This window comes from Enoplosus armatus, chromosome 5 (assembly GCF_043641665.1).
Source record: "Enoplosus armatus isolate fEnoArm2 chromosome 5, fEnoArm2.hap1, whole genome shotgun sequence".
Classification (NCBI taxonomy): Eukaryota; Metazoa; Chordata; class Actinopteri; order Centrarchiformes; family Enoplosidae; genus Enoplosus; species Enoplosus armatus.
This window is the reverse complement of record NC_092184.1, coordinates 8,369,966-8,489,159: the sequence shown is the minus strand read 5'-3', so window position 1 is coordinate 8,489,159 and position 119,194 is coordinate 8,369,966. Positions and strand designations below refer to the sequence as shown.

At 40.9% G+C, this 119,194-nt stretch overlaps 2 protein-coding genes across 2 annotated transcripts; one reads left to right on the top strand and one right to left on the bottom strand.

Annotated features, from left to right (window-relative positions):
* Positions 1–4,291: 4,291 nt before the first annotated feature.
* On the bottom strand, positions 4,292–77,856 carry LOC139285399 (protocadherin-16-like). The gene is made up of 20 exons (XM_070905964.1): positions 76,057–77,856; positions 22,155–22,343; positions 21,237–21,468; positions 20,813–21,049; positions 19,372–20,400; positions 18,272–18,459; positions 18,085–18,181; positions 17,388–17,545; positions 15,111–15,957; positions 12,341–12,580; positions 11,305–11,430; positions 10,962–11,171; positions 9,980–10,846; positions 9,777–9,890; positions 9,482–9,693; positions 9,008–9,159; positions 8,250–8,380; positions 7,669–7,955; positions 7,408–7,549; positions 4,292–6,882 (listed from the first exon to the last, which is right to left on the bottom strand). Exons 1-20 carry the CDS (start codon positions 77,854–77,856, stop codon positions 4,292–4,294), a joined length of 9,849 nt encoding a protein of 3,282 aa, XP_070762065.1.
* A 22,154-nt stretch (positions 77,857–100,010) lies between these two features.
* urb1 (URB1 ribosome biogenesis homolog) lies at positions 100,011–113,785 on the top strand. Its single transcript, XM_070905801.1, has 39 exons — positions 100,011–100,137; positions 100,335–100,474; positions 100,572–100,723; positions 100,828–100,957; positions 101,054–101,150; positions 101,225–101,310; positions 101,401–101,526; positions 101,631–101,761; positions 101,843–102,038; positions 102,141–102,278; positions 102,391–102,564; positions 102,657–102,789; positions 102,909–103,031; positions 103,117–103,229; positions 103,335–103,454; positions 104,081–104,197; positions 104,344–104,482; positions 104,580–104,738; positions 105,058–105,257; positions 105,333–105,551; positions 105,632–105,817; positions 105,957–106,794; positions 106,949–107,153; positions 107,232–107,418; positions 107,498–107,556; positions 107,660–107,847; positions 107,956–108,066; positions 108,145–108,208; positions 108,294–108,462; positions 108,747–108,849; positions 108,945–109,105; positions 109,198–109,309; positions 109,538–109,644; positions 109,856–109,999; positions 110,221–110,330; positions 110,460–110,666; positions 110,828–111,069; positions 112,099–112,677; positions 113,527–113,785. Exons 1-39 carry the CDS (start codon positions 100,011–100,013, stop codon positions 113,715–113,717), a joined length of 6,783 nt encoding a protein of 2,260 aa, XP_070761902.1. The 3' UTR covers positions 113,718–113,785.
* The last annotated feature ends 5,409 nt before the right edge of the window (positions 113,786–119,194 follow it).

The window sequence follows — 119,194 nt, the reverse complement described above, 5'->3', positions numbered from 1 at the left end:
CAAAAACATAAAATACAGAAAAACTATAAATAGTAAAAATAATTATAAATAATTTAAGCAAAAACGGCAAGATCAAGGATTTTCAGTATCATATAAGCATGACAGCATTGACAACTCTATAAGAGACTCAGAGGTTGAAGCAGTACGTCAGTGAAGGGAAAAGCCTGGCACTGAAGATTGCATGTTAACAGAGCAGCCTCCTGTGTATCCACTTTGTGTTGACGGGAAAATGATAGATTTCATTTGGTTTACACAGAGCCTTTAATTTAAGCTTTGAGTAATGACTTGGCTTATGCCCTCTCACTCATATCATCTGAGTTCTGTTGTGTATATACTGGCCTCTGATCCTAGGTGCTCGGTTTGGGTCACAGCATTCATCTCATAACCTGAGTCTGCTATGACACTCAAGCTGAGTGTATCATCAGAGTGCTGTCCAATTCAGCCAGCTCCACCCATATTTCCAGTCCAGGGACAAAAAGTACACACATGAATTCACCTCTTTGTGCATATGTGTGTGTGTGTAATTGCTCAGAATACCACAGGGTTTAGGTTTCAGCTCCATAACCAGTCGGAGGCAGGCCTTGGAGCGGACAAACAGCACTGGTCGAATTTCAGCTCTGTTTCATCAGGCAGCAGGAGTGTTGTCTAGCCTCGGGCAATATGAGAGTGATGCAATGAGTTCCATTGACAGGTGGGGTTGGATACTAAAAAATAACACCATTTAGTAACATTGTTGGCATGCATTAATCCTAAAATGTGAAAAAGTTCAAAAGAGCTAAGACAAATGCATTTCTAGAGAGAAATGTTTGGATTGTTACACGACTTGAACTTGAAAAGTTCATAGGGGTAAAACAAGTGATTATAATTTTTAGTCTTTTTGATGTTTTTGTTACATCATCATAGCATTTGAGAGCCAGTATTAAGTTTTAAACATAGAAGTGTTATGTACAGCATGAAAACATAAACCCTGACTGTAGACATACAAATTTCTCAACTTTGCTGTTCTTATGTGTTACATACAGAAACCCGAGAGGCAAGTGAGAAAAAATACTTCCGGTGATCAATTTTCTAGGTCTGATCTAAATTGTTTTCTCTCTTGTGTTTATGACAAGAGTGGCCGCTGGTGATGTCATTTGGAGCCAGAGTCAGCTTGAAAAGAACTACCTAAAATGACGCGTACTTTGATTTTTTACTTTGGCCCATGTCCCATCCATGGAGGGGGCGGGGTTTATGGCCTCTACTGCCGCCAGCCACAAGGGGGCAATCGAGACATTGTTCATTCGTCCATCTTTATATATATTCTATGGTGAATACAGGTGGGGAAAAAAAGTTTCAGCATGTGAAAAAATGTTTGTTGTTGTATTACTCATTACATGAAGAAAAATAATTCTGGCAAAACTTCTTTTTCCAAATGTTTCACAGATGAAAAAAAAACAATTCAGGAACTTAGAAAGATTATCCTGGCAAAAACTTTTTTTCACCTGTTCTTAAGTCATAAACACAGGAGAGAAAACAATTTTGACACGACTTTGAAAATGGATCACCAGAATTTTTTTTTTTTTAACTTGCCTCTCAGGGCTTCTGTAATTACATAATTCTGGGGAACAGAAATTAAGGGCAATTACTTGAAACAAGGATAAGTGCAGGGACAATAACAGTGAAGTAATAATAATTTATGAAATGTTGTGAGAACGTCAGTTGGATATGCCTAAATATAAAAAAATGAGATTTGACCTGGGGTTTGGTATGGTCAGTGTTACATGATGAATGACTTCTAAACTGCAAAACATAATGTGAATGAGACCTTTTGGCAAAATAGATGAATGGGCATTAGAACACAAAAGCAGGATGGAAATAAGTCTGGCTCCATGTTAATATGGCGCTAATTAGAACAGAGAAATATACGAATGGAATACGGCTCATCTTTCACTCATTCATGAGAAGCAATAACTTGTTATGGTATTGTGGTTGTGTTACATCATATATGGCCATCCAGTTCTAATGATAAAAAAAATGACACTTAATGGCTATCATTAACTCAAATATTGTTTATTTGAGATATGTTTTCTTAAGATTGGGACTGAACACGGCTATGTGAGGCCCACATTTGTCCATTTATGTTATTTCCCCTGGGCCAACAGCGAATTTTGTTGTATAGTTTACACAAGGTATAAGCCTGAGGTAGTGCTTGTGACTAGCTCCTTTTACATTTTGCAGCTCTTCCAGGGAAAATACTGTTGAGCCTTCTGAAGGTGTCTAAATCAACAAAACATCAGTGTTAAGAGGAGTCCAATTTATAAACCCTCAGGGTAGAACACTGGTCAAGTCTTGAGCTTTTCACATCATTGCCTACATGTTAAAACATTGGAATATATCTATGGATTAATTACACATAATAACTGCTATCATATGATTCATTTTCATACATTATCATTATTCAGAGCTGAGAAAGATGTGACAGAGGCGACAATGTGTTCACATAAGTACTTTAATCAGGCACTTTGCTCAAAACATTTCTCTGGAGCCTAGAATATGAGTGAACATTTGGAGAAATTTTTCTTCTATGGCACCATTATACGCACAGTTTGCACAAACATGAAACGTAAGTGGCAGGTAACACTGTTCAATACAAAACAATACAAACAACAAGGTACCTTCATTCTATCAAATAGGTAGTGTTCATGTATATTTGGCCATGGTCAAAATAGCATCCTTGTAAATAATTTACCAAGCCTCTCAGCTTCTGAAGTCTACCTATATAATAAATAAAAATACTGTAAAATGTTAGTGTTGCCTAAGATAATGTTATCAATGGTCTAAAACTGGGGATTAAGCAAACAGAATACTTATAATAATTGGAAAGAGAGAGGAATCCCGGCAGGGACCTAAGTAATTATTAATGCAAATTTACACATTATTTTATTTTGTAAAAACTGCCAAAAACACAATTCTGGTCAATGTATTTATGATGTAGGCATCTGCGTAAAAACATTATGTGAATTATGGCTGAACATGTACATGACATGGATTTCTTCTCATTAACTAGGAAACATTCTCTGGTGGTGTTTGAACATTCATAAATATACAATTTTTCATACTTCCATCACACTGTGTGTAACATTTATTAGTATTACTTTTATCCTATATAGTGTTCTTTATAGTGCTATTGAAAAGAGGGGACAGATGTGGTCAAAAATAACATTCATTACAGTTTGCCAGTAAATCTATACAATAAATCTGGACAAGAAAGAGAAACACCTGCTGCACATTACACTATCAGGATAGCACTGATTTTACTGAGGAACATCACATGAGTAGAAAAATGACCAAGATTTGCTTACATTCTCTGGAATGATTAGGCTGCTGATAGAGCAAACAATTTTACATTTACCACATAGCTGCTCAATGTTCTCCTTTACATTAATTATTTTCATAATGCAAAATGAAAGCAGTAAGGCTTGTTGTGAGAAATTAAAGCCAGGGCACCTGAAGGACAGGATCATTGGATGTCAAGTTCCATTTTCCTTTGCAGAAAATGACGGGATGTATGTTGAGGACTAAGACAACTTTTCAGCATTTCACATTCATGATTACCTTTTGATGTGAGATCAAACACTGTAGAAAATTTGATCACACAATACTCTATTCTGCCTGATGTTTCATTTGTTCAACCAAGAATGTCTCTTCCTTTATAAATATTTACAATAATCTGTTACAAAAATCCCAATTCATAAAGCATTAATGAAGACCTTCATTTAAAACCATAAGGTTAAGAATTACAAGAGATAAAACCAACTTACAGTACAAATAAGTATACAGTACAAGCAACAAATATACAAATATAGAAATATATTCTGAGGTTTTAGCAACCTTTTGACACTTTAATGCCATTTCTTGACAGAAACCACATGTAAGTATAAAAATATAGACGATGCTTTTGTACAAAATATTGACATCATGTATGAATCTCCATTTGAAATGTGCAAATTAACACTGATCAACAGAATAATAAGGAGTTTATTTCACACACACACACACACACACACAAAAAAGGCATAGTCCATTACGGCCTCTTAGTCATGTAGTTCAGTTTTTCTTCAGTAAGCACCACAACTTCAGCTATTTGGACTTCTTAAGTGTAACCTTGTGTACTTGTTGTCTTGAGAAAGAGAATAGAAAAGAGAATAGCATTGACTCATTTCAGGTTGCAGCCCCTGTGGTCATACAGTAGAGCAAGTCTGGGACAGCAATGACTCACTTTTAGTTCACCCTTAAGATTTGTCTTTTTAATTCAAATCCTCAGCTCTGCCTCCTCGCTGTGTTCCAAATTGTGTTCAGTTGTGCTGATCATTGATGCCGAGGGGCCCTGTGAGACGCTGAAGGGCGTGATTGCAGGAGAACGTGCTGCCAATGGTGAGAGAGAGGGGGAGAAACTTGGAGACATGGCGACTGAGGAGATGGATCCCTCTGCGCTAATGGGAGATCTTCGTAAAGAAGCCAAGTGGGGGAACGTCCTCCCCACGGCAGGCTTCGGAGGTACAGTTTTGGCCCCAGGGTGGGCCACTGAGGTTATAAGAGGTGGGGGGTCAATTCTTGACTCAGCCTTTGCTTTGTGATGAAATGACCTGCGAGGATGAGGAGGAGCTGTTTCATCTTTTAAACGTGCTATTTCAGTAAAAACGTTAGCTAAAGGTTGGAACTGGGGACACCAGTTTAGCAGGTAGTCCCAGTTGTAGCTGCCCCTCAGCTCCTCATCACTGGCCACGATGGCTGTAAGGGAGCCATCAACAGCAGGCTTTCCATCCTCTGGGAAAGTATAATCTTTAGGGTGGGAAATGTTGAGTCCCCGTCCCACACCCACATACCCACCCCCCTCATCCCGGTAGACTGGCCCCTGGCCAGCTAATAAAGTACCACTCAGACTGCCCAGTTTCTTCCCTTTGAACCAATCTATGGAAGGCTCACAGGACACATCTGATAGCTGATCTGCATCCTGCTGGATTCCAGAGTCCGGACCTCGGGCAGAGATGCGCTCCTGCATGGAGGAGGAGATACTTGACACTCGAGGGTATTCATTAATCATTCTGATTTCATCATCTTCTGCTGCCTCTGCCTCCGCAGAGCCACGCCCACTGGAGTGAGAGGGATCCAGGGATCCTCCACGAGTGTATGGACCTCCACTGCTGCCACTCTGATCAGCCGTGTATCCAGGAAGGGCTTGATGGTAAATCATTTCATTTGCTGCTATTTTTGTTTCCTCGAACTTATGCAACATGGTGCCCGATGCTGGTGTTCGTCCATGTGCTTTTTGCTCCTTCTTCCGACGTCTTAATTTAACCAAAAAAAGTGCCACAGCAATTATTATTAGTATGATTATGGTCCCAAGTGAAACTGCAATGACACTGACAAGCAGCATGTTCATGTCTGTGGTGAGACCAAAAGATGTATGAGTCACATCTACAGTAACTTTGGCCACTGCTATGCGGGACGCTTCCAGAGGGCTGTGAGCAGTCACGTCCAATGTCATTAGACGCACCTCTCTTTTAGAGCGACTCACATGTCTACTGTAGCTGTCCATCTTTAAGAAAATTGCTCCCGTTGATTTATTGACTTCAAAATAAGGCGAACTGTCTGCTAGAGAGTAAAGGACAATGCCATCCACACCTCCATCCTCATCTCTGGCTTGTACTTTGCCGATGATCTGACCTTTCTTTGCTCCCTCAGGCACTTTGAATGAGAAATCTGACAAGGTGAAAACAGGATCATATTCATCCTCCCCTGTAACATAAACCTGCACTGTTACAGTGGCAGAATAGTTGCCAGCATCCATGGCAACAGCCACAAAATTGAAGGAGTTTACCTTCTCAAAGTCAAAAGTAGAGCGAGTCCGTACTTCTCCTGAAGTTTGGTTGATGAGGAAGGCCTCTCTTCCCTCTTTAGAGTTGTCTAACATATAGTACCTCAAATGTCCAAAAACACCTCTGTCATGGTCGATTGCATGTAGCATGGTAACTAAGGCATTCTGGGGTTGGTTTTCTCTGATGGTGGCCGTTACTAGTTTGAGGGGAAAGAAGGGTCGGTTATCATTGATGTCCTTCACTTCGATACGGACTGGGGCCAAAGCGTAGTGCCCTTGACCATCAGTGGCCTGGACAACAATCATATGGGACAAGTGTCTCTCGCTGTCCAAAGGTCTCTGCAGCCTCAAGGCTCCAGTCCACAGGTCCACCTGGAAAAGGTCTGTCTCATCCCCTGAGCTTATGGAGTACTGCACCTCTCCATTGGGAGCAGAGTCTGGATCTGTGGCAGATAGATGCAAGACCTCTGTCCCTGCTGCTGCACCCTCACTCAGTACCACACTGTACTCTGCTCGGCTGAAAGCTGGAGGGTTGTCATTGGCATCTGTAACACTGATGAGGATAGGCACACTGGAGCTACGCTGAGGGATTCCACGATCTGATACCACGACAGTCAGGTTATAACTTGGCACTGCTTCAAAGTCCAGCTCCTCCACCAGGATCAGGCTGCCGACTGTCTGGAAGCCATGCCCCTCCAAGAAGCGCACGCTGCTCTCAATCTGGAAGGTATTACCTGAGTTGCCACTGGCAATGGCAAAATCAAAGCCACAGTTGTCCCGGGACAGGTCTCCATCCACAGCTTCTAAGGTCAGAACAGTTGATCCAGGAAGTCCATCTTCAGACACAGTGGCTCTGTATTCTGACTGGTGGAAGATGGGGGCATTGTCATTGACATCCGACACTTGTACCTGGACAGTGGCAATGGATGAAAGGGATGGAGTGCCCTGGTCCCGCGCTTCAATTACCACCAGGATGGAGGGATTCTCAAAATCAAACTCTGTTTTTTGGTTGATGAATAGAGTACCTGTGAGGTTATAAAGAACATGGTCATAAAAAGAGCAACCTCATTTTAATCCAGAGCACATCAAATGAATTATCAAAGTCATTAATTACACAGTGTGGTTTGCTATTAAAGACATAACAATGACTGATTCAAATAAATAATTACATTGCAATTACTTTTTGTAAACACTGTAGCAGGTTTGGGCACATGCTGTTGAAGGGAACATTATTTGAGGCAAAGGAATTACATTTGAGAATAGCGGACAGAATAACCTGAGGCAAAAGGAGTCCTCTTTTATAACACACTTATTTTTAGATGCTATCTCAAGCAAAACATCTGAGGCAAATAACATTAAATCTGGCTTTCAATGACTTTTAATGAACAAAATGATTAAATATTTTGCAATGCCTGTGCAAATATGTCCAAACCCCAAATGTGCATCCAACGAGAGCCTTAGGGGATAACATTTTTTATGAAGGGTAATTAAGGGGAGCTCTGGTTAGAAAACGTTATAAATCCCCATAAATGTGCACACAGTAACCTTACCATTACTTGGGTCAATGTAGAAGATGCCCCTAGTTGATGACATAACTCTGTAGGTAATCTTCCCATTCTCCCCAAAGTCACAGTCAGTGGCTGTTACTGTGATGACTGCACTGCCTGCTGGGAGGTGCTCTGATACAGTCACCTGAAGAGAAACACATAATAACGATATATGTATATCCATTACAGATACTTCAACAATTAAACAGACATGCTAATACACTAAAAGGTGATGGTATATGCAGTATGTGATGGTAGATGTACCTGATAGAAGTCTTGAGTAAAGGTGGGGGCATTATCGTTCACATCATCCACCAGCACAGTGAGGTTGGCCTCGCTTTGATGTTTAGAGTCGGATGAGCGGACGGTCAGAGTGTACCACGTCCTTTCCTCATAGTCCAGTGGGCCAATCAGAGACACCCCTCCTCCATAACGATGAATCCCAAACATGCCTTGGCTGTTTGTATCAAGGTGTAGTGTGTAGGAGAGGGCTGGCCATGAGTCGACGTCATTCCCTGTTACCTGGGTGATAACTGTTCCAACCAGAGTATCTGTATGTGTGTGATAATAAGGTGAGGAGGCGGGGGAAGAAGAGCAGACCTTTAGGTTGAAGATGAAATGAAGCACAGAGAGAAGTTTTTTTTTTCTTTATTAAGAAATATCCTGTTCTGGAAAGCCTTGATCTAAGCCTTGACAGGAAATGAACAAAGGAACTTGGCAATAGTTTGTTTCATAATAGGGTCAGACTTTTCTCATTGAACCACGCTGAGTGAGCTGCCAGGGAGTGTGATATGAGGCTTTATGATAAGATCACTGGACTAACTTCCACTGTGAAGCCGACTTACCCTCAGGCACTCGGATCTCCCGAGGCAGAGGAATCATGGGACTGTTGTCGTTGAGGTCGATGATGATCACAGTGAGGGTGGCAGAGCCAGCCAGCCGCGGGGTTCCACGGTCTGTTGCCGTAACAACAAGCCTAGTGCCACAAAATGAATGTCAGTGTCTTTTAACTTTAATGAACCTGGTTGCATAACGTTTTAGCTACCACCAAGATCAGCCTCTTTTTGTTTCAGACTGAGCATTAGAAGATACAAGTTTGTTTTTGTTTTTTTTGATTTTTTTACAACAAATGAAATAAAAATCATTCTTTACATTACAAAACTGTACAATTCTGATTTTAAAATACCATATGCAGGGCAAACATCATTTTTTAAAACAACTTTGTTAGGCTCTGGCGCATAATCATCACCTCAGTTGCATTTTCTCCCAATTTTTCTCTTCTCTTTCTGTAACTGAAACCATTTTCTGAGCAGTCCTTGTTAAAAGAGGACCTAATTTAAAGTGCAGTTAATATTGTCTTCTTGCAGTAGGAAAATGTGGAAACAACTAAATCCAACTAAAAGTTTAAACTGACCAACTCCTTTTTTTTTTTTTTAAATCTGGGTAATGAAAATATGCACAAAAATACCTTTACCATTAAAACAAGTAGTTATTTGTGAGAGGGAACAGACAAACATTAAACCTGCATGTGTCAAGGGCAGAGATGAGCCGAGGGGAACCACATGGTAGGATGTCATTACAGATAAAAGGGAAAAAAGCTCACTTTGTTTGTGTCCAGATCTCTCTGTCCATTATAGCTGCAGTGGTGATGCTGCCGGTCAGTGGGTCTATCTTAAACAAGCCACTCATGGATGATGACCTGATAGAGTAGGTCACCTGACCATTTTGACCCTGGTCCAGGTCATCTGCAGCAACCTGAGGAAATGACCACCCCATTTTGGAAATGAAAATATAGAAATATTTGCAGCAGCTGTTTCAGTATAACATTAAGTAAGTGAGCAACATTAGACCTGGAAGTCAAAAGTTCATAAAAATGGGCTGTATGGACCTGACTTCATGGCACAAATTCTGTAGTATATTCAGTTGGGACACTGAGAACACATGCAGTCATTTCTGAGTCTTTTATCTACAGCGCTGAAACTATCGAGATTGCTGAAGCTTGAGTTTTTTTATTCTACAATTTCACACTTAAACAACAGCCAACAATAATAAATGTTTGGGGGACAGGCTACTGCACCTGGATAATGGGAAAATCATAGCCCTGTGCCTCTCTTATGTAGGCTACATAGTTCTGGAGTTGGAAGCGTGGCAAGTTGTCATTGACGTCCTGCAGGATTAAGTTGACAGCCATGTAGGAGCTGGAGGATGCCGTCTCAGCTTTCACCACAAGGCGGAGTTTCGGGGTTTCCTCAAAGTCTAGTCCTTCAGATTTCTGGACCCATATTTCACCTAATTCACAAAAATAACAATGAGTCACACTCTAGATTTTGAAAACATCGTTTTGTAACGTATGCTTCCATCTCTGCACTTACCAGTGATGGAGTTTATTCCAAAAGATTGCATTCTGTTTCCACTGAAAATACTGTAGCTGATACCAGTTTGAGAGCCGTCAGGGTACTGGGCCTGAGTCTGTGTTACTACTGTGCCTATAAGGTGGAAAAACACACTCAGTTGAAACATTTTACTTCTACTAATTTTTTTCATTATACATTCACACATTTGATATCACTCAAACCTTTAGCAGCGTTCTCCTGCAGACTGACATCTCGAGCCATGCGAGAGAAGCAAATCCCCCTGTAGCTCTGTTCCCTGATATAAATGATAACCACCCCCAGGGAAGATTGAGCCGGGTTGCCCTGGTCCATGGCCTGAACTATCAAAGTCCTCTGGCTTTGGGTCAGAATCTGCAGCTTCTCTGTGGCCTGGATGTCTCCTGTCAGCGAGTTGATGGTGAAGCCCCTCACAGGGTTGGCAAAACGATAAAACACAGAGCCATTAGCCCCAAAGTCCTTGTCCTCCGCCCTCATGGTGGCCAGCACTCGGCGGCTAGACACACTGCTGGCGGAGATGTTTACAATAAGTGGGTCCTGAATGAAGAAGGGTGCATTGTCGTTCACATCCTGAATGTAGACTGTCACCTGAGCAGTGGAGTTACGTGGGTTTACAGGGGAGGAGTCAATGGCACACACCTCAAATGTGTAAGAGGCAGTTCTCTCTCTGTCTAGGGGTGCTGCTGTGATAATGCGGCCTGTATTCTGGTCTATGATGAACATGCTCTGGGAGCCACTGCTCAGAAAGTACAGGACCTGGCTATTGGGACCCTGGTCCAGATCAATGGCTTTCACCACCAGGACCAGTGAGCCAATGGGAACATCCTCCGAGACATCTGCAGTGTAGCTGCTGCTCTGAAACTGGGGGCTGTGATCGTTGATGTCCATGACAGTCACCTCCACTGTAGCGGTGCTGCTGAGGGCAGGGTAGCCCTGGTCCTGAGCTGTGACTGTTAGCGTGTACCCAGCTTTTTTCTCCCGATCCAGAGGCCTTGAAGTGGACAACACACCTGACTGTCTGTCCAAGCGGAAGTCTCCAGATGGATCTCCAGCTGCAAGGAGAGCATGGGCAAATGGTTATAAAAAAGTTATAAAAGTTATAAAAATGGAAAATCATGGGAGCAGTTGAGCTGATCATTTAGAAACTACAATAAAACTAATTCTCACCTGTAATTTTGTAGTTAATCTCCCCACTATCTCCTGCATCCTGGTCAGTGGCTCTCAGGGTAAACAGAGGCAATGACTCCAGGTTTTCAGGCACCCTTATGCTGTAGTAGAGGCGCCCAAAGAAAGGGGCGTTGTCATTCTCATCAAGCACTCTGATCCTGACTGTGGCTTTGGCATAGTTGGGGGGAAGGCCTCCATCTTTTGCATAAACTGTCAAAACATAAGCAAGAAAACATGCAACAGCATCAGTGCTGATTTTGATGAATGCCACATGACAAATTTCAAATTCAGAAAGTAATATCATGTATCTCTGTGATGATGTAGGACAGTCAGAGGCTAGTACCTGTCACAGTGTAGTACTCCTGGACCTCTCTGTCCAGCGACTTAGTGGTTGTTATTACACCTGTAACTGGGCTGATGCTGAAACCCTCCTCTGAGATAACGCCATATGTCACCTGCCCATTGGTTCCTACAGAGAAACACACAGTGACTATGCTTAATGCTTAAGTCAAAAATGGATTGTAAAAAAAATTAAACCAATAACAAACGTCACCAAAGCTCAGAAAGTTAATTCCTTTGACCTATAAACTTGACACAAAACATAATTTAGAAGGTATTCGGATTTATCTTCTTAATAGCTTGTATACTTATTTGTTTGGTTGTCATTATTTTTGCTGTCTAAGCATTTGGCAGTGATAGCCCTCCCTCAGGTGTCTGGATGCCAGATTGCGTGCTAACAGAAAGCAGTCTGGCAACCTCACCTGTTTACTTCACTGATTGCTTTTGGAGAGAAAGTTTATAATCCTTCTGTTTTATGTGCTTCTGACTAAGTCCAGGGGAATGCACCCTTTCTGAAACCCACACCCCCACCCTACTGCGTAGTCCTCAATTAAAAACAACTGTTAATATGTGTAATTTGAACACATACTCAGCACAAGAAGGATGAGAAGAATCACAGGCATTCTTGTTCCTCTTAATTGCTGAAGCAGCACAATTTGATATCCATTAACAAAAACAAATCACACACACACATACACACAGCATGTCTTGGTTAAAACCAGGCTAAATTTGGTTGAAACGTTTTTTTAGACATCTAGGTTACATATAACTACATATAATCAGCATTTCTCTGATTATATTTCAACATGTACTTAGGCCCTGTTTCACATCAAAATATATTACGCTGAAACAATGGTTATATGTAACATAGATGTCTAAAACATAAACTTTCCAACCAAATTTCACCCAGTTTTAACCTAGCTGTATTTTGACCTGCGAATGACCAAATCAGTGCTCACTAGGAATACATTGTTGATTAAAAATAGAATTACATGTACCAAAGCTGCAATAACTAAGTAAGTGCACATTGTATGTCTCACCTTGGTCCAGATCAGAGGCGGACACTGTCAGCACACTAGTTCCTGGAGCCTGGTTCTCAGAGATCTGGGCTTCGTACTGGCTCTCCTCAAACCAGGGCACCTCATCATTAACATCAATCACATGGACACACAGCAGCTGGCTGGAGGAGTGCTGGGGTATCCCATGATCCTCAGCGATTATTGTGAGGTTAAAGATGTCCTGCTCCTCACGGTCCAGAGGTTTGAAAATAGACAGAGAGCCTGTAGAGAGATGAATCAGGGTTGAAACGTGAGGAGAGATTTCCTGTACGTGTGTGTGTGTGTGTGTGTGTGTGTGTGTGTGTGTGTGTGTGGGTGGGTGTACTTTATTACAGCCCGTTTCACACAGGCAGTTACACACAACAACTACAGTATGAAAGCATGCTATCAAAGGCAATAAAATATACCACTTTCCACGGTTGTGTGTAGTCAAGTGATTTAAAAAGCAAGTGTGAAAAGTTGCCGTGTGAGGGCCAAATCAGAGCTAATCTCCTCCACACACAGCTTTGCCTACCTGAGTGCTACCACCACCACCGCTGTAACAGCCCAACGGTCTGGCCACAGTTTACGAGATTTTCCATTGGAGAATGCCGCAGCCATCGAGAAAGAAGCAGTAAACACACACTCTAGACACGCAACAGCCAGGCCTGCCGTGCTCCGTAGAAATTAGGGGCACCCTTGCCTTTTCATTATCCTGCCCTAAAAGGGTAGAGCTTGCATTGATTCAATTTCAATTTCATGCTTTAAAATGAGCTGCAACTGTTAAAGAAAGAGATGGGCTGTTTTGGTTTTAACTTTTTCGTGCATGTTTTCGCTTTGTATCTTGCTAGGACTGAGATAACTTGCCCCTAAGCTTTTAATCTGGTAGGAATTACAGGCTCGAATATTTTCACCAAATTTGACTCCCCTGTGATCCTGCCATATCCCTGGTCACTGATAACACATGGGCAGAAAAAAAGACAGTGGGAAACAGGGGAAAGTTTTTATTTTGGATGTTTTCAATTCCAACTTCTTAAGCCTATGTGAGGTTTGTGGCGCCAACACTTTGGACTGCAGTGTGAGGGTTAGCTGAGGTTGCTCAGACAACAAGCACATCTGTCTTGTCTCATATGCAAAAGTCATTTATCAACATTTGATGTGTTAATCCCTGAATGGTGTTGTCATTTGCAAAGAAGCAATTCACCATATCACCAGTGCACTCACCCTTTGCTCCAAAAGTGAAATTAATGATCTCCTTTCTGACACTGACTGATGATAATGTGTCTCACTCTGTGACTTTATATATTCCAAATAATAGCTTGATAGTTCTCTCTATCGTGGTTAACTGTGATGCCAAAGTAATGAAAACAGAGTGTGTAGAGACGGTCCCAGGTCTATGGTCACTGACCCCAAAACAGGAGCAAACCAGGTGCTCAGAGGATTATTCATTCATTATTCTAACAAATAACCAATGTGCATGGAAACACTTCAAGGTTAGCACACATACTGGGCTGACGCAGAAGTGGCATGCATGACAGAGCCTGAATGTTTCCATCCCCGAGCTGCTCCAGGGGGCATCCTGGTTGGAGTCTCGAAGGGGGAAGGCGGAGCCTACGTCGACACGTGTCTCAAACACCACAACAAAGCCCACAGGACCAAATAGCCCAAGGTCAGCGTTGACTAAGTGACAGAGTCTCATGCAAGCACACAAACACATATGTGCATGCATGCCTACACACACACACACACACACACACACACACACACACACGTGCTTACACATAAACACGCGTAACTGATCCCTTCTCTAATGGTTCCCAGAAGCCAGAGCAGGAGGTTCTTTGGTCTTTCATGGGAATAGATCCACAATAACAGATGATGGGTTGTGTGTGTGTGTGTGTGTGTGTGTGCTTGCACATGCTTGTGTGTGAGTGTCTGTGTGTTATATATCTGGCAGGCTGCTCTGTCTGTCTGGCCTCCAACTGAGAGAAATAAGTCATGAAAGGTGAAGCAACTATTGTGCTGTACTTAGACGTAAGCAGAGTATTACAAGAGTTTGTGTGTGTTTATGGAGGGGGAGGTTTGGTGATTGTGGAAGCCCTCAAAGGTGAGTACACATGCAATTCAAAGTTAAACTTTCCAAACAAGGATTAAGTGCTGAAACAGGTGCTGGAAATATAAAGATGGAAGACTAAATGAAAGTTTCAGTATTATCAATATAAAGATACTGGAGCAAAAAGGATTTGGCCTGGTGGAATATAAGTAGACAACTGAAAGTCCAAGATTTGAAACACTTTTGATATTTGACCTTAGCGTGTGCTTTAAGTATATTGTATATGTATGCCTCCCTCCTTCCCAGCCACATACGCATTGGCTGTTTGTGACTAAAAGACAGGACAAGAAAAAACAAGCTGAAATTAATACACACTGAAATTGGAAACTTATCCAGAATATAATTATTCTCTTCCAACGAGTTCTCTCAGATGGAGGACTTGCGCAATGCTATCACCAGACAGAACATAGAAGATTCTGCAAAACCCCAAATTATGTTTGATGACATAATTTTTTTAATGATCTATATCCGCAAATGGCAACTACAATATGGTTTTGCTTAGCAAAAAACTGTAGTTATGGTTAAAACACAAATTGCTGGGCATTATGAGACACAAACTGGTCTCCAGCAAGTAAGACAGCTGTACAACAAACACATCCACCATGCCTTACTTTGTGCCTTACAACACAAAGCACACACTACCTCCTGGGGTGGACTTACCAGTGTTAGGGTTGAGGCTGAATGTTCCTCCAGTGTTGCCTGACTGGATGCTGTAGGTCACTCTGCCATTCTCCCCTAGGTCTGCATCTCTGGCCATGACATATAGTGCCACAAAGCCCACTGGCTGGTCCTCCATCACACTGACAGCAGTTGGCGAGCTGAACACTGGTGGATTGTCGTTCTCATCGGTTACGTACACCCTTGCTGTGACAGAACCCCAGCGCCTCTGGCTGGCATCCTGGGCAGAGTCTGTTGCCTTTACAACCAGTATCAGGTTGGAGGTGACCTCGTGGTCCAACTCCTGGCCTAAGGAGAGAACCCCAGTGGAGGGGTCAAGGGTTAGTAGGCCAGGGGTGTTTGGCCACTGGTGCAGAATGGAGTACCTCAGCTCGCTGTTGGGCCCGCTGCCATCCTTATCTGTGGCCTGGAAAGTGTAGACAGAGGAGCCGGGCTCCATGTTCTCTGACATGACGATGGTGATGGGGTCCTCTGGGAACTGAGGGGCGTGGTCATTGCTGTCCTCTATGTCAATGTCCAGTTGGACCAGGGTGCTGCTAGGAGGGGCCTGAGAGAAGTCATCCACCTCAATCTGCAGGGTGTAGCGTGAGTCGCGTTCATAGTCAAGAGGACGAGCCAGGTACACGTCTCCAGTCAGACGGTCTACAACGAAGGTCCCATCTCGGTCTGTACCCCCTACCACCATGTAGGTCACCTCTCCTTCCTCTGAAGTTTCTCTGTCATGGAGACGGACTGAGCCAATAACAGAGCCAGGCTTGGCCTCCTCCACTGAGTTGAAGGATATGGAGAAGGAATTGGTCTTAGAAGTAGGTCTGTTCGTGCTGAGAACCTACAATGAAGAAAAGCACTGAATAAGTATTTGAGGACAGAGCAACATGACAGTGGATCTAATGGTTCATTTAGATGCCCGGTGGCAACGTAAGTTTGCAATTTTCAATACAAAGACTGAAAATATTTCATGCATTTAGGCAAAGAAAAAACAGATTTTGTCCACTCCACTCACTTGTACTGTATGTGTTCACTGGGAATACATGAAACCAGTTTCAAGAGGTTTTTATAGACTTGAATAACACGCCTGCTAACCTTAATCACATTTAATCTGATAGTCATGACGCTGCCAAGAAAAATAATAGATGATAAAGGTAACACAATCAGAGGAGGAAATGGTGAGAGGGTTTGAATTTAGCACTATTCCTGTACTGTGTATAGCTTTACACTTCCTTTGATGAGCAGTTCAAGTGTCTTATGAAAAGAGCACCATAAGTGACACATGACACATTGTTTTAATAAAACATATTTCTGTGGTATTTCATATTTCTTTGAGACAAGCATGAACTGACAAAATCTAAGCAGCTGTAAAGGGGGAAGGGAGAGGGAGAGGTTGTGTTGATCAAATTTTCAGCAGCATTACTGACAGTATTTTGTAAGCTGAATGGGTGATCTAGATACTCAGCATTGCACCCTACTGCACAGTTCCCACAGTAAGTAGGCACTCAAAGAAATATGCTGTGTTTGTTGTGAAATCTTACATGACAAGCTGTAAATTGGTTCCACATTAGATGGAAAAGGAGTGTTCCAGAAATAAATTGGTATAGTCCTATCCTATCATTGATGGATTTAGAAAATCAGTCTGAAAAGATGATTAAAGGAAATTACAGAAATGCGTCAGCGGGCAAGAACAACACTGCACTGTTTAATCCAATTAACTAATAATTATGACTTTCATTTTTTGTTGTTGGAAAGGAGGAAAAACTGAACTGGCACTTACTGGAGCTGTTTATATGGCAACTCTATTTTCCTGGAACCTATAAATCTACGTTCCTTCCAGGGTTCTTCCATTGTGTCCATTTTCTGTTCTATATTAAATATTAACTGAATTACCTTCAATGCTGTGTTTTACGTGAGTGTACAGCCCCGCTGCTCATTGCAAAAAGGGCTACTGTATTAAAAAAGTGTTGAAGTCATTGTGTATGACCTTGATCAGAGCAGTCTACAGCTGGCCCTCATCACAAGCCAGCTGGGAGTATTTGATTCAGACCCACTTTTCCATTTCAGATAGAAATTTCCCTTTTGAAAAGTCACAGGGGAAGAAAAGGGAGGGGATGGGAGGGAAGCTTGTCAGAAGTGAGGCTGATATGTCTGCAGCTAGTCTGAGGGGCCCAGAGACATGGATCCTCTCAGCCCCGACTCTATTCTTTGATATTAAATAGGTGAGTAGTGAAGGTGTTTATGCTGGCCGGGCTCCAATGAAAGTCTGACCTGAATGGTGAGGGAGCAGGAGGTACTGCGAGGGGGCAGTCCTCTGTCAGTGGCTGTCACCGTCAGAGCGTACTCAGTCCGCTCTGAGTGGCTGAGAGGGGATGATGAACGCAGCTCCCCAGTGTTTGGGTTCAAAGAGAATCGCTCAGCCCTGGGACCTGGGAGAGACAGAGAGTCCAGACTTTGAGACGATGTACATGGGAGAGCAAAATACACAAACCCAACAAGTTAATTGCAAGCATTAAATCAAAGCCGACTCAACCATGGTGTCATATGTTTACAGTATTTACACGCATGGATACCAATAATGATCCATTTTATTTATATAGTACTTTTCTAAACACAGTTACAAAGTGCTTTACACTAAAACAAGAAAGGAAAAAAAAACTAAAATAGCGAGACTGGAAAATAAATACATAAACAAAAACAACTCAAAATAGAATAAATAAAACAATTAGCAATAAAACAACAAAAAATAATCCTACATGCTGCTTATATCATGGCCATGGAAAATACTTTCGACTGGGTGGCAATTGGGCCTCAAAGGTGTCCTGATAAGCATTATTCCCTTCATGCATAATCAGGACACCTGACTGAGTACCATCACTTTCTTATACCACTACATGTAGCACGTTTACATACATCTAATAAATGAGTGACAGATGAGTACTCTCTTTACTTCCTGCAGGTGCTGTACCTGACAAAGAGAAGAATACGGTGCCATTCTCTCCTTCATCAGGGTCTTTGGCTTGAAGCATGCCCAGTAAAACCCCAGAGGACTGACCTTCTGTCACCTATGGGTTAAAAAACCAAACAGATGTCACCAAAGACATGAAAGACATTTCATTTTCTGCTTGTCTGTGTTTCTGGTCTTGTGGCCTCACCTGTATGATGAGGTTTTTGCCCGACTGGCTGTGAGTGAAAGCGGGGTCATTGTCGTTGTCATCCAGAACAGTGATGAAGGCTGTGCCTGTGGCGCTACGAGGGGGTGAACCTCCATCTTGAACCACCACCACCAGCTGGTAACTAGACTGCTGCTCTCTGTCCAGAGTAGTCCTTGTACTGATCTCACCTGGGGAGAGAAGTGGGTGGATGAGAGGGATTTAATGCCGAGGCACAAGTCCAGAGCACTGGAATAATGATGAGAGACTTAGGATCCAGCAGGCTTTGATCAATGTCACACAAGTAATAGACATGCACAGCTTGCAGATGTATGTGTACATGTGCACACACACTCTCTCTCACACACACAAATAGAGGAATTTTGGAAGGTTGGCAGATGCTGTAGAGACTCATAACTCAGCCAGAAACTGATCACAAATCAGAGTCTGAGTCTCCACCCACAGACTAACAGGCTCAGCAGGCCAATTAGAGCCCAGCAAGATGCCACCACCATCTGACTAATTTATGACAGTGGGGAAGAGGCAACTGTAGTCTCTCATCTTTTACAGATGACTAAACATTTAGTTTTTTTAACAAATAATTTAAATTTTTCGATGACACATAAAAAAATGTTTCTCGTGGAATCATGATCAGGATGTTTGAGCACATGTAGAGAGGAATGACTTCTCCGTTTATTTCAGTTTAGATTTAGTTTTAGCTCAATCTACAGAAAAAATATAATAGATTTAATAAAAAGGAGCATTTTGAATTTTTGGGTCAAGAATGCTCCAGTATCTTCTGAAGGCAGATATTCAACATAGTCTAGAAGAAATCCAAAATTCAGCAAATAACATCAGCAGTGCAGCCTTTCTTTTCTTGCTTTATTAAAGCATGACACTACAGTCAGCTAACTGCTTTTTTCATTCATGCCTGCTCTATTCTTTAAGCATCTCTCTCCTCAACATCTTTACATATGCAGTTCTTTGCATAAATACACAGATTTTGTTTGGCTGCCTAATGAAGTAAACCTAAGCATTTTAACAGTCCAATCCAATGGAGCAGCTATGACTGCTATTGTGACCAATCTTATATTTCAATTAACCTGTGAGGGAGTTTATCTGGAAGTGGCGGTCAGGATGCAGGAAGCGGTAGCTGAGGCGTCCGTTGGGGCCACTGTCTCGGTCTGTGGCCGACACGTGACCAAAGCCTGTTCCCGCAGGTAGGTTTTCTCTCACAGCCATGAAGACCCTCTCCTGTGGGAGCCGGGGAGAGTTATCATTCTCATCAGTCACAGATATCCGCACTGTAGCACTGCCCGTCTTCTTCAAATGTCCATAACCTTGGCTGGCCAGCACTGTGAGAAGATACATGTCCTTGACTTCTCTGTCTAGGGCACTCTTCACAAACAGCCAGCCACTGTCTGCAGCAATGCCAAACCCTGCAGCATCTCCGTCTGGACGCAGGTGATACGCCAGGGGAATGAAGTGCCCTGAGCCAGGGGTTTCTCTGTTCAGAGCCCTGACCTGCAGGAAGCGTGTGTTTATCGGAGTCCCTTCTTTTAGCTCCACACGGTAGGTGAGTGTATCGAACACAGGTCCCTGGTCATTCTCTGCCTGGACATGGACCACAAGCACGAAGGTGGCGCTAAGCTGGGGTACTCCACTATCCTTGGCAATCACCTGGAGGTCATAACGGGGGGCACTCTCATAGTTGAGGCTCCCTACCAATCGGACCTCTCCACTGCTGCGCTCTATGGTGAAGGTCCTCTGGATTCCACTTGCAGAAGACAGATCAAAGGTGAGTTGTCCATTTACTCCAGAGTCCCTGTCCTCAGCTTGGACCCGATACACCACTGTGCCCATTTCTGTATGCTCTGGCAGCAGCAGGGACTCCGAGGATGAGGGCAGAAAAACAGGCGGGTTATCGTTGATGTCTGCGATGGTAATGTGGACACGGGTCTGGCCAAAGGCAGGGGGATTGCCACTGCGGGCCTGCACCTCCAAATCCAGAGCTGACTGGGCTTCGTGATCCAGGGGCATACTGGTCCTTAGGGCCCCAGTGTCAGGATCCACTGTAAAATAGCCTGCAGGGTCCCCAGAGCTGATGGTGTAGGAGATATCTCTAGAGGTGCCTGGAAAGAGAGACAGATGACAAAAACCAGAGACACGTCACCACGGCCCAGAAGGCTGTGCTAAAAGCACTGAAGTAACAGTATACTCCAAAGATGTAATTTTTCAATTTTCATGACTGTAATAGAGCTCTAAAATCTCAGAAAATGAATATATAAACAAAGTTGTGAAATGGAATTTTTGATTGATGTTTTTTCAGAGTTAGGTGTGTATAGTGGCCCAACGCCTATTTGTACAAGTGGTGCAGGGAGCAAAAAAGAAAGTCTTTTCAACATGATCCAGTGTTACTGATGAATGTACATTGACCTATACAATCTGGGCTGTGGGACTCAAATGTGGGTGTCTGTGAGTGAGCGAGTGAGTGAGTAAGTGAGTGACAAAAAAGAAGACAGAGCATACGTATGTGGTCCCCACCTATCTTACTGCTGGCCTGGACAATGCCTACGACTGTCCCCCGCAAGACATCCTCTGATACAGTAAAGTGGTACTGAGTCTGTTCAAACACTGGTGGCGCCACCAGCCCTGCCACCACGCTAATGTTGACTCTGGCATTGACTAGGGCAACCAGACCACCACCATCCTGAGCAGAGATGACCATGGGAATGACAGAGTTGGCCTTCCCATAGACAGACCGAGACAGGGAGATCACACCTGCAAAAACAAAGCCACAGACAAGGTTCAAACAGGCTATTTTTACATCACACAACATTATTGATCATGCAAGACAACATGATGGAATTGCTGGATGAAATTGCAGGACAAATCAGCTCCTTGAATAATTGAAATCTTGAAAACACAGTAAAGAGTATGCATGAAATGGAAAAGTACTTGTGCCAACCTGTGTCTTTGTTGAGGGTGAAGTAAGGGGAGGCCCCTCCAAGTACTGTTTTGTATGTAATTCTGCCATTCTCGCCTGAGTCTGGGTCATAGGCCGTCACTCTGACAACAGATGTCCCAGGGGCGCTCTGCGTGCTCAAACTGACAGCATAGCTGACAGGGTAGAAGGCGGGTCTGTTATCATTAATGTCGACCAGATCTACCTTCACATAGGCCACTGAGCTCAGTCCTCCCTGCAGAGGAAACAAAAAGCTCTTTTGTTATAACTTCACATACATTAAATCATGAACAGAAAAAACACACCTGAAAGCAGGATTTAGGCCACTTTAATGGTGAAAGTAAAAACCAGCAGTTAACCCTGTTAAAATTTCGATGTATAGCGTAGCCTCTAAAATATAGTCCCAGCAGGTTTGTGCAGGGATACAGATTGATAGTTTCCCTCGGGAAAGAGCAATATGTCATGACCCAAGGACGGTGAGAGGGCTCGCCACAACCAAACAATCTGTTTCATAGGCTTTTCATTTGGACAAAATACAGTGTAGGCTTTTCATTTGGACCAGGTGGTAAAAGCAAGGGAGGGGGCAGTCCAACTTGTTAAAATATTACTGCCTGACAGTTGAGGCATTTCTAGATCTGATTGCTTTAACATGGCTGCTGTAATTTTCTTTCATTTTAAACCTTTTATTTTTTAAGTATTATTTGGCATAAAGTGAACAGGATGTACTTTTGAGTAAGCCTGCCATGGAGAGCCATTCAAGCTTTTATTTTTTACTTGGCTGCTCTAATCAAAGTTTTTCTGCACAGTTGGCCATGTCTTTGCTCTCCTGTCTGTATGAAAAGCATGGCTGCTGTGTTTATAGGATTACTCTGTGGCTCAATGGATTCATATTAAGCATGATTTCAAAACTCAGTGGCTCACCCCATCCACTGCAGTAACAGTAAAGTCGAAGCCGGCTGGCCCTTGATCTCTGTCTAGTGCAATACTAGTGCAGATCTGGCCAGTCTCCTTGCCAATGGTGAACTGAGAGGGAACAGCGCTGTTAATGCCAGAACCAAGGGAGTAAGTAATGGAGCCAAAGGATCCGCCGTCTGCATCTGTCGCAGTCACCTACAGAGAAGAAAACATGCTATTGGTTAAACATTCCAACATTGTGCATTAAAATTAAAATTTATTAAGTTGGAAGGGAAATATCTTACTGGATAAATTCAGTGGTTTCCATACTCATTAATAATATTACTCTAAAGCCACAGCAGATCAAATCTAAATTCTATTAGAGGGATGTAAGAGTGATGGCAACCCACAAACTGAAACAAGAGCACCATACCAGGTGTCTTTTGAGAGCATCTTTGGACCCGGTCTTTGTTGTTTATCTGAGCCAGAGCATGAGCCAAACAGGCCCTTTGGCAGAAAGGGTTCTGAGGGAATGAGGGAGGGTTGTGGGAAGGAGGATGACTTCTACAGGCTTTGGGAGGGCTGCCAGCAGGGAAAACTGCCTGCTACAGGAGTGGCGTCTGTCTGCAAAGGACAGTGACAGGGACGGCCGCGGAACAGTGGGATACCACACAGTATGCTTCAGTGCAGCGCATTATACCCAAATGTAATGTCCCACTTGTGGTCTGGTTTTAATAACGCCGCACATCTACAGAGGGCTGGAACCGCTGGAGCTATAAAAGCAGCTCACAAGCCATCAGCAAGGGAGCCGACTCAATTACTACAGGATCTCCCAAGACAGCGCAAGGCAAATAGACCAATCAGATCGGGCCCCTAGGTACCAGCAGTGTAATTGTTTGCAAGTGTTGGCTCTGGATCGCAGTTTGCCAGAGATTACAGTAGGGTTAAACCTCACAAGTTGATTAGAATTCTCCTTCCTTCCATCTTTTATAAATGGATCTTTTTAGGAAAACACTAATTGGAAGAAAATAGGAGCTTGATTCATGCTCTGGTGCTCCAACACTCAGCAGCAGGGAGCCTACTCTGCGTAAGACGGAGTAGTCATCAGGAACGTTGCCAAGAAAAATAAGGCAAGCCATGCTTATCATCAAAAGACTTTTTTTTTTTTTAAAGATGGCATTGGTATGAGTGCGAGTAGATGGAAATCATTCATTCGAGGTGATGAAGGTTTGGCTGCGGTAATTCAGGCTCCATCTCTTTCCTGAGCAGATGGCAGACGGGGGACTCAGCAGAGAGCACGCCCCACACTCTTGACTGTAACTCCTGACAGAGGGTGAGTGTAGGAGTGAGGGAGTTGTAAAGCTGGCAGGGACGCAAGCCAAAGAGAAGAATAATAAACCACATGAGGAAAGGGGAAATCGAGAGCAACACAAGAAAACTACTCCATCTTTTAACGCGTGGAGGCTGCAGCTTACTGTAATATTTTATCATTTTGCAGGGGGACACGTTATTTATAACAACCCCACAGGTTTATATGCTTGTTTTCTTCACAGTTGTGTGATGAGTGTCAGCTGGAGGGAAAGTTGAAGGAGCATTTTACCAATACCTGGGTCTTGTAAAAAAAAAAAAAAAAGAAAACTATATATTTATGATACAAAAACTTGAAAGATTAAAGAAAAAAAAATGAAAGATGAAAGAAAAGAGAAAAAAGAAAATGAAAGCTGCTTTGGTGGGGTGGGAGTTAGAGCTCTTTTCACTCTATGACTCTATAATGACACACAGCAAAATGTACTGGTGTGTTCACACTGATCACACAATTCACATTGAACTGAGGGTTCCCTGTGAGTTCAAAAAGTTTGAATTTGAGCGAAGTACAGTGGTACAGTGTGTGTTACAGAGATACAGAGCTTTTTCTGTTAAGAACAAATTCAGAAGAGACAGGGGATTGAGTGATGTGTACACCATGAAATTAATTTACATGAGGAGGATCCGGTGCTTTAATAATTACACTTCTCCCAGTGCTCCAAGTACTGCAAGTGGTGAGGATATTTGGAGTCATATGTGGTTTGAAAACCTGAGAACAATATGTTCCATGAGTTAAGTGTATGACTTTTTTGGGGAATGTACTGTAAGATAATAAACCACACAATCACATTTGCATAAATCCTAACCACTGTAAGTAGAATGCCTGAAGCAATCAGTCTTTTTTGGAATCTGCAGAGACTGCGATTTCAATTCCACTCTCATTTCTAAGTTAATAGCAGCATATCAGTGTCATCTTGCTGGAACGCAGAGAATTGTCTGTCCAGGGGATTATAATTTGCCAGCCACCCACATGAAATGACATATGAGGCCATATGCAAATGAAAAATGAGAGGACAATTAGCCAAACCTCAACAAAATGTGGCCTCTGGCATCAGAGATTAGAATAAATCGATAACACAGTAAGTGTAAATCTCAACAGATGAAATAAGATTTGCACAAAGTCTTAAATAAAAATCGAAGCTTGTTTGGGATGTTGCGTAATGCTGCAGTTCAGCAACAATGTCACAACAAGAAGTCATCCATCATTCATTTGTACACTTGTTTTTTCCCTTTTAAATGTTCTGTTTTACCTTCAATCTTTATATTAACAAAGTCTACATACGCACACACATGCAGTGAGTACATGGCAGTTACCACCTCCTCTACATGGACACACTGTAAAATATGAGAAAAAGGAAATATTTATAACCAAGAAAGTCATTTATGGCGTGCCAGTCATAAGTTGGAATTCTCTGCCCTGCAGGGGAGAGAAAAATACCACTCACCACTTTGTAGTATCCATCTTGACATGGATACAAGGGGCCTCTCTCTCTGTTTCCCACTGACTTTTTACTCTTTCCACTGCAATATATAGGTATTACGCAAACTCTCTATTGCTATTGGATTAAAACTTCAAAAGCAGGAGTAATCTTAGATCATCATCAGCAGCCAGCAGTTTTCTCCGTACACTCTGTGTGTGTGAGTGAGGCATGATGGGAGCTGTCTTATCAGCAGGGGAAAGGCAACGTTTGGCCGACTCCTTAGTAAAACAAGCTGGGGGAATCCAAAGATAACTGGGGCACTTTGTGGTTCTCCCATAAGATTCCTGGAGCTTTCCAGAGGAGACTTTCTGACTGACTGTCCAATCAAGAGAACAGGATTCACAGGAGAGAACATGCCATTGTATGTTTATGTATAATATGTTCAAATGGAATAATGATCCTGAGGCTTTTGGATGCTCCAAAGTGTTCTGGCTCATCTGATGTCCTCACTCTGTGGTCTGACAGAGAGCCAGGCCTGGAAAAGAACGAGCCCAGGATTTGGGTGGTTTCTATTTTTAGAGTTGAACTTCCCAAAAGGCCAATTAGAATTCTCATACAAGTAAATGATTGACCACTGCGGCTTTCTAGTTCTTGTTCTTACATTTTTTTGTGGATAATGCAAACATATATATGTCAGCATGACCTTATTTGCCCAAGCTACTGCTTCTCTACCTATCTTCATTGTGCAGCCATGCAAAAAAGCTCCACTGTGGAAAGAACTAGCGCATAACCTGTTAGTAAATGAATGATGTAGAGCCGAAACCATTGAGGCCAACAAGGGGTGAAATTAAGGCGATGTAGTTTTTAATCATGATCCCCGTATTTTCGAGTGCCCAGTCAAACAAATCTGTCTCACGTAGTCCTCAGTGAAACCAGCCAATCAGGACCGCACCTCTGCCAATCCAAATAGGCCACAAATGACGGAGCGTGCATGTAAATGTTTGCCAACTGGGAAATTATCACACACATCAATCAAACTCTGCATGCACACGCCCTTTCAGTGTACCTTAGATGCATAAGCAAAGACACAAACGCACAAACACTGGGGTTAAAGTCATCGCTCATCACAGTCTCGTGATGCCTGTGGAGCAAAAGAGCGAGGCCAAGTTCATTCTGCACTCTGATTATATCAAAATCTTCTTTGTATTCACCAAGAACTCTTTGCAAACAAACCAAGCACAGATTAGTATGCAGCAGTGGCTACTGTGACAATGGCCCAAATTAAACTCTGCAACTTTGTGGCGTAAAGGAATGTTCAGAAAATACAGGATGACATTTGTAAATCTCTTAAGCTCAAATGTATGACTGAGCCTGCTTTTATCTTGTGAGTGCTGTCACTTAGCATATGTGACACATTGGCCAGTTGGCCATGCAACTGAGATGGGTTTAAAGGTACCATCTGTAACAATATGCAACAATTTACTTGTATTTACAATGCTTTTTATTGCCAATGTGTGAACGGAGTGTAACGTCACATAAAAAATGAGACCCTCCCCGACTTTCTCAGTTGCCTATAATATATACTTACATATTCTATGTAAAGGACTCGGGATGGTTTTTCCCCAAGGAGGTGACGTTATGCGCGCTCCCGAGTGCTTAGCCTCTCTTCAGCTCCATGTTCAGCTCAGTCCACTACCGTCACCAAAAGACCGGCACCCACCCCACCCCTTCTACTAGCAAAGAGCAATGCAAGGCAGGAGTGGACAACTCGCTAACTGTAACCTGAGCTAAAGTAACGTTAGGTTTAGCCAGCTAGCTGTAACTTAGCTATATGGCATGGATCTGACATTGGTTGCTTCGTAACGTTAGCTGAAGAAGTGACTTGCAAACGGTAAGCTAGTTTGTATCACAGAGCCAATGGTCCAAATAAAATATAGGAATATTACAGATAGTAACGTTATTCTAAATAAGACTGTAAATCAGTCTGGTGTATGTCACTTCACTGTTTTGACTCGCTCGTCCATACAGACTGCAGGCACGAGCAACAGGATGCTGACTGCCGTTCACTTAGCGGCCACCTGTGTCATTAAAAACAACGCCTTTCTGAAAACTCCATATGGCACCTTTAAAGAAGTGCTAAAGTTACAGACATCAGTGTGGATGGTGAACAGGAACAAGTTTCCATCCCTAGGGATCTAGAATAAAGAGGTCCTTACTGTAGAGACTTACAAAAGGTAAGGGAGCTGAGATTTTAGCTGCCATCTTTATGATGGGAGCTTAATCTCCAACAATGCCACAATTTATGTCAATCTGATCAGAGATTTACAATGTCAAACCCAGTCACGTGCCTTTTCTCCAAAAATGGAAACTCCAGAAATGAATCCAATAATGTCAAATAATCCAAATCATAATTTTAATGACATAACCAATTGAGCCTGTAATAGCAGGACTCCCACACGAGCAATTAGATGTAGCATGTGATCTAATGATGGAGTGACATGGAGATCATTAAAAGACAGTAAAGGCAAAGAGGAAAGCGTAGGCTCAAAGAAATCAAACAAGTGGGCGTGTTGCAGAAATCTGGACTGAGAGTTGCTTTGAGCTTTCACAGCTGGTGTGAAGCCGCGCACACTCCTCTCCCTCTATTGTCCTGGCATGACTTCTGAGGAGAACAGAGATGAGGAGAGCGAGGCGGAGACCTACTAAAGGCCTCTTTCACTACTTGCTAAAGTAGCAGATAGGCAGGTCAGAGACTTTGTGACATGTCCACCACCACACTAAAGAGCCAGACAGAGACCACACCGGCCCGGTGGAAGGAAGAAGCCCACACACTGTTGACAAATATATCAAAACTCCAAACATTTGCCGCACAAAGTATTGTCTGACAGTATTGTCTGGATTCCAACCAACCATATGTAAAAGATTTTGGTGGTTATTCAGGAGACAAAAAGCTGAAATCTTCACTGCATAGTTTAAGACATGTGTAAGGTCTACGAAATGGTGACATTAAGTACAGCCAAACTGTGGCCTGTGATGTCTGGCTGCTTTGTCTAAGTGTGATAAAAGTAATGAAATTTCAAAAACCGTCCCAGCTGAAACAGAATGGATGTTCAAGAATCATTCCAGCTGCCTTGCTGTGTTCCTCAGCTCGTCTACACATGTATACAGAGCAGGTCTACACAGTATGGGAAAGCCAGAGCAGATACAGAGGACCCCCTAAGGCACTATTACCTGGCTGGAAGACTATGTTATGCTACGCTACACTGTGCTGTCAATGGAACATCACTAGCTGTGAGGTGAACATGACATAAATAAGTACAATAAGTACAATTTCCCCCCGGGGATCAATAAAGTATTTCTGATTCTGATTCTGATGTCTGAAAAAAGGTCTTGAGATTTTGTTTTTGGAAGGTGGTGTGCTATCCTGTGTATTCCTCCAACTTCTAGTAATATTAGTACATTAAAGTGTAAAGTTAAAAACAACCACTTATTAAAAATGAATAGGCATAGTGTTGCCTGTGTTAAGGAGAAGGGGCTGCTTGCATTGCAAAGTGAGTTTGACTTTGGAAATGAAATTTTGCCATGAAGTTGAGGCTCTGAGAGAATGTTTGGGGTTAAATGAAATATTTGTGGCACTAGAGTTGATTAAAAAGTCTATTGTTTGGCAATCAGTGTGACAGATTTTGATATTTCTTGCCTACAAATGGAAATATTGGCTTGATGGTGATGCTGCAGGAAAGGTCAGGGGGTCATCAAAAGCCAACAGTTTCCGAAACAACTTATCATGTGACCCACAAGGGTCATGTGAACTCCAGGTGTTGGGGGGATGGATGGACTAATACAACAACACCACCATGCTACAACCACACAGCTTTTGGGAAATAAATCTTTTTGATTGGGAGCAAATCTTTCTGTGTGGCCCGCCAAATAAATTCTATTCACAGGAAACACTCAAATACAGCAAGTCAAGCGCGACTCATTTGAATGAAAATTTGACATCAGCTTTCAATTATTCTTTGCATAATTTCTGTTGTAAAAGCCTCAGCAACATTACACTGGCATTGGCACAGCAATATAGTGTTTATAATTATAGAACAAACAGCTATGAAGAGTTATATTCATTATTAGCAATTCAAATTCACAAAACCTCCTTCAGTATCCCTGCATGACTTCACAAGAACAATCTATTCCAGATTTGTCAAGTACTTTCTCTGTCCAGATGTCCATTAAAATACATCTGCTGTATTAGGGTATCCCTGTGAAACACCATATAACTGTCAAGGTCAGTAACCATCTTAATCACACTGATTTCTCCAAAAATATACAGTTATGTGCCAGTTGCCAAATCATATCATCCAGAACTGTCCTTTCACTATGGAAATGAGTTCCAACTGTCCTTGCAGGGCTAATGATTCACCCAGACTAGAACTGTAGATGAATACTAATAAAATCCATTACACATGTGCTGAAGGATAAACATGACAACAGATAATATTTTGCAGTAAATTTTCCAGAATTATATGTTCTTGACATGATTAAGTTGTACAGTCTAAGTAACTTTTGGCAGCCTTTGGAAAGACTGAGCAACTTTTTTTTTTACTAATCTGTGGCAGGAAGGCAACATTTTGCCAAGCGTATGGCCCCAGCAGGTCCTACTGTCCCAGTTTCTTAGAATGGGATTGTCTCAGCTTTTTTTGGGCATAAAATAAACTACTTTCTGACCCGAGGAGACAAAGAAGTATTGATTTCTAAATCAACAATGGTTCCATGAACTGCAGCTTTTCATCTTTCTCTATGTAGTGCACTGCACCGGACCTGGGTTAAGGGCAGCAGGTTAGTATGGTGTAAGGCCCACATATCTGGCAGAGGAACAGAGGGGAGGTAATATAGCAGACAGGGATATAATGACACTCAGTCCTAGAGAGCAGACACGGGACAGGATAAGGTTTCTGTCTCTTTCCTTTCCTCTCACACATCACTCACCATAACTACTACACTGCTGGGAAAAACGTGAGTCAAAACATTGTGACAGAGTTTATGTGTGTGAAGCGGGTAGAAGGTCAGTGTGTTGATGAATTAAATGTGATATAACATGCAATTCAAGAACATCAACCATCTGGCTTCAGCATTTCTTTATGTTACCAAAGACGATTTTGTCCACTTCCAAAAAAACAAGGCTTGTTCAATAAATCGGTTCAATACATTTTTTGTTCTCACTCACCAAACTTGATTAATTTGTTCACTTTGGAGAATTGCTGTTCTCTTCTTTTAAGATTACACATGCCATGAAATTATAGCAGGATTCACAGTATAGTGCTTGGAGACCTGTGTGCTGTTTCTCCATGATTGCTGGTACAGCCCTATTGTTATTACCTGAAATCCAATGCCTGTAAAAATAATTTATTGTCGGACAAAAAAGAGAAACACTTACAGCTAATGCTACTTCTCTGGAACAAATGCACATCTGTTGACTAATAATCAAGAATTCCACTCATTAAGTGGCACTACGGTTAAAGTTTCCAACACAAGACTGAGCAGTGTTTCAAAACTCAATCCCTAATCAAGTCGTAGCTTGGCATTTATTATCATATATTTGCCCTAATGAACCTCCTGTAAACAAGCATCCTGTCAGTGGTTCTGACAGAATCAAGAAATGTAGAGTCTTCAGAACAAAACAAAAAACAACTCTTCATTTTAAGTAGAGTTCAGACTTGCCTCAAGGTGTTTCTATACCTGTCAGGGTTCCAAAACACCACACACTTATTTATGTCTCTGAATGCCTTCATAATATATGCAGGACTCTTTGTAGTTTGGAATTTAAGGGTTGTGACAAACTTCAGTTGTTGGAAGTTAGGTGGCCTGAACTTTAGACTTAGACTTTCTTCTAAAACTGAAGCGTCTGTCTTTCATCTAGACCGTGCATCTGGAAGTGATTAAGCATCAAACCATTTAAGGAAAAAAGGGTTCCAGAAAAGGCAAAGTAAGCAGAGGGGAGAGATATTGTGCAGCTAAAGAAAAGAGGTAGAGGTAATAGAGCCGAATGGAGTGGGAGCTGCATTCAAGACCAAACATACAATACTTTTTTCAGCTTTCGAAGGATCTGTGCAGGTTAATTAAGCACTAATTACTGCAATAATGATGTTAAAGGCCTATGAGGGCAAGGAAGTAGATTAGATACATGTATGTAGCTTCTCTATAAAGGATTCTGTGTATAGTACTACTGTGTCTACAAGCAGGTCCTAGATCATCAAGAAGGAATGTCACTTCAACACCCTGAAAACAACTTAAAAAGCCCTCTGGTGTGCACTAACTCAGGCAATGTTTGATATGAGCCATGATCCAAAAGAGGTAAAATGGGAGAATTTGATTTGTAGCTCTTATAGAAGGACGAAATAAAATAAAATTATAAAATAAAAAAATTAATTTAATTTTGAAAAGCACATGGGTGGAAAGGTTAGCGGGGGGTCCTGGATAAGGCCTGCATGCCAGACATGTTGCTGACCTTGTGGTCGGCTCACAGCTGGGGAGGACTTCACCATAATGTGCAGCATTTGCCACCGCTGACAAACTCTTCATGCACAATATCAGGGATCATTCTCAATGAATGTTTCACTTTGGCTACAAAAATAAATATGACAAAAACTCCACTGGAAGCATAAGCGTACTGGTGTGTGTGGCGTTAACCCTTGGCCACCTGGAATGACAGGGGCAGTTCAGACTCCTGCTTAAAAGATTTTAGCCTGTTTATTTTCCAAAGGTCAAATTGGAGAAACAAACCTGCCACTATTTTCTTATGCATGCGGACCACTACGGACAGAAAACAAAGAGAAAATTGCTAGTTTGAGTTATTTGCATTGAAGAATAATCATTTTGAATGACAATCTCATAACAAGATATGGAGGTTAGAGGGTTTAAAATAAACAAGTGGGTAGAAGGAACCTGCCTTTTACCTCAGTAATATTTTTAATGGATATAAATTGTTTTCCATTAGCTGCCTTGTAGATATTTTATCACCCACATTGCAAAGAGTAAAAGCCTAGGTGAATTGGAACATAAACACACTTGACTTTTAATTTCAAGGGGCATAATGCTAGTAAAATGTAAATTTATGTCACAATAATGTATGCAAATGCTCTAAACTGCAGTATAAATGGAGCATTTTCAAATCTGACATGTCATGACAGGATGATTGACTCTCACATGATTCTACATCAGCGCACACAGCTGAGAGTCACAGCACACCCCTGAAGTAACCTCCAATAAACCCAAATCACCACAAAAGTAAAGCCAGTTAAAAGCCTCTGAGACCTGCTCAAGGTCCAGTGTGGGCGGTGAACTGATGCTAGGAGCTTGCTGAGTCGATCCACTCTTACAAGACATCTTCCTGGGGAGGTGACCTCACATCAGATACCCATGGAGCCGGGCCTGTCAGGCTCTAGCTTGGCTACGTTTCAGCCAGTCATCCCTTTCACAGCCATCCAATGGGTGTGCTGAGCTCTGGTCTGCTGAGGCAGGCCAGGAGGTGGATCCCGGGGTCTGGATAGGTGGGAGGGGAGCTAATATGAACCATGCACAGCGTGTGTGGGTGCAGGAGCACTGATGTGGGCTAGGCTAGTGCTACAGCTGCCTGCAGTGGGTGGGAGAATGCCCACTGAGCATGGCATGCACAAACACAGCGCAGATGCGGTTGCAGAGCCAGATTGTACCCTGGTTCCCAGAGATCCACAAGCCTGTTTGATGAGACTATTCAACGCTGGAGCCTGTGTGAGCCAAGTCTACAGTACAGGCTGCTACATGGCTGTGATCAAGCTGTCTTTCAGTAAATTTGTGATCACAACTGGCACCAAGGAACACTGCATTCATCAATAGAGAACCAGTGGAGTCTCATTTGCCTAAACCCTCCGGGAGACAGTGAACTCTTCATCTTTGACATGAATTCATATTCTCCTGTAGAGACATTCAAAGCAAGTACCATGAAACCACATGCTAATTCTATCATTCGGTGGTCAACTGAAAGCAGCGTATAAAATTGCAAATAATTAATAACACACTGGAGACATCAGACTTAAATTGTCTTGTCTGTGTGTTCGTTTGGCTGATCATAAAGCAAATCTTTCTCTTCTGCTTTAATGTTCTTTCAAGGAGGATTTAAATTTGCACGAAGAACTCTCCTCTACACACAGAATCACATACAGATGCTGCCTATGCGACACATATGGACATTGATACAGACATGTCGACACAAATATACAAGCAGTATTCACTTTGTGTGCATTTACAGTATTGTTCCTGAGGCACCGCTGAGGTCAGCAGTTAGAGTAAGACTGGGATGCATTGATCGAGTTTCCCAGTGCAGCAGGGGGAGCCAGATCTGTGGTGTGGCAGGGACTCAAGTCTTCCAAAGCTCTGCAGCTCTTACTACACAGCACCAGTAGGGCCCAAAAAGTTTTGAAATACCAAAACTTCATCTCTCAACTGCCTTCATCTTTCTGAGGGTATAGCAAATGGGAAAAGCTTTACACAAGAGGCAGCTTCCAGGAAACACTGACATTTCTAGGTGGATGATATTATAGTAGAGATTTAAAAGTCACCCAGTATGAAGGACATGTTTATTGACAGTCGTACTGCCATCATAATTTCATTTCAGCTTGCTGGAAAACAGTAATTAAAACAGGCAGTTTGGAAAGCAGAGACATTTTTTTCAGTATTGTGTCACTGTGTGAAGTTGCTTATGTTGAGTGTCTAGACCTGTCCAGTCTCACAGGAGAATCACACAAATAAACTCTTAACGGGAACATATTCTATATTTGCCACAAACCAAGCATGAGGGTTTTTACACAATAAAGGTTTCTAAATTGCTTTTTTTGTTTTTGCATTTTAGATTCAGCACACTATGTCTTCCATGGTTTCAGTGATAGTATTACACAGAAGAGCTGGTGTATTTAAGGTTGGTACTCGAAATAGCTTGACAGAGCCACTTACTTCAGTGATGTAAAATGTAAATAAATCAATAGATCACCAGCCCAGTGCTTACATGTTACCTAAATGCATTAGACCATGGCTCCACTATGTGACAGTTCACATCATTACTCAGTTTTCTCACCCCGGGCAGTGGCTGCTCTCCATAATGATGAAGTTGACAGACTTTCCTGCCATGGTGTGGCTTGGAGACAATTTAACTTGACCATAATTTTGCTGCTATGTGGCCAGCATTTCATTCAATGTTCATTTGGTGAAGAAATCAGTCAACCTATCAGCCATTCTCCTAGGAGACTTAAAGCTCCAATGTAACCCTGTTGAAGGCTTGATCTTGTTTTTCAGTTCAATAAAGGCTTTATTTACACAGTTAAAGGGTTACCAGCGTGTTTAAAGAAGTTACTGTTCAGTTGCTTTATTGACATCCCAACTCAGGTTGTTTATCATTTCAGTTGACTGTCCTAAAGTCCAAAGCCAATAAAAAAAGTTGTATGTCCTTGACATACAAATAGGTCACTAAATTTCAAATGAGAAAAAGTTAACCAAAACAGTGTATGTCTTCAGCAGACAGTTCTTACACAGTCTACAGAACACATTTCATCAGCATTTTTCAGTCTTCTGTCTCACATCTGTCTGACGGATCAGATACGATGTGAATTTAATCAACGCAGCTGTCTACATCAACCAAGTAACAGTCTTCATTTGCACTTAACATGTCTGATGTGAGCATATTTTTAAATTTCAAGATAGATCTTGCCTTTCCTAAAGAGTTTTCTTTTCTTTTCATCATCCATGTAAACATTCAAGCATATTACTATAAGCCTACTGATTAGAAGGAGGTGGTTACAACCCACCCCCAACAGCCACAGCTTTACTGCACTACTCTTGTAGTACTGTCATCACTTCTGAGGAAAGACAACTGAATCACTCTCTAATGATGCTCTCTGCAAGGCGAGGAAGAGGAGAGGGAGGTGGGGGGTGAGTCAGGGCATCGGGGTCATGAAGGCCTACTGGAACCATAAACATAAACACTCCCTGTCACTGACTGATAAACACTGCAAACAAATGAAGACTGCCCAGGCAGGGTTCTGGCATGCACACGGTTTCTCCAGTAAAGTCTGTTTAACTGTAAGCCCAGTCCTGAAGGAAGTCATCCCTGGTTCAGACGTGGGTTGGACACATAAAGACAACACGCTCTGGTATTGGAAACGGTCCTGAGAGCTGAGTGTCTGTTTGGATCTCTTTCTTTTGTTTCACCGAGTCGCATAATTGTGAGTCAACAGAGATTCATCCTGAGAGGACAGAGAATCATGTACAGACAGACAGATGAGTGCACACAGACACACACGCAACATGTACTGTAACTTTCCAAACAGTTCCCTTCCAACAACAAACAACAGCTGTTCTTCACATAAAACTCTGGCTCTGTCACATGGAGATGATAGAGATACTGGCACTCTGTCATCGTTACACCTTTTATCTTGTTTTCAAACTGGAAAATGTGATAATGAGATTTTCCACATTTCCACATGTAAAACTACGTCACCTCCTAAACTAGAACACTTTCTGTTATGTAAGTGCCAGTTTCCTATTTGACATTATCAATATGGTCACTATGTGATGTTTATGTTTACCATCCGAGATGTTCGCTCTGCTTGATGAGCAGTTATTTTTTTCACCCAAATTCTTTTGAGTGTCCAAAGCAATAGGTGGGTTTCATTTCCTCGCTAGGATATTTATTTAGTTCTCAGCAAAATATTTAGGTGATAGGGTAATTATATTTTATCTTGTATACATGTCCAGTCCCCTCCTTCATGTGATTCATTTCAAACAATCCCTTCTGAGTATACATAAGGTAGTCAGTGAGCGCTATGGTTGTTTCTCAGAGGAAAAGGGACTTCCACGGTAAACATGTCCTCCGCAAGATTACATTCATGCAAGCTCCTAAGAGGAACACACAAGTCTGAATCAAACATATTTCAACTAAAGATAAAAACCTCTTTGGGTTGCACAAAAGCTTAGCTCTGGCCAGGACTTCCCCAATGATCCCCATGGTATACTCATACACACCTCAAATCTACCTCACACATTACCCAAGAGCACTTATCCACAAGCCTGACTCTGTTCAGTGATTACATTTCCTGCTTTTTGCTGAGCAATAAGACTTAGGATGGGGCTGTTATCAAGTGTCTGGATATATGCTTCAGTATTAATTGCTTGGCCAGCTGTGCAAGAGAATGCCTTCTGTGTGCATCTGGAGAGAGGCTCAGTGACGAAGTTCTACTAGCTTTCCACTCTGATAGTATTAACAAATCAGAGGTTTAAATGTATATTTGTATGTGTTGTTAGTTTTAAGAAATGCTAGAGCACAATATTAAAGGGTCAGTTTACCCAAATCACAGAAACACATAGTATTTTACCATCTACCATTAGTGGTATCAACAATTTTTGGTGAAAACTTCTATCTACCCAATGTCAAAACTGAAATATCCTGAGTAACCAGGATATTGTTTCTTGAAAGACATGCAGCTATTCACTTTCTCTGTAATATGATCACTACTTTTCATTAAACTGGGACCTCTGCTTGATCTTGATGGAAAAGCCCTGTCAGTGTCATTAGATTGTGCTTTTTTGTTATGGCTTGAATATATAAAACACAAAAAACATTTACATAAAGGATATTGCATCCCTTTCACCATATTTGGCTCTGGCCAGATCCCTCCATCAATTGCTGTTTTGTTGCGGCCAATAGCTCCTGGTAGGGCCTCCCAAAGGAAATTGGTCCAGGGTTAGGGGCCAAATTGGGAAAAACTTAAAGATCACATGGTTGAATTGGCTTGAAGGTGAGAGTCCCCTCACCTAAAAAGAGAAAGCTGGGCCCATTCTTCAAGTAAGGCCTACAATAGCAGCCTGGTCTGTACCCATGGGGAGCAGTAAGGCTCGCCAGGGCAGGTAAAGTTGGGTGGCAGATCAAGAGCCAGGGGCCTTGGTAGAATGACCCCTGACTACAAAAACTGACTGTGTCCCATTGGAATTCCCCAAATGAATGGGGATATTTTCAATAAACTGCAGGGAAGACAGATAGGAGGATTTGTTTTGCCTTCTATTACTGTACTATGCCAATATAAACTCTGATAAGGGATTTATCTGGTTTTCTCCAAAATGAGATATCCACCACTCGACCAGATCAAACAACTAAAAATGAAAATATATGCCACTATAACAGAATTCCTTTGTTGACAAAAGAAAGAACACAAGACTGGATCTCTTCGCTTTAAGGCACTGAATAAAAAGAAAAAATATATATTTCTCTGCTTGTCAGAGCCAAGACCTTAATCAGCTCAGTGTGACATGCCTTGAGATAAATAGGAAAGTTGTCCTGGGTGTTTTCTTGCCCTCTGCCCAATGCATGCTGGGATAGGCTACAGGCTCGGTGACCCTGAAGTGGACAGTATAGACAATGAATGGATGAAAATGATAAAATCACACTGTATAAACCACCAATAGTGAAAATGTCCTAAAAACGTGAATTGAATGACAGTTCATCGACTAATTTCTTCTATTTTCTGTGTCTTCAGAACCATACTAAAGTAGCTGGCTAGGTGGTCTATGTTGTTTCTTTGTCATGTCCAACAGAAATATGTTTTGTACCTACAGAAAAGGCTTGAGACTAGAACTGACTGATTTTCCAGTCTTGAAAGGTCTTGAGGTCTCAAGTGTTTATCCCAACCCACCTATACACATACTAATACATGATCATGTTTTTGAGAGTTCATGCATCTGTGTGTGTGTGTGTGTGATTTACACAGAGAGGGGTAAGAAGCATAGCTAATCTAATCCAATCAAGCAGAAAGTTCTGGCTAACATGTGAGGTACTAGGTCACAGGTCAGTCAAACGTCCAGCTGCCCTCCGTGACCTTTGGCCCAGCAACCATCTCGTCTGTCTTTCATCTGGTAGCTAGCTACCCGCCACTTGTGTCAGGGAGGCATATGAGGTTCTTCTGCCTTCATCAATAACCGAGGCAGACAAGTGAATTATGGCACAGGAAAAAGGAAGGGTAATATAAATCACAGATAAATTGGCACCTAACTTTTCCCTGGAGTCTTTTGTGTTTTTCCATGATCCAAGTAAATGTTGTTCTGACTTTGTAATTAAAGACTGCTCTAATGTTCTGAGGTATGATATTATAGGGCAACTCTGATCTTCAAATAAGCCACAAGCAGTAACCCACTTATTAACAAGAGAGTGAAGCCAAAAGACAACATTTCGTCTAATGCTTTAATACGTTACACTACAATTCTGCAGCATTCACACTCTGTCATTTAGATGTTGGAGTCGATGCTTCATTGGCTAAGCAGAAACCTCATTTCCAGACATCCTCTGTGTTTCATTTCGACTCAATTTGTGACTACTTGTTCTATGAGTGATGAAAATGCTAGAACAAACAGAACAAACTGCACTGAGCTAAACTGACCTCAGGAGCACAGCAGAGAAACATCATCATTATAATTGAATGCATACATCATATATATAGAAGAGGTGAACAGGTCTTCATCCATCATCTCTTTATCTGCAGACACATTCAACAAGTTCAATGTGAACTTTTGCTGTTAGTTTGGTTATGGTAGGACAGTGTTCCAGCAAAACATATGTCATGGTGCTATGGTTAGTCTCAAATCCTTTCTTGTGTGAGAACAGATAATTGGTTGCCAGCACAGCTTCATCATCATCAGTTTCGTGTGAATATCACACTCTGGAGAATCCCTCATCATCAGACATACTGTACCTTCAGCTGGAAGCCAAAAGATTTCTGTCTGCTGATGTCAGTATCTCTCTTACTCCTCTCTCATTTGATCCATAGGAGCATACCGGATGCTTTTTCAACCCCAGTAATGCTGATCCACTCAAATTCTTGAGTCAGAGATCTTTTTTTAAACAAGCAAGTAACAACTTCTACTTTTATACGACTGAATGCATGACATTTTACATGCAAATGAAATGATAAAAGTGTGGTGTGACAATTGCTGCAAACCAGTTACTGCAGAGCTATCAAACTAAATTGAAGCTTTAAATGACAAACATTCATTTTTACAAAAATGTAAGCAAATTAACACAATATATTGATTGATTGATAAGATTTACTTTTCGTTAGTACATGTTTTTATTTCCAGACTAATTCAGTGGCGTTTTGCATATTCTCTGCCATGCGACTCACAAATGCAGCATATTAAATTTACTTCTGATTTTTCACTTCAAGTATCTGCTGTGGAGATCATTAGTAATGCATAGAAATGTGCAGTTACCAGAGGCAAAGTATAAAAAGTGTCTTTTCACTCAAAAAAGAGCTAACACACAACATGGACAATATGCCCTCTTTGCCCATATGTAGAGTATATACAGTATGTCTTTATTTTGAATAAATAAATCACAAATTTGAACTGAAAAAGTATATTTTACACTTCATTGACATGCACCTTGTCATTTGTACAATAACCAATTACATAAGGCCCACACTGATATAACCAACAACCAAGTGGTACTATGTGTGGTTGAGAAACTCATTACCCTAAATTAGTTCTTGTGTCTTGTAAATGCTATTCTTCAGTTGAACTAGTTATTTATAGTCATGCATATTAGTCTTTCAAACAAGCCCATAATAGTTAAACAAATTAGCCCATTAAAGCAGTGTTAGAGGATCTTATACAGGAATTGAATGGGTTAATGTATCATATCCTGCTGGGAGAACCTGGCACTAACCTCTGTGACTCTCTGTTGAGCGCTTTGACTCTAGACCCCCGTGACAATGGCAAAAATAAATCACAGTTTGATTCCTGCAGAAAGATTTATCGGAAGGAGTGGAATGTGTCACAGGGTGTAAGGATTGCCTGACCTAACAGACACAACAACAGTCAAAGGTCACCGTTTCTCTTCCTTTTCTATCTGACTGAGGCAAGAGGAAGATGGCAAGGGTGTTATGGTGCAGTCAGTGTCCCTCAATTGAAGCACAGAAAAGTAGGAAGAAAGACTAAAGATCAGTTGCGAACTGCAGGAAGCCATTTTAAACAGCAGCAAAAGTTAACTGCAAACCGCAAGCTGTTTACTTTAATACTCAGAAATTATATAATGCTATCCTTTTTAATGTTGTTTACCAACCTAGCTGCACTGTGATTACTTTATGTGAAAGGATACCAAAGGCAAAAAAGTCCAGCTTTCTTTGGACTGAGCACTAGTTTGCTGCTATTTAATGAGGCAGTTTGGTGTTTTGTTCAAATTGAATGTCACTCCTCATAGGCGACAGACTGTCCATTCACAAAGCAGACTTGGATTTGGGCAAATGTGGGTTTGTGAGGAAAGGGAATTTGACATTTCTCTAGCAGCTTCTTTGATAAGTTGTATTTTTACAGCTTGAAAACTTTTTCTGTAACAGTCATTCTTGCCCTTTTCGTTCTTTATGTACTGTACACACAGTGTAACACACCAAGGAGCTAACTATGATAAATGTGTTTCTCCTTACAGGTATGTGTTCTTGATTCTAAACTGACTGCAAATTAATCCTCATATGGTCTTTATATAAAAAGGCAAAAATTTGAACAGATTATCTCTGCACCTGTTACATGAAAAATGGCCTAAGCATGTAAGAGGCTGCTTTGAACTTCTGAGGCGCTTATTCCTGATATAAAACTGTGTAGAAGCTGAAGCGTATCCTCATTTAGAGATAACAGCAGTCACAGTGATATTTCAGTATAGGCATACAGGAGGTCATGAAAGCAGCAGAGCACATAGAGAGGAAGGACACGGACCATGACCAGATCAAAGAGAGGTGTAGGCTGCTTAATGACAGGGGCTACTAGGCAATTCAAGTCCTGTAGTAGGTAGGATAAGCTGCCCAAAAGACGCATGCACCCATGCCTTAAGTTTCTGGTGCCTTTCTGAAATGGGAGAAGAGCCAAGATGAACACAGTGAGGCTGCCCTGGGGTCACTGGTTTTGTGGGTAGTGGATGAGCTGGTGCGAGTGGCAGAGCAGCTCTAAGGCAGCCAGACAAAGGAAGACGTGCTGAAAGATTAACTAAACAAACAACCCAATGAAAATAAACAGCAGACAGAGATTTTGCTTGAGAGAAAAGAAAAGAAAATGAGAGATGTTTTTCCATTTGTGACAAGAAAGACGAGGGTCATTAAACTCTTTCGCCAGCCATTAAGAAAGGGAGCATTATTTCTCATTCAGTCTGTTTCCAGCACTAAGTGATGCATTGAAACTGCGCAGGGCCAACTGCTCTAGAAGAGCAGAGTTGGTTTTGAGGGGAAGATAAACGTGAGCCAGTTGAACATAACAGTAGGAAGAAAACTGTGAAGGAGAAACAGACGGAGCACTTGGCACCCCTATGGTGCTGATTAACCCTGCCTTGTGACACAACTGTCTTCATGAAAACATAACAGCCAGCTTTTCACATGCTGTAGAGAATTGTCATAGATATTAAAGTTTCAGTGTTGGTCCCATCCATTATTGTACTTCCTGGTTTTCAGTAGGAAGTCATCAAATTTGGGATGTGGCGTGGAAAACCTCTACGATTCTTTCAAACTGTGGAACTCAAGACTCATATAAGCATCTTGCTCACATGGCAGGGTAGCAAAATGACGGTTTGAACCCTATTATGGTTTAAAAACTGCTGATGTCTACTCTTTATTGGAAGCACTGGGATTGGAAAATAAAGCCACATTAAAGGACACCAACAACGCTCAAGATAATACATAACCATTATGTGACCGCACGCTCAGGGTTTCAGTCTGAGGTTATTTTCTGAAAATTGAAGTGAATCTTTGTGTTGATGTCCTCTGTTCTGTTGTTTTGATTTAGGTCAAAAAACACAGACTGCAAACTGATCTGAGATCTTCCATTGTAAAGTATTTCCACGTAATCTTTTAAGAAAACAGTCACTTACATCTGCCAGTCATACTTGTCTGTCAGTGTAAAAGGGTGCATTGTACGATGAGGCCAGGAGCAAATTTAGTACCCTTTTACAAAGAAAGGAAACGGGGAAAAAAGTTGTGAGGAAAAAGTGGGGAAAAGTAAAGCCAAAGTCTGAGAAAAAAAACTAATCCTCCAACCCCCTGTTCCCAGTTTCCTCTGAGGCTGGGGCCTTCCAGGGCTCATTCAGCAACAACTATACAATGTTTTCCTTCCCTTTAACAGATTACATCAGCACACAAGAGTCTATTCCCTGCAACTACAAACAGTTGCAGTATCTAACAAAAGTGTCTTTAACTGCAGCTGCTGTGAGGGGCCCTGGCTTTCATAGATCAGCATGATGGCAGAGACATATGGGAAAACGCAAAAAAAACCTGAGATAACACAGGTCATTGCAAAGACCTAATAAAAGACGCAGTATATACATGCATGTATTGCAGATGCATTTGGAAATTCTCAACTGTGAAACACTAACTAATCCAGTAGGACCACATACAAGGCATGCAAACATTTCAATAAACGCCTGAATGTGGGGTAATGAGGGATTAGTTGAGGCTTTCATAAAGAAACCTAGGGTTATGTGGACTGTTTTAGTGTTAATAGCAGAAAAGAAAAATGGAACAAAGAAAACATATTGTAATCCAAAAAGCCAATGGGAAATGGGGACTATGGATTATTGCCAAGTCATGGGATCTCTCAAACTTTGCTTCACCAGTATAACTTAAGCTCATTTGATGGGTTAAAGATTCAGTTGTCACATGATTCTTAGATTCTTTAGGGGAGAAACTGGCTCTGTGTGTAGCGAAACGATAAGCAGATCAACCACTCCTCAAACAGATTACATCTAATTTCAGAGGGTAAAGGCTCAGAGAGGGGAACTAGTACAGCTGAGAATACCAGGTGCACGACCAAAGTTGGACTGGATGATATTATGTTGCACATTATTGAATATGAAAAAGGACTGTTGCTACTCTCCTGAGACATATCAGTGTCATAATATACAAAAGCAGAAGACATCACCATTTTGACACAAAATACTGAATAAAAGTCTGACATGGTCACCACCTGTGGCGCAGCACCAAGTTTCTGCCCAGCATGATACAATCGTTCACTGTAAAATAAAATGCGCAGTAATGAAATATTCTTAAAAATTCAAATTAAGCCTCAATCTCTGATCCGTCTATTCACAGATAAAAACCTTCATACCAGCATACCTAATGTGGCTGCTGAAGTGAGAAAGTGCAAATGATGACCTAAAAATATCAACTCTGAGCAAAAGCTTCAATCAGTGATCAATAATTAATGAGGAATCATATCAGCATCTGTTTGCACCATGTGCATATTATAATTCACCATGCCAACAAGCTGTTTAAGTGCTTGTGGATGATTCCTGCCTTTTCTTTTAGCCCCATTAAGCAGTTTTGTGAGGAAACATTTATTTCTTTGCCAAACACTTGGTTTGGAGATCAAAGGCTGAGTTTTAGAAATACTTCACTTTTTGTTCTGCACACTGTGTGGCCTTTGGTTAAAGGTTTAAAAGGACAACACTGTTGGAAAACACACTTCACACATTTGAAGTCTTCGGCCTTATTATTATGAATTGACTTAAGACCTTTTGGCTGACCAGAGACTTACTTTTTTTGTAAGCTTTTCTTTGTTGGATATTTCACTCATCATTTGAGGTGGATTTATTTTTTTCAATGTTTTTTTTTTTTTTAAATGAAGGCAGGATTATTCGTAGACATTCCAGGAAATCTTTAATGGCAGAATGAATCTAATGTCTTGACATAGTACAGCCTGGTACCCAGAGTACCCAGTGAAAACACCTAGGAACTGATTAGTAATTAATGCTGAAGTTAACAAAGAACAGATACTGCAGAGATATTTAAACTTCTAAAAACTTTATACTTTTTTGGGCTGCTTTCATCATTCATGGTCACTTAGATCACTGTCACTCCAGAGACAATGACTATGCGGGTGAAGGGGTGGCTATAAGCTTTACCAGACCCGACCTCAGCCGAGGACTATGTGTTTATGAGGTGCTTTTGAAATGTGATGATGTCACACACCGGCTGTGAAAACATGTTAGGCGGCCGTTCCATAGGCCCTAATGAGAATATTAGCAATGAACACTGAGCAGTGAGGAAATGTGCTGAAGGAGCAGGCAGCGTGGATCTGAGTGTGTGGCCTGTTATCACTCCCCTCTCTATAGATGTAGTATCAGAGATGGGTGGTGCCAGACGCCTTCAAGACAGGGGCGTTTCTAGGAGTTGACAAATGGTCTAAGACCATCTAGGGCTGGGTCAGGGTGTGTACGCGCATGCAGAGGGCTCGCCGAATTTTTTTTTGGGTGGTCCCTGCTGTTCTGTCTGGAACACTAATGCCTAAATTTCATTTAATTTTACTGAGTTTTATGACGACTGCAAACATAATATTTCATTTGAATTTGAATTTTCAATAGTAATATAAAGACAATTGCCCAGGACAAAATGGACATCTGTGGGGCAGCTGAGAATTATCAAACCTATGGCACCCGTGTTTAATTACATTTTTATTTGACTGCTGTAATGTTTGGAACTTTGTAGTATACAAATAAAAGGAACCAGCAGCCTGAGGACAGTAGATTGAATTGAACAACCATTAAGGGAATATCAGGTGTTCTGAACATCTCGCTTTTCTCCAAATTGTGACATGTACCAGTAATGTTAGCTTAACCACCTTCTACGGCAGAAAAAGAAATGTAGCTTAGCTACAAGAGAGCTTGATTCAGGGCTAGTCAATTCCCGGCTAAAGCCCGATGTTCATGCTGCCAATGCTTCAAGACAAACTGAACAAACTGATCTAGTAAAGCAACAGATAGATAATGGACACACTCTCAAAACTCAATCATTTGTCACAAGAGGATGCAAAGCAGAATTCAAAATATCACCTTAAAAGAAAATACTGTACTTGCTTTTGTGCAAAGCTAAAGCACCAACCAAGCACTTACCTTTACTTCGAATACATAATACTGCAATCTATTATCATATCTGTTATATCTGTTAATGTATTACTGAGCTCATTGTTGTGGTAATGAACCCAGCAAAAAAATAATATGAAAGCCACCCTCCCTTGTACGCATGATGTAATAATTCATTAGGTGAGAGCTGACATCCAGTAAAAGCACCAAACTGCAGTGAACTTGTATTTCATGAATTTTTGGGTAAAGTCCATGACAGAAAGATCCAAAATGATATTTACTTTGGATACAGCAAGGCAAATAGAGTAAGAAATATTTACCCGGGTCAAAACTCAGATGTGGGTTGACAGTACCATTTAATACTGATTTGAAGTCAGGTTTGCAAAAAGATGTAACACGATGAACATTTTATCATCCCAAAATGATGAAACTGGTATTATATATTTTATATTTTTTTCACTGAGGTTCAAACAGCATGTGGGGAAGCTGACCCTAAGTCAGCCTTGAAAAGTGACTTCAGCATGGAGCATAGAGTATCTTTCACATCTTATAAACAGTACAGTACAGTCTGTGTTGGTTACAACTCAGACACACAGTAGGTACATGAATTTATTTAAGGGTCTTGTAAATCAAACAGCCTCAAGAGGATTATATCAGTAATCACAGATAGATAAAGTTTACATTTAACAGCAATATTTAGGTTTACTCTATTTAGAATTCAGTGAGTGAGGCACATTAGCTGTGACAATTGTTTATCTTCCAGTGACTTTGACACATCAATGAGACGACACTGTTTCATATTCACTTTGATCTTTTAAATTCACAACATGTAGTCTTAAGCCCTGTTCAGATGTGATTATTTTTATAAAGGGAAGCAGGAGGATCACATAATCATTGCAGAGTCTGTGATTTAATCCTGTCTAAATCTTCAGTCACTTTTTATGTGGCTCCAGCAAGAAGAAATCTGCCCAGCGGAAAATTTTGCTGCTCACAGTCTTTTCTTCGTCTCATCAGGGAAAAATCGTCTACTTCTTATTTGGAGATTACTGAATTCTGACCTCTTTCTCCTAACCCTGCCCCGGCCTTTAGGAGAAAAAAGGAGCAAAAGAATAACTCCATCTAATAAACAAATAATAACAAATTATCCTGTCAAATAATGTTGTTGTTTAGAAGGCATTTGAAATATTTTTGTGACAAATCAATGAGAAACTGGAGTTTATATGTCAATCTTCTGATATTGTGCTGGCTCATTTATAAAGCAATCAAGTTTTCTTCTAGATCTTACAGTTATCTCAAGAGCTGGTTATTTCAGACAAATAAAGATTAAGATCTCAAATTAGGATCGGGCTGAGACAAGAGGAAGCCTTTTTCTCAGGAGCTGAATTTAAATATGTGTAATATATGTATGAGGAAATGGTCAAAATCTCATATTGATGTTATATTAAGGTCAGTTATGTGTAGGAGAAATAGGCTGGACAAAGAAGAAGAAGATCTTATTTTGAATTTTTCTTTCCTCTGGATGGACTTATTATACAAGTTACCTCGTCTAAATTCAAAACGTCATCCACGCCTATTCAGGTGGAGATCTCTCCTGGTTTTTGTCATATTAGCTTTTTTTCATCTCCAGGCCAATGTATATATCATCTCTTTACTCTGCATTCACATTTAGGCCCATATGGTTGGCAATATATATTTTTCATGTCTAACAAAATAATCTTAAAAAAAAAAGTTTTCTTCAGCAAATCTAGATTTTTTATGTTTCTAAATTACACATTTTACAAGATTAACATACAAATATTCCCATTCCCATTTTCTTAATGTATGTCACACCTGGGGTGGGAAAGCCTATTCCAGATTTACATATAAAACATATTACTTTGACACATAAGGACTTTGGATAGACCTCAGAGTGTGAACATGTGTGCCACTAAAAACACTACACCTGCACACAATTGTTTACAAGGCACTTTGTGTTTTCCTGGAGTTTATTTAATGGTTAAAATTCTTTCAGCTCATTAAAACATTTTCACCAAGACACAGAGTCATCGATTTCACACCTGGGTCTGTTTTTAAAGCAAACACTTCTATATCAATGTGTCCCTATGTGATCACCCAACTACCACAGCTGTTTGGATTAGGCAGGGACACTCACTAGGTAGCTAAAGGTAGCTATAGGTTGGGATAGTAGCTTTAGGTGTAGTACATAACCTAAAACTATGAGGCTACATCCCTTTGGATTCTGGACCCATTTGTTTCTAATATGGTTTCCGGTGGGAATTATATGATAAATGCTTTTCCACTAACTGACATTTTTATGATGTACATTTTAGACAGTACTGTAGGTTATTGCTGGGCTGTACGAGCTCTTCCCACTCCAACTGTGGTGTGAGTTAAAAATGGCCACCAGGGGAATAAAACCTATTTACTACTCCCATCTTGATAGTGTTGGAGACAGAATGTAGAGTTCCTGTAATAAAAACTTTTTTTCACACCTTGTAAGGGAAACAAAATCTACAAAAACAGGGTTTAGGCTGAGACACGATGGGTCATTGTCTCACAGAAACCAGTGAACTGTTGAGTTCAGCGTATGATTAAAAGGGAGCCACCACACATTATTAAACTCACGAACTTAAACTCATACCCCAAAACATGTAACAAAAGCACCTCTTGAGAATCACACACATATATGATTACAGGATAATTTCCCAATGAGTCATATAACATTTTTACAACATTTGATTTATGCAAATTATGATAAATATAAGAAAAGACTGCTGTGCTCTAGTGATCCTGTTAAAAACCACCAGGCATGACCCACGAACTGCACACTTTGTGACCATATGGAGTTTCCCTCACAACAGACCCTTTTTCTCTGGGGGATTAGGACCTTTCCTATCACACAAGCCTACTGGAGGGAGACCAAGAAGGACTAGAGTTCCTCGCCAATTTAATCAAATGGGAAATTAAAGACTATTCCTATCTTCCTTTTATGCTGATTTATTTTAAAGTCAGATAAAGAGGCCAAAACAATAGAAGAAAGATGTTGATTTTCCCACATACTAGTAAAATTCTCACTCTCTCAGTATCCACTTCTATAAAGGTAAAAGTGACTTTTTCTTTTTCTTTTGTTCACCAGAACTGCATACATGCCCATGCCTACACTTCAATCAAATTTCAAATCCTTTACAGACACACAAACATCTTATGAAATGCTCTTGCACCAGAAATTCACTTGTATGGGCAAGCTGCCCAGGAATCCTGGTTGTAGCACGATGGAGCAAGTAGATCATTTGTCTTTGAGCAGTTCACCTCCCTAAAGAGAGATCCAACTATGAGTATCTTGGGACTCAGCACGAGTCCAAAATGAAGACAAAAGCCCACAAAATAGCCAAAATGAATAGGGATCTAATTTGTTTACTACTTTTCCCCTTGCCATTGTTGTACTGCTCATTGACTACAACGCAGCAAAGGCTTTGCTCCATCCCTTTCTGCTTTATTTTCTCCTTTTCTTCTTAAAAAACAAATAATTATATAAAACATTCAATTTATAATCATGAAAACGGAAATCAAGCTGTGAAGACATGTCCAATGTATTGACCAAACCAAACCTTTTTTTTTCCTTGGAGCACGTGAAGTTAGTGTTCCAGGTGCAGTAAAAAGCTCAGAGACTTCCAGATCTTTGTAAGCCAAGGAGAAATATGAAACCACGAACGCTTGTGGGGGGAGAAGAATAACAAAAGGCTTTGGTAGAAAAGCATTGAGAAGAAAGCGGCAGTTTTCATGCTTTACCAAATTTCAGATGAGATTTAAAAACATCAAAGAGGAACTTAAGACATATGCATACATATTAGGAGGCCAATTAAGAGTGTCGGCAGTGTCACAGTGAGTACCTGAGTATTTTCTGTGTGTCTGAGTGTCCCTTATCTAAGCTTTACTTTCGTAAAAAGTAAATTGTAATGTAATGATTTGGGAATAGTACAGAGTGTAGTAATCGTTAAGTTAGTTACAACAAAAAACACACTGTAAGAAGTCTCACACTGCCGTCCAGTTCAGTTCTATCCCAGATTAAACTACTCAGATTCACAACCACTGCTTGCTCCCATGCCTGAGAACTTGAGTGTGCCATTGCTCTAAAATAAGCTTTCCTTTCATATAGCAGTTGTCCTGTTAGACAGTCTATTTGGTGCACAAGAGTCAGTCTGTATTCTACAGGCCGCAGACACAAAGCACACCACTGTGTCTGACACATCTTCATCGACATGATGAGTGGGTGAGCCATTGGGAATATTTAGCCACTGTCAGTAGGTGTTAGCAGTGATTGAAACATGAGGCTGTGGAGAAAGACTGACAGGTGTGGGCCTTAGTAGTCTGGATGTGTGTGGGGTTATTGTTGAAAAAGTTATCTTGGTAAGAGTATTTGAAACATAAAAGAAAACGATATAAGCCTTGTGTATGTGTTTGTTTAATTTATGTCAATTGACAATTGCACAGCGGGAAATACCGGCAAAACATACATATACAATATTAATTAATTAATTACTTCAATATATTTTGTCTACACAAAATACTTTTTGACAAATTATTGCTGCAATTGCTATTGCTTTTTTTTGGTTGACTAATTCAAAAACTGTTAGGTTGTCAAGGGAAGAGGTATGCAGTGTTGTTATTTTAACATCTAAGTTGGAAGTCACAGAGCTGTCTGCTTTGACTGATCCTGCTGACATAATATGAAGAAGTCTTTGATTTGAGGTAATTCCAGGTAATAGTTTCCAGAGAGAGGAATGCAAACTAATCTGGTCACATTGGTTCTGCTGAACCTCTCAGAAGACCCTGCGGGGTCGTAACCCTCATAATACCAGCCCACATTTACATCCCTCTTCAATAGAAAGTTAAAGGAAGAGGAATGAAAGGAGGATGGAAAGAGGGAGGGGCTCACACATCATCAAGTGAACCATAGCTACTGTTCACAAGTGCAATGAATGCATTGAACTGTGCCATAATCTGCAGGTGTGAGTTCCTGGCTGGCTCAATGGAAATTAAGGTTAAATCACTGGACAGCATTTTTGCTGTAGGGTTAAAAGATGAGTGTGCAAGGGAAAAGGCTTTGCCACCGCTTGACTAAGTCAAAACTTGCTACTTTTACGAACAAATGGCATTTAAAATTCTACTTTTTGTTCATTTTAAATCCTGAAGTGAACTGCTAGAATTTGAAATTCCGCCACGGTAAAGCAAAGGGAAGACAACATCTCAGCTGCCAGGGCCCTCCTGTAGTGGTCTAAGCCAACAAATTAAGAACGCCTGGCGTACTTTGTGAAATCCTGTTAAGGATACTGTTGATGGGCAGGGATTTTGTCACTGTGCAGACAATGGCTTCACTCTCTGCTCCCGGGTCATTTTCATTAATTAAGCAACGTGGCGCTCAAAAGCTAATCCAATCACATAGCAGTCTTTTCTCACGGTTCCAGGCCCGACTTCTGGATGACTTTGGTGGACCTGCTGCTTGACACCACAAGCGACACAACAATGTGCACTGTCAAACAGAGCTGGGACAGAGGATGGGGATCTGGAAAGCGCGGAGGAGGCAACGGAAATAACAAACCACCCATACATAAACCAACAAAGCCAAGGCTCAACAGTTGCCTAAATTCACTGTCAAGATTTTATTTAATGCTTCATGGCACTGACTCTGGACAAAGGCTGAAAGAACAAATACCTCCTTTCATGTGTTCCTGTTTTCTCTGAAATAACCACTGTATGTTGACAGCAGGTGTCATGAGTCACTGGATTCACAGACACGGTGTATAACGTTGAAAAGAACATCTTCCAAAGGTAAAATCAGCTTTATTGTAGCATCTTGACTACTCTCTCCCCTTCTGTTTCTGGTAGAGTCATTTGGACATCCAGGCATCAATTTGGGTCAGTCAATTTGTTTGCCATTTTCTCTTTCAGCGACTTCCTCTGCACAGAACAAATGCTCTGCACATGCCCTTGCTTTAAGCCACTGTAATCTGTTAAAGGCTCCACAAATTGTCATCCAGTTGAAAATGCACAACCTATTTAAAAAAATGCTAATATATTTTTGTCTGCACCGTTAAGTGAACGGCAGTCAGCATCCTGTCGCTCGTGCCTGCAGTCTGTAGACGATCGAGCCAAAACAGTGAAGTGACATACACCAGACTGATTTATTGTGATTTACAATCATATTTAGAATAACGTTACTATCTGTAATGTTGGACCATTGGCTTGGTGATACAAACTGGCTTGCCATTTGCTAGTTACTTTATTAGCTAATGTTACGAAGCAACCAAAGCCAGATCTATGCAGCATTTACATAGCAATCAGTCCGCAGGCTGAGAAACTGAGAAAGTCGGGGAGGGTCTCATTTTTTAAGTGATGCTGCACTCCGTTCACACATTGGCAATAAAAAGAGATTAATACATGTAAATTGTTGCATATTGTTACATATGGCACCTTTAAGCACAGAGTTATATGATTCTTATATCATTGATCACTGAGATTTGAGAAGTAAGACGGGTGGGGTGGTATAGAAATCACATCTGATTTGGGGCCCTGAGAAATTAAGGTGCGTCCTTGTTCCTTATTTTCTCTTTAGCTGTTCAGATCTAAATACCAATGCTTCAGTATCTTCCTCAGTATTTCCTCTTAACACTTAAGATAAAAAATATGTTAAAAACTGAGATTGCGCCAGACATTGATCTGAAAATGACAAATGAATACTTTTTGTCAGAGACAAATAGGTTCCATGGTTAGTGGCTTATAGACTCTATTCACTTTGTACGTCAGTCTTTTAGCAGTTTCTCTTTTGAAGCCCATGCTTCAAATCTCTGCCTGATGTTATGCGCCAATAGACCATACACTGCTAACAGTTTGACATATCCCCTCAGACAGAGCCACAGGCCTCCTTGGACTAATGGATATAACAGATCACACCAGACCCAGATGAAAAGACAAAAGTTGAACTGGAGAGAGCAGCCGAGGTGGAAGACTTGGGGAGAGACCCTCTCAGTGTTGTATTTCTTCTTGTTCCCATTTGTAGAAACTTGATTTGATTGAGAATCCTGGAGCACAGCTTTGAGTAGTGAGTATGTCTTTGATTTACTAGTGTTTCAGGCCATACAGAGTTGCTGAGCCTACTGTTGGCCATCCTCTGACCCCTGACCCCTTGGCCTTACTCACCCTGGCGATCTATGGCCAGACAAGAACAGAATAAGTGTATCTGAGTTATGTTCTTGCGAGTCAAAAGACTATTTCATGCCTTTGACTTTTGAGTTATGCCTAAATATGTATTTTGCCAGAAGTTAATCATGCCTGTTCTACTGCTGTCTTTTCTTATATCCTAGAAATCGTAGAAGCCTGGTGTTTTTAAAAAAAAAAATCAATTAAAGCAGCTGCCAGTAACATGCTGCTGCCCTGACTTCATACTGCAGTGTTATTTTTTCATAACTAGCTCACCATGAGAAAAAGTAACACAGTTTTTTTCATTCAAATTTTAATTCAAACTATGACCAACTAATTTCACATTTGTGAAAATGGTATCTAAAGATCAATTATATGGAATTTTGGTTTTGATGACAGCAGTGATGAAGGATGCATTTGTTTTTAATCAGGGGAACAACTGCAGGATTAAGACAAGGGATTCCCATAGATAGAGTCAATGAGGGGAGATCTACCATCTAACAGCCCTATTTTTACAACTGTCGGCTTCAGATTAGTGCAGCTGACAGACGACATGCGGGTGTTGATGGAATTTGTGCTGAAGCTGGCAAGTGTGCCGCTCTCGCCTCGGCCTGGTCACAGATACTCCCACCTGGGCATTGTGCAATCCTGGGCTCAGACAGCTGCCCAGAGAAACCACCTAGCCAACCCAAATCAGTGGGCCACTGGAGGTGTGCTTGATCGACCACAACACTTTCTCATTTTCTGCTTAAAATAGGAGAAAAAAAATTAACCATGGGAACTATTGGATTTCATAGCATGGGTAGTGTGGGATTGGGTGGACCTTCACCTCAGAACCAAACAAGTCCTCATTCATGCCAGCAACTAAAATCACATTCTTTAGTTTCACAAGCTATAGCTTCAATGCCTTGGCAAGGAATGTGGGCTGTCCCTGATCTTTTGTTGAGAACAAATTAGGCAGCCTAATTTCCCTCTAGTGAAGCATTGCCTCATGTCTCATCCAAGAAAATGTTTAGTTTATTGTTATAAATGGATCCTTAATTTTTTCCAGAAAAGAAAATCTGCTCCTACATCTGATGAGCTCAAACAAGCCTGAAAGGTAATTGAGCTTCGGGACAGGGAGGGGAAACTCCAGTGGGGTGTAATATGAGACACTGCACAAAGCACAACTGAAATCAATTACAAATTATGCCACAAAAATTATGTGCTGGAGATATATTATACATTACCCACAGTAAATTCACCACACTTTAGACAGACTGTACTCCTGCAGTCTGCCTGGTGCATCCTGCAGATAAGGATAACAGTATGGAAACCTCACTGCAGCTCACTGTGTTAAAGGGGTAAAGTGAGACTGATAGGCTGGCACACACAATGTGTAATTATAAACTGTAAAATACACGTATTTTAACCCGTTGTAAGGATACATAAAAGGATGGAGGATGGATCATGCAGAGCAAAAAGAGGAATGTGCAGAAGCGTAGATGGCAGCATCCCTTCGTTTTGGCTACTGGCACTCCGGGGCAATCTTGGAAAAATATTGTTCTCCCGTCTAGCCAGACCTCAGCAGACTGCTGGACTAACTCAATGTGACATCTACTGCTAATGCAAAAAAGCAAAAAGGCCCACCCTCAACACACAAACGTAAAGACCTCTCTCTTTCTCAGACAAACACGCGCACAAAAGGTCTAAAGACCAGGAGAGCAAGCCCACTGTTCACTGAGCCACTGGGGACTCTGCAGGAACACAGAGGTGAGGGGGCTACAGACCTTCCCTTCTCTGTTACATCCCAGAGGACTCCTGCGCTACTTCCATTTCACAAACAACCTAAGGACCGTCGCGTAGGATGTGGGAAGTGGAGGAGCCATGGAAAGGGCCAACTTCCAAAACAGAGAAACAGATATAAGCCTGAGCCTGGCAAGAGACCAGGTTTATATCTGAGCGAGTGACCCCTGACTAGAGGAAAATGGAGAAAAGCTCTTAGCGATCACTGAAAATGGAGATGTCATGTTGAATGGGGGTTGAGCAGTTGCTGTCCAATAAAGGTGAACTTAGACAAGTGTTACAAGAGTTCACAAACTTGTGTTTCCTTTAGTTGAACTCTTGAATTAAATCTGAATTTCACTCAGTGTCTCGGGCATGCATGATTGGAAAACAGTACAATTTTAATGCATTATCATTGCAATATGCAACAGGCAAATTATACAAATAGAATATTGATTGTTACATGTAGTTTTAAAACACTTTGTATGTATTGACTCTCAATTACATTTATAGTCGTTTTTCACTCTTCTGTTCAGTTATGCTGTCTTTAGTCTATTTAACAAAACAATAAATGACAAAGGCAGATATGCATTTAAAATGTATTCTGCCATGAGCCAGTCTTTTAAGTGAGACCTCTGTGGTGCAATAATGAAACAGCCAGTGCCCATAGCCAAGTCTCAAAGGACTCAGGAGATACAAGGGGGTTATGTGATACCCAATCAGAGCAAAGCCATAACACACATGCTAGTAGGGGAGGATGAGAAGCAGCTGCTTACTGCTGGCTACTTGCTGGGCCTCCCTTCACCCTGGTGTAACTACTCATAGTTATGTAAATGAGAAAACAAAGAGGACCAAAAAGGTCAATCAATTTCATCAGCATAAAGTGCCAGGCAGATTCTCAACTTAATCAAAGTTTTCTGTGCAAATGTAGGAATATCTGGTGAAACATACACAAGAAACAGAAATGTCTCCTAAAAGCCATCACCCAAAATTTCACCTTAAGCTAAACAGTGAAACACTGATATATGGCTGTTAACCTTCACAGAGGCTGGGTAATTGTAGAACGACCTAAAGAAGTCAATTTTCTGTCACTATTTTGTAAGTCAGTGTTGCGGACATAGTTGTCTCTTACATATCTTTATGTTTTCACTGTGACATGACTATGAAAGCATAAATTACATTTGATGCAGTGTCTCAATGTAGCCTCCCAGGGATTACTGTCAGCCTTGTTAAGCAGAAAGAAGGGATTTAGCTGCTATGTCTGTTTTGCTTTCTAATGTGAAGAGACAATTATATGTAACTACAGATTAGGCGGAGCCCCAGCGTTTTCAGATTTATCTGCATTAGTACACAGCAACAAATAAAAACGTAGCACAGACAGTATTTAAGATAATCCATAGTCATCTCTGACAATTAATGTCCATCAAACTGAGGGTTTCAAACTATGGACATCTTGGTGATGTGATAAGACACAATCCATCCACCCATCGATTCACTAAACCTGATTATTGTCGCCTGCAGCTGGAGCTCAACAGCCATATTTAGCCTGAAGCTTTCCTTTTGTTAGCTGACATCCTCTGAATGCATCAATCCAATGAAATTATTTGAAGCATAATATTACAATGCAGTAGACTGGGTGAAAAATAACAATCATCATACAGCAAACTGTAGAATTATTCTATTTTGCTTCAGTGTAGTCTTGAGTCATTGAGGCTGTCTTGTCTGTGTGGGGACACAGTAACCCTGCAGCCCTCATTCCTCCACAGGAGACATTCAATAATGTTGAAAAAACTGTGAGTCAGCTTGTGTTACAGCTGTGATTTGCAAGATCGTCTCTCACTCTCTCCCTGCCTCTCTCTTTCTTTCCTCTTTCTTTCTTGTTGTCTCTCCCTCCTTCTCTCTCTGTATCCCTTTATTATCCTTCTCAGTGTATAACTTCATCTCATCTCAAGCCACAAGTGAATGGAGACAAGAGGCTTGTTCACTTTTCAACTGACTCATTTTAACTGGCTTTATTTAGACACCTCTCATTTCCTTTTCTCGGTCTAGTAAGGGCAGACATCCTGCATCCCATAATCCCACGATGCAGCCCTCCATTGACCTTCGTGAGGGGACGCACTGCAGCGTTGACCGTGTGCACGATGCTCGGGGCAGGAGTGAGGAGGCTGCATGCTCTTAGACTGCTTTTCATCTGTTTAGACAGACAGTAAATATTACCTTTTATCCCAGGTCTTACTCCTTAAAGTTGAGCGGATATGATTTGTTTTATGTGTGGGAGATAGCTGAAGGCTGTCCTGTCCTTCTTTGACCTGCTGTGCTGCTATCATCTGTCCACAAGCTTAAGACAATTTGAATTGAAAAGCATGGAACCAGTTAGCCTGCGTAGGTAAATATGGCTGCACTATGTGATGACTTTGGGAGGAATTCATAAAAGAGGAAATACGGTCTACTCTCTTAAAGGAATACATATGGAGCATGTAATCTGGCAACGTTTACATTGCATGCACACAGCACCTATTTTCCCTGTTAGCATTGGAGTTTTTGGAATCTGCTGCTCATTTTCTGCATCAAACCCAAACACATTGTGGTGACAGTCTCACAAGACATGAAAGAGGAACCAATTAAAACCAATCTGTTGTGTATGAATAAAATCATCACATTTAACCATAATCCTACTGTTATTTTAAGAGTAATGAGCAGGCAGCAAGTTTAAAAAGAGAAAACGTGTTTCGTTTATTGCTCAGTGTTCATCTTGAAATAAATAAGGGGAATTTTGAATTGATTTCCTTATTTTCTTGTTCTTCCAAAAAGCAATTATGCACAAATGAAGTTTAAACTGGTATTTTCCATTTTAAAAGAACATTATGCCTCTCTGCGTTTACACTCCCTTTCACATTTCAGTGCGGCACATGACAGTGGCTGATGGATTGGGCTTTTGGTGGCTGAAACTGCTCGCGGGGAGATTGCTACCAGATGAAAAGGTCTTAGAGTGCAAACTGGGCGGTTTTGAATAAAGCTATAACTCTGCACTCTGAGTGTTATCACAGACCACACTAAATAAAGAACACCGGTGTGACATGGACAGAAATGAAACTTAATTTACTCCAAATGGTCAGATAATGAGAATCTTGAAAAAAAAACACTGAATATTGGATAAAAGTCTTCTCCCTGTTTGCCTAAAGCAACACATTTTGTGGTATTGAAGATATTTTGAGGTTAACCATTTTCAAAAACAATTGAAAAATTAACTCTAAGCTTTACAAAAATGGTTTTCAGCACTGTCTTGAGGCTTACATTTGGTCTTGGTTGTTGGGTGATTAAGTCTGACAGGAAATGGAAAAAGTTAGTAGCTGGATGAAAAAGCATTTTACAGAACTTCTCTTGTGGGTTTTTACTCCCACTTGGATCACCTGCGGTAGAAACTTATTCTTGTGAGGTATATTGGATAAAAACACTCACCAAATTACAAAGATCTTTTTGTCTAAAAGACAGACACAGAGTTGAGAAGCAAGTGTGATACTGGAATTTATGCTTTCACTTATAAAAAAACAATTAGACATTTTGAGATATTGCCACATCTAAACTACTATTCACATGTCTTCCACCCTGTTCGAAAACAGTGCTTCTATACTATTGTCATTTTGCAACAGTAGGAGAAAAATCTGACATCCCTATGCACAGACCCTACACCATCTGTGAAAAAAATCTCAAAAGTATAAATCTGCCCTTTCAAGAAAAGATCCACACAGAATAATATATATTCTACTTGAATGCTTCAACATTTCATCTTTGTTCTGTAGCGAAAGGAAGTGAGCAGGAGATTCAAGTGCAAGGAAAATCAGACTGTAATCTTGCCGTTCTTTGGTAACAAAAGGAAAACTCAACTTACAAATTCCTGATATAGAATAACTGAGCAATGTAACCATTCAGCAAATTTCAAACCTCTGTGGCTTTGAAAAATATAGGTCTCAAGTCTTGGCCATCTAATTATACTGCATGTACTTGCCTTACGAGGGGAAGATGCAAAAAGGAAAAAAAAACAACAATAAAATACCCCGTCTATTTGTTCAGATTTTATGTACACTTCTTAGACTTCTTAGAAGTGACAAAGAGAAAGAAGCACAATATTCTTTATATGACACAACTAATGAAATCCAGATGTTCTTTTCTTCAATTGAAAGAAAAATATGTGTGTACAGTCCCCTTAATCCGCTTAATATGTGAAATTTCAAACAGTTATGAAAATATTTTTCCTCTGAATATCCTCCAGATGAGCGAGGATGTTGAGCTGTCTAGTTCTCTTCCCTTCTTTGTCTGTCAATATTTCCCAGATGACAGTGTAGACTTCCTGACAGATCAGACTCAGTTGTTTTCATATGAAGAACTGAGGCAATGTTACTTAGAATGAATCTCTGAAGTACAAACATTATTTTAAATGGGGTAATCCCATGCCTCCTCAGACATCTGATAACCTGCACAAAGATTGCAAGTTGGTTGCAAATTATACAGGTCAGAAGTCTGGGTTATCGTCACCTACATTTTCAATTTGTCTACTACACTCCCATGTTCAGGAGCTATCCCACTGGAAAGCACTGGATTACAGGAAATGATGGTAAATCTGTGGAATTTCACTCTCAGGTCAGTGACCTCCCACCAGGTTCATGTCTGCTCCGCCTGCCCCCAACTTGCTGTGATTGATGTGACCTACACTGCAGCATGCAGTCATATTGCCTGGCCAGTTCAAATGTCAGGCTTCTGACTCAGTAGCAACCAGCTCCCACACTGAGTCAGTAACTTTGCTAAACCAACAGAACCATCCCAGCAGTCACAAACATAGAAAAAAAAACCTGCAGGTCTGATGTGACACCTGGCTGGGAGTCCCGCTGCAAGCTCCAGCTCTGAAGCGTGAGGGGTTGTCCTGTCATCCAGGGAGGGGAGCAGTGCTTTGTTGCCTTTCAAAGACTCAGATGCCTGGCCCCTCCACGACCAGACAGAAAGAGAGAGAGTCGGCCTGGCGCTGGAGCCTTGGCAGTCAGAAAGATCTGTGGTGTGGCCCCTCCTTTTCACTGGGCTGGGATAAACCAGGGAGTGTGGCGCCTCTGAGGTTAGTGGGCTGCCTCATCGAGACACCAGCTCCATCATGAGCCTATTTTTATTCCATTTTCTCGCTTTCTTTTTTTTCTTCTCCCCTACTCAGACCTCTCTTGCTCTTTTTTTTCAACTCTCCACTTTTGCCTTCTCTGTCTATCTCTTCACCGCTGTCCTATTCTTCCATGGTGTTGAGATGTGTTTCAGCATGCATGCATGACAGAAGAAAATGAAAAAACCTACACGGCTCGGTTTCTGGTTTGGATCCCAATATTCACTTGCTTTTTTCCCCTTTCTGTCTTGCTGTATTTATTTTGCGCAGCTACTTGCCAAGATGGCAAGAGCTCCCTGTCACTGGTTTGGCAGTATTCATGGAGTGTATATATTCGAAGTGCTTTAACCCTTATGCACAAAAGCTATTTATCTGTATCTACAACAGAGGCATTGTAAACCAAAAAACTGTCCAGTTTCTCATGTTTGTCTCCATAAAACTTGGATTTAATCTCAACATGTAACCTTTTCCATAGAGTCGCACTGAGAGGCATAATTAACATGCAGGTTGGTATCTTCCTCACACTGGGCCAAGAATAAACAAGACAAGAAAGCCCGAAGAAAGATTGAACAGTCTTTGTTGGTTTTCCAATGCCCTAAATGTCAGGATTGTACTTTTGAGGGAAAGGATCACTGTATTTAACCAGCTAATCCAACATGTTGAGTCAATTCACGTACAATGTGGTTATGCTGGCGAGTTAGCAGGGGGGTCCTCAGCTTTCAGGAAAGGAGTTTACCATCATAAAGCAGCTGTCCCACATCAACAGTCCCTACAGACACAGACAGTGCCGTGTTTGTGCCATAAGCCATTCTATACAAGCACATTGTGGCAACTCCTCTGGCATTTCTTAACAGCCTGGCAACAGCAAGCTCACAGAGTGAAAAGGGTCTAGACTGGTCTTCTAAAGAGACCCTCACTTCACATTAGCACTTGGGGTTAAAAGAAACACTGCAACAAGGATACTGATGTACTTGTAAATAAAACCTTAATCAGGACAGGTTACCAGAACTCTAGATTGGAAAGAACCGTAACTACAGTAAGTTTTGTAAGTAATGTGAGGGTGAAAAATGGGGGCACGACCACAATTATCAAGGTCCCAAAAACAGCTAAAGGTCTGAAACTATTTATATTTCTTCAGCACTTGAGGCAAAGTTTTTTAAATAAAAGGCGGAGTCAGAGTCAGAAGGACCTTGGCAAGAGATAAAGGAATTATTTGATTTATTTAGAACCAATCTGCTTTCCTTTCAGCATCACCCATCACTCTGCTCCCAACCATAGCTAAATGAGCTCTGTATCTCAAAAAAGGAGTTTCACACAAAGTATTCTATGAGCTGTCCTGGCTGAGTTGAATTGATTTGAATAATTTACTTTACAGAATAGCATGAATATGGGGAAATGGTTGATCCATCAATCTAGTCTGACACTCAGCTTTAGAAAAACACTGTTTCCCCTCTGTTCTTTGTTTTTGTATTTCTAATGAGCTAAGAAATAGAAAACAAAGGTAGCGAGTTATATAATAAAGTCTTCTTTGGTGAGCCTGGAAAGGATTTGAAAACCCTGAATTAGTTTGGTGCTGTATGAGCAAGCAATTTCCTCTCTCTCATCCACAGAGCACACCACTGCCACGGTGTTCATTTCCACTGGCTTCCTTCAGTGCCCACATCTGAAGATTCCCAGGCTTAAGCAGGGATTGGAAACTAACCTACTGTCCAGCGTGAACACAGCTATGTGAGCATATCATGCCACTCTTTCCAGTCAGAGCACTCTGACGTCACACCGTTAATCCCTTTCACCATACCACCCAAGCCTCGGGGAGACCACACCAACTCCAGCACTCACCCCTTTGAGCAAAGGAGTGAGTACCACTGGGATCAAATTAATGAGGCTTATTACATACTGTAAACCAGTAATGAACTTCACAGAAGGTAAAGCACTAAGAGCTGCACCAGTAAAGGAGAGGTCGTATCAAAACTACCACAGCTGTTTGCCAGTTAGGAGAGCTCATGAAAGAAAAACTCTCCCCCTACAAAATCACAAAAAGTTATGACTCAACAACAGCAATTCTCCAGGAGAGAAGGAAGAAATGAAGACTTGATTCCAAAATGTAAATGGTTTTGTATGTTTTAGCCCATTTACTACAAAGTCCAATGTGCTTGCCATAACAGCACACATGCTAAATTAAAACTTTAAAGTCTTCAAATCTATCTGCACTCATTACTATGCAATGGTAGTTTTATATTAATAAAACATTACGTAGACTTGATTGAACTGTAATGGATCACACAACTCAAACAAGTTTCAAGAGTCTGATAATTGATTTGCATACTGCACTGAATGTAATGAATGGAAACCAGTGGCTACCTGGAATGATTGGAAAATGGTCACCAACATTTTGAAGTGTGCAAGATCTGTAGTTAAGAAGCTAAAACTTGAAAATATATTGGTACGGCCATTTAAATCGCTCTATTCAGCGAACACATAGAAGAGTTTATGAGAAATCAACTCACAGACTGGCCCACTTCACTATGGTTTATAATAAATCAACTGAGTATTGAAAAAGTGGCAATTTCAACAAAGCACTAGTGCTCCAAATGGTGATGCTGCTCCCACAGATGAGAGGAGGCTCTCTAGAAAATAACAAATGACCTAAGTGGTTAAAATAGTCTACAAAGGAAGTTGCAACGGCAACTTAGTAGCACTTGCCACAGCTACACAAAATATCCACTGGGACAGCTAAGTACTTTCCTCACTCACATACTTATTCCCATAATGATGGCCTGTGACCTAAAGGAGATCATTCCTCACTTCCCTTCAGGCAGAGCCCAAGCCAAACCAGGATGCGGACAGTGAAAAATCCTGCAGGAGTCCCCCCATCAGCCCAAGTCTCCCAGAACTTAGAAAACAGCCACTAGAGCTGAGTGAGTTGTTGCACTGGGTGAAGGAAAATTTAGCACACTCGCTCACTCACTTTCTCGCACTTAGTTAGCGGATCTACCCCTACTGGCCCCTAGGAGACATGGCAACATCTACAGGCGTTACACTGAATTTAGAGTGTTTAGTTGCCCTCTCTCTACAATACTGCTGAAGTGTGTAGGGTGCCTTGCATCAACATAACCTTATTTCCTTCAGTAAGCTCCAATCTTGAAGTATTTGTCCTGTCATATAATATCATTAGCAGGCCAATTGTATGACTTCAATTCAATCATAAGCACACACACAGAAGAATTAGGTCAATTAAGACATAGACTGCTTTCAGATCCCACTGGTCTCTAAGTATGGATCTGATTGAAGCATTGTCTCTTGTATGTCCAGGCCAAAAATCTTTTCAGCTTGTGTTCTTTGGCCTCATCTTGATGCACCCCTCTCCTACTGCACAAACACTGGCCAAATCCTGCAGCTCTGTCCACCTTCCCAGACTGGGAAAAGAACATACTGGCACGCAAACTGCACAATTCATCTCTCTCATCCCCTTACAAAACACACATTTCTTTTATATTTTACAGTCATTTTTAAATACATGTCACAGATATTATTTAGTTGCTTCTGCTACAAGAGGGGAAAATCTTAAAGCTTCTAGGAAACTTTGCATGTTGCTGTGCCAAATACCCAGACAATATAAATGATTATTTTTTACTTTAGAACCTAAATTTGGGAGTGTGACATCAATAAATTACTTCTTGGAGGTGGTCAACAGGTTGTGGCATCATTGGAGATTGCAGCGTTATGCTTGCTGAATTTTAGAAATAATTATATTTTCCTAATAAGTTTTTATTACTTCCTGTCATGCAGCAAATATTTCCTGTCAGCAATCACATGTTGTAAATTAGACTGACAAGACAAGAGTATTTTAACTTTTTAACAATTTCACCTAATTTAAATTTCAGGCAAACACATCCTCTTTACTCAGACAGACTCCAATCAGTCCACTGAAAGCTCTCCTTGAGTGTTTATATTGTTGTCCACAGTGCCCACACAGGCGTTGTCCGGTCTGAGATAACAGATTTGTGTTTGTTTCTTCACATGGCTCAATTGTGGGAGATAAAGACCAAACATTAGCAGCAGTCTGGCAGTTCCAGGCAACAGGGGGATGTAGGTGTGGGATAAGTCTGTTTCTGAAGGGAAGTGTTTTTTAGACTGATAGCTCTTCCCTCCCAAGTGGAAAAAAGAAGGGCAAATTGAATTTAATCATGCTGGCACTCCATTAGGATGCCCCTGATTGGTTATCAGAACCCAGAAGAGCTGGGAGGGACAGGACGAAGGGAAGTCCCTGCAGCGAGACAAAAAGCATGGACAAAGACGTCTGAGCAGAGCTGGAGTTTGGGAGAGAGAAGGCCTTGTGAACTCTCCCCCATGTCTGTCCTTCATGACAGATGCAGAGGCCCAGCCACTGACAACATGTGAGGGTAAGGGGGGGTTGAGGAGGGCGAACATATTGAATAAACATATTCAGTCCTCTGCTACCCCCCTGATTCCCCCTCCAAATGAAAACCTCAGTTGATATACAATATAGATTCATCGGATAGCTCAGTTTATACTCTATGTTTATACACCAGGATAAATGTACCTTCTCGAGCCAAGAGATCATGATGTTTCTATCTCCAAACAAACATCCTCAGACCCTGCTACATGTTCCCCAGACCTCTAGGATGTGTTGATAATGTCGTGTGATAGCCGAGACAGTCCAAAAAGAAACAGTGATGAACTCTGGAAAAAGGACAGCTTAACTCTTAACAGTCAGTTTCCACCTTGAAAAAAGTCAAAGAACTGTGTTTGTAAGAGCTGCAGAGTAGCTGAGCTTTCAAGGTTTCATGAGTTCACCTCTGCACAATTCATTTAGGGACTGTCACGCAAATACTCCACCGCAATTACAACGGAAAAACAGGCACTTTGAGGCGATGATCTGCCCATGAAATCGATGGGGTTTCTTGTTTACGCCTCCCTCGTTTCCCTATATTGTCATGGTAACAAACCACCACTTGAGCTTCATCTACACGGCACTTTTGCACGCACACTGCATGAGGTAAATCGCCTCCTTTTCGCTCTCAGCATCTGCTTTCTTTCTCACTCGTCCTCCTTCCGCATTACCCACTTGTTTCAAACATTTTCCACTTTCGTCATTTAGTTTCTTCAAAAGAGTCAAAGTATTGTCCTTTTATATGCTCATTCCTTCATTCAGCAGCTTGAATTTCTCTCTTGTATCTCTCTTGCAGAAATAACGTTCTGCAGAGCGTGTCAGAGCTTGGCCCAGTCCCACAACAGCAGTGGTGCCCTTCCCCCAGCTCTTCAGCAAAAACATTCACCATACTTCTATGTGTATGTGTGTTAGTGTGATGAATAAAGAGCGGAAGCAACAGGGCATAGGGTGACTTCACACTTAAACAGCCTGTTTACAAGTCATTTACAGACCTGCAGGAGGGAGAGAGGCTCAGACGAGCCTCCCAAAGAAAGCCCTCCTTTCAGAAACACAGAAGTAGAGTAAAAGATGGCTGCAGAAAACTTCTAACTTTACCTTCTGAAATGTGGTTTCTTAAAGGACAAAATGTTGCCTCTTGTTAAGGTAGAAAGGTTACATGAGCAGAAGACTTCTGTGCAGTTCATTTCATATTGAGGGCGATACGGTATTTCAAAGATGACTCCATGCTAATAAGAGAATAAAAATTGCATAGATACCACTAAGCCTATTAGAGTGTAGAATTAGTATGCTTGAGGTAAAAAGAAAATGGAAGGAAAGTCCCATAAATAAAAAATGGTGCAGTAGCAGCGATGACAGGAATGGTGACAGGGGAAGAGTGCTGACTGAAACTGGCTCAGATTTAAAGCCAGAAAAGGAGCCTAATTATTTTCTCATCTTTCCCTTGCACAGTCATGATATACTCCGTACATTATTGCTCAGTAAAAAGGTGACTGCCAAAGCATTGTGACACTGCATGTAACTTCTCCAACTAAAGCTTAAGCACTCATATTACACATAGTGGCATAAATGGAATGCTTTGTGCTTGCATATGGGTAGAGTTAGGATTAGCTGTCAGACATTTTACTTTCTTTCAGGCACACTGATGAGTGACATTTCTAATGCAGCAGAAACAAATACCATGAACATTACAGGATGCTCACAGCGCAGGGATTACATTTAAGGGATGCACTGGAATCATAATGTACAATTTGAAAATCCAACATGTACTGCAGCAGCTTTTACATTAAATCATGACATCAACTGAGCATTTCTGCATGAGCGTATTATCTATCCTGCAGCACAATAAGTGAGAGACTCTCAACTGTCTTATCAAACATTCTGTTTGCTTTGGAGACCACACATCCATTGGATGGAGCCCAGGAGGCTTTTCAGATGTTTAAACATCACTCAATGGTTTCCCCTGAGGAGAGAACAGTATTTATTTTTCATCAAAGATTTTGTTATACTTGTGATGATGAAACTGCCTGTGTTCTGTATCCACAGTGTTGGCCGGTCTGTCAGGAGACCATGATCGTCAAGACATTAGACCAGCAGGCCCATGATTGAAAGTGTGATAGTACGCAGTCCCAATGGACTGGGAAAATGTCAGTGAAAAGGTGACTTTCGTCATTCTTTCCCCTTCCTTAAAACCTAGGTACCCTTGCGCAAAACCTTCTCAGTGACCAGCAGTAGAAGACTGTGGTTGTACTAGAAAACTGTGAATGGGATCCAGGAAGGAAACAAAACAATCAAGCATCCATTTCTTGACTTTTCCTAAGTTAAACTACCCAGTCCGAGGCAGATCTTTGAATGAGCTAGTGTTATTCCAGCATGCTGTGATTTCACATACAAAAGGAAAATTGCTACATTAATCATCATATCCGCTGTCTGGGCTAATCAGGTCCTGTAAGCAATAAGTTGTTGATAGTAAAAATTGGCAACAGGTGACTCTTTAGTTCTCTCCAGGCATCAAACCAAAGATCTGCACAGATCTGCAAACCAAGATCATTCACAATCTGCACACCCCCACAGACCTCTTCAGTGAGATTACGTGTGAGTATCATCCACCACATGAGAGTAAATTGTACTCAAGCCACTCCACACCTATGACCCAAAAAATAAATCTTCGAGAGCATTATGTTACCAGAGCAGCACTGAGAGAGCAGGTGATTGAAAAGGAGACTTGGTTGTAAAGAAGGTCTCATGGACCCAGAGGAGATGATACAGTGTTCGGTAAGCACGTGACTGAAATGCAACTGGGATTTAATGCTTTTGTAGTTGTATCAGGGATCTGATTAAATAAATTATGCATCATTTCCAGGGATCCTTTAAAAAGACACAGCCAGGTTTGACTGGAGACGGCTTCTGAAACCAGATGTCTGGATGCCTTCAGCCCTGGCGATGATGAATTGGCTTGTTGAAAGCATCAACAACTTGTTTCTCCATTATCCCGGCTACTGCACTGACCACCCTCTTGTCGGCATCAATTTGAGTGGTGAGTTGACTTTGCTGAGGCCGCTGCAGACAATACATACTTTTCCTGGGCCCTTGATCATGAAACATTTTTTCATTCATCCTCTGAGGGTAATCAGCCTCGACTGAAAGCCTGTACAGTTCGCAACTCAGTAAAAACACAAAAATATAAGGTCAGTACTTTTCACTTCACATTCCAAGATGCTACAACTCAATATGGTTCTTCCCCGATTGGATCAGATTGGCAACACATGCAGCCTTCAGCCTATGTTGGAATGGAAAGGTGATGCAGAGCACTGATGTGCATCATTTTAGTTTGGCCACGGACAGCCAAAATCCTATCTGCTTCATAAATTTCCCTGCTCCTGAGTCTCCAGTGTTGATGCTCAGGATCTCATGAGATGAATTTGTGAAGCAAACAGGGAGGAACCCAGGGCACTGATGAGAGAATTTCCTCCCATCTACACCAAGACACGCATACACACACCCCAGTCCCTGGCTTTTTGTTAGCCTTTTCTGATACCACATCACACACCTTGAGTCCTGCACTCCTGCATACCAGCTCTGCCTAATTACAGCAGAGAGTCCCACTGCTCCCCACGCTGCCTCACAGCACCAGGCTATACACAACAATCTAAACAAAGATTTAGCCTTTCAGCACACTGGTTAAAAGAAGCATCACACCACTCTCAACATGAACTCTGCAGCACCAGACCAAATTAGCCTTATTGATGAGGTACGCAACCCTGTGGTAATTAGTTCCCCCCCGCTAAATCTTTAAATCACCTCTTAGCACTCAGCGGAAGTCAGCGTTAAGCTAAGCAGTTGTCTCTTTATTACTACTAATCTGCAGAGTGAATACATTACCTTAGAATAGATAAGGCATAGCAGATGTCCTCCCTTATAACACAAGGGGTGTTTCTGGTAGATGTGGCGAAGGCTTCAAGATATGAAACCAACAGTGTGAGGGTGGACCACCATGGAGCATCAGTACACACAGACTGGGAGTCTGGTTGGAGCAGGCCTGGGAGCCTCTCTGTCTGAAGCCAAGACAGACAACGTTGGGTAACCGCAATGTAAAAGTGGAGCGTCTCACCCCACAAACCTCCTTCTCTGTGTGGTTTGTTGTTCTCTCTGTCTTGCTATCTTTTCTCTTTTTCTCTATCTTACAAGCCTTGAAAAAAATACTTACTCACTAGATTTGAGGTATGACTACCAGAAAACGTTGGGGTTTTTTTTGCTTGATAAATCACTACAATTAATTGATTATTAAAATTGCTGTTGATACATTTTCTGTTGATAAGATAATTATTAATCAACTTATCGTTTCAGTACTAAACTAAATACGTACTAAATATCTAAATGTCAATACAGACAAACAAAATAATACTTTTTGATACATTACTTTGAGGATTATTTTTCTAAAAAAAACTTTTTTATGTAAAAAAAAAAAACCAACAACAACAAAGAAAAAACTTCTTACATAAAAAAAGTACCAAGTCAAGTACCAGTTAAATGTCTTAAAACAAGCAGCCGTACAAGAACTTTGGCTAATAAAATGCATTCTAAAATTGCCAAAATAATAATTCAAATCTAAAAACTGACTGATCAAAGAATAAGTAATACAAATCTGAGCACACATTTTCGATGCACGGTGTCTGGTCACGTTTTTGGCAGTACCGAAATAGTGTTGAGGTTCAATAGCCAGCCCTAAGCACTAATTTGGTCCACACAGGAGCTGAGAGCTTTCATAGCATCATTACTGTTAACAAGCATCTGCAAAACATCCTGCTCTGCTCACAGTGTCAGTGTAGGTCCCACATTTTCCTGACCACACAGAGAGACAGCCTTGGCTTTAGAATCTTTACTTCTGGCCTTGTTTGTAGTTTGCATGTTTCCCCCTGTTTCACCACCTCTTTCCTGAAATACCATCCCCCATCACCTATTTCTCACATGGGGAGCTGAGGTGTTGACTCATCCCTTTGCTCAGCCACCTTCACAGCCCAAATCAGACCTACATTGATCTAATTGACAGCAGAAATAGGATAATCTGACCACACGCCTAGAAACTGAACGCTCCACTCTTTCCATGAGCTTGTTGAGCTCAACATTCTTCTCAATCGTTATTTCAACTGGCAGTCATTGCAGCAGCAAGGCTGGAGCAAAAGGGGGACTGAGGTTGTTGGCAGACAAAAGCGATGCATTCTTTGTAACAGTCAAGCTCTGGATATGGAGACAATTTGCTCAGTGGTTAAGATATTTTAGGGCTGTGTATATATAGTGCATGCTTTTCTAGAAAGAGGCAGTTTTGTCATGAATGTAAAATATAACATGCTGGCAACTGAGTAGCTACCATTACAATACCTGCACTTCATCATCACACCAAAAAATGATTTGTCGCGGTTTGTTGAAGATCTAGTTTCCTGGTTACCTAGCAAGCTGTCACTCAGCGTCTGCTTTCCAGTCTGGTGGCTTCTTATGGACAGCAGGGCACTGGATGGATGATTTAGCACAGATTTGCTTTGGAACAGAATGAATATCACGAGCAGATGATGCTTCCTGATGCCCAGCTTGTTTAGCAGTGCCAACTGCCTTGCACATGTGCAGGGGGACCACGAGCTGTGAGAACAGAAGGCCTGGCAGCCCTCATCACAGCGAGCCTCTCAGTCTAACCCCTCCTTCCCATTCAGTTGTCTCAAAGGACAAGGGAGGCAAAGTGAATAATTGTCTCTATTTACGAAGGTCAAGCAAAAGTGCTCTTCCTGAGCCTGAACGAAACACTGTGACAACATGACTGTGAAGGCACACACACCTGCAGTCTGACTTCACTCTGGTGGTAATTTACAACCATTTCTTTCTTGCATCATCAAATTGGATAAGCCTGGGCCTGGTCTGACTGGGACCCACAAGACAGTGTGTTCGTGTCACTCCAGGGAGGCCTGAGCGTCCCCAGGCAGGCAGATGTGCTGCTCTCACCTGCTCCGATCCACATGTCACCACTCCGGAGGGAAACGGGGGGAAGTGAAGAGGTGTGATTGGATCACAGAGGGGACACAGCAGTGTGGGAAAAGTTAGTGTGAAGAGATAAGAAGTCTGGACGGACAAGGAGAAAGAGTAAAGAGAGACAACCGGAGACAAGAGACAGGAAGAGTGAAGAAGATCCCTCCCCTTAGAGTCAGAGGATAGATGTTAGAGGAGGGATCGACAGCTGGATCCAGCTGCTGAGTCGGAGCTTTGTCACAGCTGCCAGAGGCTGACTGTCCCTCTGGAGACTCTCCACTGTTTTCTTTCTCCCCTTCTCTCTCTCTCTGCTTTCACTACACTCACACCCTTTCATAGAAACTTGGAAGTGGTGCTGAGAGGTCTGCCTCACCTGCAGCAGACAGTCTGGCAGACACACTGTACTAATGAAATTTCTTGTCCCACGAGAGAGCCATATAAGCCCATCTTCCTTCCTTGCCAGATGTGGGCAGGAAACCCCTCCAGCAGACTTTTATCTCTCACAACTTTTGCTTCACAGCCAACACTCTGCGTGGCTACATCACAGCCTGCACTGACCCCTTACAGTCACCCTGAAGCCTTGGAAACACTGCTTACTTTACCACTCGGCACCCACACAATGAACAGCTACCAGCTAAGAATTCTGATTGCATGTTTTTCAAAATATCACTGCCCTTGTGTTTGCACCTGTTTGACACAGCAGCGATGTTATATATTTCAAAAGATTGAGCAGGTTCAAAAATACATTAACTGTCTAAAACATATGGTATTTTGATAATAATTAGGAAATGGTTCCAAAGCAATCTGCTATCTGACATAAACAAAGTACTCCTGAAACAATTTTGACACAAACAAACACATTTTGATAAATGATACATCCTGTAAGTCATTCATCAAGCAAACATTCCCTGGAGTTGCTGCTTTTCTCTATTTTACATTTATAATTTTATTCTAATTTAAATTGAATATCTTTGGGATATGCACTGTTGGTTGGACAACAAAAGCAATTTAAGATGTCACCTTGGGCTCTGGGAAATTGTGATGGACATACAGAATTCAGCTACTTTCTCACATTTTACATACTTGATTAATTGTAAAAATAAACAAGTTTTAATCGAGAGTGAAAGCTCTAAAATGAACAGTATTTGAACTTATAGTCTACAAATGCAGTGGTCTTCCTATTCTGTTTCACAGTTTGGTGTTAAAACACCCACAGCTTTGGTTTTACACTAATGAACAGTATTTCCTCCCAGCTTCTGTATTCAACCATATAACATTAAAGGTTTTACCACAACTTTCTCCTTTTCCTGTGCTGTTGGAAAGAAAGAAGCAGTGGATATGCTGATGGACGTCTGAGCACAATAAAATGTGCTCAGCTGTCTGAAGCACAGCAACTTTGACCTGAACACCCACACTCTATCCAGATGTACATCAGTGTTTATGTTCGCTTCAGTGCCCCTGCTAGGCCCAGGAGTAAGTGTTCGAGGAAGTATTACATTTTCGAACACATTAAGTAGCACATCCAGTTTCCTGCAATTTTACCATTCCCTGAAAATACTGTTATACCACAGAGCCACAGTGAAGCTTGGTAGTTAGCAGGAGGAAAAAGAAACAGAGGAGACCAAAAGCAGAGTCAGTTCGCCTCAAGCTAAACCAATCTCATGGGGAGACAGACCAGTCTGGTATTAAAACAGACAAGTGAACATTTCGTTTGACACAAACCATCCCCAGAAAAATGTCTGGTGAGAATTGATTACATGGTTTGTGTACCAAAATACTAGTTTGAAACTGGCAATTTCACTCATCTCCACAGTTAGACTCATTTGGATACTGGAAAAGCTTTACAGTGTTTCCCCCTGTACGCATTCAGCAGCAGTGCAGCGCAATCTCCCCAATTTTACATTTATTTGATGGCAAACTGTAATCAAGTGGACCCTCTCGCGCTGTGAGTCGCAGACAGTTTGAGACTAGAGTGGTAACGTTACTGGTGCAACAGTTTTACGACAGAAACATTTCAAAATGAAGCATCACCAACAAAAGCAAAAAAAAAAAGAAAGTAAAAAAGGCATGCATCTTGAGTTGCAGTGAGAAGGTATGATCATAATGTACTCATAATAAAGAGTACTGCGTAGAGCCCGAAGGATACTAAGAGACAATACCCACCCCAAGTGATATAGAAGCATCTGGTGCCATACCACCAGACTTTTAAATTCATCCCTCTCACTCTATCAAAATGAATAGTTTTTTGTTATGTTTTGCTCTGTGTTGTTTGTGTGTGTGTGTGTGTAGCATACAGTGACATTATACAACCTTGTGTTGTAAAATGACCATTAAACAAACCCTTGAATATTATTTGTTTTAGTGCCATAAATAATGTGCCACAAATCTACCAGTCCTATTCCTCATAGTATAGCTAATATCCCTAATTGATTACCACTGTTCAGTAGGGTTCTGGGTTAAACATGCAGAGAGTAAGACAGCTTTTTCTGATGTATATTTACCACTTTTCTGGCAAAATTATTAAACTAAGCATGATAGCCATCTTAAATCATAAATGTGTTGCTTTTAATACGTGGCTGAGAATTTAATAAAACTATGTAGAAATGCAGAAAATGGTATTAACTTTTTTCGGCTTCATTATTATCAAATATGTGTCTAAAGCCCTTCTCCTGCCACAGGATCTGCTAAACATATTGCAGAGGCACAAACTAAAACTCACATGATTCAGCACCGCTGCTGGAAAAAATCCTAGGGGAAACTAGAGTGATTGAGAGATGAAAGTGAGAGCAGTCAGGTGTCCCTTTCACTCAAAATTGCATTTTACATGGCTGTTTTTGCAAAGAAATGGTTGTAACTTTAGTTTGAGTGAAAGTCAAAATGAGCCACTTTTATGCACTACACTAACGACTGCTGGCAAATGTGACCGACATTTAAGACTAGCAGCTAAAATATTGGGAGAAGAAACCTTTTGTGGAGGAGCAGAGAGCTACAAAACATGGAGCTTATTGTTTAAATAAACCAGATGACAACTAAATCATTTCTTTAAATCCCAGATGCCACTTGCACTTGTCAACTTTATCAATTTACTGTCAGAGAGTAACCGTTAAATTAAAAAACTCTATTATTGTATAGTCTATTCTACAGAATGTAAAGTGGGTATTCTTGCACACACAAAACAATAAAGGCAGAGATTGTGATAAGCAAGATTTACTTCAGCAATTAAGGCTTTTCAAAGTCCCCTGAGGAAGCTAGAACAAAAGTAACTCCTGCAATTAAACAGTGAACCCAGATCTTTATCCTCACTGTACTGCGGAGAACATTATTCATGTTTCTGGATTAGGAAAATTATTACACCACCGCAGTAGCCATGTTTTTTCATCAAATAATACAGCTCAAGGACACCCTGGCTCAAGGTATTGGAATCAGAGTTATTAGCACCTGTCTGGTGGTCACCAGTAGGTGGTCACTATAGTACAAAGAGACTGTGGAAACTGTGAGAGACTAGTGTGAAAGAAACACATTCTTTAAATCATTCATACTTTCTCTCCAGGGCAATTATGAGTATTCTTTTTTCCCCATAGACTGCTCGCTTTTATGTTGGCAGGATTGGAGAAGTGATTCAGAGTGCCACTTCACTGAGGTACCTCTTTCAAGTAGACTGCCTTTAAAGAATTCAGTGAAATAATGAATGTGTTTGAGTTGTACTCCGCTTAAAAAGACTCATGCATCTGTTGTTATCTAAACTAAAAACTAGCAGGTTCACAGTTTTGTTGCACACAAGAAATCCTAGCCAAAGCATAACAATCCTACACAATATTACCAATGATTTTTCAAATGAAGTGATGTGTTTAGTCAAAAAGTTGCCAAGACATCACTGAGACAGGAAGCACTTTAGGCAGCAAAGGAACTAATGTAAAAGTTTGCATTGCAGCTTCAAGAAAGAAAAATGGCTAAATGTTCACTCGCAGCAATCAGTGTTCGACTCATGTTCCTAAGGGGGCTCCAGCGATGACAAGCGGTCCATTCTGTCATGAACATGGGGGAGGCAGGTTTAAAAATTAGGTCTGGCCTATCCTCACACCCAGCTAATGAGAAATGAAGTGAGATCAGATAAGAATTTGGAGAGAGACAGACCAACAGACAGACGAGGAAGCCCCCCTGCTCATGTCACCTCCGCCACTCATGCCAGCGCTTGTCAGGGCTCATTTCCCCCTCAGCTGCCTGGAGACCCCCTCTCGCCTTTCTACTGGAGCCAGAACGACCCCCCAAAAAAGACAGAGGGACAATTCTTAGCAGAGACACACTCCAAACCAACCAAAAACCACAACGATATGAGGTGTAAATTATTCCCCAATGCATGATTCTCACATAACCGACTGGAACGCTTCATTATTTCATAACTGAAATAACACATAGGAGAATTGATGGCAAATAACTGTCAAAGCCAAGACAACCAGGCTTTGCTTAACTGAATTTGGAGATATTAAAGTTGGCTGATGTGCCTCATCATCCCTAATGACATCTTGTATTACTCTTCTTCCTCCATGTCAGGCATCAAAAGCCCATATGCTTAATGACCTAATTAAATGACCTTGAAGTAATGCTTTGTTTTTTCAGTTTTGTTCACTTTCCTATTATTCTAAGAAGACTTCTCACATTTGTGATCAAATGCACACTGGCAGAGTACAGCGTAACAGTACCTCTTGAGTGAATGCATGCTTGCAATCCACAGTGTAAAATGGAAGGTAGCGCAAGAGAACACCATCCACCAAATGGATCAAATAGATCTATGCAGCGTATAGCAAGCTATTTTGGTATTGTGGTTCCTTTGTGGCATCAGATCTGTGGTATAACAGTTATATTTGACCTCTACACCATCCAGAAAACTTGTAAAATTGGACAGTTTGAAAACTAATAATGGAGAATAGAATTAGAAATGGCTCATGAAACGCACATGAAACACAATGCAGCGTGTGGTTTTTAAAATGTTGTTTTTCATGTCGTATTTGGTTTCCACTCTCAAGGATGACCTATTTTCTTTGCATTAGATCTTGTATATTGAATTACAAGACTGATTGCTGTTAACAGGCTTAAGTTATTATTTATAGTTATCTTTTTTCCCTCACACATCTAATTCTAAAGTCATCTATAAACCAATTGATGTATAGCGGCAAGTGACAAAATATCACAGGCACAGCACTGTGGAGCCAGACTATATTAGAATAATCATGAACTGCTGTGCTGGTGACCTGCGGAGGAAAAAAAAGCCACTTCAAACGTTTGAATTAATGATCACAATACCCATATTGTAATGGTTTTTTGGACAGCATTGTGTATGGAAAAAGGGGACATTGGGAATTTAATTTGCAGAGAAAAGGAAGGCAGTCATCAGATGTCTTGCTGAGATGTTTGGATCTAGAGCTGGCACCCTGAGTAAGAGCAGTCTGTTCTCACTTGGCCCGCCAAACACACGTCTGCAGTATCCAGGCAAGCCCAAGAGAGGCCAGAGAGCAGTGGCTTTAAAGAACTACTTCATACTTGGACCCTCTGAGGCCGCTGATCAAACATGTCATACTCTGAGAGTTGTTTGAGAGCAGGTTTGGAGGCAATGCAGAGGAAAGAAACAACTCTGACCATCTCTAGTTTGAAAGAAAACAAAATATGGGTTTTCAGATATTTTCATAGAACATGAACTTGAGCCCACATTGGAAAGAGTGATCTAAAGTTTTCCAAAACAGACATTTTTTAATTATTATTTGGTTTAATTTCAAAATTCTATAATCAATTTCAGTACATTCTCCTTTCTCCTTATACTTGTGGTCCCTGTGATTTATAAGTAGGGGACCTCCCACAAGAAGCCCTCATAGCTTCTATTTCTGCATTCAAGCCAGGAGTCGCGGTAAGGCCTGCGTCTCCCTTCACCCCTCCCTCTCCCAAGGCCAAACCCTGGGCCAAGATCCTGTCTGCTGGGCCCTCTGTCTGGACTGCACTCTGTATTCAACTCCTTGATCCATTAAAAACTACTGCAGATTCTTGTGAAATAGAATTAGTATGAACATCCATACTTTAAAAAAAAAAAAAGCTTGCCGATTTGGGAAACAACTGATGAGCTGTCTTTTTGTAAGTGCTGTCTTTTTAATAAGATGGCCAGAAACTACTTGAGAAAACAATATGTTTTAATGAAACAGGACTGCAGTCACTGGGGGTGCTGTAATTTGTCTGAACTTTAATTCATCTTGTCGTCTATAGCCATTTTTTCTCACGCTCAACTAGCCTAATTAAGGTGCCTTTTGAGAGTGAAGTGACATCTATTTCTTTGGATAAAGCCCTGAATTTGTCTCTGCCTGTGAATATGTGAAAACCCCCTTTGTGCCTGGGCTGACAGAGGACTTTACACTGCCTCTGTTACCCTGGAAACCTTTTGAGAGGTGAAGGGGAGGACAGCCAAAGAGGAGATCATCTTGGCCTAAAACCGCAGGTAAATCCTCACTAAGGCAGTCCAATTTAAACAGCTTTACCATTAAAAAATAACTCTTCAGAGAGGAATGAAAAGAATCAGAAAAGTCTGACAAATGTGTCTCCTATTTATCTAATAACGTTACATTTGTTATGCTCAAAAAGTTCAGACTCTTGCATGAGCTCACCGTTAAAGTGTGGGGTGTGTTAACAAAATCAATCACTTCACAAACCTTTCATTAAAGAAAATGTCCTACCTCAAGAATGCAGGTTCCTGGAGCCGTGTTCTCCTTGATGGACACGTTGTAGAAGTTTCTCTCGAAAACAGGCTCATTGTCATTTATATCCTGAAGCACAATGTTTACCACAGCAGTGGACGACAGGGGTGGTCTCCCTCCATCTGTGGCCACCACAGTTATACTGGGATTGGGGTTCTTTTCATAATCCAGCTGTGAGAGAGTGGTGATAATCCCCGTCACGGAGTCTATACTGAACCAGTTGGAGTAAGCACCTTGGTCTTGCAGGATGCTGTAGTTAATGTCCCCATTGGGCCCCTGGTCTTTGTCTCTAGCTGTCACCTGTAACACAAAGCTCCCTGGAAACACCACTTCGGGAATCACCTGCCTGTACACTGGCTGGTCAAACAGAGGAGGGTTGTCATTAATGTCAGTCACCTGAATGATGAAGGAGGACTCAGCCCTGAGAGGAGGCGTGCCTGAGTCTGTTGCCATCACCCTCAGCTCGTAGGTGTCTCTCTCCTCCCGGTCCAGAATCATGTCCACACAGATCAGATAAATGATGCTATCCTTAGTGGTCAGGGCAAATTTTCCATCTCCTCCCTCTAGTGACACGTTGACATTGGCATATTCTCCATAGTCTGGGTCAGTGACTGAGATCCTGGCTACATACTGGCCTGGCTGTGCACCCTCTGAGATTCTAGGAGATCCATCCTCACTGAGAAAGATGATGGTCATGGTGGGCTGGTTGTCGTTGTAGTCTCTGACATGGATGGTAACGAAGGCATTGGTCACCTCTGGCTGGGTTGCGTTGTCTTGCGCCTGGACCACCAGCTCATGGACTCTCCTCATCTCAAAGTCCAGAGGCTTGTTGAGCGTGATGACACCGGTACGAGTGTCAATGACAAAGTAGCGGTCCGGGTCGCTTTGTCTCCTGTTGATTTCATACAGCACCATCCCGTTGTCTCCTTCATCAGCGTCTGTGGCAAACACCTGCAGGATGTTGCTTCCTGGCTGGAGGTTCTCGGTTATTATGGCATGGTAGCGGCTCTGGTTGAAAACAGGAGCGTTGTCATTAATGTCTTGTACAGTAATATCTAATGTCATCTGATCTGTCCTTTTGGGGGAACCACCATCAAAGGCCTCCAGAGATAAAGTATAGGTGGATCTTTTCTCTCTGTCTAGAATGGCATTGACCACCAAGTCCAGATAGAGAACCTCATTGCTTCCCCTTCTGGTCTCCAAGGTGAATGCCTGGCCAACATTTCCATCCTTGATAAGGTAACCCTGTGTTGTAAGCTGGCCTTTATCGGCATCAACAGCTGGCTCAAGGGGAAACCTGGTGCCGATGACTGTCTGCTCAGGGATTTTAAACGTGGCTTGTTTTCTTGGGAACATTGGGGCATGGTCATTTATGTCATTCACCTTGATGGTCACCTCCACTGTCACACCTGTCATGGTGACTGCAATGAAGTTGTACCTATCCCTAAGCTCCCTGTCCAGAACTTTGGCAGTTTTAATAATGCCTGTGCTCTCATCTATGTCCAAATCACTACCCACGCCTGTGCCCTCATGGTCCGAGATGAAGTACAGGGATGCTGTGATGCCAGGAGGAAGTCCCGCACTGATGTCACCTACAATTGTGCCTGCTGGCTGTTCCTCATCCAGCTGTAGCTCAAGGGTCCCCAGGACCACAGGGGAATGGACTGTTACAAGCTCCAAGGCCACATACACCATTAGCACTATCCTTCTGTTCCACCAACCCTCACGGTGCGAAGGGTCCATTATAGACTTCCCAAAACCCTTGGCAGCAGTCTTCATTTTGGCTCCTTCTTTTTAAACCTGGAGACACACAAAGAGGAAAAGCTAAGCAATATCAAAACCTCACAACAGCAGAAACTAAGAAAAGGTGTATTATTTCTGCCTCAAAACACACAGTAAGTTAGTTTAAGAAAAATAAGTATATGCCTTAAACACTTTCCCATATGTTTTATGGGCTCTGTTCCCAACCACAGCACATACAATAGACCCTGCACATGCCATTTTCCTACAGTTCTTAGTTCACTTAATAAGTCAACACCTTGTTCCTCCAACATACCAAAAAGGTCTCCTTTACTGAAGAAACATCAGAACCACAGGCTGCAGCATACTACCTCACTCAGGGAGTCTTTGGCTATGGTTATTTGATTTTAATTAAAAACGTGCAGGAATTGCTACCCAGTGTGTTCGCCATAGAAGTACCCTCTCATGCAAGTGTGGGAGGTGAGGTCCTGGATTTAATATTTATGTGTACTACCACGTTTAGCTCTGATGGAGTGAGCAGTTTTGAAACACTCCTCCAAGAACCATTTAAAATATTTCACTCTCCACATGCACACATATATCTATCTTTCAATACATATGAGAATTAAAAGTTTGAGAGTTAAATCAAGAGGACAAATATTCAAATATTGACATTCAAAAAGAGCAAGGGTGTCAGAATTCCTTGCATAAACAATAGGCACGCTCTGGCAATGGACCCACACCACAGCAGAGGATCTGTAATTGAGACTGAGAGACACTTTGGAGCAATGTGGAAATTGTTCAACAAGACTGTCACCATCTGCAGAATGATCCAAAACCAAACCAAGTGTCTGGCACACAGAAAATTATTGTGTCTTTTTCATTAAAAAGCTTCCAATTGTCTGTGGTTGGACCTAAATTAATGTAATTCATAACTACTTTCACTTGTTGGCAAAGTAAATTTTGTTTTACTTTTGAGGAAATCTATACAGAAGTACATTATACTGAATTGCATTGTGAGGAATTGAGTGTCTAGTGAAAGCTCTTCAAGGCTCCCCCCAGTGGTTTAACTGATATCTGCAAGGAAACATTCACAAAACATCTGTGTATTTGTGTGTGCGTGTGCACTAAATGCCTCCCATGTGTCCCTGAACGCATTGTGGCGATCTGTCTCTGCTATGGTGGTGACAGTGTGTTTGAGTGACAGAGTAGTACAGCAGAGTTGAAGGGCTCCATGCAGTCTACCTCTCTCCCTTTTGCTGGCTCTGCAGCATTGTAATTGAGGGATGCTGGAAGTTGGCCATAAGCACATAAGATTCCAGGGCTAATTTCAGTCTGCCGTGACTCAAAGCCCGCAACACTGAAGATGCTAACTTTAACGTCATAAATTGTTTTTCATTCAACTTAGTGTGAGTAGTGAGAAACATTAGAGCATTACTTGTTTTGAAATATGAAATGAAAATCTAGTTCAAGATTTTTGTTCCCAATCAGGAACAAAAATGAACTCTGGATCAATTTGCTGCATTCATTCCGAATTCATATTACTTTCACAGAGATCATAACCATACAGGCAAGCACTACACATTCACCATTACATACCATTCTTTGGGTTGTTTTGTGAGTGCTATTCTTGGCAAAACATAAGCACATCCATGACAGCCTGAAAATCTTGACAGCACTTGAACATTAAAGTCTCAGTATTGATTTACTTTACTGCAACACTGGGGATGCACTTTTACAAAGCTTTATCCAAAGTATAAAGGATAGCTTTTCAAGGCCAGAATCTTTGTCCAAATGCCACAACTGAAATAATGCACTCTCTGGTTGAGCTACAGTGGAGGACCTCTGCAGAGCGGAGTAGCCTGATGGATATAGCAGACACAGTCGAGTAGGCTAATTGCACAATACCAGGTTTTAAAAGATTCCGTATGAAGTTATGTACTTTAAAACTAAGAAGTTTACCAAATATATAACAAATACTGTCACCCCCCACCCAGGCCTCCATCACTGAAAGTTTCATGTCTGAAAGTTAGTAGCCAGTCAGGATATAAAAGGTAACAACCTATTCGTGTGTAGAGCTTCAGGGAAAGCAATCCGGAAAAAAACAGTTAAGAATAGCTGCTGATGGTTGAAAGCTGCTGCATCTAGTAAGCCAATCCCATCGTGGCTTGGATTCAGATGTTTTCCTTGCATCATTGTCCTAGATCATGGTGAGTTCCTCCTGCTGGTAGTTAAACCTTGGTGAAGAGTTTTGTTAAGAGGCTATAACTGCTGGATGATTAACCCCCATGTATCTGCAGCAAGGACACTAAAATATTTTATTTACACATTGAAAAAGCTTCATTGAGGTTATTTTTTCTGAAACGGGCATATGAGTGTAACACATCATGTTATTGTTAGCAGTAACTATAGCACTGACCCACTTTCTTTTGAATCCTCTAAACCAAGTCAACCGACCAAATCCAAGGTTTCTAGGATTTACATGCCGAATGAAACCTCTGTTTGAATACACTGGATATCATTCTGGGCACTTCGCATGACTGGAACCAGCATCAAAATCCCTGGCAGCAGTGAATGCTGGGAACATCAGGGCTCCATTTCTACCTCTCCACTGTGGTCTAGATCATGTTTAGCAAAATGTGTCAGATATTCATTTTTCATGATAGCTGAAAATACATTTGCTTATTTACATTTCGCTTTTCAATTTTCTGTGAAGTACTATTTGTCTGTCTTGCACTTCAAGACCAAGACAACCAGGCCTTTGGTTTGGCAAAACCTACAATAGACAATACATCTGAACTAATACTGCTGGCCCCCTCCATGAGCCAATACCTACATTACATAGAAGAATGCCAAACCTCTCATGAAATGTAAATATGATTTTTAACCACTTAGAGTAAAAGATACTTTTAAACAGCATAGTTAATGGAGTGAATTTTCCACACATCAAAATAGCCAAGTCATAGCATTTCATCTGAGAAAACATGTCTTAGGGATATTGAATAATCGTCAAATACTTATCTTAAGATAATATCTTAAACTACAGTCATATGATATTTGAGATGTTCATTTGTGAATCAAATTTGGTGATTTTCTGATCTAACCAGAGTAGCTGATCTACAGGGATACAGCTCAAATACTGATTAAAATCTATCCCAATTCATCAAAAACATGACTACTTCAGCTGCACTACTTTAATTAACACAACCAAACCATTTTCACCACCAACAGGCCAAGAGGGACAACTATAGTAACAGGCTCGTAAAATGAGCTTCTAATTCCATGCCATGATTCCTAGTTAACTCAAAGAAAACTTCTGTGGTTTCAAGAACATGCCAGGCTGCCTGAGGCTCAATGGAGCCATAATGGAAACCACAGACAGAACTGCAGATTGACTGGACATGAGGATGACAGGCTTAGCACAAAGCAAACTAAAAAGCTCTGAATGTTTGCCAGACTATTGCCTCTCACAAGTGCCGCATTTCTGTGCCCTGCATTAGTCTTTGAATGGTCAGTCCCTCGGCATGCAAAAAGGCCAGGAAAAGCCATCACAGGCCTCAGATACACATGCACTTCCCAGCCATAACAAACACAGTATTGGGAAAACACACCGGCTCCTTTTTCACAATGAGCTGAAGGTTTCTGAGGGTCTGTGACAAGACGGATCATCTCTTTCCCACAGCAAGAACAGCATGGGTTGGTTCAGCTGTTTGTGTAAGATGTTCCGGATAAAAAAAACACACACCTTATGTCTTTGAAGATGACACCATCTGATATTGCCTTGGCTGTACTAGTCGTTGCATCATTAAAAACACATGTGCATCAAGTTACAGTAGCAGGGGTGCAAGGAGTGTTTGGACAACATTACTACAACTATGGTCAAAGTTCACCTCATATGTGAACAGTCACATACAAAAAGGACAAGACTGATTGAGATTTAAAATTTGAGGGTCATCACAAAAGTTTCCTGCTTTCAGCATTGATGTAGATTATTTATTTATTTAGGTGACTGAGTCTGGCAACAAATGAGAAAACAAACTCCAGAGGTGACAGCCTTAATTTCTGGCAGAACACGCTCAAAGGCCAGGGTTGATGTACACTTGACTTATTTTACTGATGACGACACTGCAAGCAGATGAGTAAAACCACAGTGACTGCAGCCAGGCAATTTTCAGAAATATAAGGCTGTAAGAAACTTTCTGGGTGGTGTTGGTGTGGCCATCCAGGGAGAAACATATCTTGTGTTTTTCATTCCTTTTAAGGGGTCTGGAACACTAGCTTCATCAACAGCATATGCAAGCTACAAAGACAAGACCAGTGAAATGATTACTTCATGCGCTGTGCCTAGGGTTTATGACATAATCCTTGGATTGTTATAAAAGTGGTGGAGGTCCACATTTTGGTTTTATCCATCAGCTCTGATTTTTTTGTCTGTTTTCTCTGTGAGTAATCTTACAAAAGAAACTGATGGCAATTATCACAAAATAATTAAATTGCCCAAAACCTAAGCAGGTATAGAAATTGATGGCTTTAGTTGTAGACAGCAATGTAACTGAACATCTCCTAACTTAACAATTGTAGAGGTGGCACACACATTAAACCCGAAACCCGTCCTCCTCAAACTGGTGGTGAGAAAAAAAAGAAAGGAGGAGCCTGCACCCCTTGTTGTGCCTTAAGTTAAAAAGTTAAATTTAAAAAAAAAAATTAAAAAACAGCATAATTAATGCACCATGGCAACCATCACACTCACAACTAAAGTGCGCGGTGATGGAGCCCACTGGCGACTTAATTAATTTATTAATTGAGGGAAAGGAACACCTATTCACGGTCAATGAACACAAGTCTGACAACACAACTGTGCCGACATGTGGATAATCATTTGGTATGTGCTCAACTGGAGTAAGAGGGAAGCACAAAGGCTCAGCGGCAGCGGCAGCAGCACTCGGAGGACAATAAAATAACTCCATGGGTTGACCAATTTGAGAGGAATGTCTCCGAGGGGTTTAAAGAAAAGTGTGACATGACATGTAGGCTAGTTAAAATATTTGGCTGCTCTTCAAAGTATGCACGCATGCTGAGTGTGTTCTGTGCAGTGGTACAAAAAAAAACACTGCAGTCCTGTTTGTACACAAATTAAAGAACATTTCATGTAAGCACTTCATAATGTATGAGCAGCTTTTGCATGGTTAAGGATGAACACTGTAACTAACACACCGTATGCCCTTCAATATTGCAGAGATAGCCTGTTGTACGGCTTTCTATTAAGGGTGATTCTTTCAACTGACTTTGAAACAGATTTTGGTGTCTTTTAAAGGCAACTAAGCGAGGTTGCAACTTTGAATACGATGGAACTGGATGTCCATTAGCGCTACAGAAGTCTGAGCATGAGAGAGCTGGAAACCGGTCTGCAAAAGAAGCCAATGAGTTTCACAAATCCTTCCATTAGAAAGCATCTACTGCAGGCAGGGGTCAGCGAGTAAGTTGTAAAGCGAGTAAAACTGTGAGCAAGTGAAAGAAAGAGTGTGGTTACGGAACTGCACTGATGGACAACTTCATCGCATCAGGTTACTTGTGCAGTGAGGAGATCCGAGACACGCTGTGATGGATACTCACATTCATCTGTTGCTCTGCTGTGTTCAAGAGAAGACAAGGCGACTTTCAAGATATCTTCTCTCAGTATTCCCTTATCAAGTCCAAAGTGAAAGTTACATCCATTTCAGGACTTAAAAAACGTGTATCCTTTGCCAGTGGTTGTAGAGATCCCCCCCCCGGTTGCACGGAATTTGTTTCTTTGCTGAATTCCTATTCAGTTCTTTCCGATTTCTTGTCAGACGAAAAGATTCAAAGTGAGACTGCAAGTTGTGGCTTGGGGAACTTTGCTGCCGTCCTCTTCCAGGAGACGTTATCAACTCATCGGCATCCACTGTCCGTCTGTCAGTCTGGTCGCAGACACACTGCCGCAGCACGCCGACTGGAACCAAACAGTGTGGGGCCGAGCGGTGGACGTCCCTCTCCAAATCTAATTTATTCAACACGTGACGGAGTGCAACCTCCTGCTCCTCTCTGCTTCTGCCACAAGCAGCCACACCGACTGCAGAGAGGCAAGCCAGGTTATTGCTGAACTTTGGTGCCACCATCCTATCCGAAAGGGAAGTGTAAATCAGTAAGTCAACTTGCAGTGCTCCTCATCACGGAGTTGCTACACAGGTTTAAATAATCTGGAATAATAAAGCACAGTTTGAAAAGTCTAGAAATTGTCCAAAAGTTTGCATAAGTGTGCGGGTGTCGCAGGATGACATGTCTATGTTAAGCATCAGATTTTCTCTGGCAAAACAGTTGTAGCATGTGCATTTTAAATTGTTAAAATATTATCATCAAGGTCATTTTGGAATAACAATACATACACACTAATTGTGACATAAATAGATTGACGGTGAACTCGTTTTCACTTGATATTAGGGGCAAAGTATAGTATAAATCTATTTATCATATTCAATTGTTTATACTTTCAGGCTCTCAGGTGCTGTAGTGAGGCTCACCTTATATCCACCTACATGCAGTAGCTTGACAAAACAACCTCAACAAAACCACAGCATCATAAGGAAGCCTAGCTATCACACAGAGTTTTCTTTCAGGTGTTGGAAGTCAAAAACCTCCTGGGGGTGTTTTTCATCTAAGCCTATAAAAGAGTCCATGCCCCTAACTTTTCCTCACATCTTGTGACTCTTTAAAGGAGCACATCCTACATCTCCAGTCGAATCCCAAGAGGAACTCCACTTTTATCTCTAATAGTGCTGGGGCCATAACCCTGCTTCACTTTCTTGTCAATCACTGAAAGCTCTAAAAGTTATTAAACTCTTGTCACTTTGCATTTAGAGCTTATAAACAAGAGAACAACAGAGGGGCCCTGCAGTGTCAACAATCATATTTATTGTTGAGAAACAGTTGACATAAGTGGGGTGAATGCATGCAACGGATCATCTTGCTTTCATTCACTGTTTTGTTAGCATCATTAAAGAAGCATCTTTTAACAAAATAAAGCCATGATTTATGATACAATCATATTAGCCAAATACAGTGACAGTAGTTAGTAGTGACAATATGATATTGACATAGCTGTATCGTTGGAAAATAAAACTTTTGAAAAAAGTTTGGTCAGTGTGCATCCCTACCACAGTTCAACATTTTGCTGGCTAAACCTTTTTTTCCACCAAGCAACCCAGTTATGTCTCCCTACTCTCCCTCTGTGAACTGCTATATCACCAAGTGGAATGAGTTCCACCGCTGGCAGCAACTCATTATTACTGTGACAGCAGGGAAGAGGAGGCAAACTCACACAGACATGCACACACATACACACCAATCCACATGCACATTCACGTGGACACACACACACACACACACACACACACAAAAGCAGATGACATTCATTTTTTTGCTGAGTCAGAATAGCCTACAGCTTTACTTCTATAGGGACAACCATCCATGTCATCTCTACTATCTGCCCTTTACATGTTTTAATGTCACTTATATTAATGAAACAGCCAGACAGGTGCCAGGTTATGTCATTTATGTATTAGATAGCTGTGATTTAGAGTGCAAAAAAATAAGGAGTTAAACAGTAAGTTGTACACAAAAAATAAAAGGATGTCATAAAGGTGTCTAATAAATGTCAGTGTACTAAGATGTATAGCACAGTTTTAAAGAAAACAACAGACTTTATTTATGTTTTTATTTATTTTCTTAGATAACATGTAGCACTGTTTCACGTTATCAACTCAAATTATGATTTGACTCACTATCTGTGTCACCATGTGTTTGTTCAGCAAAGAAAATAATAAATTCCTTCTCTTTTCAAGATGCTTGATGTTTTTTAATATTGTGCATAATATATATATGTAAAAAAAATAATTTAAAAAAAGCCTTACGCACTGCCTGTTGACAAGACAATGGATTGTCAAATATCCTGTTGACAACAGGTTTGTCTATTCTGACTCTGACAAATGATGAAAGATACAAAGATGTCCTAAAAGGAAATGTAAAAATGTCAACCTGATGCATTTGTTTATGATTAAAAAAAACAAGCAGATTAGGTATTGTGCTGTAGATAAATTGCATCAAAACATCAGAGGAGCATCTATTGTTCATTTGGCATCAGCACTTTAGTTCCTTACAAAAGTACAAGTTTGGTTTCAAGCTCAGACTTTGCTCTCTACATTTTAAGACTTAATCTGCATTCATTTTACCCAAGGTCACCTCACACTTTCAATGAATGTTTCATGTCTTTTTGCCATGCACAAGACTGTCCAATGCATAGAATCCACTTCATTGTTCAGTGCTTCTTCCTCACTGGTTGAGAGTATCTTGACTGCTCCTGTGAGTCATAGACCCTGAATAAAAAAAAATCCAAGGTGCTGTAAGGGTGGATAAATCTGCAATTCTACTTTGAGGTTAGATGCTGTCCACATCACAAGGTTGTGGTCTTAGTCATTTTTCTGTGATGGCTATTTTAGTGACATTTGACCATGGATTACAGGCGAAACCACTGAGTTTGGCCCCTTTAGCCGTGCTGAAAGTCCAAGGAAGAAATAATAAACAGATCCAGTTTAAAGATTAAAGTTAAGTGTGTGACAGGCTGCTTTGCTAGAGGAATTAATTTCAACCAGAACAAACGTGCATCCAACCTGATACACACAATGTAATGGAATGAGATTAAGCAGGTTATTATTGAGCTGCCCCATGTGATATTAATGCAGTGGGAATGAATAGGATTCAGCTGTTCCTACATCTTCCTGCCTTAGAGTTATGAGGTAGTAAATACTACGATGTTCTTGAGATCTTTTTCCTGTCATTAAATTTGTATTTTGCTTATGTACAGCTGTTGACCCACAGATCACTGAAGTCTGTGCTGTGTTTGTTACACTCTCAAGGTTTTTATTGTTTGCATTTGTAAGTGTGCCTTAGGTAACCAAAAAAAGACCTTTCAATGTTGCTTTTTACAGCATGCGTGAATATGAATGTGAATTTCATCAAGACTTGGAAAACAAAGTTACAGAAACAGGGCATGATCTCACCCCATCGTGCTTATTAACAACAGACAGTTAAAATAGAAAATAAAAAGAATAACAAAGAAGATTAAACTTAATGCTCTTCTTCTGCATCAGTTATTTTCACTACTCTTTCTGATGTTAGACTGTTCACAAAACGATTATAGCATTTCTAAATGAAATCAAGTATGTTCTTTAAGCATATTCTGTAATACAGACCTTGTAGGCTTTGATTAGCTTTGTTTTTAAGGTGGACTGTGTAGAGTATTTGATGGAGAAACCACAGTGGTGTTTTGGGGGGCTGGGCATGTGCTTGGGGAGAGGTCTAATGTAGACTTTTATTGAGACAAAACACTAACCAGAAGCATTAGTGGACCATTTCCTCCAGATTGCTGTGCATTTGAGGAAATATGAGCTTTGCTTTATTGAATGTTACTTCCAATAGAATGTACTTCACATACATGATGAATGAGAAGACCTGAGATCAGTTCTTGATCAAGTTGAATAATATTTACAGTTGCACTGTATTAAAGCAGACTTGCATACAGTATACTGTATGTATTGTATGTGTCGATATACTCTATATAGACTTACACTGTGTGATCCTTTCCTAAGGATATTAGACATTGAGTGCACAGGTGGTTTTCATTTGGTTAAGAAAAATTCTGGGAGTACCAGCTCTTTGTCATCTTCTAGTTAATCATGATGTAAAAGGTCTTTTATAGATTTCTGTTTAGTGTTACCACTGCTTCCTGACTCCAACAATTGCAACAATAAATCTTTCATGCAAAGAAAAAAAAAAATCGAAATTCTTTAGGATACCCTAGCCAGGATCCTAAAATCAAGGCCCACAGACTCATTAGAATTCAAACAATATGATATTCATAATCTAGATTTACTGTAGGTAGAAAAACAAGCAGTCTCCAGTCTACCATGGTGGTATGTACTGAGTTAGTGTATTTCAGAGGTGATCCTGCTGTCACTGCTGTTGCTAGGTCAAACATCCCTGTGACAGCAGCCTGGAAACTTCATTATTTTCTGTCAGAGCTACAAGCATTTGCTCTGTCAGCTGCTCACTCAACAGCTACTCTTTATTTATACACCCTTTTGTGTTTTAATGAGTTACACAGCCTCTCTTTGAATATAAATGGTCTCATAGTCCACGTTGTAACAGAAGACAGAGGGAAGAGATAGTATTTTCATTGCAAAACAGAATAGAAGGTAAAAAAAAAAAAAAAAATGTACAATTTTAGTGCTGGGGGACCCTTGAGGAAAGCTGTGGTTGTGCTCACCGAGTCTCAGGTGTGAATCTGTGTGACAACATGAATACAAAGCAGGGTTCTGCTGACGAAGACTCAGGCTGCGCTGCAAATGCTTGTGTGGATTAAAAGAAACAGTCAGACTAACCACAACAACATTGTGTTTCTCATGCCTTCTCTGACGACAAAGCCAGTAAGTTGCCTGTGACTCCTTTATTTTGTAGACAGGCCAAATCTGTCCATCTACTGAGCAACACAGGAAAAATCTTCCTTTAAACTGTTTAATGCTGCTGCAAAACAGCTATAAGCTATGCACCCTGTATTTCTGGGCCCAATGTTGTTGTTTGTTGTTGTATCTTTTTTAGTTCCTGCATTTAACTGTTTTGATTGTTCCTGTGAGCTTAACTGTTATCAAAAGTAGTACATAGTCATCATAGTCAGACAAAAGCCTTAGTCTCTAGCCTGGTAACTAGAGGAGTGGAACTGAAGTCTGCTAAAAAAGATCTACCAAGCATGAGAATAATTCAGCATGTCAGCAAAAGGGTTTCTCTTCCTTTAATGTGATTTTGGAAATTAAACCTTGGGTGCTTCTGCTATTTAAATTGATTATCAATTAATTCCATTAATCCAAACCTAAGTATTTGTATTTACAGCAAACTTCCAAATATATTAATATATAATATTCTTTATCCTTCAAATTTCATTGCTTCTACACTCTACAGAGGATCAGATCTGCCTTGGGCTCTTGGCCAGTTAACAGCAGTCTGTCTTATAACAATGACACCCACTTCAGAAAAACCACATCTTTTGGGCTGTCCACTGTGAATGCTTTCTAATTAATACACTATCAATCACACAGTCCAGCATGTCGTTCTCCTGCAGGATGAAATTCCTCAGACATTGTAGGGAGTCTAACTAATTCTGATGGAGATCACTTTTATTCTCCAGGAATGCATTCTGTTGTCGAGGAAAGGAATGCACAGCATTGAGCGGGATGCCCTGGAATTCCCAAAACAATTAAATTGTTCAAGCAAACGTTTCTTTGAGGAAAGAAAAAAAGCGTCTAATCCCATTACTCCACACTTCACAATGCTGTCACTTGAGAAAGTGTAGAAACTGTTGACTCAACTTGGTATGCCATTTTGAAACACACCATAGCAATAAGCCTTGGCATTGAAGTGAACAATCACCTTCAGGGTCAGCACAGAGCAACCTGGGTGAATTCCTTCATCCCTTCACCAAGGCAGCTGGCTGAACTCTTACTCTGTTACAACTGCATGTTCTGACCACACTAGCAGATCACCACCAACATGACTGAAAAAGGGAGCTCATCCAAAGCAGAATGACAGAATAAACTGAAATAATATATAACCATGGAAACTATTTTCTCTGCCATGAGTCCGTTGCCGTGATCATTTTCTTTGGCAAATATGAAGCTTTCGGTTGGTTCCACAGGAAACATAAATGACCCACACCCTCCAGTCACCAATAAATCATATTGCTGTATTTATAGCAGGGGGAGCAAATGTCATCTTATTTCACAATTTCCTCTGAATTTGTCAATCAACATCAACACATAGATAAAAGATAATCAATACTGAAAAGTAAATAAAGATTTGTAGCAAGTCATTGACCCTGCTTGAGTTAACAGGAAAAAACAAGATTATGAATGTCCATGTATAGTTAACCTCTTTAAATCAGGTCCATATGAGTTGCAGACCTAATACATACGGTGGCCAGAAGAAGTGTCAGTCTCATTGCGCTCCACATGAACAAGAGGTTGCCAGGGTTCCTCTGAGCAATGCTATTACATTGATGGTCCAAGCACAGATTTCCTTGTTAAAGATATCAGCAGGATTTTTTTTGTTTCACACTGCGGTTTGCTTTAAAAAAAGGATGAATGTGCAAAGAATGTTGTGTTACCACTTATGTATTTGGGGGTAAGGCATGAGCCCTCAAGGCTGCCAGCTTCACCAACAATTTGTCCAAGGGTCACATGATCCATATGGTCATGCTCATGTGCAAACATTTACATAACAAGAAACAGGACTGAATAGTTAGAAATGGTAAACAGTTCCTTATGGAGATGCAAATACAAAACAGCTTTCTGAATGCCGTGCATAAAGCAGTTCAAAACATATAACTGAGGACTTACAATTTTCCCTACCTTTTTTTTAATGTTACTCAAAATTAGAAAAATCAAATTTACAGCAATTTGGAAGGTACATCCCTTTAAATGTATAAAGGATTAATTAACTACCCTTGATGATTTCTTCATTTGTTCCTACAGTTTTGTTGTAAAGTTGAATAGTTAAGGTAAATTTATTTATTTTTGTAATGACAGTGGCTGTTTTTTCCCCCTGCACAATTAAGTGTGAAGCCTATATTGAGCCAAAACTGGGTTGTTTTCCAAAAAATGTGCGGATCCTGGCATCCACAGACTCAATACCAGGTGCACAGCTAAGGAGGGAAGTGCTACTGTCATAATCATTCAGCCACGAGCAGAAACCCCATCACGAATATGGGATAAGATGTCAAGTGTATCTGGCCATTTGTCTAAGGAAGTGTGCGCTGGAAATACGCATCTTTTTGCACAATTAAGTAAAGGCCATCCCTCACCAGCTCCCAGTAGTGATGATGGAAAGCAACAGAAGCTGTTCAAAACCTGTCGGCCTGGAGAACTATATTCATCCCCAGGGTTTTCTAAACTCTCTCCAGCCTGGTAGGGTCAACATCCTACTCCATGGTCCGATACACTTAATGCATGTCTGCTCATCCTTTGGCCATCATAAATTTTCAGTAATTCAAATTCCATAAGTCAAATGCACACGTCTTCACAGGTTTTCATTTGTATTAAATACAAAAATCATGAGCACAAATCATGAATAAGACTACAGTAAAAGTGTGAATATCATAGAAGGTCAATAGATTATTATATCTAATTTATATTTCTATATTTTACATGATTTTAGGTGTGGAAAAGGAAATATTTCTCCTGTACACAAAAATACTTGTGGCAGGTAAAAACCCTAAAACACATGATGAAATTGTTTGTTAGATAGACTTCAGATAGAATATCGCAGCCCATCTGACAATGTCATAATGAAATTATGACTATCCCCAAAGGCCCTTAATGAAAAATACTACTCAGATTACCTTTGATAATGAAGTATATAATTTTGCTCCATCTGAGGGCATTATAAAAGCCAGCATACAGAAAATATAAATATTTACTGAGCGATATATGGAAAAAAAAAAACATCAGGCTGGCATCTTATCTGGCTCTGGCTCCTTCATGCTCATGAGTGATTCATGTAACTGTTCGACAAATACCATAAAAACAAATGTCTCTCTATGGGCTTCAATGTCTCTGCTGTATTTGTCCTTGGGGCAAAGCCTTCAAATTATAAAGACTTATATTTTGCATTGGCCCGGCTCAGCTGCTGAATGTGGGAATCCAACCTCATATTTATACTGTGAGAATCTCAAGAATATAGTGACATCAAAGGGCAACGACACAGCTGTATCGTTGCCATCCATTTTCTGAAGGCTGGACAGCTGGTCAGTTATGACTTTAAATCACCCAAGTGAAAACTACTATAGCATGCAACATGGCCTGTTGTGTAAAATAAGCCCATCTTGGGACACATAATAAATGCTTGTCAAGAGTTTAAGAACAAAGCTAAATAATAAGGCCATAGAAATCCATCGCACACTCAAAAAGAGGGATGAAGTGAAATGGTTATGGGGAATAAAAAGTCTAATATATGGCCCATAGGAAGATCCTACATCAGTATGTCATGTTTCAGTGTTAGTCATGCACAGATGTTCAAGAAGAGAGCTGCTATGATATTGTCAAAGCCATATGTGCTTTGGTTTGCACAAACGCTATAATCAGTAGCACTCTGTTAACCAGCTGCTGAGCCCACAACTAAAAATACACAGGCAAGGTTTCACATCAGAAATTACAGATAAATATACCGGTATAATCATTTTAATGGTGAAAGAAATTATTTTATAACCTCAGATATAGTAAATAACCACATCCCGTTTGTTCCCTTTTATGATTTGCTGAGGTTTTGAACCCAAATCCTCTGCCTGAAGCACAGGGAGTCATATTATTCTCTGACTCATCAGTTCAGGAACCTAGAGCCAACGCCTGTAGCCAAGTAATTAACCAATGGTAAGGCTGTCGTAAGAGATAAAGTAGTTGTATGATCAAAGGAGGGTGGGAGAAGCTCAGGATGCAAGATGGGAGACAGCCCATGGCTTCTGCATGTCAGTAAGGTCACAGACCAGAGTTTTTTTTGGTTTGATTCAATTGAAACCATGATAAGCAAAACTAGACACTCAACAAATGGTTCATCTTAAGTTTGAAGCATATGCATGCACTCTCTTACACACCACTTCCTCTACACAAAATGCAAGTCAGATAGGAATCAAGTCAAGTCGATTTTATTTATACAGCCCAACATCACAAATCACAATTTGCCTCAAGGGGCTTTACAATCTGTACAGCATCCTTTGTCCTTAGAACCTCTATTTGAATGAGGAAAAACTGACCAAAAAATACATTTTACCAGGGAAAAAATGGAAGAAACTTCAAGAAGAGCAAGAAGAGGAGGGATCCCTCTCCCAGGACCGACAGACATACAATAGATGTCGTGTGTACAGAGAAAATCACAGTATGTACATATTGTGATGACAAAATGTAGATTGTAGTGAGGAGTATGGATCCAGCAGGACAACTGAGCAGCTTCAAGTGCCGCCCACCAAGTAGGATCTGAGCCTCACCACCTCCTCTCCACCATAGAGACCTGGAAAGAAGACAGGCAAACACAAACACAGAAGAGGACCACACTATTCACAGAGAGAGAGAGAGAGAGCCACGATAACATGCAAAGCTAGGGAGAGAGGGAGAGAAGCACAGAGGCTGGGCACAGAAACAATGATGTCAGCAGGATGACTATTCCAGAGAAAAGGGCCACAATAGGAAAAGGCCCTGCAGCCAGCTGACTTCTTTTTAACTCTGGGAACACGTGGGAGCCTAGTATTCTGAGAGTGGAGAGCACGGGATGGGATCAGAGAGATAAGAAGGACCGAGCCCATTTACAATTTTTTAAATCATTAGAAGTACCTAAAAGTTGGATCTGACATGGTTAGGGAGCCAGTGAAGTGAAGCTAAAATTGGTGAAACACCTCAAAGACGTCAAAATCAAATTTTGAGGGGGTCTCAAAATTAAGCTAATTATGTACTATTTATCTGTATTGTAAAATGTATTTTCATGTTTAAATATTGAAAGGTGAGGAGGAACACAGAAAATGCGACTGACAGTGAACAGGCAGCTGGTGTGGACACTGGCTCACATTCAGATGATAATTGTCCCTGTGACCTCTGCTAAATCAAGAGATTGGTTAATAATTAAAACATCGTGCTCTCACAGAAAATCCTCTGAGAGATTTATCACTCGCAGGAAGAGCTGCTATACCACACCCGCTGACTGATGTACAAGAAAACCCTATCAACTGTCTTCATTTGCCTGCTCACACTGTCCTACACCATTCTACTGTCTTATATCTGGAATAAGGTCCTTCAGAGTAATGAGGGCAGGATTCAATCAACACTGTATAGTGACATCTTCTGACAGGTAACCATCCCCTGAGATTTAAAGACCTTTGGGTACAGGCATGGTTCCACTTTTAAGACCACCAGGCAGCTGGATGATAGACTGATGACGGAGAGACAGCAAAAGTAGGGCAGACATGGGACTCAAACAGCGGGGGATCATCTAAATTCGCGACTAAAAACAAATGCATATCAGGGGCACTGATGTTATCAAGGCCCACAAGTCTTATAAGAAAGTTCTAACTCATTGTGCTTACACTGCAGGGGAAAACTTGAGGAAGAGATATACAGAAAGTAAAAGCCAGTATAAACAGAAGACCTCCCTTTGATGTACAGAAAAAAAAACATTTCATTCATGAGAATGAGGAGGAGGGGGTTACGGTGAGGGTACATCACTGAACTTTACTTCCGATGTCGTGCGCGGTGAGCCTGGGCCAAAGATGTTGTTTTAATGGTGTGCAGAGAGAGGGAACAGACAGAGACAGCAGAGGGATAGAATAACAGGGTGTAATGTCCACCAAAGTGTTTTTCTAATCACCACAGGGAGCCTACAGGAGCGGAAGACTCTCTCCAGACCATCCCAGGTCTGGTATTAACATCATATCTAGTGCATTAATATGTCAACTCTGCAATCACTAATAGGTGTCTTCATGTCTGTGTATCATTAACTTCAGATCTCCACAGTGGATACTAATACATCATGTACAAGACTGGACACGGACACAAAGCCATTTTTATGTTCTATGTTCATCTCTCATTGGTTGTTGTACTGTGTGTGAAAAGTTTTATTGGACGAGGTTCTTCAAACAATATAGTATATTAAGTGTAACTGCAGAATAAGTTTTATTTGATAGTGAATAATGAATTATGCAATGATAATCAGATTAGCTTAGATCAAACACTGTCAGGAAATATGGAACATTTTTCAAAATCAAAGCAATAATAGCTAAAATGTGTAAAATCCTCATGCCTAAACTGTACAGTAGAAGAGCAGCTTGCAAACCCTTCAATTTCAGATGAAAACAAGTGAAACATTTCATGCAACTTTATATTACTACTCTATATTTCTGAAGGAAGATTTTTACTTCTTACTCCACTGATTTGACTTTGTAGATCAAGATTTAAAATAAAAACATATCGGGTCATAAAATATGATGCATTACCTTAGACTGAACTACCCAATATTACATGAATTAATAAAAATTAGCACCAGCTGGATACATTAATGCATCAACAATTTAACACACACATTCTTCATAGTGAATACTTTTGATATTTACATTTTACGACATATGGTTTTTACTTTCACTTGCAATTGAATGTTTTTTCTGTTGTGGTTTTGCTACTTTTACTTAAGTATATGATCTGAATATTTCTTCCACATAGGAAGGTCACAGGAATGATGTAGTGGAACAGCTGCTGAGATTTGACTATGACAGGTTATGGGATGTTATGAAGTGTCCTGTGGTAAACATGAAATTACTTCAACAAGCGCCAAATTTAGGCAGCATATTTCTAGAACTGCAATACAAGTGCTTATTATGTAAAATGTATGAAAAGGTTCTGCAACATTCTCGCCTCTATATCATCACTAGGTGATATTTAGTGGTTCACACTCACCCATTTGGAAAACACAACATTTTTTGCACTGTTTTCTAAAAGTATTTTGCAAGCAGCACTGTTTTCAATCAGCTTGCTGGATAGTGACAACCCACAAGCTGGTGGCATATTCCAAGGCAGTGAACCAAATCTGGGTGCAGTACATACAGTCCAAATTTAATAGGACTTCAGAAAGCATCCTACTTCTCCTTGTGGTGAGTGATTCTGAGGAACAGAAACATCTGAACCTTACGTGAGATGATCTCCACATCTGGCCTGAGTACTGATTGTTTCAGGGGTGTGGGCATGCACCAACAGCTGCAACCAACCACTCCCAGATGTTTCTGATAGGCCAAGTGTCTAGCTGTTTGTTAGGCGTGGGGTGATCTTTGATCCTTCGACAGCGTTGACTGTAGTGTAATCGTGAGGAGGGCCTGAGAGGCTCTGAGAGGCACACAACGGAAGCGCAGCAACCTCACAGAAGGGCCAGTGGTGCACTGTGGTGAAAACAGGCATGGTAAAGTGGCTTCAGCTGTGGAAAAGAACTCTTTGGAAACCACCCAGCATCTCTATCCTGACCCAGTTGTGCTACTGGCATCGTAATAGAGGAAGTAAACACATAAGTATAGTATATTGCCTTGTGATTTACAGTTGCACCAAAGGAAAGAGAAAAGTGTGTAATCTTTAAATGTGTTTTTATATGAAAGAAATGGAAATCTCTTACACTTTGTAATAAATACTAAAAAAACTAAAAAAAAACTATGTTAATGTATTCAGTACAATGATGCTTTGCTCAGTTTCTACACTGAAATGCTTTTTCCATCATACATCAGTGCTGAGTAGTGTAGCACATTGTGGCATGGAGGACACCAATGTCATAAATAACCCTTTTCCACTGCAAAAAAGGGAAAAGGTTTGCCCTTCTGCTGACATGATCACTCTGCCTGAGCTACACATAGCTAAAACCTCTTTGAACTGATGAACATCCTGCTCCTACATCCCAGGGCTATAAAAGCCTGACCATCCCTGTCAGCATTGTGACAGGCTTTATACACCAACCATTTTGTTTAAAAGAGAAGTGGTGCACACCAGGCCAGAACTTCAAAAATAAACATGGCATTTATGGACCGGATAAGGCTTCGCATAGCTGTGCCACTCCTGCTTCCTCTCTCATCCAGCTTAGCTTGTTCCCTCTACAAGAGCACTTCAACTACAGGTCCTAAAGAGGGAGCACATCAGATTTTTCTCTCATGCATTAAATACCAGTTGAGGTTTAAATAACACATAGTTTAAAGCATGTCTCCATGAGCATTAACACATTGGAGTGATGAGACCCCAATCTCATCAGGGTGGACATGCCATGAGGAACAGTGCCCCAAAAGAAAGGGTGACATATTGGCAGTGAACAGCTTATGGTCACGGTGGTGATGTGTTCTCCCTTCATCAGACTCTAATGTAGCCTGCATCAGAGTTTGAGGCCTGTACTCACTATAAAAACAAATAAAAACAGGATGCTACGTGTCAACAAAGGAAAATAAATCCACATTATCAAACTAAACTAAATGGCTGAAATCTGATCGAAAAGTCAATTTCCAATTGTGCTTCTATTATCAGACATTTTAAAATGAAGAAAAATATGTAGAGTTACTGCCATGCCAGGCTTGTTTTGACCCCAAAGTCTTTGCTCAGCCAGACCTCAGTTATTTCCACCCAAAGTATGGGAGTGGGCAGCACCCTGGGTAGCTGCAGGAATTACTGTGAAAAAATCATGTGTACAACCTAGATAACAGGAACATCGTATAAACATCAATGTTAGTTTTCTAGTTTATTATTTTTTATTTATCTGATTGTATAAACACAGTTACAGGGGCAATATTATCAGTAATTGTGACACCGGCTTTAAGTAAATTTTAGAAATTTTTATGTATGAAAAACATACAAATTGAAAGACTCGTTTTCATCAGAGTTTTCGGTGTCAGCATCATATTTTGCTAATTTTTAATTTCAGTTCTTTTTATATTATCGAGTACAGTTTTACATCCCTGCACCATAATATATTTTAATCTGTTTTGCCAGATTCATTCTGGCATCCAGGCATTCGTTCACTAAACCATCAGAAAACTTAAGACCATACAGGAGTGGGTTTCATTAATTCTGGTGTTTCCCAGAAACAAAAAATAAACATTAAACGCTTCACAACACTGGGGAGTTTGGGAGTTAAAAAATGAGTCCCAATTCTTTTGTACTATTTGTCCCAAGAAAGAGTTTGTTAGCATTTTAGCAGGAGCTGTGTAATGTGTAATTAAATTGTGAAAACTGAAGCAAGAACTCAAAGTGAAGTTTTACTATGCTATGCCCTGCCATATCGCAGATAGTTTAGAGTGTATTGCATCACAGTCAGAGCTATATTTGCCCAATTTAGGACCTTTACTCTAAAAATGCCTTTAAAGTAGTTTTTGGTGGTTTCTGCACCACAGGCAGATGTGTTTTATAGCATGCACAGCAGTGAGCTGTAATCAAATCACCAGAATCCCAAGTAACATCCCAGACAATAGCAGACTCACAGTGGATCCTAAATAACTATGACTTAACACAGTGAATCTGGAGGCTCCTCATAATGAGTAAACTACCTTACAACATACAACATGTTGCACCTGCCTCCAAAGGAGATTCACAGCACATCTGACTAGATTATATTTGATTTAACCTCTTGAATAATTTGGACAACCGCTGTATGCCAATCTACCTGCAAGGTAGTTTTCAGTGCAAAGTTTGTGCATTACTCCAAAGTTTCAAACCAAGCAAAGGTGACCCCTGGTGGCCATGCAACTGAATCAACTAAAAGGGTACAAGTGTTCACGAAAACACAAGCTTCATAGATTGAATGCTGCCATTCCTTTTAGAGTGGAAAATGTTATCATCTTTTTAAGTTAGTATAATAATAATAACAATAATAGTAATAGTAATAATAGTACTAATCGTTGTTGTCAGTCACTGAAAGCAGATGTGGGTCATTTGAAAAAGCTGTTTTCGTGTGTTGTGTAAGCCTAATTAGACATAATGCAGCCTACTTTATGAAGATGTCAGATTTTCTAATTGAGCACTGAGTGCAATCACCAGATGAGCTGCTGGATTTTCCCTCTTCATGACGATCTAATAAAAAACAGACTGCAAGACTATAATGTAAAAATCACCCCTACTTGACAAAAATAGATTTAGTAGTTAATAGATTTCAGGATATAGATTTATATTTCAGGAAACCTGGTCTTTTCAAATGCTTTACTTTACAGTGGACCCTTATACATTTGACATCAACTTTGAGATTTGGTTAGGCAGTGCCTGTGAAGGTTTGTTGAAAGAATAACTGAGAAGAGGCTGCACTTTGGTTGTAAACCGCATACTCTTCAAATAGGCTACAAAGCTAAACCACAACTATGTCTACATGGTCTCAGCAAAATTTGTTTTTTCACAAAATGCTGTAATTCAGTGAAACTAAAACAAGGCAGTGTATAAAAGAAAAACGGCACTGAGAGCATAATCTGTTCTGTTCTTCAAAACTTTACCAAATTAAGCAATCTCACTTTTAAACAGCATGTGTAGCAACTGACACTGGGCATCAAGATTAAAAATGGGTTTCTTATATTGGAGTAAAGCATGTTTCTGTCTTGAGGACGGGGAAATGATTGTACAGTCAACCATCACGTCTGTGCTTGAATATGGAGATATCCTTTATTCTCTTGCTGCCCGTTCTACCTTAAAACACCTTGACTTTTATCATTGTGCTTTGAGTTTCATTACAGGAGACAAATATTGCACTAATGACTCACAACAAGAAGAGAACTACAATCGATTGCTTCTATTTATAAAGGTCTACTGCAGAATCTGCCTCCGTATATCACTTCTCTTCTAAACCACTGCTCACCAAACCAGATCTCAGGTCTGTTTAACTCTAGTTACCCATGGGCAAATACTGAACTTGGGAAGACTGCCTTCTGCTACCTTGCACCGTATACATTTCATTAATTACAGAGGATTTTTAAACTTGTCTCATCCCACTGGACTTTTAATTTCAATTCTATTTAGTGATGTCTGTGATTGTCGTTTTGTTATGCCTGGTTATGTTGTTTTTATGTTATTATGCACTTTTGTTTGTCTGGCTATGTTTGTTTTTCTTTTTTCTTTACTCAGGTCCTTCTTGCAAAAGGGATCTTGATCTCAATGACATTCCTTGATTAAATAAAGGTTATATGTAATTTGTGAAGAGTCCAAGCAGGTGTACTAGGAATGAGGAATTAAAGCTACATTTAAACTTATCAAGTGTAAATTGAATGCATCCACCTGTATTTTTGCCGGCTACCTTCTCAACAAAATAGCTTCCTTTAGGCCTAAATATGAATTATAAAAGAAAACAGGTCTGTTTTGACGAGGTATAAACAGCTTTATGCGGTAGTGATGCAGCTTTAGCAGGAACAAGTTCCCTTTGAAGTAAGCAGAAATGTAACGTGCGGAACTAAATTCAGCAGCAAACGTTTCCGTCCGGATGACAATTTCGGTGGACAGCTTTCTGTTTACACCACAACGTGGGTCACTGTGACAGAACTTTTATGGCCGGGGAGTGAAGAAAACGTAAAGTCGCTAATATCTGTTTTTACGCGTGTTAAAATGAGTAAAAAGCGCCTCAGCGAAGACTCGGCGGAGTCAAACACTCCGGTGAAAAAAGAAAAGCTTCCGGAGTTCAATGGGACTGTATTTAAAGCCATGCTGAAGGAACCCACCACAGCCATGAAGGGTGAGTGTATATGTTCAGTTATTCACATTTCAGAGAAGTGATAGTCATAGTAGTGGTTTATTCATTCATTCATTCAACGTTATCTATCAATCCTCGGCTCTGCAGTCAGTATTTGAGCACCTTCTTTCCTGCCCCCGCCGTGTCTGCATTGCTCTCCTCTTTTGCTTTGCTTAATTCTTACTTTTTATCGCCTGCAGGACTGGAGACGTTCATATCAACCGCTAAGAAGCTGCCATGCTCTGACCTGTATGATGTGGTCGAGGGATATATTAAAATCTCTATGGAGTGTGCAGAAATATTCAAATTGCTAGAGAGAGAGAAGCACATAGAGAGTGAGGTAAGCTGAAGTACTTTTCTCAGTGGATGGGACCGACTGGCTACTGGTCTTCGGACAGATAAAGCTCTAACATTAGTCAAATCTTGCTTCTGTCCAGATGATGCTGATTTTTCAGAGCTTGGAGATGATCCTTCTAAGGACAGCCAGTGACCTGTCCCACTTCAATGTGGTTGGCAATGCTATTGTGAAAAAGACAGTTTCTAGCTACATGAAACTTCTGCAGGGATCTTTCAGTTCAGAGAATCACAGGTTGGTGTATTGACCTCAGTACAAGGACTTCAAATGTCAGTCCTCAGCACAGTTTAAAGTTAACCTTCTGCCCATGGCCCTAATGTTGTGTTTCCCATGCACAGGTTTGTCCGTCAGTGCCTCAGTCTCCTGTCCGCCTTGGTGTCTCAGGGTCCAGAAGCTGCCAGAGAGGTCCTAAGTCACATTCACTTAAATAAAGCTTTGTCTGGACTGGCAAAGAGAAAGGATAAGAAGGTGTGATAGCGTTGCCTCTTTCAGTTTTCAGCGTGTGTTGGAGTTGTTGGGTTCTGGAGACGTGTTTGCCTACATTCTTCTCTGTAAATTCTCCAGGGAAAACCTGATGTCCGCATGGCTTTTATCCAGTTTGTGCTGTCCTTTTTGGTGTCTGGAGATAATGCTACAGTTGGACAAATATTAGAAATCAAAGGTAATAATTAAATATGTATTAAAATTTACATGCTCTCTCCACTGTGTTGATGACATGTTAATTTGGTGTGTCAGAACTTCTGCCAGAGATCCTGAATACAGGTCTGAAGGAGGACAGGATGTCCATAGTCAATCTGATTTTATCCACACTGAAGACGAGAGTAAGTGCTCAGCAGTTCACACTTTCACATTTAAAAATCAATTTATGGATTTGATAATTATGTTTGTTGTTGTTTTTTGTCTTGCTACAGGTTGTATTAAACAAGTCCTTAAGTAAAACACAGAAAGTGCGTTTTTGCACGCCTGCTGTATTGGCCAACATAGCATCTCTGTATAAATGGAATGGGATTGTGGATGCAACCACTGATGATAACAGAGTGAGTTATTTGCATTTTTTGTGTTGTGTTTGTTGAAAGGAAGCCTTTGATATCCAAATTTGCTTTTCCATCTGTGGGTCAAAATTTTATTTATTCCCTTTAAGATGGTAGAGGACTCAGAACATGCTGGGATATCTGTCATCCGGGAACTTGTTCACAATTTCCTTCTTGACCTGTGTTGCTCTCGTAAGCATGGCATCAGCTTCCATGATGCTAGCTTTGGCACAGCTGGCAGGTAAGTAATCAATGTGTCAAGTTTACCCTGCACTCTTCTGGAGACTCCTCATGTTGACCATAGGATTTCACCTTTTTTCAGGGCTGGCAACATTGTTTTGCTTCAGTTCTTGGTGGGGCTGAAGCAGGCCACAGAGGATGAATTGGTGGCTGAGCTGGTGGTGAATGTGCTGAAATCTAGCCCTGACATGCTGGCCAGATACTTTCAGGAGACTCAGTATTCATACACCCCCCGCCTCAAAAGTGCTTGGCAGGACAATGTCAAATTACTTAAAAAGGTAATGCTGTGTGTTTGATTTTTACGAGACTTCTTCAGTGTTGGCTCATATCTAGCTTGTCTATGTTTAAAAATAATTACCTTCTTTGAATTTGTATGTCAGATCTACGAGGCCCAGCCAGAGATTTCTACAGTCTTCCAAACTTGTGAGGCCATCCCTCTCCCTCGCTTGCTCTCCATGATTATGGTGATATCTCTTCCTCCGGTCTGTAACAAGGCCTTCTTCACACAAGGCCTCAGTGTAAGTGACTGAGTCTCATAAAATAAATTCATCAGTTCTGTAGCTGCAGTACCACGAAACACTGATAATGTACTGTACTTATTGTCAGAATATCTTCTCTTGTATCTGGCAGCTTCCCAACACAGCAGTGCAGCTCACAACTCTGTCCATGATGAATTTCATCTTGAAAAGAGCCAATAAGAATATGGAGTACCTTTTGGATACATCCAAGTGGCACAGCTCAGATGTGTACTCCCTTGACATGATGGGGGAGTTGGTTCAGCAGTACAGGGAGACACTCAGCAAGGTAAGCACAGGAAAGCGCTGTCTTAACACCCATAAATAGTAATTATGCGCTATTAAAGAGCTCATGTCTCCACTTTTAATGCTCTGTTCCAGATTTTGCCAGATATGACGAGTGTAGTTGCAAAGTGGCAGTCGCTTAGCAAAAAGGAAAAGACGGATGGTGAAGAAAAAAAGACCAAAACTGAAGGGAGTGCTGATAAGACTGATAATAAAAACCAAGTGCCTGGTAATAACATTCATAATACATGTATCTTGTTTATTCTAATCAGTCCTGTAAGTCAAAGGAGGTGACCAGCAAAGACATTTGAATGAATGTTTTTTTGTTTGTTTTTTTACATTGAGCAGTTGCTGAGACAGCTGAGGTAATCCTGCTGAAGGCTCTGATTCTTCAGGTCATATGTCTTTACCAGAGAGTAGTGCCACATCTGGTCTGCCAGTGCAAATTTGATTTCAGCAAGCTCTTAAAAGGTGATGCTTTTTATATATATAAGATATATGTTTCGAGTAGGATGCTGGTGGTTGGAAGTCTTCAAAGTCTTTTTCACCTCTCCAGGGATTGTGTCAGAGAAGGGAATGAGGGAGGAAGTTCCCCCAGTTTTGCAGTATCAGATACTGCAGTTGGCCTTAGATCTCCCTGCAAGCAAGTTCTCCTGGTTCCGCATACAGGTGAAGAAGTTGGTTTTACCTGCATTTTCAGTGATTGTTGTTTAGAAGGTATTGCTTTATAATCAGCATTGTTTGTAATGTATTGTATATTGCTTTTCTTCCCAGGATGTTGCAGATACAGAATCATCATCTGCAGAGAAGTCAGTACTTTACCTGCTTCTCAAGATGTTTGTCAGCAGCAGAAGCAGCCATCTGAAAACCACCACACAGATGCTGGTTCTAAAAGTAAGGAACATTTCTTCTTTTCCTCTGTACATTTGCTTTCAGCCTGCACTATATGTGAGACATAGATATTTAGATATTTGAAGAAGCTTCAAATCTACCAACCAGGCAGGCATGAGACATAATAATTGTTTAACCTTAATTTACCACTTCAGACTGTAAGTGGGATTTTTCTCTGTACATCAGAAAGACACGTAATTAACAAAATTTAATAGAAAAAAGAAGTCCAATACACTTTTTGTATAAATCAGCACATGTTCATCCCCCAGTAGTTGTCAAGAGTAAAAGTACAGCTTGGAAAATTTATTATTTCATCTGGGGGCACAGCATCATTTCTAGAGGATATGTTAACAGTTCTTCCTGCAGCTACATCAGGGAACAGTTCAATCCCTACAGTTAAGAAAAGTAGTTTGTCCATATTACTTGAAAGATCCTCTGAAAGCTCGTCTGTGGTAAAACTGCGTATTTATGAAGTTTATGAAGTAAGAACAGCATAGGAAAAACTTCTATGTTGATATTTAACTGCAAAGGTTTCATATAAACTTTAGTAAATGTCTCCCAAAAGTAGGGTGAGGGTTAGTTTTAGGAAAAATGTGACCACTGTTTTGTATTTCCTGCCTTGTGGTCAGGTGCTAAAGGACAGTGGGGTGTTTGAGTACACCTGGACTGAGCTTGAGCTCTGGCTCGACCAGCTGGCCAGAGTAGAGCCAAACCAACAAGAGACTGTCATCCAGTTCTTGGAGAGGGTGAGCCCACCTACGTATCATCTTTGTTAAATCTCAACATATCTGTCTATTATACTTATACTGTTGGTTAGACAAAATAAGACATTTTGAATCATGACGTAGTCGTTATGATTGATAATAAACTCTTGGTCTCTTGGTCTCTCTAGGTGTTGGTGAAACTGGTGTGTAATTCTTACACATACACAGATAAGGTTGCCAGTCTGGTCCAGGAGGCAGCTTATCTGCAATCTAACCTGAGTAGCCAGGAGGGCGACGCTGCCAGTACCCCAGTCTCACACATAGATGGTGAGCATTTAAAGATCAAAGAATCAAGGTTAATTTCCTCCAGCTATAAGCATGTCTGTGAAACTTGTTTTTTTTTTAATCTGACAACGTCTTCCAGATGTCTTAGACATGCTGGATGTCATTATGGAGGGTAATGAAGGCGAGATGGAGGAGTTTGGGCCATCTCTGAGTGAAGACCTCATCATCCAGACCTTCCCCTTCAGTGTGGTGGTACCTGCCGCTCTGGAGGCCCGAAACAAACTGCCAGCAGACAAGGGTAAAGCACTTCTGCCTGAATGGGGATGAAAAGTAAAATGTTCAGAGAGGAACCACTTGTTTTAGGGTAGTTGTTTTTTTTTCAAGTTGGTAGTTACAACGTTGAAAATGCATAGACTGAAATGGTAGAAATGGTTATAGAATTGATGCACACCTGAAAACGTTTCTATTGCAGCTTGACAATTTATAATTTGATGCATTACCTAGAATAAAGTCTGTTGTTTATGCTTAAAACGTGGTTTCTCTGTACTGATAACTATTTCAAAACTAATTGCGTAGTATGTTGTAATGTTGATAACATCTGTCTTTTGTTTCTTCAGGGGTGGTATTTGAGTACTTGTCTGCAGTGCTTTCAGATGTGCTGCACTGTCAGAGAGAGCCGCTACCCTTCTGTTTGGCTCTGCTGCAGTACGATAAAGAGCTTGTGTCATCAGAACTCTCTGCTTCTCCTCATCACTCCGTCATACACCTTCATCAGTATTACTCCAAATGGCTACCACAGCAGTGCCGCGAGGAACTGGTCAGTTATTGGAAAAGGTGACATGCTTATAATTTCTTTTATGTAGAAAATAACTTTTCTCTTTTTTTTTTGCAGTTCAAGCCCTCTGAATGCCATTCAAAGGGATTGTCAACCCCCATTTCATTCACTGCACTGATGAAAGCTGCGTACAGCCAAGGACTGAGCACTTTGCTTGAGGACGCCTTCCGGATGAATGTGGAAGGAACTCTGGTTTCCATGTCGATGGCTGAGTTTCCAGTAGCAATCAAGCAGATCTTACTCTACATAAAATCTACAGTGGAAAACTTTGGCACGGTAAGAGTACAAAACAGGCTTACTGCACAGTAAATTACAAAGTTAAAAATAGACACAACACATCATACCCTTCTGCACAGTTCTCCAAAGACATAGGAACTGCCCCTCTGAAGACCTTAATGGGAATACTCCAGGATTTGGTGACCAAGCTACAAGGCTTTCAGGAGACCACAAATTCTGAGCCAGCAGCAGAGAACTCCCAAGAAGGATCAGACCTCTTCCTGGAAATCAACCAGTCATCCACAGTAGAAGCCAATAAAGAGCAGGTTAGGGGAAAAAAATCAACTATTGCAGTAACTTTTATTTAAAGGAATTGTTTTTTGTTCAAACTATGACCAATGTTATCAAGTTTAATTCTACTATTTTTGGAATTACTGATTGTAATGTGGCACCCTCTGTGTTTAGATCCTTGTTTCTGCACTTGGCTCCATCCTCAAGCATCCATGTTTGGCGCAGTGGTTTCTGGCTCTGGAGCTGGCTGCTTTGCCTCCTCACACTCTCAACCCTGTCAGACTAAAGCACCTGTGTGCTCAGTTGAATGATGACATTTTGGCCTTGCTGAAGGCCAGCACCCCTGCTCTCCGTGATCTGGGCCATCTGGAGCTTATTTGTAGCTACTTGGGGGCTATAGAAAAAGCTGTGCTCAAGGAACTGATGGAGAAGGGCTCCCAAGCTGCAAAGAAACAGTCCAGACCATTCCAGGCCCTCCTGTCTCTGCACAGCTACATGGACTCCTGTAACCTGAGGGAGGTGGTCTCCAAGTTGCTACTCCTCCCCCAGGAGAGCCTAATCTCCCCCAGCAGTGAGGGCACACAAGCCAAGCTTAGTGTCTATGGTCATGCAGCAGTGCAGATCCTCACAGACTCTAAAGCTAACTCTTCCCAGGACCACAGCAGCTTTCTGTCTCATGCACACCTCCATGGCCTTAGCACCCTGCTGCTGTCCTGTTCTAGCCCTGCACTAGAGGCCTTCCTGCTGCAGACTCTGTCTAGTGAGCCAGGCAGTGCCAAGCTCATCCACACAGATGTGCTGCTGCACTGTCTGCAGTGGCCTCTCACAGACACTCAGGCCATCAGCTCTCTGCTGCTACAGAACTGCTCCACACACCGCCTCTGCTTTGAGGTGTGGTGCCTAGAGCCAGCAAACATGGAGAAGCTCTCTGACCAGACAGAAACATTCCTTCCACTTCTCAACACCTACCTACAAGTGGCATGTAGAGAGGATCCTGCAAGGCCCAAAGATGGTTAGTACTAAAACAAGTTCTCTATTATCTTAAAGCATGCAGCACCAGGATTTATGTCTTTGTCTTTCAATCTATTTTATGTATATCTCTTTTTATATCTCTCATTGCATCTTGTATATTAATTTAAATATGCTCAATTGCTGTGTTTTTATAGTGCAAACAGAAGTTTTACAAACCTTGAAGCAAGCACTGCTCGGCAAATTGTCCCAATGTGTTCTGGGAAACCTAACAGAAGACTCTGGAGCCCAGCTTGCTGAAACACTAGCCAGTCTGATCAAGCTCTCTTCAAACATCAAGGACACAAGGGACTTAATCAACAATCTTCCTAATGCTCTTCAAAAAGTGGACAGTTTTGAGAGGTATTAATGAACTCTTACTACTCTTAAGTAAATTATCAGTATCGCAAGTTATTAGCTAAATGTTGTTTTCTCTTCCAGATGGAAACTAGTAGATGTTATCACTGAGAAACTGGCCGATTGTCCAGAAGAACAAGAAACCTGGAGGAAGTCTGTCACCTCTGCTGCCCTCAAGTGTCTCACCGCTGCTTACAGACACTTTAAAGATCAGGCTGAGTCCCCGTCAGAGGAGGAGCAGGGCATCCTGGAAAGACTGCAACGACTCCTAGTGGGTATATTTTCCTCACACATACTGTAAATTTTTTGTTTTTACTTCATGCATTTCACAATTTCTCTTTTTTACACAGACATCAGCTGAAGACATCACTACATCTGAATGGAACAGTTTCGTCAAGAATGGACTAAAGTAAGATGTTTGTCCAAATCCATTCTGCTAGATTTTTATTCAAGAGCGTCACATCAGATTTGTTTTTGTAATCAATGACCTAAAAGACATTCTTCTACTGTAGATATCGCTACAGAGATCACCACTTTCTGAACACATTGAGAAACCTGTTGGAATTGATGTATGGTAGCAGTGAAGTCCAGAAGGATCTGATACCTTTATCCACCCTTCACATGATGACCAGCAGCCATTCTCTGTTCCTGCCCATTATGTTGGACTCTGATGAAGATCGCAGCAGGTATCAGGCTAAAGGTACGTATGGAGTAGAGTAGAATGGGGGGTGGGTATTAAATTAAAAATCTGAAGCTCACTTGATTGAACATGATGAACACAAACACACTTATGTTGTTGTCATTTCAGAAGCGTTAGTGTCCCTACTTCTCTGTTTGGTGAAGAAATGCCCAACAGTCTGTAATATCAATCACTTTGTTGTTCTTTTGGGAGCATATGGAGTCACACTGAGTACTTCAGGTAAAACAGGAAATTATTTTAGTATTAAGTATTTTTTTGTTGTCTTTCTTTCCTCTTACATCTTGTTTTGGTTTGCAGATCAGAAACTATTACTGCTTCTTCGGGAATATGAAAAAAACAATGTCAGTCTGCTGAAATTTCAGTAAGTTACTTCCATATTTGTATGTTGTATATGCAACAAGTGCACTTGTTATTTGCAAACACTGAATATGTGTTTTCAACTGCAGGTCCTTCTTGTGGGGCCCAGCAGCTGTGGAGCACCACAAGACCAGGAAAAGCTTGGGAGCTTCCCTGTGGAAGCAGGCGAGCTCAGACGACCTGTTGGCCCTGCTGAAAACGGACAGGATGCTCCAAACTATTGCACACTTTCCCCAGCAACGCAGAATCATCCTGCAGGTCGATATTTAATTTCATATTTACTTTACAGAACAGCATTTTTATAAGAAGAAATGGTTTGCACAAATCACAAAATTCTCAAATACGAATAATGATGTTATCCAGATAATTTTTGTTTACAGCAAATAGAGGACATTCTTTCATGTGTAATTTGTCAATGCATTGAGCATCACAAATTAAATTCAATCCACCTCCATTGTGATCAGGTGGCTGTAGAAATCTCAAAGATGGATATCTTAAAAGGCATAAGTGAGAAGATTTGTTCTTGTTTTTCTCTCTTATAGGATGATAAGGAGCTGCTGTACTGTAACAATGCAGTAAAGGACCTTGGGGATTTGTATGATCCCTGTTTTCTTTTGCCTCTATTCAGCACTATACTGCGGCCAGGTGAGCATATTTCATTGCTGTTGTCATCGCCTCTAATCAGTTAAGGTTTTCACTGCTTTATGACTGTTGCATTTTCTTCCATTTCTATCTGACAGAGTGTGTGATTGACTGCCTCAAGTTTGTATCCAGCCATGCCCTTGGAGTAACTGTAATGGCTCTAAGTAGCTACAACGCAAAAGTGAGAGCTGCAGCCTATCATGTGCTGAGCTGCTTCTACCAACACCTGGAGGGTGCTTGGTTCAGAGAGAAGAGACAGGTAAAGTGTCAGGGAGGTGGTGTGTGAGTTTTTAAATATTAGGTGTGGCATTCACCTCCAGAAACACTGATGAACTTGTTTTTATCAAATAGCTGCTGTACTTGATGGATACAGTGAAGAATGGAATCCGACAGCAGAATCAAAGACTTCCATTTGTCCTGACCACTTACATCACCAAAGTGGCTCAGCAGCTGCTCAAACCTGGTGTGTAACCCTAAAAACTTGCATGAAGTTAGTCCCTGACCAGAGTGATTTCACCCATGGTGTTTACACAAGGATATATGCACTTTTTTCAAACTGCATTATTACAAAGTTCTAAGTTGTATTTGTTGCAATTCTATATATAGTATATATTTTACTATTGCCTTTTGCATAACTGACTTTGCCCTCAAGATCAATTACCTTTTTCCTTGTTTTTTTCTGATTTCCCAGAGGACCACATGTATGTGGTGTTAAACAGGTTTCTGCTGTCCCATCAGAGTCTGGACTTCAGAAGAGTACCTGAGTTCTTCAAGCTATTTTATGGCTTTGACTTGGAGGTAAAGTGTTCCATAAACTGCTGAAAACATTGTTATTGTTTTCTTGAATTCTACCCTGAAAATAAATGACTGTCCAAATAATCTTTTTGTGTCAACAACATTTAACCTTCATCTGTTTGTTTTGTCCAGCTCAGGCTTTTTTAGACAGATGTTATCTGTTTGTTTGAAGGGGTCAGCCGCAGGAATATGACACTGTCTATTTTTTCTGCAGCATAAAATGGAACGCGAGTGGATCTTGAGTGTACTGGAGGAAGGGATAAGTGATGGACACTGCTATGAACTGTGTGACCAACAAGGAATCTTTCAGACCCTTTTAGGCTTCAGCAGCAGCCCCCTGTGTGATGAACACACCCAGGTACACACTGTGGGAGTCACAATGATGCAACACATTATCAGTGAAGTCAAGACAGCCTAAACTCTGAAGAATGGGATAAATTAAGACCAGAAAAATCAACAGTCTGAAATTAAGCATGACAATGAGCATATTAACGAGGAGATTGATGCTCTGAAATGCACTTGATAAGGAAAACAAATTATGTCTAATGTGCGTTTATTTCACATGTGTCTCTCCACTAGGCACAGATTATCAGGGTGTTGTGCCAGGCCACCCGTGTGACCAGAGCAGCTTATAACCTCACCAAGAGCTGTGGGCTCCTCACCTGGATAATACAGGTGGTTGAAAAAAGGTAAGCTTGAGTGTAAGGTCCAGTCTTAATTTTGGCCCTGTATTTTGACATTATCATTCATATTACTACAATAATCTCTTCAATTAATTTTGTATTTTCTATGTAAATCTATACTATTATCCTCCTCAGGAATCTAAACCAGCAGCTGCTAAGTGCCATCATAGATCTGTTCCATGTGCTGTGGTTTACTAACCTTGGGCAGAAGGAGAAGCAAGTGGATGGAGGCAAGACCTCCTCATCTCCAGAAGAGAAACCTCAGAGCTCATTGAAGTGTCTCCCACTCCCACTAATCAGTGAATTCCTGTGTGTAGCATCAACTATCAGCAGACACCTCAGGTAAAGCGCCATAACTATCAGATTTAACTTAATGATCTAAAACCTGTAATGATACGGCGTATTGCTGACAAATGTTGAGATGCCAACCAAAACCACACATAATATATGTTAACGGTCTTGTGGTCAAGGATGTCAGTGTTTGTTTAATCTCCTCCTGTCAGGTTGCGTGTGAAGGCCGCTCAGCTCAGCCTGTTTCTGGAGACTCTTTGCTCTGTACTGAAGCATCGTGGGACAGCTCTCAATGTAAACAAACAGGCTGACTGGCTAACCCTTCACCCACAGCGTCTCTCTTGTACAGAAGCCCTCGCTCTGCTTCTCTGCTGGGCCTCCCTGTCCCGCAACACAGCACTCCTTGCCCAAATACAAGCCTTGTCTGAAAAGCACAAAGTGAAGGAATTGCTGGGTGAGTACCGTTAAGTGTATCGTTCAGCAAAATCTATCATACCGAGACGTTTGTACAAATGTTGTCATGGCTGCCTTTCTGCCAAAGGGGTGAACAAAATACTGTAAACACATAATGGAAAAGGAGATGACTATTATTAACACTGCTGCAGTGGTGGGTCATAATAGGTTGAATGCTGATTGTCAGAAGTCTTGCAGTAAGCCTTTTGATATGAGAGTTTTCAAAGCAACAGGAGACAATGAAGGAAAAGAAGCCAAATTGATCTGTGCAGGAGTATCAGTGACAAAAACTCCAAAATGATAATATCTGCCCCAACTTAGACAAAATACATAAATACATCATCAAAGAGAAATAGCCATTACAAGTTGAAACTCACCAACATGAACATGACAGCCTTATACTGTACTGTTGACATATACTACTAATTATCATAAAACCTAATATGACGCTCTCTATAGCAGTGCTTGTTTGATTACACTATTTCTCAAATAGGGCGTTTGTGTAGCTTTGATTACATAACTGCTAACTATAGATTGTAGATACTGGAGAATGGAAAACTATTTTTCTAATATATGATGTTTTTTCTTTAATGTGACTTAAGTGTTGGTTCGCAATTAATTCTATTCTGTTTAAATTCTGTTCTGTTGATCCTATGAGGCATTTAAGCATAAATACATAGAGCCAAAGAAGCCAACATAAATTCCCACAATTTATGATTAATATTTGATACAGGGCCTACAATGAAGCCAAGCTCATGTTAGAAAGTTTGCACCCTGCAAGAACTGCACTGTAACCAGCTCTGGTTAATAGTGGCTCCAGGGTGGCTGCTCTTTAGCTGACCCCCGTGTTCTCTTCTCTGTAGGGAAATGAATACTAATGAGGCTTGACAAGTATCACGTTGTTACATGTGATGACATTACATGCTGGACTGGAAGAGTGGATAATTTAGGTCTTTGTTCTGTTTCACAGTATCTGAATCATTCCTTGTATCTTTAATAAAAATAAATTCATTTTCATCTTCCTGCTCAGGGATGGGGAAGGATAAGACCAGAGGTAAAGGCTCTTTTTCCAAAGCCTGCACACAAAAAGAGAACCTGGCAGAGGACGCTGAGACTGAGAAACGAGAAGACAGTCTCCTGTCAGAGTGTAAATTTTACCTCGGCAGTATCTTAGTTCACTGGGAGCCTGTGTTTCCCCTCTCTGAACCCCAGCCGGCTCAGCCAAGAGACAAACTGGATCCCAGCCGATTGGCCGGTGATGCAGCGCACCTGCTCACGAAGTGGTCCCTGAGGTGCTTGGTGGAGGACTCGTATGATGAAAACAGAACAAAAGAATTCTTGCACTGGGTTGAAAAGGCAGTGATAAATCACAGGGAAATTGTGGATGTTGTGTTACTCGATCCTGGCTTAAAAGCGGACCTCCTTCGACTCTACCATCAGGCCTTTGAAGCTCAGTGTCACTCCAGCATTTCAGGAAGAGTGGAGACCTTCCAGCTGTTTACCAACATTATGGTATGCCTACTAGAGACCCAAGGCCACCTTGCAGAGCTGCATCAGGCAGTCGTCTCTGCTTGCCTGCCAGAAGCCACACATGATCAATCTAGACATGGTAAGAGCCTTCCACCTTATTTATAGACTCTGTGTGTAACAGCTGGTGTGTATACAAAAAAATACTAATGAACCTCACTAATAAAACTCACTTTCCCACTCCATAGTACTAAAGGATATATGTTGGATTGACACACTGGAGTCACAGAGATTTTTAGAGCAGGGGTGCCCAAACTTTTGCCTAAGGAGGACCAAACTTTTTAATTGATAGGGATGCCCTCAAGTGTTATATGATATGAAGACATAAAATGATTTGATGATTTCTTTTTGTGTGAAAGAAAGGACACTTTAATTTTTTGCTATTTTTCATCAACTACTAAATTTATTGAATGAAGGAAATCTGTTATATGTGTCCCATGACTGTTGATCACTTTGTGTATTTTGATACAGATGGAGATTGTTTTTTTTTTTCTTTTATTAAAAAACATTTACTTTGTCCAGTTCAGCAGTGGACTATGACATTGTTAAGTTCTGCAACATTTATTGTTGTTCCCTTCAAATACCAAATGTTAGTGAGGTGGTGCTCGTGTAAAACAATGCAATAACTTAACTTGCTTAAACACATTACTAGAAATCAGTTTAATTATATAGCACTATTGCCCCTTTTGCAATAAGCATGGAGGAGAAACATGATTTTGATCAAGGCATGTGAGAGTCAAGGAAGATATGCCTACTTGATGAGGATAATTTAGAGATTTTTAAATGCTCTTAGATTATTAAACCTATTTGACACCTTTATTTTTTCTGTCGATATGTGGAAAGCCAGATAATGAGTATCCTTCAAGAAGGTGACTCCGTTGTCAAAAGTTGTTGTGTAAATAAATTAAGCCTCTTGTTTTCTCCTTTCCAGAAGCAGGGCTGTTTCTTTTGTCGTTGTACATCCATGAGTTGTGGAGTGGAGCCACATCAGCAGAGCTGTTCCTGTCTCATGTCAGTTTGGTGACCAGAGCCAAGTGTAAGAGACAGAAAGCATCCAAATCATCACTGACTCAAACAGCCATCAGAGCCATCTGTAATGACATCATCACCATGAAGAGTTAGAAATGACATCTGAACACTACTGTGTTCTTTGAAATGTTCTTGATTACAAGAAAGCTTGTAGTCTTTCATTTTGCTGATATTTTGTAAAATTCTGTTATAAAATGTTGATTTCCAAATCTGTTACAAATTTGTGAATATACTTTTTTTAACATATGGTTCCTGCGTGACGTAATTTCAAAACTGTGTCTAATTGTATGTGAAATGTTTGGGTTTTAGATCCCAAAAGGTGTTGTGGACTAAATTTAAAGAAATTGGATTCAGTGCAGTGAAGCTGCCATCTCGGTCAAGCACAATAATAATCTGTGCTCTCCTTGTACTTTTAACATGTGGGGCAGGGTTCACATGTACACACGCTGCTAAAACAGAGGATAATAGTTACATAACATTTAGTTTAATGTAGCCTTGTACATTGTAGGTATTCAGTGAAATGGAAAGAAAGCAAAATCAATGGCTACTCACACTTATCCACTGCCTCAAAACCTTTAATCTCAAATGTCTTTACTTCCCCGACATACTCTGCACAGCTGCATTTTCATCATTCAGATTTTTAATTTGTGTCCACCTCAATTTTTGTTCACATCCATAAAAGGTGCTCTCATTCAGATTCAGCCTCACGTCAAGCAATTGATGTTCTGTGACTTCCTTTGATTTTGGATCTGTTACTCCTGCGGTAATATAAGAAGAACATTTTAAAAGTTAAAGTAGAGCTTTGAGGTGGCTTTATCCAAATTATATATGTATATATATGTATATATATATATATATACATATATATATGCGTGCATTGAGACTGAAAGAATATGCATCACACTTACCTTGGCATGCTTCCACTGCAAGACATTAAATTCAAACTGAGAAAGAGGAATCCAACGAAAGCAGCCAGAATGATCCAAAATATTATAACAATTGAGTCTGAAGGGGAAGAGGAAAATAGCTTCATGTAACACAAGAAGACAAATACAAAAATCCAATAAAGCATAAAGACTTACATTTATTGTATTTCAGCTTGCTCTCATCCACAATTACAGGATCAAGATAATCATAATAGTATTCCCATTCAGTGCTGGTTGAGTTCTCCATTACAGCCATCGTCTCATTTTGGGAGAGAAGAAAGCTGTCTCATTCCAAAATGTTGGTAGTGAAAAATGATAACCATTGAGGCCATGATGAAAACAAAAAACAAAAGTCGTTGTTGTTTCTAACATCTGTAGAAAGTTGGTCTCGCAAGCCTAGTGAAAAATCCCTCCAGTTCTCACTCAGGCATGTTTGCCTGCTCGACTCCAGTTGTTTTTCCTCTTGTCAGTTCTGACTGTAAATTTCAGCAGGTTCTGCAGTTTGCAGGTTTGGCCACAGGAGTGCATGATAGAGCTATTGAACAGGGTGCGAAACTGAAAAAGAATTGGGTAGAGTAACATGACCATCTTTAGTAGTTTTCAAAAGTCATGGTACTACATACTCCGGCACACTAGGGGGCGTCGGCGATCAGCGCAAAGTTGAAGGAGGAATCTTCAGGCTTCAACTTGGTCCGAGCCTGGACATAATTTAGACTCGGGATTTAGAAAGTCACAGCCATTCAAGTACACTATGGAAGCATCAGATTTATGTGCAGGGTTATTTCTCTCGGTTATCGCCTGGTGCAGACCGAGACAGTCACAGGACAACCAAACCGAGGCTCGACGAAAGAAGCGCTGTCTGCGGCTGCTGGCTGCTCGGCGGCTGCGACTGAAGAAACTCCACGAAACATGGATGCTGAGGGAAAGAGTCTGCAGACAGAGTCGACTGCATCGCCTCTGTGCTCATGACACGTGGATGAAAGTGGTGAGACCTCGTCCTTAATACATCCATGGGTGAGAGTCTGTAGGCACACCCTATAGTCACTAACTGCGCGGTAGACTTCCATAACTTGTGTGTGGCCAGTAAGGAAGTCTCAATAATATGCAAGAAGATTGCATTGACAATAATAATGAAGTAGATGATGCAAGTGTGTTTTCTGTCAGATTTATTGTTTTAATATGTTTTTTTTGTTGTTGAGTAATATGAGCTAGTTAGAGCTGAAAATATAAAACATTTGCCAAGAAGCCCTATTACTTCACAAAGTAGTTGCTTGATTTCTATTATTGGCTGATTTCTATTATAATTTTAATCATAACATCCCATGATTAATAATAGTTTTTGATTATTGCCCATCCCTAACATGCTGTTCAATGTGCCTCACTTTGTGTGCTTTCTTGTAATTTCGTGTCCAGCAAAACACCTGTACAAAACACTTGCTTGTTTCTCCATTACAATCAGATAACGCATCACTTCTTGAGGGGTAGTGTGCGACGAAGACCCAAAGTGTGGTTCTATCCTCGAATCAGCAACTGGTGGGAGAACACAGCTGCTACTTTCACAGAAGATCAGTGGCTGCAGCATTTCAGGGTATCAAGGAAGACTTTCTCCTATCTCTGCACGACATTGAAGCCACAGTTGAAGAGGCAGGACACCACTTATCGCCTCTGCATCCCCCTGCAGAAGGAAGTGGCTTTGACTCTCTATAAATTGGCTAACCCCTGTGACTACAAAACTGTGGCAGATCTCTTCGCTGTGGGGGTGGCGTCTGTTTGCCGCTGTGTGCATGAGTTCTGCACAGCAGTCATTAAAGTACTTAAACCACAGCTTGTTGTGACACCAAACGACTCTGAGCTTGTGAAAATGGCAGATTTTTTCTATCGCACATATGGGATTCCTCAATGTATTGGTGTACTAGACAGTATGCACATTACAATCATCAAACCATCACACTACCACTCTGAGCAACCTAAGAGAGAAAGTTATCTTGCGATCTTATTACAAGCCGTTGTGGATGACAATGGCATGTTCTGGGATCTAAGCATGAGCTGCCCAGCATGGGTGAACGATTCCAGTGGACTTAAAGAGTCATGGGCATGCGAGGATTTCCCCATCAGGATGCTCAACGTCTGTGGAACTAACAGTGGACGCTTTATTCTTGGTGATGCAGGGTATCCTTCTCAACACTGGCTTCTCAAACCATACACCAACACAAGCTGGCTGACCGCAGAACAACAGCTGTTTCATACTCAGATTAGTCAAACGCGCAGTGTAGCCCAGCATGCGTTACAGAGGCTGAGGGGTAGGTGGAGGTGCCTTAACAAACGAAATGACTGCAGTGTGGAGATTGTCAAGGACATGGTAGAGACATGCTGTGTGCTTCATAACCTCTCTGAGAAAAACAAGGATACGTTCCTTCCAGACTGGATCAGTCCTGAGCCACTTGAGACTGTTAATGGAAGGCCTCACAGGAATAGAGAGACAGACTCATTGCTTTATACAGGATGATACACAGTAATCTCCTCTCTCCACCATTACTGTCACCACCAGTGGCCAGAATTTCAGATGTTTATTTCTGGTTAGTATATATCACTTATTATATATCTGAGTCAATAAAAGACAATTCTATATAGATTGTGTTGCAAATTCAAAAAGGAACTACGGCTGACACCACTTTGTTGGTCAATTAAATAAATGGGCATTGATGGATAACAGTTAACTATGTGTAAATGTGCCAGAGAGAGATACTGTTCATGTGGCTTATAGAACATAAACACACATTTGTATACTAAGTTTATTTAGTTATGGCGGTTACATAGTCTTTCCCTGTTATGAAGATTCCTAATTACACAACATTTTACCAGAATAATGTGCATTTCACTGATAGTTAAGACCAATTTTAACTATTTAAATATTTTATTCACACATCGTTTGCCCCATTCATTAAAATTATAAAGCAATATTTTATGTCTGATATGACTTGGACAATTCAACAGTGGTAAAACTCCAAACGACAAAACCAAAAAATAGTTTGAGGCTGTTAACAGCTGTGGGTTGTGCATTGAATGGCTCATTTATAAAATGAACTAGAATACAAGCTGTTAATCACAACAGTTGCATAAACATTATTGCTTAGTTAAAACACATTAAAATAATAAGATTTCCTTTCTTTTAAAGGGTAAAGAGAAAATATATCTTTATCAATGTCATGACATTTGTCAAGTAAAGCTAAGCAGTAGTGTTCAGAATAAAGGGTAACTGACCAAATAGCATCAGTCCACTGTTCTGTAGCAGGATTAGTATGTGGTACAAAGAAAATAAAAATACATCCATGGCCATCAAAAATGTGCCATTCATAAAACAGCCAAAGACATATGTCCTTACAAAGCTGAAGGGTCCTTTGCAATAAGCTTTGCAATTTGCATTAAGCAAGAGGTCAGCAGCTCATTGTCTTTGCTTCGAGCCTCCATTTCCTCACGCCTAAGCCTCTCCTCTCTTTCTGCTTCCTCTCGGCGTAAAGCCAGCTCCTGCTGCATCTCCTCACGCCTCAGCTTAACTTCCCTCTCCCCCCGCTGCTCCTGCTCCTTCTCCAGCCACTGCCTGTGGCACTCTGTCATAGCACTAAGAAACTCTTTTGTAGTGTCACTGTCAGCCCTCCGTTTTTGAGTCTCTGCAAGGACAGAGCAGCTGTCAAACATCTGCATTGTTTTTTGTGCTATTTTATTTGATGAAATATATAGGTATTTTATGGTTTAAAAAAACTGAACCAGTTTCAGATATTGAATTAACTTTACATTAAAGGCAAAGCAATATTTGATTTTTTTACAGGGGGACAGAAAACACTCGATTTGACTTGAAGATTCAATGATGCAACAGTGGTTTCTATTGAGTCCAATAGCATTTTAATGCTTCTGTATCTACTTCAAATTTTAAAAATGCATTACAGAAATTTTCAGTTTTGTTACAAACAAGAGGGGGTCCCACTGAAACACCAAGAGAGCCAGCAAGGCTGGATTAGAGTTTGATTTACCAGATCTGACCCTATGAAATCCAGGATGATGATGACCCCTTCTGATGGCAGAGGCCCCGCTGCTGTCTGTAGAGTGTGATTTGTCTGTTACATTAGGACACAAATGTCATTGGTTAAATGAATTGTCACAGTTCAGTGTTCAGTAGCACCACAGAGATATTGTGTGAAACATTTAACTATCCCGGTGTTGCTCACAAGATCTCAGGGGCCTGAAGCAGGTTAACGGGTGCCATAAGCCCCGCTGTGAACATACAAAAATGTGACCTTGCAGAATGGCAGTTTTAAACGACCTTGTATACACTTCATTCCATTTCTGGGAAGCGTTGCTTTACAATGATGATTCTCAATTAAATTTATTAGGTTATACTTCCTTTACAGTACCTCCTGGCTGGGCCAAAGGTGCATTTATGCATTTGGGAGTTTCACTGGTCCCCAGCTGACCCTCTGTCCCTCCCCGTCGACCGAGAACACTGTCCATTAAGTCAAAAAATGGAAGTTCTTTCGTCTATCACTCTTGACAGTCTTATACAAATGCCTCATCTTTTTTAGTTTCTCCCTTACTTGGGTGGTTGTGCGCTGGATACCTAACTTTGCCAACTCCTGTACCATGAACTGA

Excerpts from the sequence above, each read along its gene's own strand:
- urb1 (XM_070905801.1), top strand. The coding sequence starts at position 100,011 with ATGAGTAAAAAGCGCCTCAGCGAAGACTCGGCGGAGTCAAACACTCCG. Across the intron at positions 102,279-102,390 it reads TCTTCACACAAGGCCTCAGT|CTTCCCAACACAGCAGTGCA; the intron begins GTAAGTGACTGA and ends TGTATCTGGCAG. Across the intron at positions 107,848-107,955 it reads CAGCAGGTATCAGGCTAAAG|AAGCGTTAGTGTCCCTACTT; the intron begins GTACGTATGGAG and ends TTGTCATTTCAG.
- LOC139285399 (XM_070905964.1), bottom strand. The coding sequence starts at position 77,856 with ATGAAGACTGCTGCCAAGGGTTTTGGGAAGTCTATAATGGACCCTTCG. Across the intron at positions 18,182-18,271 it reads GCAAAAACCTCATCATACAG|GTGACAGAAGGTCAGTCCTC; the intron begins GTGAGGCCACAA and ends TTTAACCCATAG. Across the intron at positions 6,883-7,407 it reads CTACATTGACCCAAGTAATG|GTACTCTATTCATCAACCAA; the intron begins GTAAGGTTACTG and ends ATAACCTCACAG.